This window comes from Leucoraja erinacea, unplaced genomic scaffold (genome assembly GCF_028641065.1).
Source record: "Leucoraja erinacea ecotype New England unplaced genomic scaffold, Leri_hhj_1 Leri_186S, whole genome shotgun sequence".
NCBI lineage: Eukaryota > Metazoa > Chordata > Chondrichthyes > Rajiformes > Rajidae > Leucoraja > Leucoraja erinaceus.
This window is the reverse complement of record NW_026576087.1, coordinates 94,072-222,080: the sequence shown is the minus strand read 5'-3', so window position 1 is coordinate 222,080 and position 128,009 is coordinate 94,072. Positions and strand designations below refer to the sequence as shown.

Sequence of the window (128,009 nt, the reverse complement as noted above, 5' to 3'; positions counted from 1 at the left end):
GGCTTGGGGCGGCTGGCGTTGCGCGTTTCGATTGTGCCGGGGTTTTATCGTCTGGCATAGGGGTTTAGCGGCTGGCGTTGGGAGTTAGCGGCTGGCGTTGGGGCTTGGCGGCTGGCGTTGGGGCTTGGCGGCTGGCGTTGGGGCTTTGCGGCTGGCGTGGGGGGTTGGCGGCTGGCGTTGGGGCTTGGCGGCTGGCGTTGGGGCTTGGCGGTTGGGGTTGAGCGGGCTGTCGTTGGGGTTTGTGCGGCTGGCGTTGGGAGTTAGCGGCTGTCGTTGGGGTTGGGGTTGAGCGGCTGGCGTTGGGCTAGAGCGGCTGGCGTTGGGCTTGAGCGGCTGGCGTTGGGCTTGAGCGGCTGGAGTTGGGGTTTTGATTCTGGCGTTGGGGTTTTGATTCTGCCGTTGGGGGTTTATCGTCTGGCATTGGGAGCTAGCGGCTGGCGTTGGGGGTTCGCGGCTGGCGTTGGGGCTTCGCTGCTGGCGTTGGGGTTGAGCGGCTGGCGTTGGGGTTGAGCGGCTGGCGTTGGGCTTGGGCGGCTGGCGTTGGGCTTGGGCGGCTGGCGTTGCGGTTTCGATTGTGCCGGGGTTTTATCGTCTGGCATAGGGTTTAGCGGCTGGCGTTGGGAGTTAGCGGCTGGCGTTGGGGCTTGGCGGCTGGCGTTGTGGCTTGGCGGCTGGCGTTGGGGCTTGGCGGCTGGCGTTGGGGCTTTGCGGCTGCTGTTGGGGCTTCGCGTTTGGCGGTGCTTGGCGGCTAGCGTTGGGGCTTGAGCGGCTGGCGTTGGGGGTGCGGCTGGCGTTGTGGGTTGAGCGGCTGGCGTTGGGGTTGAGCGGCTGGCGTTGGGCCTTCGCGGGTTGGCGTGCTTGGCGGCTAGCGTTGGGGCTTGAGCGGCGCGTTGGGGTGCGGCTGGCGTTGGGGTTGAGCGGCTGGCGTTGGGCTTGAGCGGCTGGCGTTGGGGCTTGAGCGGCTGGCGTTGGGGTTGAGCGGCTGCCGTTGGGGTTGAGCGGCTGCCGTTGGGGTTGAGCGGCTGGCGTTGGGGTTGAGCGGCTGGCGTTGGGGGGTAGCGGCTGGCGTTGGGGCTTAGCGGCTGGCGTTGGGGTTGAGCGGCTGCCGTTGGGGGTTGAGCGGCTGCCGTTGGGGTTGAGCGGCTGCCGTTGGGGTTGAACGGCTGGCGTTGGGGCTTGAGCGGCTGGCGTGGGGAGTTAGTGGCTGGCGTTGGGGCTTGGCGGCTGGCGTTGGGGCTTGGCGGCTGGCGTTGGGGCTTTGGCGGCTGGCGTTGGGGCTTGGCGGCTGGCGTTGGGGCTTGGCGGCTGGCGTTGGGGCTTGGCGGCTGGCGTTGGGGATTGGCGGCTGGCGTTGGGGCTTGGCGGCTGGCGTTGGGGCTTGGCGGTTGGGGTTGAGCGGCTGTCGTTGGGGGCTTCGCGGCTGGCGTTTGGGGCCTTCGCGGTTGGCGGTGCTTGGCGGCTAGCGTTGGGGCTTGAGCGGCGCGTTGGGGTGCGGCTGGCGTTGGGGTTGAGCGGCTGGCGTTGGGCTTGAGCGGCTGGCGTTTGGGGTTGAGCGGCTGCCGTTGGGGTTTGAGCGGCTGCCGTTGGGGGTTGAGTGGCTGGCGTTGGGCTTGAGCGGCTGGCGTTGGGAGTTAGTGGCTGGCGTTGGGGCTTGGCGGCTGGCGTTGGGGCTTGGCGGCTGGCGTTGGGGCTTGGCGGCTGGCGTTGGGGTTTGGCGGCTGGCGTTGGGGCTTGGCGGCGGCTGGCGTTGGGGCTTGGCGGTTGGGGTTGAGCGGCTGTCGTTGGGGTTGTGCGGCTGGCGTTGCGTTGGCGGCTGCGTTGGGGTTGTCGGGCGTTGCGTTGGGGTTGAGCGGCTTGCGTTGGGGTTGAGCGGCTGGCGTTGGGCTTGAGCGGCAGGTGTTGGGAGTTAGCGGCTGGAGTTGGGGTTGTGCGGCTGGCGTTGGGCTTGAGCGGCTGGCGTTGGGCTTGAGCGGCTGGCGTTCGGCTTGAGCGGCTGGCGTTGGGGTTTTGATTCTGCCGTTGGGGGTTTGATGCTGCCGTTAGGGTTTTATCGTCTGGCGTTGGGAGCTAGCGGCTGGCGTTGGGGCTTCGCGGCTGGCGTTGGGCCTTCGCGGTTGGCGGTGCTTGGCGGCTAGCGTTGGGGCTTGAGCGGCGCGCGTTGGGGTGCGGCTGGCGTTGGGCTTGAGCGGCTGGCGTTGGGGTTGAGCGGCTGGCGTTTGGGTTGAGCGGCTGGCGTTGGGGTTGAGCGGCTGGCGTTGGGTTTGGGCGGCTGGCGTTGGGGTTTTGCTGCTGGCGTTGGGGTTTTGATTCTGCCGTTGGGGTTTTATCGTCTGGCATTGGGGGTTAGCGGCTGGCGTTGGGGGTTAGCGGCTGGCGTTGGGGGTTCGCGGCTGGCGTTGGGAGTTAGCGGCTGGCGTTGGGAGTTAGCGGCTGGCGTTGGGGGTTCGCAGCTGGCGTTGGGGCTGCGCGGCTGGCGTTGGGGCTTAGGAGCTGGCGTTGGGGCTTTGCGGCTGCGTCTGGGGTTGGGGCTTCGCGTCTGGCGTTGGGGCTTGGCGTCTGGCGTTGGGGTTTCGCGGCTGGCGTTGGGGTTGAGCGGCTGGCGTTGGGGTTGAGCGGCTGGCGTTGGGGTTGAGGGGCTGGCGTTGGGCTTGAGCGGCTGGCGTTGGGCTTGAGCGGCTGTCGTTGGGGTTTTGCTTCTGCCGTTGGGGTTGAGCGGCTGCCGTTGGGGTTGAGCGGCTGGCGTTGGGGTTTAGCGGCTGGCGTTGGGCTTGAGCGGCTGGCGTTGGGGTACAGCGGCTGGCGTTGGGCTTGAGTGGCTGGCGTTGGGGTTGAGCGGCTGGCGTTGGGCTAGTGCGGCTGGCGTTGGGCTTGAGCGGCTGGCGTTCGGCTTGAGCGGCTGGCGTTGGGCTTGACCGGCTGGCGTTGGGGGGTTGAGCGGCTGGCGTTGGGGGTTGTGCGGCGGGCGTTGGGCTTGAGCGGCTGGCGTTGGGCTTGAGGCGGCTGGCGTTGGGCTTGAGCGGCTGGCGTTGGGCTTGTGCGGCAGGCGTTGGGGCTTGGCGGCTGGCGTTGGGGCTTGGCGGCTGGCGTTGGCTGGCGTTGGGGCATCGCGGCTGGCGTTGGGCCTTCGCGGTTGGCGGTGCTTGGCGGATAGCGTTGGGGCTTGAGCGGCGCGTTGGGGTGCGGCTGGCGTTGGGGTTGAGCGGCTGGCGTTGGGCTTGAGCGGCTGGCGTTGGGCTTGAGCGGCTGTCGTTGGGGTTTTGATTCTGCCGTTGGGGTTGAGCGGCTGCCGTTGGGGTTGAGTGGCTGGCGTTGGGCTTGAGCGGCTGGCGTTGGGAGTTAGTGGCTGGCGTTGGGGCTTGGCGGCTGGCGTTGCGGCTTGGCGGCTGGCGTTGGGGCTTGGCGGCTGGCGTTGGGGCTTGGCGGCTGGCGTTGGGGCTTGGCGGCTGGCGTTGGGGATTGGCGGCTGGCGTTGGGGCTTGGCGGCTGGCGTTGGGGCTTGGCGGTTGGGGTTGTGCGGCTGGCGTTGGGCTTGAGCGGCTGGCGTTGGGAGTTAGCGGCTGTCGTTGGGGTTGTGCGGCTTGCGTTGGGGTTGAGCGGCTGGCGTTGGGCTTGAGCGGCAGGTGTTGGGAGTTAGCGGCTGGAGTTGGGGTTGTGCGGCTGGCGTTGGGCTTGAGCGGCTGGCGTTGGGCTTGAGCGGCTGGCGATGGGCTTGAGCGGCTGGCGTTGGGCTTGAGCGGCTGGCGTTGGCCTTGAGCGGCTGGCGTTGGGCTTGAGCGGCTGGCGTTGGGGTTGAGCGGCTGGCGTTGGGGTTGAGCGGCTGGCGTTGGGCTGGAGCGGTTGGCGTTGGGGTTGGCCGGCAGGCGTTGGGATTGAGCGGCTGGCGTTGGGGTTTCGATTCTGCCGTTGGGGTTTTATCGTCTGGCATAGGGGTTTAGCGGCTGGCGTTGGGAGTTAGCGGCTGGCGTTGGGGCTTGGCGGCTGGCGTTGTGGCTTGGCGGCTGGCGTTGGGGCTTGGCGGCTGGCGTTGGGGCTTTGCGGCTGCTGTTGGGGCTTCGCGGTTGGCGGTGCTTGGCGGCTAGCGTTGGGGCTTGAGCGGCTGGCGTTGGGGTGTGCGGCTGGCGTTGGGGTTGAGCGGCTGGCGTTTGGGGTTGAGCGGCTGGCGTTGGGTTTGAGCGGCTGGCGTTGGGGTTGAGCGGCTGCCGTTGGGGTTGAGCGGCTGCCGTTGGGGTTGAGCGGCTGCCGTTGGGGTTGAGCGGCTGGCGTTGGGCTTGAGCGGCTGGCGTTGGGAGTTAGTGGCTGGCGTTCGGGCTTGGCGGCTGGCGTTGGGGCTTGGCGGCTGGCGTTGGGGCTTGGCGGCTGGCGTTGGGGCTTGGCGGCTGGCGTTGGGGCTTGGCGGCTGGCGTTGGGGCTTGGCGGCTGGCGTTGGGGCTTGGCGGCTGGCGTTGGGGCTTGGCGGCTGGCGTTGGGGCTTGGCGGGCTGGCGTTGGGGCTTGGCGGCTGGCGTTGGGGCTTGGCGGCTGGCGTTGGGATTGGCGGCTGGCGTTGGGGCTTGGCGGCTGGCGTTGGGGCTTGGCGGCTGGCGTTGGGGCTTGGCGGTTGGTGTTGAGCGGCTGTCGTTGGGGTTGTGCGGCTGGCGTTGGGGTTGTGCGGCTGGCGTTGGGCTTGGCGGCTGGCGTTTGGGGCTTGGCGGCTGGCGTTGGGGCTTGGCGGCTGGCGTTGGGGCTTGGCGGCTGGCGTTGGGGCTTGGCGGCTGGCGTTGGGGCTTGGCGGCTGGCGTTGGGGTTCAGCGGCTGGCGTTGAGGTTTAACGGCTGGCGTTGGAGTTTAGCGGCTGGCGTTGGGGTTTAGCGGATGGCGTTGGGGTTGAGCGGCTGGCGTTGGGCTTGAGAGGCTGGCGTTGGGCTTGAGAGGCTGGCGTTGGGCTTGAGCGGCTGGCGTTGGGCTTGAGCGGCTGGCGTTGGGCTTGAGCGGCTGGCGTTGGGGTTGAGCGGCTGGCGTTGGGGTTGAGCGGCTGGCGTTGGGGTTGTGCGGCTGGCGTTGGGGTTGTGCGGCTGGCGTTGGGGTTGTGCGGCTGGCGTTGGGCTTGAGCGGCTGGCGTTGGGCTTGAGCGGCTGGCGTTGGGCTTGTGCGGCAGGCGTTGGGCTTCGCGGCTGGCGTTGGGGCTTGGCGGCTGGCGTTGGGGCTTGGCGGCTGGCGTTGGGCTTGAGCGGCTGGCGTTGGGGCTTGGCGGCTGGCGTTGGGGCTTCGCGGCTGGCGGCTGGCGTTGGGGCTGCTTGAGCGGCTGGCGTTGGGGTTGAGCGGCTGGCGTTGGGGTTGAGCGGCTGGCGTTGGGGTTGAGCGGCTGGCGTTGGGGTTGAGCGGCTGGCGTTGGGGTTGTGGTTCTGGCGTTGAGCGGCTGGCGGGGCTTGAGCGGCTGGCGTTGGGGTTTAGCGGCTGGCGTTGGGGCTTGGCGGCTGGCGTTGGGGCTTAGCTGCTGGCGTTGGGTTTGAGCGGCTGGCGTTGAGGTTGAGCGGCTGGCGTTGGGCTTGAGCGGCTGGCGTTGGGGTTGAGCGGCTGGCGTTGGGGTTGAGCAGCTGGCGTTGGGGTTGAGCGGCTGCCGTTGGGGTTGAGCGGCTGGCGTTGGGCTTGAGCGGCTGGCGTTGGGGCTTCGCGGCTGGCGTTGGGACTTGGCGGCTGGCGTTGGGACTTGGCGGCTGGCGTTGGGACGGCGGCTGGCATTGGGACTTGGCGGCTGGCGTTGGGGTTGAGTGGCTGGCGTTGGGGTTGAGCGGCTGGCGTTGGGGTTGAGCGGCTGGCGTTGGGCTTGAGCGGCTGGCGTTGGGCTTGAGCGGCTGGCGTTGGGCTTGAGCGGCTGGCGTTGGGCTTGAGCGGCTGGCGTTGGGCTTGTGCGGCAGGCGTTGGGCTTGAGCGGCTGGTGTTGGGGCTTGGCGGGTGGCGTTGGGGCTTCGCGGCTGGCGTTGGGCCTTCGCGGCTGGCGGTGCTTGGCGGCTAGCGTTGGGGCTTGAGCGGCTGGCGTTGGGGTGCGGCTGGCGTTGGGGTTGAGCGGCTGACGTTGGGCTTGAGCGGCAGGCGTTGGGAGTTAGCGGTTGGGGTTGTGCGGCTGGCGTTGGAGTTGTGCGGCTGGCGTTGGGCTTGAGCATCCAGAGAACCTGCCTCCACCGCCCTCTGGCAGAGAATTCCACAGACTCACCACTCTCTGTGAGAAAAAGTGTTTCGTCGTCTCCGTTCTAAATGCCTTACTCCTTATTCTTAAACTGTGGCCCCTGGTTCTGGACTCCCCCAACATCGGGAACACGTTTCCTGCCTCTAGCGTATCCAAGCCCTTAACTATCTTATATGTTTCATTGAGATGCCCTCTCATCTTTCTTAACTCCAGAGTGTACAAGCCCAGCTGCTCCATTCTCTCAGCATATGACAGTCCCTTCATCCCGGAAATTAACCTTGTTAACTTACGATGCACTCCCTCAATAGCAAGAATGTCCTTCCTCAAATTAGGGGACCAAAACTGCACACAATATTCCAGGTGTGGTTTCACTAGGGCTCTGTACAACTGCAGATGGACCTCTTTGTTCCTATATTTGATTCCTCTTGCTATAAAGGCCAACATGCCATTCACTTTCTTCGCTGCCTGCTGTACCTGCTTACTTTCATAGACTGATGTACAAGGACCCCCAGATCCCATTGCACTTCCTTTTCTCAATTTCCCTTTCCCCATTTCGATAGTAATCTGCCTTCCTGTTTTTGCTACCAAAGTGGATAACCTCAAATTTTTCCGCATTAAACTTCATCTGCCATGCATCTGCCCACTCCCCCAACCTGTCCAAGTCGCCCTGCATTCTCATAGCATCCTCCTCACAGTTCACACTGCCACCCAGTGTGTGTTCACACTGCCATACCACTTTGTGTCATCTGCAAATTTGTTAATGTTACTTTGAATCCCTCCATCCAAATCATTGATGTATATTGTAAATAGCTGCGGTCCCAGCACCGAGCCTTGCGGTACCCCACTAGTCACTGCCTGTCATTCTGAAAGGGACCCGTTAATCCCTGCTCTTTGTTTCCTGTCTGCCAAGCACTTCTCTATCCATGTCAGCACTCTACCCCCAATACCATGTGCCCTACTTTTGCCCACTAATCTCCTATGTGTGACCTTATCAAATGCTTTCTGAAAGTCTGGGTACACTACATCCACTGGCTCTCCCTTGTCCATTTTCCTAGTTACATCCTCAAAAAATTCCAGAAGATTAGTCAAGCATGATTTCCCCTTCGTAAATCCATGCTGACTCCGACCCATCCTGTTACTGCCAATCAAGTGTTCGTCTATCTCATCTTTTATAATTGACTCCAGCATCTTCCCCACCACCGATGTCAGGCTAACTGGTCGGGTCGAGAAGGAAAGAAGTAGGCGAAGACAGTAGGACTTGTGGGAGAACTGGGAAGGAGGGAGAAAGCAAGGGCTATCTAAAATTAGAGAAGTCAATGTTCATGCCGTTGGGGTGCAAACTACCCTAGCGAAATATGAGGTGCTCCTCCAATTTGCGCACATACTTTCAGGTACCATCATTGCTTGGTTTGGAAACAAATCTGTCCAAGATCACAACACATTGCAGAGTTGTAAATGCAGCCAGTCCATCACACTGACGAGATTTCCCACCATTAACTCAACCTATCCTTCACTCTCCATCGGGAAGGCAGACAATGTTATCAAAGACCTTTTCCATCCTAGTTATTCCTTCATCTCCCTGTTCTCGTCAGGCAGGAGATACAGAAGAAAGTGTGCACCGCCAGACTCGGGAATAGCTTCTTTTCCTCTGCTATCAGGCTGTGCTACTGTCCAATTCACCTCTACCCCATTGCGGGCATTGGTCTTTGTCTCTGGAACTGATGCACTACAATGCTGAGAACTATATTCTGCACTCTGTATCTTCCCCTTTGCTATATCTGTTGTATTTAAGTTTGACTTGATTGTATTTATGTCTAGTATTATCTAATCTGATTGGATAACATGCAGAGCTGAGCTTTTCACTGCACCTTGCTGCACGTGACAATAATAAGCCTAAACAAATTTTGTTTCTGAACAGTAATCTCCCTCAAGGGAATACCCTGGTCACTTGGGCACAGAGCTCTCCAGATCAGTCTACTGATACCATTGCCAAACAAGAAGAGGAAGAATGGACGTGTCAGCTTTGTACGCTAATCAATGCACCAGCAGCCAAGTCATGTGATGCCTGTTTAACACAGAGGCCTGCCAGTAAGTGCGTTTATAATGGGCCCTATTTTAGTCATACCTACTTATTACTTGTATATAGTTGTCTAAAACTGGTCTATAACTGTTTTTGTCTATAACTGGAGGGCGCCGGGGAGATGGCCAGCCCCGCCAGCAGTCTGTTCGTTTTTTCATCTTTTTATTATTTTTAGAGCCTGTTAAAATTTGTTTTTATGTTCTTCGGTTTGTTTTTAGGGGGGGGGGATCGGGGAAACTTTTTTTCAAGTTCTTACCTTCCCGGAGATGTGATCAATTCTCGGATCACATTCTCCGGGCTCTGCGGCCGACCTGGGACTGTCGTGAGCCCTGGGAGCCGCCTCGGACTGTCGTGAGCCCCTCCGCGTTGAGCAGTCTTAACATTGGAGCAGATCCCTTGCCTGGGATCGCTCCCACTGTGACCACCGTGGACTACCATCAAGGGCTCGCAGTCTCGGGAGAGACTAGTTGGGAGCCGCAGAAGGTTCGACCAGCGCAGGAGAGCTGACAACCCCCCGATGCGGGAGCGTATCGCCTCAACGGAGGGCCCGAACGCCGCCGGATATGGGAGTCAAGACCATCCCGTCAATAGAGGGCTCGAGGCCCACGACCGAGGAAGAACACAAGGGAAGGACTTTAAATTTATTTTGCCTTCCATCGTAGTGAGGAATGTGTAGGAGTCACTGTGATGGATGTTCATGTTAATGTGTGTTTTTGAGTCTGTTGCTTTTAATTGTATGACTGACCTGGCCAGTGAAATGCCTGGAATGTTGCAAAATTCTGATTCTGACATTTCATTTAATGTCTTCACGTCCCATGGCTTTTTCAAGAGGTGTATTACTGTTACAAATGCAACGTTCAACATTGTGAGAAATTTCATGCAAACTTTCAATTATAGCTTTCATATGGGCTTTTATGTTGCACTATTTATATAGGGAGTGAATTGTCAGTGACAATTTCATTCTTGCACTCGTTACATGGTTGTTTATAGATATGACAGTTTTTAACTTTTGTCTCTGCAAATTGTTCAGAAAATACATATTTTTTCACTTGCAAATGATTTCTACCATAAATGTTTTATTGTACAGTTTGGGCCTCACAGTGTCACTGCCTCACAGCACCAGAGATCCGGGCTCAATCCTGACCTCGGGTGCTGTCTATGTGCATGGTCTCCCTGTGACCGCATGGGTTTTCTCCGGGCTCTGTGGTTTCCTGCGACAGCCCAAAGACGTGCAGGTTTGCAAGTTAATCTCCCCTCTTTAAATTGACCCTAGTGTGTAGGGAGTGGATGAGAAAGTGGGATAACAGAACTAGTGTGAACGGGTGATCGATGGTCGGCTTGAGGCTGAAGAGCCTGTTTCCATGCTGTATCACTAAGCTGAGCAAAGCAGAAAGTTTAGTGAGCTTAGGTATACAATGAATTTTGTTCAATGGCTTAGTAGGTAAATCAGTTAAAACCATTTCACTTCCACAAGTTCTACTTCCACTTCCATAAGAAAATTTAAGTTTCAGATCAAGTAGGACTCTCTTAATATTCCTACGGTTAAACTTGAATATCTCGTCTAACATCAATATCTCTCTTTTTAGTGATTCTGCAAATGATTTATGATGAGTCATATTAACTGTTTTTATTTTTAGAGACAGCATCACCTCAGAAGTTTGGTTTTGATACGAATTTCATAAAGTACCAATGTAACAACTTTGGTAAACCCCTCGTGGAATTGAGGCTCAATCGCAGAGCAGCGTTTGGTGTGACGACACTGGTCCTGACGTCACTAAGGAGCTCCCAGAAGAGTCCTGCGTCCTGTTCCTCTGCAGGAAATGAAGTGAAAGGGAACACGTTATCACCAGATGGGAATCCTTCATTTCTCGCCGTGGTTGAGAATTGCTCTGCAAATACGTTGAATTCAAACCATCAGATAAAAAGTAGTTGTAATAAATTTGCCAATCAGGCGACTGGCAATTCAACGTCATCTAGTTATACCGACCGTTCATTTTGTCAGCCTCCCAAAAGATTGAAGAAGGACCATCATTTCAACACAAATTCTGCAGTTTCTGACTTCAGTTATGCCGATAAATCTAACTGTTTAAAGTTAAACCTCAGGTACGTGAAAACCTCTTGGCAGTATCTGTATTTAAGTTAACTGCTTCGAAAACATGTAACAACACTGAATATATTATGAATTTTCTCTAGGGAAATTCTGCCCATCCTTTCATAACTGCTCCTTGCTCGTTCCAGGTAATATCGTGCCTGGTGCATCATTGCATTCTCCATTTCACACTGGTAGTTTTGTGGAATTTTAATTAATTGACTATGCTTAATCAGCGAACTGCTTAGTTGATCTTTGTGTACCTCTCCATAACTTAAATCAATAGCACGCACATTTTTTTTCTATAATGATAAAATTTGCACAATTTAGATGAGTGAGGGGGGACCTCGTTGAAATTGACCGAATAGTGACAGGCTTGGATAGAGTGGATGTGGAGAGGATGTTTCCATTAGTGGGAGAGTCTAGGACTAGAGGTCATAGAGTGATACAAGGTGGAGTCCAGAACCAGGAGTCACAGTGTAAGAATATGGGGTAAGCCATCTAGGACTGAGATGATGAAAAACATTTTCACCCAGAGAGTTGTCAATCTGTGGAATTCTCTGCCACAGAAGGCAGTGGAGGCCAATTCACTGGATGTTTTCAAGAGAGATTTGGACTTATCTCTTAGGGCTAACGGAATCAAGGGATATGGGGAGAAAGCAAGAACGGGGTACTGATTGTGACTGGTCCGTTGCAATGCAGAGAACTATATTCTGAACTCTTTCTCCTTTGCTCTACCTATTATACATGAAAGGCTAGATTGTATATATGTACAGTGTTAGCTGATTAGATGGATTTTCAGAAGCTTTTCAGTACCTCAGTACATGTGCTGATAATAATCCTAAACTCGAGGTTGCGCACGATAGATTGGATAACTTTACTAAATGGATACCATTGGATAATATTTAAAGAATGTAATTGGCACAAAAATAAGTAGCGAGAAAGGACTCAATCATGGAGTGAAATGGAAATTAAATCTACTAATAGATGCATTGAGGAAACGTAGAATTGACAGAAAGAAAGCAGGTCCGTGGATTGGGAACTGTTTATAATTAGGCCACAGGTTGGTGATATTTCTTACCTTCAGTTCTGAAGTCAGCGGGCATTGTGAATGTACAAGGCCAGAGATTCTTAATTCTGTGGTTTTGATTAACAAGTGAATTGATGTACAAAATATGATTGTGTTTCCAGGGGCTCTGATAATGTGAATGAGGGTAAAGGCCCGGCTGCAAGCCCTGAAACTCCACACTGCAAAAAACACAGTCGTCCCTGTGAACTGAGAGTAGTCAGAAAAGAGGGTGACAATAAAGGGAGGCAATTCTACACTTGCTCCCTGCCACGGGATTATCAGTGCGACTATTTTCAGGTGAGTGTATTAGTCTACTCTCAAGGAATCCAAATGACCTGACACCATGGAAGTGATGCAGCAGTTCAGTAACTTGAGTGCCGTAAAAATACTGCTTATGCAACAGTTGGTGTTAAATGTGCTGTCACTATTCACATCAGCATCCTTGTGCTTTTGTAATGTGTGCCGAGTCAAAACCCCTCGCATATCTTGTTGTTTCCAACTGCTAGTCTTGCCTTTGTCTAGAACACAAAGTGCTGTAGTTACTCAGCGGTCCAGGCAGCATCTATGAAGAACATGGATAGGTGATGTTCTAGCTAAGGTTCTTTTCAAAATGTCATCTATCCATGTCTTCCAGAGATACTGCCTTATGTTCAATGCAGGATTCTGGCATCTGCAGTTCCTGAGTGTACATTTTATTTCACAGTGATTAATTAGATGGAGGCCAAAATGCTTTCCACAGTGACAATCAGAAAAATGGATATGTTCTTTGCATAGCAGAATCTTGTTTATTTTTAAACATATTCATTTTCAGGATCTGTATGTTGGCTATAAACCCATGATTTAGTGCCTGTACCTGAAATTCCTTGACAAGGTGCTGATGTGGATAGTCTTCTTGCAATGTTGCAGTTGTTATGGTGAAAGTACTCCCGTAGTGTTGGGAATGATGTTCCAGGATGTAGACTCAACAACAATATATTTGGTCCAGCAATATATTTCCAACTTCAGGATGGTTCATAAGTGATAAGAGCAGAATTAGGCCATTCGGCCCATCAATGAGGGGGGGACCTCGTTGAAACTTACCTGATACTGAAAGGTTTGAATAGAGTGGATATGGAGATGATGTTTCCATTAGTGGGAGAGTCTAGGACCAGAGGTCATAGAGTGACACAGTGTGGTCCAGAACCAGGGGTCACAGTTTAGGAATAAGGGGTTAGCCATTTAAGACTGAGATGAGGAAAAACCTTTTCACCCAGAGTTGTGAATCTCTGCCACAGAAGGCATTGAAGGCCAATTCATTAGATGTTTTCAAGAGTGAGATATAGCTCTTTGGGCTAACTAAATCAAGGAATATGGGGAGAAAGCAAGAACGGGGTACTGATTTTGGATGATCAGCCATGATCATATTGAATGGCGGTGCTGGCTTGAAGGGCCGAATGGACGACAATGTGACTTGGAGATAATCTGCTGGTGGTGTTCCTATTAAATCTTTTCCCCTTCACCTTGAACCTATGTCCTCTTGTCCTCGATTCCCCTACTCTGGGCAATAGGCAACTGTATAGTGTCATCGGCAAACAACATGTCTCTGATGAGAGCTTCACGTACTTTTGGCTTTATCTGTGGCGGGTGAGGTTGAAGAGCCTGCCATCTGATCTAGTACGCAGGTAGATCCCCTCTGTTGCAGTGCCGAAGGCATGTTTCAGGGGCAGAGCAAAGAAAATCCCAAAGAGAGTGGGAGCGAGGACGCAGCCTTGTTTGACACCACCGCGGATGTCGAAGGGCTCGGAGAAACTGCCACTGAGCTGCACTGTCCACTTCGTGTTGATGTGTGTAAATAAGCAGACTGTACAATTTGGAGTTCAAGATCATCTTTAATCATAGTATAGCGGAACAGCAGGTTGTTAGTTGTTAGTTCATCTTTACTGCTTCCAAGACTGACCAGTATAGGAAATGGGTATTAGTATGAATCTGCAGTAAGGTGGGGTTAGTGATGCTATTTCTACTATGATTGGTTCACATGCAATAACCAATCTACAATGTGGAAGGATTCTATCACTCTCTGTAGTTTTGGTGGGCAGCCGATCTTTGGCAGAGCCTTAAGTAGGCCATCTCTGCTGACGAGGTCGAACGCCTTGGTGAGGTCAATGAAAGCACCATACAGGGGCATCCGCTGTTCTCTGCACTTCTCCTGGAGCTGGCGAAGGGAGAAGACCATGTCTACTGTTGACCTTCCAGCTCGGAAACCACACTGTGACTCTGGGTAGACTCGTTCTGCCAGCTTCTGCAGGCGGATCAAGATGACCCGAGCAAAGACCTTGCCGACGATGTTGAGGAGGGAGATGCCTCTGTAGTTGTAGTCGCTTCTCTCGCCTGTGTTACATAGAAACATAGAAAGTAGGTGCAGGAGGAGGCCATTCGGCCCTTCGAGCCAGCACCGCCATTCATTGTGATCATGGCTGATCGTCCCCGATCAATAACCCGTGCCTGCCTTCTCCCCACATCCCTTGACTCCACAAGCCCCTAGAGTATCTAACTCTCTCTTAAATCCATCCAGTGATTTGGCCTCCACTGCCTTCTGTGGCAGGGAATTCCATAAATTCACAACTCGCTGGGTGAAAACTTTTTTTCTCACCTCGGTCTCCCCTTTATTCTAAGACTGTGGCCCCTGGTTCTGGACTTGCCCAACATTGGGAACATTTTTCCTGCATCTAGTTTGTCCAGTCCTTTTATAATTGTATATGTTTCTATAAGATGCCCCCTCATCCTTCTAAACTCCAGTGAATACAATCCTAGTTTTTTCAATCTTTCCTCATATGACAGTCCCGCCATCCCAGGGATCAATCTCGTGAACCTACGCTGCACTGCCTCAATCACAAGGATGTCCTTCCTCAAATTAGGAGACCAAAACAGTACACAATACTCCAGATGTGGTCTCACCAGAGCCCTATACAACTGCAGAAGAACCTCTTTACTCCTATTCTGAAATCCTCTTGTTATGAAGGCCAACATTCCATTAGCTTTCTTCACTGCCTGCTGTACCTGCATGCCAACTTTCAGTGACCGGTGTACAAGGACACCCAGGTCTCCCTGTACCTCCCCCTTACCTAACCTAACCCCATTGAGATAATAATCTGCCCCCTTGTTTTTGCCGCCAAAGTGGATAACCTCACATTTATCTATATTATACTGCATCTGCCACGCATCTGCCCACTCACTCAACCTGTCCAGATCACCCTGCAACCTCCTAACATCCTCTTCACAGTTCACACTGCCACCCAGCTTTGTGTCATCCGCAAACTTGCTAGTGTTGCTCCTAATTCCCTTCTTGTAAAGGCTAATGATTATGGCACAACTCCTTCTTGCCAGCATAGGACTTCATACAAAGGAAGCAGTAAGGTAGTCTTGCAATGCTTGATCAGGTCAGGTGAAATCCCGTCGCTGCCTGAGACCAGGCTGTCAATGGCCTTGCTGAGCTCTTCTACAGTCGGCTCTGCGTCTAACTCATCCAAGGTCGGCAAGCATTCAATGGCATCAAGGGCTGAGGGGGACACAGTGTTCTCTCTCGAGTAGGGGTCGGAGTAGTGTTCCACCCATCTCTCGAATCTGCTTGCATTCGTCTGTGATTACTTCCCCAGTGGAGGATTTGAGGGTGGCTGTCTTGCTCTGGACTGGTCCTAATGCCTTCTTAATGCCTTCGTACATTCCCCTGATGTACCTTGGTATGGCGGCCATGTGGATGTCCTCACTAAGCTGTGTCCAGTAGTCATTGGCACAACGCCTGGCAGTCTGCTGGCCCTTGCTCCTGGCAGCCCTGAGAATCTGCAGGTTCTCCTCGTTAGCTGACCGCTTGTACTCGGCTACATCGGCGCGCTTGGCTTCGATGATAGGAGTCATCTCGGTCGACTAGTCCTCAAACTGGACGTGCGTCTTCGAGTTCTTCCCAAAGCTAGCCACGGCTGTGCGTGCATGGTGTCCCGCAGAATTTCCCACTTCTCTGGTGCAGAGTCTCCAGGACACGAGGTGCCAAGTTCTCTCTCAAAAGCCTCTGCAGACTGTTACACGAGATCTGGACGGGGCATCTTGCTGACATCGATGCAAGGGTTCCCCTGCTTCTTGGTACGGTAAAACCTATTTGGCTGCAGCCTGATCTTGTAACACACCAAGGAGTGGCATGCGTCGCAGTCCGCACTGTGGTAGGAACGTGTGTGGAGAACATTCTGGTGCAGGCTCGAAGGGCCGAATGGCCTACTCCTGCACCTATTTTCTATGTTTCTATTCTTGATGGCAGCACGTCTGACTAGGATCAGATCCAGTTGATGTCAATGCAGGAAACCTTGTCCTGGGGCTTTTTCTGGAAGTACGAGTTGGCGATGCACGGGTAATGATAAGTGCACAGCCCAAGCAGTCGCTGTCCGTTATCATTCATTTTGCCCACACCAAATTGCCCAGGGCAGGAAGACCACGATCCGTGGTCTGCGCCCACTCTGGCATTAAAGTCGTCCAGGAGAACAAGTTCCTCCTTGCTGGGGATGCTGCTGATGATGGATGCGAGGTTCTCGTAGAACTCGTCCTTTGTGTCTAATATGGAGGACAGTGTCGGGGCATACACACTGGCAAGAGTGACTGGTCGAGATGTGATGGTATTTCAGTCTTGGTCTCAGAGGCCGACGTCAGGAAATCCTTCAGAGGGGTGAACCATCAAAAAGCACCTGGACCTGATGGTATACCTGGTCGTGTTCTAAAATAATGTGCCGACCAACTGGCTGGAGTTTTTACAGACATTTTCAACCTCTCACTTCTGAGGTCCGAGGTTCCCACCTGCTTCAAAAGGGCATCAATTATACCAGTGCCCAATATGAGTAAGGTGACGTGCCTCAATGACTATCGACCAGTGGCACTAACGGCTGTGGTGATGAAGTGCTTTGAGAGGTTGATCATGGCGCAAATTAACTCCTACCTCGACAAAACCCTGGACCCATTGCAGTTCGCTTACCGCCACAACAAATCAACGGTGGATGCGATCTCGCTGGCCCTCCACTCCGCTCTGGACCAGTTGGACAACAAAAACTTATATGTCAGGCTGTTATTCATTGATTACAGCTCGCCATTTAACACAATCATCCCCTCCAAGCTGGAAAACCAAACTCACAATTGCAATCCAATTGCGCATCCCTCGGCAATTGGATCCTCGACTTCCTCATTCACAGACCACAGTCTGTTCGTATTGGTGGAAATGTGTCAGATTCAATAACAATCAGCATGGGAGCATCTCAAGGCTGCGTGCTCAGCCCCCTGCTGTACTCACTCTATACTCATGACTGCATAGAGTTCGCTCTACGGTCACAGAGCGAACTCCATCATCAAGTTCGCTGACGACACCACTGTTGTGGGAAGTATCACTGATGGGGATGAGTCAGAGAATAGAAGAGAGATCGAGCGACTGTCCATATGGAGCCAGCGCAATAACCTGGCCCTCAGCACCAGCAAAACCAAGGAACTGATTGTGAACTTTGGAAGGAGTAGGGTGGGGACCCACAGTCCCATTTATATCAACGGGTCGATGGTTGAAAGGGTCAAGAGCTTCAAATTCCTGGTCGTGCACATCTCTGAAGATCTTTCCTGGTCCGAGAACACTGATGCAATCATTAAGAAAGCACATCAGCGCCTCTACTTCCTGAGAAGATTACGGAGAGTCAGTTTGTCAAGGAGGACTCTCTGTAACTTCTACAGGTGCACAGTAGAGAGCATGCTGACCGGTTACATCGTGGCTTGGTTCGGCTACTTGAGCGCCCTGCAGAGGAAAAGACTACAAAAAGTAGTAAACACTGCCCAGTCCATCATCGGCTCTGACCTCCCTACCATCGAGGGGATCTATCATAATCGCTGCCTCAAAAAGGCTGCCGGTATCATCAAGGACCCACACCATCCTGGCCATACACTCATCTCCCTGCTACCTTCAGGTAGAATGTACAGGAGCCTGAAGACTGCAACAACCAGGTTCAGGAATAGCTGCTTCCCCACAGCCATCAGGCTATTAAACTTGGCTCGGACAAAACTCTGAACATTACTAGCCCATTATCTGTTATTTGCACTTCATCAGTTTATTTATTCATGTGGGTATTTACGTATATAATGGTATATGAACACACTGATCTGATTTGTACTCAATGCCTACTATGTTTTGTTGTGCTGAAGCAAAGTAAGAATTTCATTGTCCTGTCAGGGACAAATGACAATAAACTCTCTTGACTTGACTCTTGACTCTTGAGGGAGCACCTCCTGCAGATCCCTTCAATGCTGGGGAAGTCAGTACCCGTGGCTGTGTCCACTACTTCCTTCTGGTTTGATTGGATTAGCATGCAAAGCAAAGCTTTTTGCTTGGATGTTGTCAGCTCCCATAGCTTTAGGCTTTGCAAGGGAGGGGAATTTGAAGACTAGGAACGTCATCTCTTTGTTCCCACCACAGATACTGCCTGTGTTTTGCTCCTGATTTCAGCATCTGCAGTTCCTTCTGTCTCCATTCTCAGTTTGGGATTAGATTGTGACAGTTAGATGGAGTGGTGGTGGCTTTGAGGTATGCTGGGCATCAATTTTCTCAAAATTCTCAAAGAAATCCAAAATATTGTTATGATTTTTTCATTATCAATTTAAGATCTAATCAGGCAAATATTAATGGACAAAACACACGTTAAAAAATAATTTTGTGCAGAACATAAGCTTTTGATAGTAAATAGCGTTATACCAAATTGCCTGAAGAGGGCAATACCGTCCAAAAATCTGAACGTGTATAACTGCAATATTTCAAACTTCCCGCAGCCCATTTCCCACCAGATTGTATGCACAATTTGCTTAAAACATCAGCTGCACTTTGACAGATTCAATAGTTTAAAATAGCTTTGAAATTACAGTCATTGCTATTTTTTTGTTTGGTAATGAATTTGATTAAATAATAGATTGCAGTATATTGTTTGGAGAACTATTTTAGCCATTTATAATTGGATTTGTTCAGCTCAGTTACACATGTATATAATAGGTTTGTAAATCAAAAGATTTCTAATAAGATGAGGGGCTTAATAATTTTAATTATGCAGGAGAAATAAATATTTTTGTCCACCTTTAGATTGCATGGCCATATCACATATTCATAACTTTTTTCTGAGATCTTAAATTAAAAGTTCAACAAAGAAGGTGACCAATTATTTTTAAAAGGTTTCCCTTTGACCCATTCCCAATAGACTGATGGATAAATAAATAAATAAATGGCTCATAACCATGTTCGGAGAACATTCATCATGTACTTTTGTGGATATGATGCTATTAGTGCCTTACATGCATATTTGTTCCCCTAGTGGGCTGATTTACATTTTCCGATCTGCAATCATGGAACGCGATGTATCATGAGGACCGTGCTGAAACTCGGTCCCAATAACGGACGCAACTTTTACGTTTGCTCGCGAGGAATGAACAAACAGTGTGATTTCTTTCTGTGGGCAGAGAATGGATTTAAGATCCCTGCCGGCTGCTGAAACAACTGCTGAGGTAAAGAGAATTAAAGAATTGATTCACTGACACGAGCACTGCTGGACCAGTGATACATCAGTGATAGCTTTGGATGTATATATATATATATATATTAAAACATCTCCTGTATTAAGATCATGTTTTCCCCCAAACCTGCAGATTGAATTACAACATTGGGACTCCTTGCTTGGTAACCACAACTAATCCATACTATTAGACGCAATGTGCTGGAGTAACTCAGCGGGTCAAGCAGCAGCTCTGAAGAACATGGATAGGTGACATTTCGGGGTCTGAAGAAGGGTACTGACCCAAAACGTCACCTGTCCATGTTTTCCGGGAATGCTGCCTGACCCGCTGAGTTACTCCAGCACTTTGTGTCTTCCCTGAGTTACTTCAGCACGTTGTCTTTTTTTTTTTGCATCTGCAATTCCTTTTTTCTTTAACCCACAGCAGACACTGACACAACAATTTAGTTTTAGTTAGTCTGCCTGATGGTTGGAAGGCAAAATGTGAAACTGAAGTGCGGATGAGTGAAATACCTGATAAAAAGTTTACTTGTCGTTTTTCTGTTAAGTTGCTGAATGCAAGATTCAACCTAAAAGATGGTGATGGTAAATTGAATCAGTAGAAATTGGCATCACAAAGCCCGTTGCAAGAGCCTTAAGCTGCATTCAAAGTTGACAGTTGCTATCGGTGACTCTGTTCAAAGCAGTTGGACCATATGTATTTGTGCCAAATGTTTTTTTTAAATCGCACTTGTATTGTTTTATGAAAAGTCTTTATTCAATATATTATGAATTCCTCAAAGCTATTATTATAAGCTTTTCTATCACTGTTACATTATGTATTTCGAAATCTATTGTTTATAGTTTTGTCACTTTTTTCTTTGTCTATTGCAAGTAACTATCAATAAATTGGGAAACTATTTGTTTTAATGCCCTACTGCAATGGTTATTAACTTTATGAGAAACATTTTTTTTAAATATCATGAGATGAGCACCTGCATATGTTTATGTAAATTTTCCCTGCACCTATATTATTACCAGTTTTGTCAATCTTGTGAACTCTCGATTGTCCATTTAATATCCCATTTTCAGGTCCATAATTCAGATTAATAATACTTCCAAGTACAGAACTAGTCCCAAAGAATTCTGTTGTCTAAAAAGTTTTTATAGACGATATGTGGGGATTTCCGACAAGCGTGGAAAATGGTATGGAGATAATACTACCGCCAGATTTCTCACCAAAATGTACTTGATCCTGACTTGGAAACATTTCACCAGTCACAGTGAGATTTGAGTTACCATACAGCCATACAAATAACAAGAACACAATACACGATAGAGTTTAACATGAACATCCCCACACAGCAGAATCAATGTTTCCCACTGTGAGGGAAGACAATACATTTCAGCCATCTTCCTCTTTGTTCACCCGCGGTCGCTGCCTTTGAGCCCTCCGCAGTCGCCGCTACGGCAGCCCGATGTTCAGGCCCTCTTGCCGAGATGCTCAAAACTCCAATGTCGGAACGGAAGAACACACTCAGCAGCTTGGAGTTTCCGAATCGGCCACTTCTTACTGTGGCTTCCGAAGTCCACAGGCCGAGCTGGGCGGAGATTCAACACTGACTGATCATCAGGACGCCACAATGTTAAAGTCAGCACCGCCCGCGGCAAGAAGCTCTGCAAACCACTGCTCCACGATGTTAAAGCAGCAGGCCCAACACTCCGGAGCTTCAACATGGCGATCCCCGGTAAGGCATCGCCCGCTCCGCGATGGTAATTCAGTGCTGCGCCGCTGCAGAAGCTCTGGCCGGTCTCCGCATGAAAGGCCGCGCCAATCCAGATAGTAGGCCGCGGGGGTGGGGTCGAAAATGAAAATGGGGTCGGTGACTCGGAGAAAAGACACATCTCCGACCAGGAAGTGACTGGGAAACGTTTCCTCCTTTCCCACCCCCACCACCGCCACATAAAAAATACTTCAAAACCTTCATCGTCCTGTTGAATTACTCCAGTTTTTTGTGTCTATCTTCCTGACTTGGTTATTTGGATTTAGAACTGGCTAACTCATAGAAGACAGCGTGGTGTGGTGGCTGGAGGTCTGTGACCAGCGGAATTCCACTGAGATCTGTGCTGGGACTTCTGTTTGTGAGGTATATATATATTTGGCTTAGTCATTAATGTAATAGGGTTGATTAGTAAGTTTACAGATGAGAAAGGTAGACAAAAGTGCTGTAGAAACTCAGTGGGTGCAGCAGCATCTATGGACGAAGGAAATAGGCAACGTTTCGGGCCGAAACCAACATTGATGGAGTTGCAGACCATGAGGAAGGCATGGAGTTTAAAGCGAACAAGACTGAGATGTTGCACTATGCGAGGGTAAATGTAAGGGGGAAGTATGCAGTTAATGGCAGGAGCATGAAAAGCATTTATGCACAGAAGGCATGTGGTCTATGTCCACAGACCCCTGAAAGGAGCAACACAACTGGAAGGTGGCATAGTTGGTACAGTAGCTGCCTCACAGCATCAGGGACCCGGTTTCAATCCTGACCTCTGGTGTTTTCTGTCTGGTGTTCGCATATTCTCTCTGTGATCACATTGATTTCCTCTGGTTGCTCTAGTTTCCTCTCACATTCCAAATACGTGCAGGTTTGTAGGTTAATTGGCCTTTGTAAGTTGCCCCTAATGTGTAGGGAGTGGATAAGAAAGTGGAATAACATAGGACTAGTGTGAATGGGATCAGTGGTCGGTGTGGACTCGTGGGACAAAGGGCCTATTTCCATGTTGAGTCTATAAATAAACACAACTAAGGTTAAGATATGTTTCCTTAATAGTAAGGGCATTGTATATTGGTCAGGAGAGGATTTACGGGTATATTGAAACCTGTATCCCCTGCAGTTCCCTTACCAAACAAAGATGGGGGTTGAGGGTGCCACCATCCACCTGTTCCGTTGTTCCTATTCTCACCTGGATAAGCTGGGAAGCACTGTGAGAGTCATGTTTTTTTAGAGAGCTCTTACCACCATCCGGCCTGCACTGCTAGGGAGCAAACTGTCGAAGATGCGGGTAGATGCTCCATTGGTGTCCTGGATCACCAACTACCTGACTTTTGATGACCACAGTATTTCAGACTACAGAACTTTGTATCAGACATGGTAGAAACAATGAAAATAGGTTCAGGAGTAGGCCTTTCGGCCCTTCGAGCCAGCACCACCATTCAATACGATCATGGCTGATCATCCAAAATCGGTACCTAGTTCCTGCTTTTTCCCCATATACCTTGATTCCGTTAGCCCAAAGAGCTGTTTCTAACTCTCTCTTGAAAACTTCCAGTGAATTAGCCTCCACTGCCTTCCATAACAGAGAATTCTACAGATTCACAACTCTCAGGGTGAAAATGTTTTACCTCATCTCAGACCTAAATGACCTACCCCTTATTCTTAAAATGTTATCTCTGGTTTTGGACTCTCCCCAACATCGGGAACATTTTTCCTGCATCGTGCCTGTCCAATCCCATACGAATTTTATATTTCTATAAGATTCCCTCTCATCCTTCTAAATTTCAGTCGATATAAGCACAGGCTTCTCTCATATGCCAGTCCTGCCATCCCATGAATTAACCTCGTGAACATACACTGCACTCCCTCAATAGACAATAGCTGCAGGAGTAGGCCATTCTGCCCTTTGAGCCAGCACCATCTTTCAATGTAATCATGGATGATCATCCACAATTAGTACTCTGTTCCTGCCTTCTCCCCATATCCCCTAACTCTGCTATCTTTAAGAGGTCTATCTAGCTCTCTCTTTAAAGTATGCAGAGAACCTGCCTCCGAGAACCTGAGGCAGAGAATTCCAAAGACTCACAATTCTCTGTGTGAAAAAATGTTTCCTCATCTCTGTTCTAAATGGCTTACCCCTTATCTTAAACTGTGGCCCCTGGTTCTGGACTCCCCCAACATTGGGAACATGTTTCCTGCCTCTAGCGTGTCCAAACCCGTAATAATATGTTTCAATAAGATTCCCTCTCATGCTTCTAAATTCCAGAGTATACAAGCCCAGCCGCTCCCTCTTAATATTTTACAGTCCCGCCATCCCGGGAATGAACCTGGTGAACCTATGCTGCGCTCCCTCAATAGCAAGAATGTCCTTCCTCAAATTAGAGGACCAGAACTGCACACAATATTCCAGGTGCGGTCTCACCAGGGCCCTGTACACAGTAGTGAGCAACACAGGGGCCCCATAGGGTGATAGTCCTCTCCCTTCCTGTTCACCATCTACACCTTGGACTTCAGGTACAACTCGGATTCCTACCATCAGCAGAAGTTTTTGGATGACTGCAATTATGGGCTGCATCAGTGAGGGAAGCTAAATACAGAGGTGTAGTCAACGACTGAATGAATGAATACTTTATTGTCACATGTGACAAGTCACAGTGGAATTCTTTGCTTGCATACCCATAATATGCAAAAGTCTTCACATAAGGACGCTGACAAAGTTACAAAATATACACATTATCTGCACCAGACCCCCCTTTGTTCTCCCCCTCGCCCGACTTTGTTGAGTGGTGTGTTCTGAATCACCTGCAGCTCAACACCGACAACTCTAAGGAGTTAGGGGTGGACTTTAGGAAGAGAGGAATATCCCAGTCCAGTCTCTATCAAGGGTGTGAATGTGCAGTTTACCAAGGAGTACAAGTACCTTGGAGTTTACTTGGATTGTAAACTGGACTGGTCCAGGGATGATGAGGCGCTGTATAAGAAGGGACAGAGTTATCTGTACTTTCTGAGGAGGCTCCGCTCTATCAACGTCTGCGGTAAGATGCTGCAGATGTTCTATCGGTCGGTGGTGGCCAGTGCCATCTTCTTCACTATCGTGTGCTGGATACCCCAACAGGATCACCAAGTTCATCAGGAAGGCTGGCTCCGTCCTGGGCTGGAGTTGGAATCGCTGGAGATGGTCTTGGAGGGGAGGATGCTCCTCAAACTGCGGAGCATCTTGGACAATACCTCTCACCCCCTCCATGACACACTGGCCAACCTGAGGAGCACCTTCAGCCACAGACTGGTTCCACCAAGATGCAGCACAGAACACCATAGGAGATCCTTCTTCCCTGTGGCTATCAACTCCTCCTTCTTCTGTTGTGGGGTAGACTGAGACTTACTCCCCCCCCCAATCTACACATCCCCAATCCTGGACTTTCCACTTGATTCATGTGTCCTGTGCCTTATGACTGTTGTCAGATCAATTTCCCTCCTGGGATGAATTTCTGTTGTATGGTATTTTTATTCACCACATTACAGAAAGGATGTGGAGGCTTTGGGAGGGGGTGCTGAGACGTTTAACCAGAATAATGCCTGTCTTCGAGGCTACTAGCTGTATGTAAATATTGGACAAAGTTGGATTATTTACTCTGGAACTTTGGAGGTTGAGGAGAGACCTGATAGATGTATTTAAACATTTGAAAGTCATAGATCAGGTGGACAATAGCACAATTTTTCCCAGTTTGGAAATATCAAAGACTAGAAGGCACAAGTATTCAGATTCAGATTCAATTTTAATTGTCATTGTCAGTGTACAGTACAGAGACAACGAAATGCATTTAGCATCTCCCTGGAAGAGCGACATATCAAATGATTTGAATAAATAATAATAAGTGTCCGGGGGGGGGTGGTGATTGGCAGTCACCGAGGTACGTTGTTGAGTAGAGTGACAGCCGCCGGGAAGAAGTTGTTCCTCGACCTGCTGGTTCAGCAACGGAGAGACCTGTATCGCCTCCCGGATGGTAGGAGGGTAAACAGTCCATGGTTGGGGTGAGAGCAGTCCTTGGCGATGCTGAGTGCCCTCCGCAGACAACGCTTGCTTTGGACAGACTCAATGGAGGGGAGCGAGGAACCGGTGATGCGTTGGGCATTTTTCACCACCCTCTGCAATGCTTTCAGGTCGGAGACAGAGCAGTTGCCATACCATACTGTGATGCAGTTGGTAAGGATGCTCTCGATGGTGCAGCGGTAGAAGTTCACCAGGATCTGAGGAGACAGATGGACCTTCTTCAGTCTCCTCAGGAAGAAGAGACGCTGGTGAGCCTTCTTGATCAGAGTTGAGGTATTGTGGGTCCAAGAGAGGTCATTGGAGATGTTGACTCCCAGGAACCTGAAGCTAGAAACACGTTCCACCTCCGTCCCGTTAATGTGGATGGGGGTGTGCGTGCCGCCTCTGGACTTCCTGAAGTCTACAATGAGCTCCTTGGTCTTCTTGGAGTTAAGGGCCAGATTGTTGTCAGCGCACCATGCTGCTAAGTGCTGGACCTCCTCCCTGTAGGCCAACTCATCGTTGTTGCTGATGAGGCCAATCACCGTTGTATCATCTGCATACTTGATGATGGTGTTAGTACAATGTACAGGTGTGCAGTCATAGGTGAAGAGGGAGTAGAGGAGGGGGCTCAGCACTGGCAGGTAATATGTGAAGAGGGTTTTTTTGATGGTTGGACAACAGTCAGAGATGGGAGATCAAGTTCAAAAAGTTGTACAAGACATTGGTGAGGCCACATTTAGAGTATTGTGTTCAGTTTTGGTCACCCCATTATAGGAAGCATTGTGTTAAGCTGGAAAGGGTGCAGAGAAGATTTACAATGGAAGTCTTCTACCCAGAGTAGAGTAATCAAGAACCAGAGGACATAGGTTTAAGATTAAATGGAAAGATTTAATAGGAACCTGAGACGTAGCTTTTTCAAAGGTTCTTTATTTGTCACATACACCAATTGGTGTAGTGAAATGCGCATTGCCATTGCAACACATTAAAAAGAAGACAACATAACAATAATAAAGAAATTTAAACATAAAAGCATCCCCCCACAATGGTTCCCATTATGAAGGAAGGCACAAAGTCCAGTCCCCATCCCCATGTCCACCCATAGTCGGGCCTACTGAGGCCTCCGTAGTTGCCTTTACGGAGGCCCGATGTTCCAGGCCCTTCTCGCCGGATGATGGTGCTCCGGCGTCGGGAGAATCCTCTCAGCTGCTTGGGAAACCTGGAATGGCTGCTTCCTTACCCGAGACCGTGGCTTCCGAAGCTAACAGGCCGCGCTGGATGGAGCTCCACCACTGGCGATCTCGATGAGAGGATGAAGGTATATGGAACGAGCTGCCAGAGGAGGCAGTTGAGGCAGGGACAATAACAATAGTTAAAAGATCTTTGAACAGGTACATGGATAGGAAAGGAATAGAAAGATATGGGCCATATGTGGTCAAATGAGACTAACTTAGTTGAGACATCTTGTTCAGCTTTGATGAGCAGGACTGAATGGCCTATCTCTGTTGTATGACTCTATAAACATGAGACCACTTTGTTTCATGTATATAGTGTATAAGCTGCTGTACTGGCAACTAGCCCAGTAAATGTTTCTGAAATCTTAATAGTTTAACCTGCGTGTACATAAAGCGCAACTCTGAAAATTAACAGAATAACTCTTTTAATTGTCACTTCGGTTCATAAAACAGTTTGAATTTCACAAGCTGATGAGGTCTTTAGAAAATGACGGCTGGATGGCAACAAGTTTAAATGCAATCGACTATCTTTTCTGAAGCTGTTGAAGGATTGAAAATCATAAAATGAAACTCAGTCAAATTTGGAGATTTACTGCATGCAACCCCTGAAAGAGAGAAGAAGAATTACAGGAAGTGAGAGTAACATAGTGCATCAGCTTAATTATTGTGAAAATTATTCAGCGTTTTGATTGTTACATATTTCTTGATGAATTATTCTCTGTTTTATGCCAGAAAGAGTTTCAGGTGGTTGACCTTTTAATAAAGTCGACTAACTGTCAGGTATGCATACACATGCATTTTCAGATGTGTTCATTTTCCTTTTTATTATGTTAAAAAAAACAACAAAGATTCGAAGGGCCGAATGGCCTCCTCCTGCACCTATTTTCTGTTTCTATATTTATCCCACTCTGTTCATTCCTCTTCTCCCTCTCTTTTCCCGGCTCCTGTCCGTGGTATAGAAGCTTGAAAGTGCGCACTACCAGACTCAAGCTTGTGAACGGTCCTTCCATAAGCTGGGGGTATTGTTCAATTCAGATTGAACTATCGATGGAACTGATGCGCTACAATGCTGAGAACTATATTCTGCACTCTGTACCTCTCTGCTTCATCTATTGTATGTTGTCATAGAGCCATACAGCACGAAAAAGATAATTTTATATACTTCTATCAGGTCTCACCTCAATCTCCAATGTTCCGGAGAAAACAGTCCTGGTCTGCCCAAACTCCCCCTGTAGCTAGTACTTCCGAATCCAGGCATCATTCTGGTAAACGTCCTCTGCACCCTTTTTAAAGACTACATCATTCCTGACCAGAACTGCACACAATACTCCCCAACCAAAGTCCTATAGAACTGCATCATGACTTCATGACCCTCATACTCAATGCCCTGACCTATGAAGGTAAGAATACCATATGCCCTCTTTATCTATCATCTCTCTAAATCTTAATACTTGGAAATATTTCAAATTTATTTGTCGTAGAATTAATTTTACGAGACCAGTTTTATTTTTCAGAACAGGAACTGCTCAATGCAAAAGCTTCAAAACTGAGCATTTAATGTTGCTCCCATAAAATGTACATGAAATAAAATACCAATCGAAAGATGAAAGTTTTTCTGTCAGTCACAGTTTTTAACATAATGTTTTCCTTACCTGGATAGTTTCAGATTTACCCTATGTGTAGGGTTTGTTTGAAAGACTTACCATAATGCCCTGTCTTGTTCGCACAGATTAGAGCCCCAAAAAAGTTTGGGTGATACTTTTGGATCCTTCCAATAGCTTTCTGGCACGCCAAAGTTGGGTCTATTCCCATTCTCATATATTCAACTGCCTGGTAGCTAATTTGTGGAGCAAAGTTGAACATGCAATTAAAATTAAAACAATATGATGCAATAAAAACATATACAGTATGCCACAGATTGTTTTTGTTTTCCCAAAATCAATTGCACAGTCTTTCAAACTCTACTTCCCGGTGAAGTCAACACCTTCTTATTCTATTGTGACATTAAAATAAAATTGTTTGATTTCCCAGTTATTACCACATACCCATCCTCTCCCTAACAACATCACCAACCAATGACCCAACTTGATGAACTAGTCACAATCATACAGCACAGAAACAGGCCCTTCGGCCCAACTAGTCCATGCCAACCAAGTTACCACATTGTCTGCTTTGATCTGTCCTCTTTGCACCTTCCACAGCTCTGGACTCACTCTCCCCTGACTCTCAAGTCAGATCCGCTGAGTTACTCCAGCATTTTTTGTCTATCTTCATACCACATCTGAGCTAGTTCCATTTGCCCGTAATGGCCCATATCCTTCCAAACCTTGTGTAGGAAAGAACTGCAGATGCTGGTTTAAATCAAAGGTAGACACAAAATGCTGGAGGAACTCAACGGGTCAGGCAGCATCTCTGTAGGGAAGGAATGCTTGACGTTTCGGGTCTAGATTATTCAAACTGAAGAAGGGTCTCGATTCAAAACGTCACCCATTCCTATTGTTATATTCCGGACGGCAGAATGAATAACAACTTACACGCAGGCTGCCAGGATCACAAGAGATTTGTTACCCAACATTCCCTACTTATATACAAGACCAACTCATTACCAAAGATCCTATAGCAGAGCAAGATGGGTTACTCTCACGCAAAAGTGAAGTACGTTCATGGGCGGATTCATGGACGATTTTATGACTCATTTTAGCAACCAGCCCCTGCCATCTTGCTCCCGCCTTCTTGCTTTCGGCCAAAGATTGGATCCGCAGCGAGGAGAAGGAGTGCGGGGCCCGGGGCAGCGGGGAGAAGGAATGCGGGGCCCGGGGCAGCGGGGAGAAGGAGTGTGGGGCCCGGGGCAGCGGGGAGAAGGAGTGTGGGGTCCGGGGCAGCGAGGAGAGGGGAAGTGCGGGGCCGGGGCCGGGGCGGCGATGGAGGAGGGCATAGGAGGGGGGACTCATTACACAATTGTAGTAAGGGGGCAGGAGAGATAGTGCCGGGGGGGGATAAGGCCTAGTGTGTGTGAAGTTGCAGGGAGGTTTACAATGTTTCTTATTTACAATATTTCTTATTTAATGTCCCTTGTCTAGTCTGAAAAGTTAATTATTGGTTAAAGGATCTATTGCGTGTGTTATATACATTTACTAATTTTTCATGTATGTTGAATAAAAAATATGAATTATAAAAATTCGACCGGGTCCTCCTAGATGCACAGAATAACAAAAAATAATACCCCCGGGGGGCAAGAAATATAAAGAATTCTATGTTCGGGCCCTCGGCACCCAGCTTGGTCCCCGGCACAGGGGATTGGATAAGAGTCATGTGAGCAGGGCTATCAGAGACGAAGGAGGGCGGTTCAATTGCTTAGCGGGCTACAGTTGGGGGTCTGGTCCCCCCCGCTTCAAACGATGGTGGAATTGAGGGTCACGGGGGGGGGGTGGACATTAATTTATTTTAAAGAAATTTTATTTTTAAACAGGCCAGAGTGAATCTAACCGGAAAAACATTGCTTACAGTGCGAAGTTCAGCAAAAAGATAAGATTTTACAATCAAGGTTAGGGTTAAAATCGGGCGTTGGAAAATGTGCCTTGTATAAAGGAGTGATGTTGCCCATTGACATTAATATTGTTATTGGATTAAAAGAATATAATTACAATGTGTCTATTTATTAATGTCCCTTGCTAGTCTGAAAAAGTTCATTGTATAATTGTGTTGTTATATACATTTATATAATTTTCATGTATGTGTGTTTATAAACATTTTATTCTTTAACAAGAATCAACAGAATTATGAACTAACAGAATTATGAATCTAACCCTATAATCACGCACAAAAAGTCCCCCCCGTCAATCACCCTGCGAGTCGGGTCGGTTCCGGTTGCTACAAAATGAACTCAAACACTGCTTGTGAGCCATTTAAAAAGAAATGATTTAAAAAACATTAAAAAAAGACAATTACCAGAATCAAATTTTATTCTTGACAAGAAGTTTGAACTGACAGATTTAGGAATCTAACCCACACAAACTGTTGCCCCGCAACATTGATTACAGTGCGAGTCGGGTCGGGTTAGGTAGGCTCAGGTTGCTAAAATGGGCGTGGAAAAATGCCCATGATCCCCTCCATAGCGTACTACACGTCGGTCCATTGCATTTAGCAGGAGTAGCCTATCTTGCTCCGCTATAGGATCTTTGCTCATTACCACATACGTTGTTAATATGCATGAATACATTACATTGCTCTCCTTTTTTTTAAATATTAAATCTAAGTACACAGTTACAATTTTGTTTTTGTGGCACTTGATTTAAACCAGTATTTATGAAATCTTAAATGATAAACAAAATATTTATTTTACATATTTACACATTTTCATTTTACCTAAACAGTGAGTTACTCAATTTACAAACCTAATCTGACTACTGGTTTACGGATCCTGCCTGATCTTCTAACAGTAACAGGTGTAACAGTTTTAGGTGATGACTCAACTGTTGGCTTGTTTGGCTCTGTTTTAGTACCTGACTTTGACCAGAGGAATCTGTTTCTTTTTCTGTACTAACTGAACTTTGTGTTTCAATCACAGTGGTCTTTTCCAACTCGCTTTCAGATAAAGACTCGGGGATTAGGACTTCATGCTTAGTTGTTGATTCATCTTTGGTTGGAATCATTTGATCAACATGAACACTTTTGATCCTATCTCCAACTTCAAATAAGTATCTTTTTGTTCCACACACTTCGATTATTTTCAAAACATCCCATTTGTCTCGACCGGACTTGTTGGGAGGACTGATAACACAAACCTGCTCATCTGGCTTGAAGTACCTCTCCTTCTTGTGGGAGTCAAAATGGTGTTTTTGACAACTGTTTTTGTTCAACTCTCAAAACCAAATTGGGTTAAACTAGACAGGCGTATTCTTAGCCTTCTCTTCATCAATAGTTCTGCAGGTGAGTAACCTGTTGTGTGTTGTGTGGTTCTGTACTTCAGCAAGAAACTAGCCAAACGATGTTTCATGCTGAGCTTTGAACTGCCCTGCAAAACCTGTTTCTTGAGTATCTTTGACAACTCTAACAGACCTTTCCGTTGCCCCGTTGGAGGCTGGATGGTATGGGGAACAAGTGTGTGTTTTACACCATTCCGCTGCATGAACTCTTTGAACCGCTCTGAACGAAACTGAGGCTGTTATCAGAAACAAGTTCTTCCGGTAAACCATGGCATGCAAAAATGGATCTCAACTCATCTATGGTACGCTCAGTAGTAGTGCTTAACCCCATATGCATATCCACAATCCATTTGGAATGACCATCTACCCGCACCAGAAAATGATCATTACCCTTTTCACCAAAATCTACATAGACTCTCTGAAAAGGTCTATTTGGCCATGACCAGGGTTGCAGTGATGTTTTTGGTGGTTTACTCCGGCAATTTTGGCAGACGCTACATTTGCTCACCAGTAACTCGATGTCACTGTCAATACCAGGTCAATACACAAAACCTCTGGCAATTGACTTCATGCTTACTATGCCAGGATGTTCGGCATGAAGCTTGTTCATAATTCTGTCTCTCAAAGACTCTGGTACAACCACTCTGTAACCCCATTTAATGCATCCCTGCTCACATGATAATTCATGGCGTCATTGATGGAAAGGCTTCAGCTCTGAGTTCAGAACTGAGTTCAATCCACTATTGATTTCAGTCCAACCGTTCAATGTCTGTTCATAGACCCACTTCAGCACATTGTCTTTCTTTGTTTCTGCTGCGATTTCTGTTGCAGTCACTGGAAAGTCGTCATCTACAACCTGCAGTGTGTATATTGAGTTCTCACTTCCCACGTCAGAGTTCTCATGGGGCAACCGGGACAACGCATCTGCAACTGCGTTGCACTTGGAGCTTCTGTACTCCACCTTGTAGTCATACTGGGACAGCAAAATTGCCCAGCGCTGCATCCTTGATGCTGCCATGGAAGGTATAGCTGACTTGGGACCAAGTATCACCACCTACACCATAACTTGAAGCATCACAAGCAAGTTTCATCTCGCATGTCGTATCTTAGTGAACAAGAAATTTGTCACTTTTCAAGTTTTCCTTGCAGATGTCATATGTACGTTGCTGTTCCTTTCCCCACGTCCATTTCACATATTTTTGTAGCAGATGATGTAGTGGCTTTAGCACTGTTGCTACATCTGGAAGGAATTGTGCATAGAACTGCACCATCCCAAGGAATGATCGTAGCTCCGACACATTGTTGGGTTTTGGAGCATTCACTATTGCTTCCACTTGCGCCTTCACAGGGCGACGTCCGTTGACATCCAAGTTGAGTCCAAGGTAGACCACCTCTGACTGCGCAAATGCACATTTACTTTGTCGCAGTTTGACATTGTGGCAGTTCAATCGTGTGAGAACTTGCTCGAGGATTTCCAGATGTTCTACCATGCCCTCTGTAAATATATGTACGTCATCCTGGTTGCACACACAGTGCCTTGAAACATTTGGTCCATGACAGACTGGAACATTTTCGGGGAGGATTTCACACCATAGGGCAGCTTTGTATATGAATACAAGCCCTTATGTGTGTTGATAGTCAAGTACTGCTGACTTTCCTTATCGACATTGAGTTGGGTGTAAGCGTGAGATAAATCCAGTTTAGTGAAGACTTTGTTCCGCTAAGTTCTGCGTACAGATCTTGAGAGGTTGGTAACGGATATTGTTCATCATCAACGGCTTGGTTGATTGTGACTTTGTAGTCACCACATTGTTGAACAGTTTTATCAGCCTTGGTTACGGACACAATTGGCGTTGCCCAGTTACTCTGGTCTGTCTTCACGTGTACTCCGTTCCGCTCTAACTTGTCGAGTTCTTCCTCCACTTGGTGCTTTAGTGCATATGGTACAGGTCTTGGTTAACAATACACAGGTTTCACATTTTGCTTAAGTCGAATATGTGCAGAGTACCCTGTTATTCCCGTGTAACTGTCAGCAAAAATGTTTGCATGTTTGCTTATGACTAAGACTATAGTTTGCTTAGGACTATGCAATAAAGAGATTCATTCATTCATGACGTTTTCAAGACATAATTTGGTCAAATCAACACTGAAAATGTTCTTCCAGTCTAATTCTATTCTACTCAGCCAATCCTTTCCAAGGAGGGTTGGTTTATTTCTGTAGCTGGCCACTGCAATGGGCAGTGTTACTGACTGACCATTATGCTGAATTTTACAGTTCATTTGTCCACGAGTCTCCAAAACTTCACCCGAGTAGGTTCTCAGCTTGACCTTACTCTCAAACAATGGTATCTGTGGGAACTTTGTTACGTACAGGTCTCTGCTCATGACCGAACAATCTGCTGCCGTGTCAATACACATATCGAATAACTGTTCATTAATCAATAGTTTAGTTTGAAAGTCCTTGCCTTGGCTGGTTGTAGGCTTATCGATGTTGGTTGCATAAATGGTGTACAACCCAAGTTCATTTCCATCTGGGTTCATCTCCAAGTTGTGAACTCCTCTCTAGTGTTGTCGCTTGATTCCCGCAGATTGTTAGTTTCCTGTTTTAAGCTTGGCCCAACATGCTGAGGCTATATGGCCTTTCTTCTGGCAGTTATAGACGTTGCAACGATAACAACTGGCTGAACTCAGCTCCCCACAACACTTGTTTTGGTTTTGGTTTAGCACCTCTTGGTTTGGCCTTTGGCACTGCCTTGTGACTGTAAACGACCACTGCAGTTCGTGGTGGGCGAAACTCGCAAGCATTCTTTGATGCCATCTCACTTGTGGTAGCAATCTTGCATGCTTTCTCAAATGTGAGATCTGGAGTGTTCATGAGTTTGGACTGAATTTGTTCATCCACTGGACCACAAACAAATCTGTCGCGTAGTGCTCGTCCAAGAAAGGTTCCAAAGTTACAGTGTTTAGTTACATTTTTGAAGGCAACAATGTACTCATCGATTGTCTCATTCGGCTTCTGGTTTCTAGTGCTGAATTTATAGCTTTCTGCAATTTCCAGAGGCTTTGGGTTGAAATGCTCCTCCAACTTTTTCATAATGTCATTGAATGACATTCTTTTGCCTTTATGGGCGCAAGGTGATTCACGAGTGTGCCGTACATTTCAGGACCGATCTCCGTGAGCAGAATCGCTTTCATGCGTTCGCAAACGGCCTTATTTGTTTCAGTCACTATCTCTCCTTCACCACTAATCTCCATTATGTTGTTTGCCGTGAAAAACATGTTTGCTCACTCCATATAGGAGCTGAACGACTGTCTACTCTTGTCAAAAGTGCCAAGGTTTCCGATGTAGCCCGTGGACGCTGCCATCGTGTCGTTCTCTTTTTTTTTTAAGCGTTCAAAAACCCCGAATTCCTGTCTGTTCTGGTGTAACAATTCATCTAAAACTTAGCTGTACAAACGCGATTCAGCTTGAGGAATTCGACAAAAATAACCTCAGTCTAAAATGTTAAACAATCCCAAGGACGTCATCTTACCACGTAGACACAACATTGAGTTTACCTGACAAACTCTTGCTGATTTGTACAGATGCTGTTTTAACTACAGTCCTCTGCATAGAAGGATCTGCAGCCTTTCGAGTCCAGCTCGCAAACAACTGCGACACAACTCTGTATTTACGGTTTATAATGTTAATCAATTGTGCATGTTGCAAAACAGTCCTGCACTGTATTTAAAGGATGAGTTCACAAACTCCATCCTCGTCGCCAATTTAGTTATATTCCGGACGGCAGAATGAATAACAACTTACACGCAGGCTGCCTGGATCACAAGAGAGATTTATTACCCAACATTCCTTACTTATATACAACACCAACTCATTAACATAGCCATGAATATACATGAATACATTACACCTATCTATTACTTATAGGTGGCTAGTTATCTCTGCTTCTTTTACGACTTGCAAGTAAGCATGCAGGTACAGCAGGCAGTGAAGAAAGCGAATGGCATGTGGGCTTTTATAACCATATAACAATTACAGCACGGAAACAGGTCATCTCGGCCCTACAAGTCCGTACCGAACAAATTTTTTTTCCCCTTAGTCCCACCTGCCTGCACTCATACCATAACCCTCCATTCCCTTCTCATCCATATGCCTATCCAATTTATTTTTAAATGATACCAATGAACCTGCCTCCACCACTTCCACTGGAAGCTCATTCCACACCGCTACCACTCTCTGAGTAAAGAAGTTCCCCCTCATATTACCCCTAAACTTCTGTCCCTTAATTCTGAAGTCATGTCCTCTTGTTTGAATCTTCCCTATTCTCAAAGGGAAAAGCTTGTCCACATCAACTCTGTCTATCCCTCTCATCATTTTAAAGACCTCTATCAGGTCCCCCCCTTAACCTTCTGCGCTCCAGAGAATAAAGACCTAACTTATTCAACCTATCTCTGTAACTTAGTTGTTGAAACCCAGGCAACATTCTAGTAAATCTCCTCTGTACTCTCTCTATTTTGTTGACATCCTTCCTATAATTGGGCGACCAAAATTGTACACCATACTCCAGATTTGGTCTCACCAATGCCTTGTACAATTTTAACATTACATCCCAGCTTCTATACTCAATGCTCTGATTTATAAAGGCTAGCATACCAAAAGCTTTCTTTACCACCCTATCTATATGAGATTCCACCTTCAAGGAACTATGCACGGTTATACCCAGATCCCTCTGTTCAACTGTATTCTTCAATTCCCTACCATTTACCATGTACGTCCTATTTTGATTTGTCCTGCCAAGGTGTAGCACCTCACATTTTATAACAAGAGGAATCAAATATAGGAGCAAATCGGTCCTTCTGAAGTTGTACAGAGCCCTAGTGAGACCACACCTGGAGTATTGTGTGCAGTTTTGGTCCTCTAATTTGAGGAAGGACATTCTTGCTATTTAGCGAGTGCAGCGTAGGTTTACAAGGTTAATTCCCGGGATGGCGGGACTGTCATATGCTGAGAGAATGGAGCAGTTGGGCTTGTACACTCTGGAGTTTAGAAGGGTGAGAGGGAATCTCATTGAAACATACAAGATTGTTAAGGGCTTGGACACGCAAGAGGCAGGAAACATGTTCCCAATGTTGGGGGAGTCCAGAACCAGGGGCCACAGTTTAAGAATAAGGAGTAAGTCATTTCGAACGGAGACGAGGAAACACTTTTTCTCACAGCGAGTGGTGAGTCTGTGGAATTCTCTGCCTCAGAGGGCGGTGGAGTCAGGTTCGCTGGATGTTTTCAAGAGAGAGCTAGATAGGGCTCTTAAAAATAGCGGAGTCACGGGATATGGGGAAAAGGCAGGAACGGGGTACTGATTGGGGATGATCAGCCATGATCACATTGAATGGCAGTGCTGGCTCGAAGGGCCAAATGGCCTACACCTGCACCTATTGTCTATTGACTTCCTGCTCTTGACTACAGTTCATTAACTAATCTGCTTCCCCATATAGGGGTAGATATCAAATAAGAGGCTTGGTTGTGACGCACTCAGCATCTGCACTCAGTCAAAAAGAGGCGGTGAACAATCACTGCCAAATGGAAGTGAACCCCAACACCAGAGATTATGAGAATTGAGTCGGCGCGGACATGATGGGCCGATGGGCCTGTTTCCACGCTGCCTCGATAAACTAAACTAAACTGAACTAAGACTGCTGCTGTGATGATAACAGGGCATATTTCAAGAGAAATTTCACTTGGCTCAAAGTTTTAAGTATTTCAGCTCAATTAACGGCTCACAACTTATAAACCAAATGTATTTCACCTGCAAATGTGGTGGGAGTTGCCGTACCTTGGGAGGAATCGCATCATGATGTCTCCATTCCCGGTCGCAGCTGCTGCTCCAGCTGTGCTGTCGGCGTAGGCACCCGCTCCAGCGATCGGGGAATCCCCTACACGGCTGTAAGACATACCCACACATCACTGCCCACATACACAGGTCATTGTTCTCGGAGATTACACAGCATTGCCAACAGTAGAGATAAACACAAAATATTGGAGTAACTCAGCGTGACAGAGAAATGTGAGGTGTTGCATTTTGGGAAGTCTAACATGGGCAGGACCTACACAGTGAATGGTAGGGCTCTGGGGAGTGTTGTAGAGCAGAGGGATCTAGGAGTACAGGTACATGGTTCCTTGAAGGTGGTCACAGGTAGATAAGGTGGTCAAAAAGGCTTTTGGCACATTGGCCTTCATTAAGCAGAGTATTGAGTATAGACGTTGGGTGGTCATGTTGCAGTTGAATAAGATGTTGAGACTGCATTGTGTTCCGTTTTGGGCACCATGATATGGGAAAGAATGTTGTCAAGCTGGAAAGGGTACAGCAAAGATATACAAGGATGTTGCCCGGGCTAGAGGGTGTGAGCTATAGGGAGAGGCTGAGTAGGCTGGGACTCTATTCCTTGGAGTGCTGGAGGATGAATGATGATCTATGTAGGTGTATAAAATCATGAGATTGGATAGATGCACAGAGGCTCTTGCCCAGAGTAGGACCATACGTTTAAGGTGAAGGGGAAAAGATTTAATAGGAATTTGAGGCATAACTTTTTCACCCAAAGTGTGGTGGGTGTATGGAACCAGCTGCCAGAGGAGGTAGTTGAGGCAGGAACTATACCAACATTTAAGAAACAGACAGGTACATGGATAGGGCAGGTTTGGAGGGACATGGTTGAAACCAAGGCAAGTAGGACTATTGTAGCTGGGACATTTCCACCGGGTGGCGCTGTCAGCGATGGCAGCCTCACCAACGCTCAGTCTGTTTTTTTCATCCTTTTTGTGATTTTTAGTGTGTTTTTAAAATATGTGTTAATGTTCACTGGATTATTTTTTATGTGGGGTATGGGAGGGGGTTGGAGGAAACATTTTTTCAATCTCTTACCTAGCCAGAGATGCGATTGTTTTCCGGATCTTATCTCCGGGTGCAATGATGGAGCTGGCGGTCTTGCTCGAGACTGACTTTGAGCCCCACCGCGGGGCCGTGGACTTACCATCGGAGCCTGTGATCCCTTCCTGGGAGCTCGAGGTGCTCGCAGTCTCAGGTATAGGCTCGGGAAGCTCCAGTCACAGGTTTCGGCCAGCCTCGACCAGGGGGTAGATCGCCCGGCACGGAGGAGCCAAGATGTATTTTGTTACATTTGTTAAAATGTATTTTGTGTGTTTTATTGGTATGACTATATGGCAAATCAAATTCCTCGCGTGTTGCAAATCATACTTGGCTAATAAAGTAATTATGTTTATGTTGGCCGTTGTGGCAAAGTTGGGCTGAAGGGCTTGTTTCCACACTGTATTACTCTATGACTATGACAGGCATCTCTGGATTGGTGATGTTTTGGGTCAAGAACCTTCAGACTGAGAGCCAGGTGAGAGGGTCTGGAGATATGGAAGGAGAAGGTGTGAAAGCACAGATCAAATCAGACAATAATGAGAAATTTGGAATGATACATTGTTCACTGAGGGGAAGGTGACAAGGAGGCAGACAATCAGTCAAATTAATCAGGATAGTGAAACTAGTCGGAGAACTAGGGTAGGGGACTGACGGAGAGGGAAAGTATGGGTTACTTAAAGTTAGAGAAATTAATATTTATACCGCTGGGTTATAAGCTGCCCAAGTGAAATATGAGCTGCTGTTCCTCCAATTTGAATTGGGCCTCACTCTTAACAGTAGAGGAGGCCCAGGACAGAAAGGACAATGGGAGAGTGAGTTGAAGAGTTTGGAAACTGGGAGATCGCGGAGACCTAGGCGAACTGCGCGGAAGTGTTCGTGGCACAGCTATTAACCACAGTCAATAATGCTTTCAATATTAAATAAGATTTTCTCTCCACCACTTCCCCTCAACAGGCAGGTAATGTCTCCCATATTCATACATCTTATAGGGAAGCACATATTGGACATCTCTGGAGTACATGGACAGGTGACAGGTGGCATGCAGCGTCACACACTAACTAGAGGGAGGGGAGAGAGGAGAGGGGGGAGAGAGAGAGAAAGAGAGAGGGATAGGGAGAGAGAGAGAGAGAGAGAGAGGTGGGGGGAGAGAGGAGGGGAGAGAAAGAGAGAGAGTGCCTTTTTACTTCACCCCAAACCACCATTTGCAGGCAGTGCTTTTTTACCTCTAACCATATTTTCATTTTCAAACCAAATTAAGGGTACTCAACAGTTCTGTAGACATTTGTTCATTGTCATTCAGAGCTCAGAGTGACAGAGACTAATTGACAGAGCTCCATCTTGCAGAGATTAATTGAGGCACACCACTTCCTAGTTTTATAGTCCCCCCCCCCTCCGCCCTGCCGCCAGCGGGGGGGCAGTAGAGAGAATGGGGAATTTTGTAAAAACATTAATATCTCTGTCATTTTTCATCGACGGGAAAAATCCTCAGCACACATGCGGCGGAGGGGGTTCTCTGAGCGAGGTGGCCAAAAATGACGGCCGTAGGTGGCTGCGTTCTCTTGGAAATTGCAGCACAGAAGGTCAAAAGCGGTCAAGAACAGAGATTTAGTAATATAGATGTAAAAAGCCATTAGTATTTCTAGCTTGCAGTAAGCAAATTACATTTTCATAAGTTCATGTCCTAGGAGCAGAATTTGCCTTCTTTGCCTTCTATTCAAATTGCAAATTAACCCTTTGGCAATCCTGCACCAGTATTCCCAAGTCCCTTTGCAACTCTGATTTCTGAATTCTCTCCCATTTAGAAAATAGTCTACGCCTTTATCCCTACTACCAAAATGCATGCGTACAGCAACTCTGTATTCCATCTGCCGCCACTTTACCTACTCTCCCATGTCCCTCTGCGGAGTCCCTGCTTCCTCTACACTACCTGCCCCTCCCCCACATATATTCATACCATACACAAACTTGGCCACAAAGCCATCAATTCCATCATCCAAATCATTGATATACAACGTGAAGAGTAGCGATGAAGTCAGGGTAACCGCCTTTTGTTTCCCCTCGTTTGTTTCACACCCTACTTCAACAGCGGAGTAACAGTTAGAAACATAGAAAAAATGTGCATGAGTAGGCCATTCGGCCTTCGAGCCTGCACCGCCATTCAATATAATCATGGCTGATCATCCAACTCAGTATCCCGTACCTGCCTTCTCGCCATACCCCCTGATCCCTTTAGCCACAAGGGCCACATCTAACTCCCTCTTAAATATAGCCAATGAACTTGCCTCAACTACCTTATGTGGCAGATAGTTCCAGAGATTCACCACTCTCTGTGTGAAAAAGGTTTTTCTCATCTCAGTCCTAAAGGATTTCCTCTCTATCCTTAAGCTGTGACACCTTGTCCTGGACTTCCCCAACATCGGGAACAATCTTCCTGCATCTAGCTTGTCCGACCCCTTAAGAATTTTGTAAGTTTCTATAAGATCCCACCTCAATCTTCTAAATTCTAGCGAGTACAAGCCGAGTCTATCCAGTCTTTCTTTATATGAAAGTCCTGACATCCCAGGAATCAGTCTGGTGAACCTTCTCTGCACTCCCTCTATGGCAATAATGTCCTTCCTCAGATTTGGAGACCAAAACTGTACGCAATACTCCAGGTGTGGTCTCACCAAGACCCTGTACAACTGCAGTAGAACCTCCTTGCTCCTATACTCAAATCCTTTTGCTGTGAATGCTAACATACCATTCGCTTTCTTCACTGCCTGCTGCACCTGCATGCCTACTTTCAATGACTGGTGTACCATGACACCCTGGTGTCTTTGCATCTCCCCTTTTCCTAATCGGCCACCATTTAGATAATAGTCTGCTTTCCTGTTTTTGCCACCAAGTGGATAATCTCACATTTATCCACATTATCCTGCATCTGCCATGCATTTGCCCACTCACCCAGCCTATCCAAGTCACCTTGCAGCCTCCTAGCATCCTCCTCACAGCTAACACTGCCCCCCAGCTTTGTGTCATCCACAAACTTGGAGATGTTGCATTCAATTCCCTCGTCCAAATCATTAATATATATTGTAAATAGCTGGGGTCTCAGCACTGAGCCTTGCAGTACCCCACTAGTCACTGCCTGCCGTTTACTTCTACTCTTTGCTTCCTGTTTGCCAGCCAGTTTTCTATCCACATCAATACTGAACCCCCAATACCGTGTGCAATTTTCCAGTTCTTTGTGACCACTCCTGACTAGTGATTCTTGAAAGATCACCACCAATGCCTCACAGTCTCTAAAGACACCTCTTTCAGAACCCTGGTGTGTAATACGTGACTTATCCACCTTTAGACCTCTCAGCTTCCCCAGCACCAACTTCCCACTGCACTAACTTCTGCCCCCTGGCTTTTGCATTCCTGGCACATTGCTGGCGTCTTCCACTGTGAAGACAGATGCAGAAAACTTAGTTTTAGCTGTTAAATGTAACTTTGTATTTGAAAACTTGTTGTTTCACTTAGTGATCACTAGTTGGTTGAAGCAAATCCCTTACTCGGTTACAGCAGATTGGCAATAGCAGACCCCATTTCCCAACCCCCCATAATCTATTACAACAGGGTTAACTGTATATCAAATTATGAGAGGCGTAGACAGGGTGACCGGTCAGAACCTTTCCCAAAGGTGGAAATGCCAAAGGCTAGCTTTCAGGTGAGAGGGGCAAAGCATAAAGAATATGTGCAGGGCAAGTTTTTTTTTACACAAAGGGCGTTGAGCGTCTGAAACTCTGCACCTCTGACATTTTCACCTAGGGAGCAAGATTGAATATTGAATCAATCTATGCCAGGGGTGGTCAAAGATAGAACAAGAAAGACTAAAATTAGCATTTGGATCATCAGCTAAATCTATTTCTCATATGTTGTTTATGCCTCCTGTGAGTGTGGGGACCCAACACAGACAGTGGAGCACATCATCATCAGTTGCCCCAAACACCGGCCACCGAATGGTGAACGAGTGTTTAAGAAGGAACTGCAGATGCTGGAAAATCAAAGTTGCAGTCTGAAGAAGGGTTTTGGCCCGAAACGTTGCCTATTTCCTTCACTCCATAGATGCTGCTACACCCACTGAGTTTCTCCAGCATTTTTGTGTACCTCCGAATGGTGAACGAGGTCTGATTGACCTGGACGATGACACATTGGCCTGGCTCGCCTCAACGAAGCTGCAGGTCTAAAAGACATATACGACAGAAGTTTATGGAGAGACAGGAAGTTCATTTGAAGCACAGACGTACCCTGGGATTTTGTGGAGTAGTCCATTAGTAGAGGTCCCTGCAGCAATCAATCCATTGCGATGAATCGTAATCATACCTAGATTCAAAATCTGGATTGATGTAAAATCATATATACCTCCCCCATTCAGTTTTAGAATTATACAAAGTACCTCCTCGCTAAAAATGTCTGTGCCGAACATGAGGCACGTATACAGGTGGTGCTTTTGCAGTGGTCGTGGGCGGTCGTGGAAGGTCCTACAGCAGCCTGCGAGCGATCGAGCGCAGCCTCAGCGACAGCGGGGCCAGGCCCACCCCAACCTCAGTCTGCAATAGACCCGACCCCAACCTGAAACGTCACCTATCCATGTTCTCCCCAGAGGCTGCCTGACCCGCTGAGTTACTCCAGCACTGTGAAACGTCACCTATCCATGTTCTCCCCAGATGCTGCCTGACCCCGCTGAGTTACTCCAGCACTCTGTGAAACGTCACCTATCCATGTTCTCCACAGAGGCTGCCTGACCCGCTGAGTTACTCCAGCACTCTGTGAAACGTCACCTATCCATGTTCTCCCCAGATGCTGCCTGACCCGCTGAGTTACTCCAGCACTCTATGAAACGTCATCTATCCTTGTTCACCAGAGATGCTATCTGCTCTGCTCAGCTACTCTACCACTGTGATTTTATTTTGAATTGAAAGATATTGAGTCAAGAATGCTTCAGACGTCACATCTTCCACATATAAAAATGCCTGCAGTAATTGGAGGCCAAGATAGAGTGGTAAAGAAAGCATATGGTGTGCTTGCTTTCATAGGTCAGGGCATCGAGTGGAAGAGTTGGTTAATCATGATGCAGCTTTATAGAACTTTGGTTAGGCCGCATTTGGAGTATTGCATGCAATTCTGATCGTTCTATTACAGGGAGGCTTATGAAGAGTATGGAGTCGCTGAATGATGCCTAGATTATGGGGTATTAGGATTGGATTGTTTTTACTGCAATGCCCGAGGAAGTGAAGAGACATGATAGACGTACATAAAATCATGAGCGGCATAGATAGGGTGCAGTCTGAATATTTTTTCCAGGATTGATGTATCAAATAATAGAGATCATAGCTTTCAAGTGAGAGGGACCAAGTTTAAACTTGAAATGCAGGGCACATTTTTTTCCCCACAGAAGGTGGTGGGTGCCTGGTATGTGATGGTGGAGGCAGATATGAGAGTGACATTTAAGAGAATTCTGGATAGGCACATGTATAACAGGAGATGGTGGGGACATGGATTATGTGTAGTACAGGGTCTTTTGCAGTTGTACAGGGTCTTGGTGAGACCACACCTGGAGTATTGCGTACAGTTTTGGTCTACTAATCTGAGGAAAGACATTCTTGCCATAGAGGGAGTGCAGAGAAGGTTCACCAGACTGATTCCTGGAATGTCAGGACTTTCATGTGAAGAAAGACTGGATAGACTCGGCTTGTACTCGCTAGAATTTAGAAGATTGAGGGGGGATCTTATAGAAACGTACAAAATTCTTAAGGGGTTGGACAGGCTAGATGCAGGAAGATTGGTCCCGATGTTGGGGAAGTCCAGAACAAGGGGCCACAGTTTAAGGATAAGGGGGAAGTCTTTTAGGACCGAGAAGAGAAAAACATTTTTCACACAGAGAGTGGTGAATCTGTTGTAATTATCTGTCACAGAATGTAGTTGAGGCCAGTTCATTGGCTATATTTAAGATGGGAGTTAGATGTGGCCCTTGTGGATAAAGGGATCGGGGTATGGAGAGAAGGCAGGAACAGGATACTGGATGATCAGCCATGATCATATTGAATAGCGGTGCAGGCTCGAAGGGCCGAATGGCCTACTCCTGCACTTATTTTCTATGTTTCTATGTATTGTTCTATCTTCTGTCATGGAAGATATTATCTGATTTGACTGGTCAGCATGCAAACACGTTTTTCATACTGTATGTTACTGTTACTCATACGAATAATAAACCTATTGTCTGCCTATTGTTGGATTTTTGATGATGGTGAGTCATGAATGTAGCCTAGTCCATCACACAGATCTGGCCCATCAATATCAACTCTGTCTACACCACACTGCTGCAGAAAAGCAGTGAACATAATCATAGACTCGTCCCACCAGGTCATTCCTTCTTCTCCCTGCTCCCATCTGGCAGAAGGTACAGAAGCTTGAAAGTGAGCACCATGATGACTCAGGAACAGCTTCTTCCACTCTGTAGTCAGACATCTGAACAGTCCTTCTATAATAGACAATAGGTGCAGGAGTAGGCCATTCGGTCCTTCGAGCCAGCACCGCCATTCAATGTGATCATGGTTGATCATCCCCAATCAGTACCCCGTTCCTGCCTTTTCCCCCATATCTCCTGACTCCGCTATCTTTCAGAGCCCAATCTAGCTCTCTCTTGAAAGCATCCGGAGAACCTGCCTCCACCGCCCTCTGAGGCAGAGAATTCCACAGACTCACAACACTCTGTGAGAAAAAGTGTTTCCTCGTCTCCGTTCTAAATGGCTTGCCCCTTATTCTTAAACTGTGGCCCCTGGTTCTGGACTCCCCCAACATTGGGAACATGTTTCCTGCCTCCAGCGTGTCCAAACCCTTAACAATCTTATATGCTTCAATAAGAGCTCCTCTCATCCTTCTAAACTCCAGCGCGTACAAGCCCAGCTGCTTCATTCTCTCAGCATAAGACAGTCCCGCCATCCCGGGAATTAACCTTGTAAACCTACGCTCCCTCAATAGCAAGAATGTCCTTCCTCAAATTAGGGAACCAAAACTGCACACAATACTCCAGGTACTAAGCTAGGGTACTGTTCGATTCACATCTACCCCATTGCGGACATGGCCTATGTTCATAAAACTATGTTCTGCACTTTGTATCTATCCCTTTGTTCTTCCTATTGAGTATGGCTTGATTGTATATGTTTATATTATCTGATCTATTTCGATTGCTTGCAAAACAAAGCTTTTCACTGTACTTCAGTATATGTGACAATAATAAGCTTAAACTATACCAATGCATACAGAAATAAGGGTTTTGGAACATTGAAGAGTACAGCACAAGAACAGGCCCTTCAGCCCACAATGTCCATGACGGCTATGATGCCAAAACCATTACTTATCTGCCTGCGCATAACCCACATCCCTCCATTCCCTGCGTATCTATGTGCCTTTCCACAGTCTTTTAAATGACACTAACTTATCTGTCTCCAACCTGGGCTGCACATTCCAAACCCCAACCACTCTCAGTATAAAAAACTTGCTCCACACAACTCCTTTAAACTTTCCCCCCTCTCATCTTAGAGCTATGCACTCTAGTATTTGATATTTGCATCCCGGGAAAAAGATTCTGACCGTCACCCCGCTCGTAATTCTATTTACATTTTAAGTAGTATATAAATTTATTTCAAGCGTAATAATTTATGTTGAAACATTTACCGATGGTGTCATGGCTGAGAAATTGGCTGCGCGCTGAAATGTTTCTTGGTTTTTGTGTTCCGAGCTCATTCACTGGTTTGTAGGGTCCACATGAGGTTTCAGCAGGCGGGGAGACATGCTGTGAAAGGTCAGGGATTTCACACCACCGGTTAGTTCCCTTCACACCGGATTTCATGCTTTGAAAGTGTCTAAAACATTCAGCAGAACATCTCTTTCAAGGGGAAAGGACACTCACCTTCCTACTTCCCTATTGACTTCTCTAACGTCAAGTAACCCTTGCTTTCCCTCTATCTCCATCTCTCCCCTATCCTAGTTCTCCAACTAGTTTACTGTCCTCCTGATGAAATGTTGCTGATTGTATGCCTCGTTATCACCTTCCCCTCAGCCAACAATGATCCATTTTACATTTTCCTTGAACTTTGTCCCCCTTGATGTCTCGTTTTCACACCTTACCCTTCCATATCACTATGTCTCCCTTCCTCCTGACTCTCAGTCTGAAGAAGGGTCTCGACCCGAAATTCCACCCATTCCATATCTCCAGAGATGCTGCCTGTCTCGCCAAGTTACTCCAGCATTTTGTGTCTTATCTCACCTTCCTGAAGTTGGGCTGGCACTTCTGGTTCAGCCACTCTAAGTGCTCGGACAAAGACACATTTGTTGTCAAACCTTCGCTGGGGAACCCCATATTTTGAGCAAAAATTGAAGCTGTTGAAAAAAAATGTTTTTATTTTAGAATGAGCCTTATGTTTAGTCTTAGGTTAATTAATGCATTTAGGCAGAATGCAGGATATGCAGGATAATTAATGCAGGATAATGCATTTCGTTGTCTCTGTACTGTACACTGACAATGACAATTAAAATTGAATCTGAATCTAAGGTCACGTGTAGTGAACAGTTCTATTTTGCATGCTAGCCTTTAGTGGCCTTCATCAGTGGAGGTATTGAGTACAGAAGTTGGGATGTCAAGTTACAATTGTGCAATTCGTTGGTGAGGCCGCATTTGGAATATTGTATTCAGTTTTGATCGCTCTGCTACGGGAAAGATTTACATAGAAACATAGAAAATAGGTGCAGTAGGAGGCCATTCGGCCCTTCTGTGGCAGAGATATACTGAAATCCTCTTGTAATGGAGGCCAACATTCCATTAACTTTCTTCACTGCCTGCTGTACCTGCACGCCAACTTTCAGTGACCGATGTACAAGGACACCCAGGTCTCGCTGTATCTCCCCCTTACCTAACCTAACCCCATTGAGATAATAATCTGCCCCCTTGTTTTTGCCACCAAAGTGGATAACCTCACATTTATCTATATTATATTGCATCTGCCACGCATCTGCCCACTCACTCAACCTGTTCAGGTCACCCTGCAACCTCCTAACATCCTCTTCACAGTTCACACTGCCACCAGCTTTGTGTCATCCGCAAACTTGCTAGTGTTGCTCCTAATTCCCTCTTCCAAATCATTAATATATATGGTAAACAGTTGCGGCCCCAACTCCGAGCCTTGCGGCACTCCACTCGCCACTGCCTGCCATCATGAAAAGGACCCGTTCACTCCTACTCTTTCCTGTTTCCTGTCTGCCAACCAATTTTCTATCCACGTCAACACCCTACCCCCAATACCATGTGCTCTAATTTTAGCCACCCGTCTCTCATGCAGGACCTTATCAAAGGCTTTCTGAAAGTCTAGATACACTACATCCACTTTACTTGTCACATCCTCAAAAAATTCCAGAAGATTAGTCAAGCATGATTTTTCTTTCATAAATCCATGCTGACATGGACTAATCCTTTCACTGCTATCCAAATGCCCCATTATTACCTCTTTAATCATTGACTCCAGCAACTTTCCCACCACTGAAGTCAGGCTAACTGGTCAGTAATTCCCCGTTTTCTCTCTCGCTCCTTTCTTGAAAAGTGGGATAACATTAGCTATCCTCCAATCCACAGGAACAAAATCATGAGAGGAAGAGATAGAGTGAATGACAGTATTTTACCCCCATGGTAGGGGAATGAAGAACCAGAGTGTATAGGTTTATGGTGAGAGGGAAAAGATTTATTAGGAACCTGAGGGGAACGTTTTCACAGAGTGTGGTAGGTTTATGGAACAAGCTGCCAGAGGAGTAGTTGAGGAAGGTACTATGGGAACATTTAAAAGACATTTGGACATGTAAATGGATAGGAAAGGTGTAGGGAGATATGGGCTAGGTGCAGGCAGGTGGGCCGAGCTTAGGTGGGGTTCCTGGATCGACATGGAGGAGTTGGGCCGAAGGAACTGTTTGACTGAAACAATTTAAAAGACATTTGGACAGATACATGGACAGAAAAGGTATAGAGGGATATGGGGCAAACGCGGGCAAATGGGACTAGTTTAGATGGGGCATCTTGGTCAATGTGGGCAAGTTGGGTTGTGTTGGGGAAGTGATCCAACATTGGAGGGGCTTTTAGAATCAAGGCTGCATCTGCTGTCAGGATGAGATAGACGATCCCAAGGTATTGTTTCAATGAATCAAACCTGGGTGGCAGTGTGAGCTGTGAGGATGATGCTATGAGGCTGCAGGATGACTTGGATAGGTTTGGTGAGTGGGCAGATTCAGTATAATGTGGAGAAATGTGAAGTTATCCTCTTTGGTAGCAAGAACAAGAAGGCACATTATTATCTGAATGGTAGACCAGCATTTTTAAACCAGCATCTGTAGTTCTTTCCTACACATTATCTGAATGGTGTCAGATTAGGAACGGGAGATGCAATGAGACTTGGGTGTCCTTGTGCATCAGTCACTAAGCATGCAGGTACAGCAGGCAGTGTAAAAAGCAATTAGCATGTTGGCCTTCATAGCGAGAGGATTTAAGCATAGGAGCAAGGAGGTCCTACTGCAGTTGTACAAGGCCCAGTGAGACCACACCTGGATTATTGTGTGCAGTTTTGTTCTCCTAATTTGAGGAAGGACATTATTGCAATTGAGGGAGTGCAGCGCAGGTACACCAGGTTAATTCCCGGGATGGCAGAACTGACATATGATGAAAGAATGGTTAGACTGGGCTTGTATTCACTGGAATTTAGATGGATGAGGGGATTTTATAGAATCAGATAAAATTGTTAAAGGACTGGACAGGCTAAATGCAAGAAACTTGATCCTGATGTTGGGGGAGTCCAGAACCAGGGGTCACAGTTTAAGAATAAGGGGGAGGCCATTTTGGACAGAGATGAGGAAATACTTTTTCAACCAGAGAGTTGTGAATCTGTGGAATTCTCTGCCACAGAAGGCAGTTGAGGCCAATTCAATGGATGTTTTCAAGAGAGAGTTAGATGTAGCTCTTTGAGCTAATGGAATCAAGGCATATGGGGAGCAAGCGGGAATGGGGTACTGATTTTAGATAATCAGCCATGATCATATTGAATGATGTTGCTGGCCTACTCCTGCACCTATTTTCTGTTTCTATGAAAGGCTGCTGGGGCTCCGAGCCCTCTCCAATTACTAAACCCTCAAGCAATGTTACAGTAGATAAGAAGTGATGCATTTCCGACTTTAGCCAAAGGCAAGAGAAACCTCTGAGATTAGTTACCTGACTGTCCCACCAGCAGCGTGTGAGTGCTGTGCACCATTACCGCTCGAGCCACACTGATCGCACTTTTAATCCTCCGCAGGTCCCCGACTCCCCCAACCTCCATCGTGTCACTGCAGATACAACATATATTAAGTTTGCAGATGGCACTAAGATGGGTCTTATTGTAGATAGCGAAGATGGTTGTCAAAAATTGCAGCAGGATCTTGATCAGTTAGTTTGTGTAGGATTTGTGTTTGAGTTGAGTCACGGGTACCGAGGTACAGTGAAAAGCTTTTGTCGCGTGCTAACCAGTCAGTGGTAAGACAATATATGATTACAATCGACAAATCCACAGTTACAGATACAGGATAAAGGGAATAAAGTGAACAACATTTAGTGTAAGATACAGCTGAAAGATTCTGATCAAAGATAGTTCGAGGGTCACCAATGAGGTCGATAGAAGTTTACGATTGCTCTCTACTTGTGGTAGGATGGTTTTCTGATAACAGCTGGGAAGAAACTGTCTCTGAGTTTGCTTTGGTGAGAAAGCACGGAAACTGGCCCTTCGGCCCACTGATTCCGTGCCGACCAGTGATCATCCTGTACACCAGAACTATCCGACACACTAGGTACAATTTACAGTTTTAGCCAGGCCAATTAACTTACAAACCTGTACATCTTTGGAATGTGTTTAAGAAGGAACTGCAGATGCTGGAAAATCGAAGGTACACAAAAATGCTGGAGAAACTCAGCGGGCGCAGCAGCATCTATGGAGCGAAGGAAATAGGCAACGTTTCGGGCCGAAACCCTTCTTCGGACTGATGGGAGGGGGGGGAGAAGAAACAAAAAAGGAGGAGGAGGAGCCCGAGGCCTGAGGGAGAGATAGGATCGGGAGGAGACAGCAAGGGCTAACAAAATAGGGAGAATTCAATGTTCATGCCCCCAGGATGCAGACTCCCCAAGCGGAATATGAGGTGCTGTTCCTCCAATTTCCAGTGTTGTTCGCTCTGGCCATGGAGGAGACCCAGGACAGTGAGGTAGGATACGGAATGGGAAGGGGAGTTGAAGTGCTGAGCCACCGGGAGGTCGGATTGGTTAATGCGGACCGAAATGTTCGGCGAAATTAAATTCGCCAAGCCTCCGCAGGGTCTCACCCATGTAGATCAGCTGACATCTAGAGCAGCGGATGCAATAGATGAGGTTGGAGGAGATACAGGTGAACCTCAGTCCCACCTGGAACGACTGCTTGGGTCCTTGAATGGAGTCGAGGGGGGAGGTAAAGGGACAGGTGTAGCATCTCTTGCGGTTGCAAGGGAAAGTGCCCGGGGAGGGGGTGGAGTGTGGCAGGAAACCGGAGCAGCCGGATAAAACCCTCAGTCACTGGAAGAAAATAGAAATTCTGTATAGACAGCACCCTGTCATTATTGAACCTGTAAGGCAGGAACTCTACCACCGTACTGACCCAGGTGGGGTGAGGGTGTTTCCCTGCTGTATGACTTTGAATCTAAAAACACATTTGAAGTAAATATAGACAAAAGGAACTGCAAAAGCTGCAATCGGAGATTGACAGATTCTAGATTAGTGCGGGTGCCAGCAGTTATGGGGAAAAGACAGAATGGGGTTGAGAGGGAGATAGATCAGCCATGATTGAATGGCGGATTAGATTTGATGGGCCGAATAGCCTAATTCTGCTGCTAGAACATGATCAGTCTTGCTGGAGGTACGTTGTCTTTCCATTCTCTCCACAGACGCTGCCTGACCCACTGAGTTTCTCCAGCTCTTTGCACCAACAGTCTGTCTGTCTTTTTGTCTTTTTTTAATTTTTAGTGTGTGTTAAAAGTTTCTGTAAATGTTCTCCGGTTTGTTTTATGTGGGTGTCTCCTCGGACTGACTTGAGCCCCACTGCTGGATGTGGACTTAACATCGGAGCTGATCCCTTGCCTGGGACTTACCATCAAGAGTTCGCAGTCTCAGGAGAGGCCGAGTCGGGAAGCTCCAACGACCCAGAGGCTTGACCAGCCCTGACCCGGGATCCGATTGCTGGCGCGGGAGAGTTGACATCCCCCCGATGCAGGAGCTGGATCGCCCCGATGCAAAGGGCCCAAACGCCGCCGGCTACAGGAGTCAAGATCGTCCCGTCAACGGAAGGCTCGAGGCCCTTGACCACGGGAGGGCATAGAAGGGAAGGGAATTGAACCTTTCTTCGCCTTCCATCACAGTGAGGAATGGGGAGGAGTCACTGTGGTGGATGTTTATGTTAAAATGTATTTTGTGTGTATCTTTGCTTTTTATTTGTATGACTGATATGGCAAATGAAATTCCTCGTATGTTGCAAAACATACTTGGCTAATAAAGTATTATTCTGATAGTGAATGTGTCTCCCCACACTGCGCAGGAGTAATGCAAGCTTTTTACCCATTCATTATCATGGCATCCAACGTGGTCTCCCCACTCTCATCCGGGCTTCCTCCAAAGCCGACTGTGCCACGACACTGTTCCCTCTCACACAGACTGCACCCGTTCTCCACCGCATCCAGTGCCGACCCATCAGAATTAACCGTCTTCCAGGCTAGAGACACCAAACAGACAGGTTACTTCCACCCCCCCCTTCCAACAGGCAGTAATCGCATCAACACCAGCCTTTATAACAACACATCAGCCCTCGACAAGGGCCCGTTGAACTGGCTACAGCGCCTGGAGGGCATTACATAACCTCTGCTGCCTCAAACGCAAGAAGAAGCCTTTACACCAGGAAGGCGGGCTTTATAATGTCATAGAGCCATACAGCATTGCTGCGTCCCAACTTGCCCACATTTCCCACCCACACTAGTCCCACCTGCCTGCATTTGGCCCATGTCCCTCCAAACCTATCCTATCCATGCATCGTTGCAATAATACCTGCCTCATCTATCCCCTCTGGCAGCTTGTTCCATGTACCTACTATGCTTTGTGTAAAAATGTTATTCCTCAGATTCCCATTCAATCTTTCCCAACCCCCCCCCCCCTCATCTTAAACCCATGTCCTCTGATGCTCGATTCCCCTACTCTGGGTAAGATACTGCGCGTCTACCCCATCTATTCCTCTCATGTTTTTGTACACCTCTATAAGATGCCCCCTCATCCTCCTGCGCTCCAAGGAAGAGTTCCAGCATGCTCAACCGCTCCTTATAGCTCAGGACCTCAAGTCCTGGCAACATCCTTGTAAATCTTCTCTGCACCCGTTCCAGCTTGACAACATCTATCCTATAACGTAGTGCCCAAAACAATTAGTTTATTATCGTCACTTGTGTGAGGTACAGTGAATAAAAAATTGTGTGCTATCCAGAGAAGACTATACATGATTATAATCAAGCTGTCCACAGTGTACAGATAAACCATAAAGGGTACAATGAAAGATAGTTTGATGGTCTCTAATGACGGGGGTAGAGGGGATTTATTACAAGGAAAGGTTGGACAGACTTGGAGAAACAAGTAACTGTAGATGCTGGTTTATTAAAAAAAAAACAGTCCATACGTTGCAGGAGCGGAATTAGGCCATTCGGCCCATCGTCTATTCCACCATTGAATCATGGCTGATCTATCTTTCCCTCTAAACCCCATTCTCCTGCCTCCCCTTAAACCAACACCCTTACTAATCAAGAATCTGTCAATCTCTGCCTTACAAATATCCATTGACGGCCTCCACAGATTTCTGCGGCAATGAATTCCACAGATTCACCACCCCCTGACTAAAGAAATTCCTCCTCATCTACTTTCTAAAGGTACGTCCTTTAATTCTGAGGCTATGACCTCTGGTCCTACTCTCCCACCAGTAGAAACAGCCTCTCCACGTCCACTGAGTTACTCCAGCACTTTTTTAATCTTTTTTTAGTAGACCAGCATCTGCAGTTCCTTGTGCTGGAGTAACTCAGTGGGTCAGGCAGCATCTGTGGAGAACATGGATAGGTGACGTTTCACAGAGTGCTGGAGTAACTCAGCGGATCAGGCAGCATCTGTGGAGAACATGGATAGGTGACGTTTCACAGAGTGCTGGAGTAATTCAGCGGGTCAGGCAGCATCTCTGGAGAACATGGATAGGTGACATGGATAGGTGACGTTTCACAGAGTGCTGGAGTAACTCAGCGGGTCAGGCAGCATCTGGCAGCAGCGGGTGGAGCATCTCTGGAGGACATGGATAGGTGACGTTTCACAGAGTGCTGGAGTAACCCAGCGGGTCATGCAGCATCTCTGGAGGACATGGATAAGTGACGTTTCAGGTTGAGACCCTTCTTTAGTCATTTTTGTTGTGAACCAGCATCTGCAGTTCCTAGTGTCCACTTCTGGCAAGTGATCAATGGATATATACATGGGAGGGGGTGAATGACAAATGGGTGACAAAGGCTGGAGACGAAAAAGAGGCAAAAAGGTGTCAGACAAGGAGAGAAGATGAGTGAAATGCAAAGTCGGATGGAAGGATATTGTTGGGAGAAGAGGTGTGGAGGTTTGAGTATGGTGGAAGTGGACAGGATGGCTCCTTTCTGAACACCTCCCCGTCAGCTGCCAGAGTGTATAGGATAGGTGTAGATGGACAGAGTGGTCAGCTCGGTTCACGCTCTGAACGTACAGTGTACAGAGGCAGGAGAACCAAGGAGTGAGCTGGTGGAACTGCTGCCTCACATCGCCAGAGACCAGGGTTCGATCTTGACCTTGGGCGCTGAATGTGTGGAGTTTGCACGTTCACCCTGTGATTGTGTGGGTTTTCTCCGGGTGCTCTTAATTGGCCCTCTGTAAATTGCCCCTGGTGTGATAACATAGAACTAGTGTGAACGATGGTCAGCTCTGGACTCGGTGGGACGAAGTGCCCGTTTCAATGCTGTGTCTCTGAACTAGACTAAAATATCAAGCATGGCACGGGGCGTGGATAGGGAGGGAGAAGAGGGTGAGGACAGGGAGGGAGAAGAGGAGAGGGAGGGCAGCGACCACAAGCAGGGAGAGGGAGAAGTAGGTGGCTAGAGCAATGCGCGGTGCTGGGAGTGAACGCTGTACTCACCTTGCTCGGCAGCCGCCCGGTACTGCCAGGTACACAACACCAGCGGGAGGAGCTGCTCTCCCCGCGGCCCCGCCAACGCGCACCAGCCGCCCAGCGTCAGAGCCGACACGGCCAGAACCAACACCACCGCTGCAACACGCCGCAGCCCCATGGCAGCCAGCGTCCGGCAGCAACACACACACACACACAGACAGACCGAGTCTCGTGGAACCACCCGATCCCCGTGTAACGCCCCGTAGACAATAGACTACGCGTTCCGTCCCCGCCCTCTGCAATGATCTCCACCCTGGGGAAGTCCACAGAGTTCACTTGTCATGTGCACCGGCAACTCAACACTCATTCCTACTTGCTTCCCTTTGCAGGCTCGTTAGTGTAACAACACACGGATGGATGAATGCACAATAATCGGGATAGATAGGGTTCACAATGACAATAGGGGGATTGTACACAAAATGCTGGAGAAACTAAGCGGGTGCAGCAGCATCTATGGAGCGAAGGAAATAGGCAACGTTTCGGACCGAAACCCTTCTTCAGATAATAGGGGGATTGCGTGTTATGGTCATCTGTTCTCCAGACTGGTGTGTGGAAAATAAAGTTTTCTATCATTATGCAGTACGAGGAAAGATTGACAAGACTAGGCTTGTATTCACTGGAGATTAGAAGGATGAGGGGATTCTTATAGAAACAGGTAAAATTATAAAAGGACTGGACAAGCTAGATGCAGGAAAAATGTTCCTGATGTTGGGCGAGTCCAGAACCAGGGGCTACAGTTTTAGACTAAAGGTGAGGTCATTTAAGACTGAGGTGAGAAAAAACTTTTTCACCCAGAGAGTTGTGAATTTATGCAATTCCCTGCCACAGAGGGCAGTTTCGGCCAAATCACTGGATAGATTTAAGAGAGAGTTAGATAGAGCTCTCGGGGCTAGTGGAGTCAAGGGATATGAGGAGAAGCAGGCACGGGTTATTGATAGTGGACGATCAGCCATGATCACAATGAATGGCGGTGTTGGCTCGAAGTGCCGAATGGTCTCCTCCTGCATCTATTTTCTATGTTTCTATTTTGCTATTGAGATGTATATTTTGGCAAATAATAAAATGTCCTGATAACTTAAACACCCACTCCCTTTCAAAGATATTGTCAATTTGCTGAGGTTGATTATGTCCAATTAACCGCTAACAATTATGCCATTCCTTGGCTTGCATCTGAGTAAAATTCAATTCAAAACCCACATATGGTTTGTGATTTTTTTTATTATAAATTTCGCTTCAGAAGTGTTTTCTTTTTGCATGCACTTGAGAACCATGGGTGATTTTTAAATTTTATAGCCAGATTTATCACTTCTGAAACTTTTAAATACCAAAGGAATCAAGAAAAAACACAAATAATGCTTTTTGATGAAATGCAGTGAGCAAACGCGATAATTCCTAATATTCTCAATCTTGATATCAGCACGGCCAATGTTCGCTAACCACTGTAGCTGTTGTTGTCCCTTCAGCTCTTGCTTCTAACATTATTTCTCCTCACTTTTAGATTCCTGAAGTAGGATAAATGTCTCTCACGGTTACCCCGATTTCCATAATTATTAACAGCACAAAAATTGACCATTTCGGCGTTTTTTAACAGGTAAGAACACGTACTTTCTTACCTGTTAAAAACCGCCGAAATGATCAATTTTTGTGCTGTGAATAATTGTGGAAGGTGACTGAGTGCTCTGAACCAAATGCTCTAGTATCTTTGCTCTGAACCCGAGCAAGGTGTAAGCAGCCGAAGGAGCGCATCCCCCGGGACAGCCCGCACTCTCCACCCCGGGGTCAGCGCTGTCCGGTCACGGCCACCCTCCGTGCCCCCCCCCCCCTGATTGCGGGAACAGACGGCCTGGGGTCCGCGAGCGTGGAACCAGAGTGCGGAGTCTGGATGCTGGGACAGAAGAAGGGCGGGCTGTGCTGGCAGCCATAGTAAATGCTTACCTGACATTCTCCGCTTGTACTCCAGTTGCCGATGCGTGGCAACAGTACGGGTCACGGCGTTGATGTCGTGCAACCAACACTAGACTCTTGAATGCCCAGTCTTTTACCCAGGGAAGTGAAATCAAGAATCAGAGGGCATAGGATTTTAGTAAGAGTTTTGTTTAGTTTAGAGATACAGTGCCGAAACAGGCCCTTCAGTCCACTGAGTCTGCGCTGATACGTAGACTAGCACTATCCTACACACTCGAGGGACAATTAACAATCTTTACTGAAGCCTACAAACCTGTATGTCTTTGGAGTTTGGGAGGAAACAGGAGAAAACCCGCGCGGTCACAAGGGGGAACATACAAACTCCGTACCATCAGCACCGTAGTCAGGATTGAACCCGGGTTACTGGCGCTACACGGCAGCTACTCTACCCGCTGCGCCACCGTACCGTCCCTAAGAGGGGAAAGATTTAACAGGAAAAAAGACACAGAGCACTAGAGCAATTCAGTGGGTCAGGCAGTAACTCAGTGGGTCAGGCAGTAACTCAGTGGGTCAGGCAGTAACTCGGTGGGTCAGGCAGTAACTCGGTGGGTCAGGCAGTAACTCGGTGGGTCAGGCAGTAACTCGGTGGGTCAGGCAGTAACTCGGTGGGTCAGGCAGTAACTCGGTGGGTCAGGCAGTAACTCGGTGGGTCAGGCAGTAACTCGGTGGGTCAGGCAGTAACTCGGTGGGGCAGTAACTCGGTGGGTCAGGCAGTAACTCGGTGGGTCAGGCAGTAACTCAGTGGGTCAGGCAGTAACTCAGTGGGTCAGGCAGTAACTCAGTGGGTCAGGCAGTAACTCAGTGGGTCAGTAACTCAGTGGGTCAGGCAGTAACTCAGTGGGTCAGGCAGTAACTCAGTGGGTCAGGCAGTAACTCAGTGGGTCAGGCAGTAACTCAGTGGGTCAGGCAGTAACTCAGTGGGTCAGGCAGTAACTCAGTGGGTCAGGCAGTAACTCAGTGGGTCAGGCAGTAACTCAGTGGGTCAGGCAGTAACTCAGTGGGTCAGGCAGTAACTCAGTGGGTCAGGCAGTAACTCAGTGGGTCAGTCAAGCAGTAACTCAGTGGGTCAGGCAGTAACTCAGTGGGTCAGGCAGTAACTCAGTGGGTCAGCAGTAACTCAGTGGGTCAGGCAGTAACTCAGTGGGTCAGGCAGTAACTCAGTGGGTCAGGCAGTAACTCAGTGGGTCAGGCAGTAACTCAGTGGGTCAGGCAGTAATATGGACAGAATATGGACAGTTTTTGTACACCAGCATGTGCAGTTTCTTGTTTCCATAAGATTTTAAAGGAACCCGAGAGGCAATGTTTTCACACAAAGGGTGGTTGGTTTTCTATGGAATGAGCTGCCAGAGGAGGTAGTTGAGGCAGGTACTATAACAGCTTATAAAATACATTTGGACAGATACATGGATAAGAAAGGTTTGGAGGGACATGTGTCAAAACACAAGTAAATAGGACTAGCTGAAATGGGGCATCTTCGTCACATGGATAGATTTAGGCCCAAGGGCATGTTTTCGCTCGGTATGATTCCATTGACTCTAACCAATAATAGTCAATAATCATTAGCACAAGGTAACCATAATAGTGCAAAACCAAAGCCCTTATACACCATAGATCCAGTCCATAGAAGATCATAGTTACTGAGGTTAGTGTTACTGAGGTTAGTGTTTTGTAGTGTTCAAGAGTACGAAGGTTGCTGGGAAGAAACTGATCTTGAACCTGGAGGTCACGGTTTTCAGAATCGCGATTCCCTTAAGAAAAATCTACAATTTGGTTTGAGAGGCAGCTATTTTTTTTATTGTAAATTAATTGTCTACTTACTTAAAAATAATTTTCCTGGGGCTTTGCAAGTAAACATTCACACATGGTAAACAAATATGTACCCCCATGCATCTTTGAAATCATTCACTCATCTTTACTCATTTAATGGGCAAATCAGACATGTCTGCAGTTTAATAACAACATCTCAGCAGATTGCAACAAAACTTCAGCATTTACTTAAAAATTACTTTGACACAGCAAGTTGTTGGAAGCTTATCAAAGGACGATTATGAAACAGTAAAACTACAATCAGTGCAAACAACTTGAATCATAAAATAATTTGCAATTGAAATGCAGTCTGAAAAAGGGTCCCGACCCGACATGGCATGTCCATTCCCTCCACAGACGTTGCCTGACCCACTGCGTTCCTCCAGCACTTTGTGTTTTGGGCAAGATTCCAGCATCTTCAGTTCCTTGCATCTTCATTAAATGCAGTCCACAGTTTGATCCGAGCCCTTTTCAGGATTGTAAACCATAAAATGAAACTGATCTAGTCCTGGGGATTTGCTACAAGCAGCACCTGTAGAACAAGAAGTTCAGGAAATCAGGATTAATGTAACACAGCTCAAGTATCTTTGTATTTTGAACAGTATCCGCTCCAATGTTTCTGATGGTCTGGAGAAAGACGTGTCCAGAACATAGAACAGAAAGATGTTTCCACTAGTGGGACAGTCTAGGACCAGAGGCCACATCCTCTAATGTACCTTTAGAAAGGAGATGAGGAGAAATTTCTTTAGCCAGAGGGTGGTGACTGTGGAATTCATAGCCACGTACGACTGTGGAGGCAGTCATTGGGTATTTTTAAGGTGGAGATTGACAGATTCTTGATTAGTACGGGTGTCAAGAGTTATGGGGAGAAGGCGGGCAAATGGGGTTGAGGGGGAAACATAAATCAGCCTATTTAGTTTTAGTTTTGTAGTTTTAGAGTTGCAGAGTCCGCGCCGACCAGCGATTCCTGCACAGTAACACTATCCTACATACACGAGGGACAATTTACATTTATACCAAGCCAATTAACCTACAAACCTGTACGTCTTTGGCTGTGGGAGAAAACTGAAGATCTCGTAAAAAACCCAAGCGGTCACGGGGAGGATGTATAAACTCCATACAAGCAGCACCTGTGCTCAGGATCAAACCTGGGTTACTGGTGCTGTGAGGCGGCAACTCTAACGCTGCACCACCGTGCCACTCACTGGAAAACTCTAGAATCCTCCACCTTAAGAAAAAGACTGTGCGTCCACTTTATCCGTGCCCCTCATGATCACGTACACCACAATAAGGTCACCCCGCAGCCTCCTCCGCTTCAAAGAAAAAAGTCCCAAGCCTATCCAACCTCTCCCTGTAACTCAAGTCCCCAAGCCCAGGTAACATACTGGTGAATCTCTTCTGCACCTATTCCCGGTCAATAGCACTGGTTATAATTCAGCTGCTGTAAAACAAAAATCAAGGAAGCTTCCAGGTTCAGTCCACTGAAGTGCACATGGATAGCACGCAACAAAAGCTTTTCACTGTACCTCGGTACACGTGACAATAAACTAAACTGAGTGTTTAAGAAGGAACTGCAGATGCTGGAAAATCGAAGGTAAACAAAAATGCTGGAGAAACTCAACGGGTACGGCAGCATCTATGGAGCAAAGGAAATAGGCACCGTTTCGGGTCAAAACCCTTCTTCAGACTGATGTGGGGTGGGGGGGGGGGGGCAGATAGAAGAAAGGAAGAGGAGGAGCCATGGGCTGAGGAATAGCTGAGAAGAGGAGGCTGAGGACACCTCCGCTCAGTCCGCAATAACCAACCTGATCTCGCGGTGGTTCAGCACTTCAACTCCCCCTCCCATTCCGAATCCGACCTTTCTGTCCTGGGCCTCCTCCATGGCCAGAGTGAGCACCACTGGAAATTGGAGGAACAGCACCTCATATTTTGCTTGGGCAGTCTGCACCCCAGCGTCATGAACATTGACCTCCAATTTCCGGTAGCCCTTACTGTCTCCTCCCCTTCTCAGCTCTCCCTCAGCCCTCTGGCTCCTCCTCTTCCTTTCTTCTTCCTTCCCCCCCCCCCCGCATCAGTCTGAAGAAGGGTTTCGGCCCGAAACGTTGCCTATTTCCTTCGCTCCATAGATGCTGCGGCACCCACTGAGTGTCTAAACTGAGTGCTTTATGGTGAATTGCTTTGACAATATATTTTTAGCTTTCATCTTAGTTCAGTTGTTGTTTACACCAGGTGATCATTGGCCAATGTTACTGAGAAGCCTTTATTTCTTTCAACCCGGGTCAACCACGTTAAGAAATCTTGTTGTGATAAAGATCTAAACTAGCCACCTCAGACCTTGTTTTATAGTGGTCATAAAACAATTCTGTGGACTTTGATAGAACCATTAAAAACAGGAGCAAGAGTAGACCTTTCAACCATGTAGCCTGGTGACCCATCCTGTATTCTCATCGGCCTCTCCATACGTACATTGATGCCTTCAGCCCATTCAACAATAGCCACCTTGCCTGACCTGCCCAGTTCTTCTTGTCTCTTCCCTTTCTGCATCTGCACTACAACTGTGTTTTTATCCCAAACCAAGTTATAATTTCCCTGTGGGGCCCACATTCCTCTAAACCTTTCCCCTCCCCATGTACCTGACCAAGAGGCCCATTCTAAACAAGCACAAACAGGCCCTTCGGCCCAACTTGCCCATGCTAAACAACATGCCCCATCTATACTAATCCCACCTGCCTGTGTTTGGCCATGAAGGAGGGTCTCGACCTGAAATGTCACCTATTCCTTTTCGCCACAGGATCATTGCCTGACCCACTGAGTTACTCCAGCATTTTGTGTCCAAATCCCATTCAACCTTTCCTATCCACGCACTTGTTCAAAAGTCTTTGAAATAATATAATACCAGCCTCAACTACCTCTGCCAGCTCGCTCCATATACCCACCTGAAAAAGTTATCCCTCAGGTTCCAATTAAATCTTTCCCCTCTCATCTATGGTCCTTGATTCCCCTAATCTGAGAAAAAATATTATGTGCCTTCATAGAACATGGAAAAATAGGTGCAGGTGTAGGCCATTCGGCCCTTCGAACCAGCACCGCCATTCAATATGATCATGGCTGATCATCTAAAATCAATACCCCGTTCCTGCTTTTTCCCCACATCCCTTGATTCCTTTAGGTCTAAGAGCTAAATCTAACTCTCTTGAAAACATCCAGTGAATTAGTCGGCATTGCCTTCTGTGGCAGAGAATTCCACAAATTCGTAACTCTGGGTGAAGTTTTTCCTCATCTCAGTCCTAAATAGCCCACCCCTTATTCTTAAACTGTGACCCCTGGTTCTGGACCCCCCCCCCCAAAATCGGGAACATTTTTCCTGCATTTAGCCTGTCCAATCCTTTAAGAATTTTATATGTTTCTATAAGATCCCCTCTCAGTGAATACAAGCCCATCGACCCATTCTTTCATCATATGTCAGTCCCGCCATCCCAGGAATTGACCTGGTGAACCTACGCTGCACTCCCTCAATAGCAATAATGTCCTTCCTCAAATTAGGAGGCCAAAATTGCACACAATACTCCAGGTGTGGTCTCACCAGGACCCTGTACAACTGCAGTAGGACCTCCTTGCTCCTACTCAAATCCTCTCGCAATGAAGGCCAACATGCCATTAGCTTTGTTCACTGTCTGCTGTACCAGCATGCTTACTTACAGTGACTGATGTACAAGCACACCCAAGTCTTGTTGCATCTCCCCTTTTCCTAATCTGTTTAAGAAAGAACTGCATATGCTGGATAATAATCTGCCTTCCTGTTCTTGCCACCAAAGTGGACAACCTCACATTTATCCACATTAGACTGCATCTGCCATGCGTCTGCCCACTCACCCAACCTGTCCAAGTCACCCTGCAACCTCATGGCATCCTCCTTGCAGCTCACACTGCCACCCAGCTTTGTGTCATCCGCAAACTTGGAGATTCCCTCTTCTAAATCGTTTAATTTCCTCTTCTAAATCGTTAATATATATTGAAAAATAACAAGAAGCACAAGACAGACACCACTGTGCAGATGCCGAGAAGTGTGTTCAGCTTCGGCAGAACAACTTCTAATCTTGTGTGTGGACTTGATAAGAAAACTAGAGTCCCAGCACCGAGCATTGCGGCACCCCACTAGTCACTGCCTGCCATTCTGAAAAGGACCCGTTAATTCCTACTTGTTACTTCTTGTCTGCTAACCAGTTGTCTATCCATGTCAATACCCTACCCCCAATACCACGTGCTCTAATTGTGCACAATAATCTCTTGTGTGGGACCATGTCAAAGGCTTTTTGAAAGTCCAGCTACACCACATCCACTGGCTCTCCTTTATCCATTCTACTTGTTACATCCTCAAAAAATGACAGAAGATTAATCAAGCATGATTTCCCCTTCATAAATCCATGCTGACTTTGACCGATCCTGTCACTGCTCTCCACCCTATCTATTGAGGGGGTGCGGGAGGAAACCAGAGTTTGCAGGTCCCGGGAAGAACATACAAACTCTGTCAGACAGTACCCATAGTCAGGATCGAACCTGGGTCTCTGGCGCTCATGTCCCTATGAAATCACCTTAAATCTATGTCGTCTGGTTCTCGATTCCCGTACTCTGGGCAAGAGACTCTGTGCATCTACCTGATCTATTCCTCTCATGATTTTATACACCTCTATAAGTTCCCCCCCTTATCCTCCTGCGTTCCAAGGAATAGATTCTTAGCCAGCCCAACCTTTATTTTCATTACAAAATGTCACCTTGAAAGCGAGCTATCAAACTATATTTGATTTCGCATATGAATCCTACAAACACTACCCCACAGAGGTGCCACAGTTCATTAATCAGCAGATGTGAGGGGTTGTTAACAGATTCCCAACTTTCCTATCCAATTCCCAGCAGGAGGGCCATAATACAAAATAAAACTAATCTAGTCCACCCATTACAAATTCACATTGCTTCCTTTCCAGCAGCTTTTCCTCCCGTGCATTGTGTTTCAATGTGAATGTATCTTGTACAATATAAAAATCACAGTGGGTCTCCAGTGGTTCATTTTCATGGGTTTCAGGCGCAGAATTAGGCCATTCGGCCCATCAAGTCTGCTCTGCCATTCAATCATGGCTGATCTATCTTTCCCTCAACCTCATTCTCCTGCCTTCTCCCCATAACCCCTGACAACCGTACTAATCAAGATTCAGTCAATCTCCGCCTTAAAAAAAAACATTGACTTGGCCTCCACTCCTTCGGTGGGGCAATGAGTTCCACAGATTCACTGGCTAAGTAAATTCCTCCTCATCTTTCTAAAGGTACATCATTTTATTCTGAGGCTATGACCTCTGGTCCTAGACTCTTCCACGAATGGAAACATCCTTTCCACATTCACTCTATCCAGGCCTTTCACTACTCGGTAAGTTTCAATGAGGTCTCCCTTCATCTTTTTAAATTCCAGTGAATACAGGTCGAGTGCAGTCAAACGCTCATCATATGTTAACCCAATCATTCCTGCAAATCATTTGGAAAGCAGTGACGGGATCGGTCAAAGTCAGCATGGATTTATGAAGGGGAAATCATGCTTGACTAATCTTCTGGAATTTTTCGAGGATGTAACAAGTAGAATGGATAAGGGGGAGCCAGTGGATGTGGTATTTCTGGCCTTTCAAAAAGCTTTTGACAAGGTCCCACACAAGAGATTAGTGTGCAAAATTAGAGCACATGATATCGGGGGTAGGGTATTGACATGGATAGAGAACAGGTTGGCAGACAGGAAGCAAAGTGTGGGAATTAACTGGTCCTTTTCAGGCACCTTCTGTTTGGAAGGGCCGAATGGCCTACTCCTGCACCTATTTTTCTAAGTTTCTATCATTCTCGGTCTATTGAAGACATACTATAGTCTTCTGGAGGTTGAGGTACACATAATGAATCAGCAATCATACTTCCAACTACTCACTGGGTCTATCCACCGAGGAAGCAGGGTATTGTCACAACATATAAGAGACATTTAGACAGGTATTTGGATAGGACAGGTTTAGAGGGATATGGGCCAAACGCGGGCAGGTGGGACTAGTGTAGACGGGACATGTTGGTTGGTGTGGGCAAGTTGGGCCAAAGGGCCTGTTTCCATGCTGTATCACTCTATGACTATTGTATTCATCATATTTTATCAAGGGGGTCATACAGCACGGAAAGAGGCCCTTCAGTCCAACCCGTCTATGCCAACCAACATGCCCCAACCAAACTAGTCTTGGGAGAAGACACAAAGTGCTGGAGTAACTCAACAGGTCAGGCAGCATCTCTGGAGAACATGGATAGATGAGGCTTCACGGTGTGGCAAGCCCCACCTGCCTGTGTTTGACCCGTATCCCTCTCAACCTTTCCTATCCATGTACCTGTCCAAATGTCTTTTAAATGTTGTTGATAAAAGATCGGACCCTTCTTCAGACTGGTCTCATTTGCCACCATTTGGCCCATATCTCTGTCCCAATGCCTTTGTCCTCACCTCCACCCTGGGACCCCAGCGTTCCTTCCAGGCGAGTCAGAGGCTCACGTGCAGCTCCTCTAACCTCACCTGCTGCATCCGGTGCTGCTGATGTGGCCTCCTGTACATCGGCAAGACCATGCAACTATGCGGGACTGTCATATGCTGTGGGAATGGAGCGGCTGGGCTTGTACACTCTGGAGTTCAGAGGGATGAGAGGATATCTTATTGAAACATATAAGATTATTAAGGGCTAAAGGCAGGAAACATATTACTGATGTTGCAGGAGTCCAGAACCAGGAGCCACATTTTAAGAATAAGGGGTAAGCCATTTAGAATGGAGATGAGGAAACACTTTTTCACACAGAGAGTGGTGAGTCTGTGGAATTCCCTGCCTTAGAAGGCGGGTTCTCTGGATGCTTTCAGGAGAGTGCTAGATAGGGCTCATAGGGGATATGGGGAAAAGGCAGGAACGGGGTACTGATTGTGGATGATCAGCGGTGCTGGCTCGAAGGGCCGAATGGCCTACTCCTGCACCTATTGTCTATTCATTGTGTATGGTTTATTCCTGACCACATCCTCATCATTCGCCTCTGCCCTCTTTCCACCTTCGTGAATTATTCAGCCTGATAATCTTTTATCATAACTGCTGCAGTACACAGTGTGTGTCAGCCTTCAATCATCATCTCCAAAACACAAACGGAAAACAAAGCACACTGGTTTTGTCATTACATTTTACAACCGCAAAATATGTCCTGAAACGCTTTGTAGTCAGAGATGAATTGTAATCGTGCAAAGAATATGGTTATTTAGCGGACTATTGCTTCACAAAAGCTCTGTCTGCTTTGAAGCACTCCTGCAGGTGTAAAGGTCAGTAAAGGTGCTCGAGAAACCTTTACTCCTCGTTAATTATGAATATGATTAATACCAAGTTGTTTAGAGTCGTCTTGTTTAGCAATTTCTAACAGCAGGTAGTGAATTAGTATACACTGTTTCCACTATTAGAATCAAGTTTAGAGGCAAAAACACTGGAAAAGTATTACACAAATGTTTTTCTGGAGTAACTCAGCGGGTCAGTCTGACCCGAAACATCGCTATCCATGTCCTCCAAAGATGCTGCCCAGCCCGCTGAGTTACTCCAGCACTCTGAAACGTCACCTATCCATGTTCTCCACAGATGCTGCCTGACCCGCTGAGTTACTCCAGCACTCTGAAACGTCACCTATCCATGTTCTCCACAGATGCTGCCTGACCCACTGAGTTACTCCAGCACTCTGTGAAACGTCACCTATCCATGTTCTCCACAGATGCTGCCTGACCCGCTGAGTTACTCCAGCACTCTGTGAAACATCTTTCTTTTCTTCCCAGTTAATATTTGTTTCCAACTGGAGCGAGAGTTCTCATTCATTCCTATCCTAATATTCTCCATACTTCTCCACATTAACTGGTGGGAAGCAGAACAATGGGAAGGATAGTTCACCACATTAACTGGTTCTACATTTCTATTCTATGCCAGGGTCACATCGAGAAGACTTCATTAATTTGATTTGCAAATAATCTTGAATGGAATATATATGGGTGAGGTGCCGGTAGACTGGAGGGTGGCTAATTCGAATGGCCCACTCCTGCACCTATTGGTTATAATTCGTATGTCTCTTTTTAAGGGAGAACTTCAAGGAAACACCTGGAAACTTTTAGTTTAATATCTGTGGGAGGCAAATTACTGGAGTGGATTCTGAGGGATATGATTTATATGCATTTGGCTAGACAGGTTTGTATCCAACCTGATCTTGATATCACACTCGCTATGATTTTAGAGATACAATTTCTCTGTGGCAACAGTTCCTTCCGTCCACCATGTCCGCGATGACCAGCAGTCACCCCGTACTTTAGCACTATTCTACAAGATCCCGGCGTTTGCAGTTTCTTGTGTCTCCTGCTCCGATCTAAATTATTTGTTTGTGGCCAACTATTTTGCATAGAATGATTTAGAGACATACAGCACGGAAAGAGGCCCTTCAGCCCATCTCATCCATGCCTACCAACATGTCGCATCTACACTAGTCCCACCTGCTGGCATTTGGCCCAATTATGCCCCTCTCTTACAAAAGATTTCGGCAATCTTGTTTTATTTCCCTTTAGTCTTTGAATTTTTTCTCTGAGGATGTTCATAAGTTAGAAAGACAGAATTCGGGACATCAACTCTACTACGCCATTCAATCATGGCTGTTCTATCCTTCCCTCTCAACCCTATTCTCCTGCCTTCTTCCCGTAACCCCTGACAAGATGAGATTTATCCCAAGACTTACCGTAACTCCCAGTCTTGTTGGCACAGATGACGGCACCAAAAAGGTTTGGATGGTACTTTTGGATTCTTCTAATAACTTTCTGGCAGGCGGTGATTGGATCAATTCCCATTCTCATGTATTCCACTGCCTGGTAGCTGGGTTGGCAAACAAAACAGATGAATACCCACATTGTAAATGTACTGCATGTGCACTTTACCAAGGCTAGAAAATAAACTTTCTGCAAACTACTCAGCATTTATCTGTATGACTATACACATTGATAAATCTGAACCAATTTAAATTATAAGAAAATGAACATTAAAAAAAACTGCAGATGCTGGAAATCTGAAAAAGAAAAACCCTAGGACCACTCACCACTATAGGCAGCATTCAGTGAAAAGTCAGATTAGATCAGGTTAGACAAAAGTGCTGGAGAAACTCAGCGGGTGCAGCAGCATCTATGGTGCAAAGGAAATAGGCAACGTTTCGGGCCGAAACCCTTCTTCAGACTGATATCAGGTTAGTTTGTTTAAACCGGGATGTGGAGAGAATGCAGAGAATTATAGGCCGGTGAGCCTCACGTCAATGGTAGGGGAATTATTGGAGAAGATTCTTTGGGATAATGTGTAAGAAAGACCTGATTTTTTTAATTTCAGGGTTTCTGAAGAAGGGTCTTGACCCAAAAGGTCACCCATTCCTACTCTCCAGAGATGCTGCCTGTCCCGCTGAGTTACTCCAGCATTTTGTGTCTACCATTCTTTGGGATAGAGCAGTTCCAGAGTGGAATGTCCACATTGGGGTTGAGGTGAATCGGCCAGTACATTGGCTTATTGATGGTCATCGCCGACTCAGTGGGCCAGTTTCAGGCTGAATGTGGTGGGAGTTCCCGTACCTTGGGAGGAATCGCATCATGATGTCTCCATTCCCGGTCGCAGCTGCTGCTCCAGCTGTGCTGTCGGCATAGGCACCCGCTCCAACGATCGGGGAATCCCCTACACGGCTGTAAAACAGACACACCCACATATCACACACCCATCACTGCCCACGGCATCACCTATGATGGTCATTACCAGAAACATGCCAAATAGTAAATAGGGATTAAGAACATAGAACACCGTTGGGCGGCACGGTGGCGCAGCGGTAGAGTTGCTGCCTCACAGCGCCAGAGACCCTGTTCCATCCTCACTACGGGTGCTGTCCAGGCACTCCGGTTTCCTCCCACACTACAAAGACGTACAGGTTTGGAGATTAATTGGCTTGGTAAAAATGTAAATTGTGAGATGGTACAAACTCTGTACAGACCAGCACCCTGTAGTCAGGATGGATCCCGGGCCTCTAGCGCTGTGAGGCAGCAACTCTACCGCTGCTCCACCATGCTGTTCCATAACCAGTGAAGGCAACGTGGGGATTCAACCAGCTTGGCTGTCGATGTACAGAGTTTTAATTCCAATAGGAGCGATTATTGCAGAAGGTTTGATAGTCGCACAGTGAGCAATTTGTAATTTTCAGGCTAATTTTAGGATTTTAGTATCATTTCGTTCACTCTCCGACACATTTAAAAGCATTGGTTGGCATTAATAGCCATAACCTTATAGCACAGAATGTTAAACAGCGTATGATTTACAACTTGGCAGTAATTTTCACCTCTGCTGTCTGGGTGGTATTGCAGAGAGTAAATTGATCTGATGACTTTCATTCCATAATACATTTGTCTCACCAATTTAACGCCAATTTTCTACTAAGCAGTGGTATTAAGCCTGTGGCTATTCATGGAAGCAAGTGTGTTACATAAGTATGGTAATGTAGGACGGCATAGTGGTGCAGCTGGTAGAGCTGATGCCTCACAGCGCCAGAGACACAGATTGGATCCAAACCTCAGGTGCTGTCTGTGTGGAGCCTGCCTGTGACTGCGTGAGTTTCCTCCAGGTGTTTAAGTTAGAGTTAAGTTAGTACAGTTTAAGTTAGAGTTACAACGCGGAAACAGGCCCTTCGGCCCACTGAGTCAGCTTTGACCAACGATCCCCGCACATTTACACCATCCTACACACATGAGGGACAATTTACAATTATACCAAGCCAATTAACCTATAAACCAATAGACAATAGGTGCAGGAGTAGACCATTCAGCCCTTCAAGCCAGCACCGCCATTTACTGTGATCATGGCTGATCATCCACAATCAGTACCCCGTTCCTGCCTTCTCCCCATATCCCTTGACTTCGCTATCTTTAAAAGCTCTGTCTAGCTCTCTCTAGAAAGCATCCAGAGAGCATCTTTACGTATTTGGTGTGGGAGGAAACCGAAAACCGATGATCTCGGAGAAAACCCACGCTGGTCACGGGGAGACGATACCATCTGCGTACAGACAGCACCCGTAGTCAGGATCGAACCCGGGTCCCTGGCGCTGTGAGGCAGCATCTCTACCACTGCGCCACCGTCCCGCTCCGGTTTCTTCCCATATCCCAAAGGTGTGCGGGTTTGAAGGTTAGTTGGCCTCTGTGAATTGCCCATAGGGAGCGAATAAGAAAGTGAGATAACATAGAACTACTATGAATGAGCGATCAATAGTCAGCATGGACTCAGTGGGCCCAATAGCCTGTTTCAATGCTGCTTCTCTAAACTAAATGTAAACTTGCAAGTCATTTTACTCTCATCATATAAAGCGTGCTATTTAACAGCCTGAAGAAGGGTCTCCAACTGAAATGTTGCCTGTCCATTCCCTCCACAGATGCTGCCTGACCCACTGAGTTCCTCCAGCACTTTGTGTTTTGCTCAAGATTCCAGCATCTCAGCGCGTATGTGTGTGTGTGCGCGTGTGTGCGCTTGTCTCTCTGTGTGTGCACGCGTGCGCGCGTCTGTGTGTGTGTGTGTCTGTGTGTCTCCATCTCTCTGATATTCAGCATGTTGCTACAATAGCAGTCAATCACAAATAATGCTTGAGGTTAACTTTATCGTCAATACTGGGAGTAACCAGATCATCTTAGCTCAAATGTTAAATTCTCGTTTAGTTTAGTTGAGTTCAGAGATACAACGTGGAAACAGACCCATCGGTCCACCAAGTCCGCACCGACCATCGATCACCCATTCACACTAGTTCTATGTCATCCCACTTTCTCATCCACTCCCTGCACACCAGGGTCAATTTATAGCGGGCAGATTAACCCACAAACCCGCACGTCTCCTAATGTTGATGTGATAAGGTGAACGTCTTTGGGATGTGGGAGAAAACTGGAGCACCTGGAGGAAACCCACGCAGTCACAGAGAGAATGTACAAACTCCACACAGGTAGCATCCGGAGTCAGGATTGAACCCGGGTCTCTGGCACTGCGAGGCAGCAGCTCTACCAGTGCGCCACTGCGCCGCCCTGTAAATCCTTATGTTATGGAGAGGAACAGGGGTGAAGTAAGGAGAGGTAGTGAAAAGACTGAAAGAGACAGAGGCAGATGAACATGTAGACACACAGATAAACAGTTTTATGAAGCTTTAGATCACACTCTTTCTTAGGCCCCCTTCGGTCGTGGCTGACCATGGGTGTCTCCAGGGTGCTATTCCCTATATGGAGGATGCCTGTGCGTGACTTTGTTTAACGTGGGGAGACTGGTGCACAGACAGCCACCCCACGGTCCTTGACAGATCTGGGTCAGGATCCAGTGGCGTGGAGTCCAAGACGACCAGAGACCCTTTTCTGCTGCAGCCTTCATCCGCCTTCCCAGCCGTTGTGACGCTCCACTAAGGTCAGCCATCGTCCTCCGCCTGTTCCACCGTTGAGGTCTTGGTTGGATTTCTCTTTGTCAGACACCTCCCCCTCGACCTTACCGCCATGGGTGGCCCTACCAGCAGCATCGCTCCAGACGGCATCGCTCTCAGGATCTCAGGACCACACAAGCTTCTCCACCACAACAAGGTGACAATCCACGGAGATCATACATACCCATGGATTTTATGGATCTGCCCATTGGTCGATGTTCCTGCTGCGATATTCCCAAACTTATCAATTGCAATTAAACCTGATTCAAAATCAGAAAATATATTAAATTATACAAGAGATGCTGGGCTAGCGCTTCTCAATATGTACAAAACACAGCGATATAGAGTCATGGAGCTGCAGCACAGAAACAGCTCCTCCAGCCCACCTTGCCAATGTCAACCAAGTTGGCAAACTGAGCTAGTTAGATGGCATGTTTAAGAAGGATCTGCAGATGCTGGAAAAATCGAAGGTAGACAAAAATGCTGGAGAAACTCCGCGGGCGAGGCAGCATCTATGGAGCGAAGGAATAGGTGACGTTTCGGGTCTCGACCCTTCTTCACTGAAGAAGGGTCTGAGGAAGGGTCTCGACCCGAAACATCGCCTATTCCTTCGCTCCACAGATGCTGCCTCGCCCGCTGAGTTTCTCCAGCATTTTTGTCTACCTTTCTTTTAGTTAGTTGGCATAATGTGTCCCCAGATGGCACCCAACCCAGGCGACTATTTGTGCGCCAGCCACAGAAGCAGATCTACAATCACATATTACAATCTCACCACATGCATAACTCTCTACTACACTTTAGCTCAGCGGGGACCCTTGGACTACCTTTCATCGGACTTTACTGGCTTTACCTTGCACAAGTCGACATTCCCTTATAGATAATAGTCAATAGGTGCAGGAGTAGGCCATTCGAGCCAGCATCGCCATTCAATTCATGAATGATAGGAGCAGAATTAGACAATAGACTATAGGTGCAGGAGTAGGCCATTCGAGCCAGCAATTCAATGTGATCATGGCTGATCATCCCCAATCAGGCCCTGCCTTCTCCCAATATCCCCTGACTCTGCTATCTTTAAGAGCCCCATCTAGCTCTCTCTTGAAAGTATCCAGAGAACCGGCCTCCATCGCCCTCTGAGGCAGAGAATTCCACAGACTCACAACTCTGTGTGAATCATGTATCTATACACTGTGAACGGCACGATTGTAATCATGTATTGTCTTTCCGCTGGCTGGTTAGCACTCAACAAAAGCTTTTCACTGTACCTCGGGACACGTGACAATAAATTAAACGGAACTGAACTAGTCCCATGTCCGTGCATTTGGCACATGTCCTCCATAACTCTTCCTATCAATATATCTGTCCAAATGTCTTCTAAAAGTCATAATTGAACCTGCTGCTATCGCTTCCTCTGGCAGCTTATTTCAGACACGAAAAGCTGCAGTAAATCAGCGGGTCGGGCAGCATCTCTGGAGAAAAGGTTTGAGATGTTTGTCAGGAGACTGTGAGACCCCTGAACTAATATCTGAAGTTTCTCCCTATACAGCCTATTGCCCTCTGAATTAAAATGTTGCCCCTGGGGTCCCTCTTAAATCTCTCTCCTGTCACCTTTAAACTGTGCCCTCTAGCATTATTTCAGTTTATCTCAGTTTCAGTTCAATTTAATGTCACGTGTACTGAGGAACAGTAAAAAGCTTTTGTTGCGTGCTAACTGGTCAGCGGAAAGACAATCTATATAATTAAAAGTCTCATCTTGACCACTTCCTGTTTGCGCTGTGCTTTGATTTTAGAAAAAACGCTACCATATATGGCTGTGATTTTTTGGCCATCGTACTCAGAGTCCCCCTCCGCTGCGCAAGCCTTGAGGAGTTTTCCCATCGATGAAAAATAAAAGACTTGTTAGCGTTTAAAAAATCTTGAGATTCTCTCTCCTGTCAGTCACCGACATGAAAGCCACACCCCTTCCGGTGGGAGGGAGGACATTAAAACCCAGAAGTGTGGGCGTGGCTCAGTCTGCAAGATGGCGAAGGAGAGGTCACAACTGTCTGAGCTGGGAATCTACAGAACACTGTGTATGCAATGTACTTGAATAAATTATTTGTTAGCCCTTAATGAATATGAAATTAGTTATGCGGCCTGCCTTGTGCTTGAAATTGCAATGGCAATGGAAATGTAGTGAAAATACAATGAGCTGTTGGCTTGAGCCTGCCCTGTGCTTGAAAGTGCAATGGGAATGGAAATTAAGTGAAAATGCAATCAGCTGTTTGGCTTGGGCCTGCCCTGTGCTTGAAACTGCAATGCCAATGGAAATGAAGTGAAATGCAATCAGCTATTCGGCTTGAGCCTGCCCTGTGCTTGAAAGTTCAATGGCAATTAAATGAAAATACAATCAGCTGTTTGGCTTGGTCTGCCCTGTGCTTGAAACTGCAATGGCAATGGAAGTGAAATGAAAATGCAATGAGCTATTTGCCTGCCCTGTTTGAAACTGCAATGCAATTGGAAATTGTAATGTATTCATGTAAATGCTAATAGAATAGAACAGAATGCCTTTTATTGTCATTCAAACAGCTTGGTTTGAACAAAATTGCATTTTCTATAGTCTTACATTACAAAAAAACCCAAGACACACACTTAACACAGTTTACATAAACATCCATCACAGTGGATCTCCAACACCTCCTCACTGTGATTGAAGGCAAAGTCTTATCTCGTCCCTTTGTTCTTCTCCCGCGGTCCAGCAGTCCAACTGCAGCGTCGAGGCGACTGGGGCTCGCGATGTTAAAGCCCCCGGCGTACGATGGTAAGTTCAACAGCCGTTTAAGCCGCGCCGGACGATGTTAGGCCCCGCTCCTAGTCCTTTAAATCCCGCGATACCAGCGGGAGAAGTTGCCGTTGCGGGAGCTCCGAAAAGCACTCCCACCAGGGACCTGGAGCTCCCGATCCTTCTATGCAGAGGACTGTAGTTAAAACAGCATCTGTACAAATCAGCAAGAGTTTGTCAGGTAAACTCAATGTTGTGTCTACGTGGCAAGATGTCGTCCTTGGGATTGTATAACATTTTAGACTGAGGTTATTTTTGTCGAATTCCTCAAGCTGAATAGCGTTTGTACAGCTAAGTTTTAGATGAATTGTTACACCAGAACAGACAGGAATTCGGGGTTTTTGAATGGTCTTTAAAAAATAAACAAAGAGAACAGCGTCCACGGACTACATCGGAAACCTTAGCACTTTTGACAAGAGTAGAGAGCCGTTCAGCTCCTATATGGAGTGAGCAAACATGTTTTTCACGGCTAACAACATAATGGAGATTAGTGGTGAAGGAGAGATAGTGACTGAAACAAATAAGGCCGTTTGCGAACGCATGAAAGCGATTCTGCTCACGGAGATCGGTCCTGAAATGTACGGCACACTCGTGAATCTCCTTGCGCCCATAAAGGCAAAAGAATGTCATTTAATGACATTATGAAGAAGTTGGAGGAGCATTTCAACCCAAAGCCTCTGGAAATTGCAGAAAGCTCTAAATTCAGCACTAGAAACCAGAAGCAGAATAAGACAATCGATGAGTACATTGTTGCCTTCAAAAACTTAACTTTACACTGTAACTTTGGAACCTTTCTTGGACGAGCATTATGCAACAGATTTGTTTGTGGTCCAGTGGATGAACAAATTCAGTCCAAACTCATGAACACTCCAGATCTCACATTTGAGAAAGCATGCAAGATTGCTACCACAATGGAGATGGCATCAAAGAATGCTTGCGAGTTTCGCCCACCACAAACTGCAGTGGGCGTTTACAGTCACAAGGCAGTGCCAAAGGCCAAACCAAGAGGTGCTAAACCAAAAACAAAGTGTTGTGGGGAGCCAAGTTCAGCCAGTTGTTATCGTTGCAACGGTAATCACTCCTCCCAATTTTGTCCGTTCAAAAGGGCCAAGTGCTATAACTGCCAGAAGAAAGGCCATATAGCCTCAGCATGTTGGGCCAAGCTTAAAACAGGAAACTAACAATCTGCGGGGAATCAAGCAACAACACTAGAGAGGAGTTCACAACTTGGAGATGAACCCAGATGGAAATGAACTTGGGTTGTACACCATTTATGCAACCAACATCGATAAGCCTACAACCAGCCAAGGCAAGGACTTTCAAACTAAACTATTGATTAATGAACAGTTAATCGATATGTGTTATGACACGGCAGCAGATTGTTCGGTCATGAGCAGAGACCTGTACGAAACAAAGTTCCCACAGATACCATTGTTTGAGAGTAAGGTCAAGCTGAGAACCTACTCGGGTGAAGTTTTGGAGTCTTGTGGACAAATGAACTGTAAAATTCAGCATAATGGTCAGTCAGTAACACTGCCCATCATAGTGGCCAGCTACAGAAATAAACCAACCCTCCTTGGAAAGGATTGGCTGAGTAGAATAGAATTAGACTGGAAGAACATTTTCTGTGTCGATTTGACCAAATCACGTCTTGAAAACGTCATAAGCAAACATGCAAACATTTTTGCTGACAGTTACACGGGAATAACATGGTACTCTGCACACATTTGACTTAAGCAAGATGTGAAACCTGTGTATTGTCGACCAAGACCTGAACCATATGCACTAAATCACCAAGTGGAGGAAGAACTCGACAAGTTAGAGCGGAACGGAGTACACGTGAAGACAGACCAGAGTAACTGGGCAACGCCAATTGTGGCCGTAACCAAGGCTGATAAAACTGTTCAACAATGTGGTGACTACAAAGTCACAATCAACCAAGCTGTTGATGATGAACAATATCCGTTACCAACCTCACAAGATCTGTACGCAGAACTTAGTGGAGCAAGAGTCTTCACTAAACTGGATTTATCTCACGCTTACGCCCAACTCAATGTCGATAAGGAAAGTCAGCGGTACTTGACTATCAACACACATAAGGGCTTGTATTCATATACAAAGCTGCCCTATGGTGTGAAATCCTCCCCGAAAATGTTCCAGTCTGTCATGGACCAAATGTTACAAGGCACTGTGTGTGCAACCAGGATGACGTACATATATTTACAGAGGGCATGATAGAACATCTGGAAATCCTCGAGCAAGTTCTCACACGACTGAATTGCCACAATGTCAAACTGCGACAAAGTAAATGTGCATTTGCGCAGTCAGAGATGGTCTACCTTGGACTCAACGTGGATGCCAACGGACTTCGCCCTGTGAAGGCGCAAGTGGAAGCAATAGTGAATGCTCCAAAACCCAACACTGTGTCAGAGCTGTGATCATTCTCAGTTGTTGATTCATCTTTGGCTGGAATCATTTGATCAACATGTACACTTTTGATCCGATCTCCAACTTCAACTAAGTATCTTTTTGTTCCACACACTTCCACTATCTTCCCAACATCCCATTTGTCTCGACTGGACGTCGGGAGGACTGAGAACACAAACCTGCTCATATGGCTTGAAGTACCTCTCCTTTTTGTGAGAGGCAAAATGGCGTTTTTGACCTGTTTTTGTTCAACTCTCAAAGCCAATTTGGGTTGAACTAGACTTGGGCTTTTTCTTAGCCTTCTCTTCATCAGCAGTTCTGCAGGTGAGTAACCTGTTGTTGTGTGGTTCTGTACTTCAGCAAGAAACTAGCCAAACGATGTTTCATGCTGAGCTTTGAACTACCCTGCAAAACCTGTTTCTTGAGCATCTTTGACAACTCTAACTGACCTTTCCGCTGCCCCGTTAGAGGCTGGATGGTATGGGGAAACAACGTAATATAACAGAAATGAAATTGAGTTGTTTGGCCGGCCTGAAACCACTAATTTCGTCCCACAAGGCCCCAATTAGCCGAGAAACCAGTCCCTTTTGCCCAAAATGCCCGTATTAGCCCAGGAGGATCATTTTGGCCCAAAAGGCCAGACCAGGAAAGGTCCAGAAAAAGTGCCTTTCACTGAGATTTCACTCAGATTTTTTTTTAAAGAGCCCCTTCGGCCCATCAGGCCTGAACTAGCCCATGAGTCCCTTCGGCCCATCAGTAAGTATTCCCCTGCTAGTATTAAACCTCACCCCAGTATTTTTCTCCCTCCCTTCATTTGCTCCCTGTGAGATCCAGGCCAGGATAGACTTTCCTCCTTCATTGGTGTGATCTGCAGAAAAATATGAAAAATGTCTAAAATTTGATTCTCCACCCTCTCCCCCTTCTCTCTCACACAGAGTCTCTCACCTGTTTTGGATAGAATTTCTGGCAGTTTCTGAGCTGCCAGCCCACCAGACCTGAGTGTGAGCTGCCAGCCCACCAGGCCTGAGTGTGAGCTGCCAGCCCACCAGGCCTGAGTGACTGAGCTGCCAGCCCACCAGGCCTGAGTGACTGAGCTGCCAGCCCACCAGGCCCGAGAGACTGAGCTGCCAGCCCACCAGGCCTGAGTGACTGAGCTGCCAGCCCACCAGGCCCGAGAGACTGAGCTGCCAGCCCACCAGGCCCGAGAGACTGAGCTGCCAGCCCACCAGGCCCGGGAGACTGAGCTGCCAGCCCACCAGGCCTGGGAGACTGAGCTGCCAGCCCACCAGGCCTGAGAGACTGAGCTGCCAGCCCACCAGGCCTGGGAGACTGAGCTGCCAGCCCACCAGGCCTGGGAGACTGAGCTGCCAGCCCACCAGGCCTGGGAGACTGAGCTGCCAGCCCACCAGGCCTGAGAGACTGAGCTGCCAGCCCACCAGGCCCGAGAGACTGAGCTGCCAGCCCACCAGGCCTGAGTGACTGAGCTGCCAGCCCAAGAATCCCTTCGGCCCACAACACTCATACTAGCGTTCCAGAAAGCGCCCCCCCACTGGCAAGCAGTATTAGAATTGGTGGAGAGGTGGAATATTACGTTGGGGGCCAGCCCTCCCATGTGAACATGGGACCCAACGAGTCCCACTTAGTCTAGTACACAATTATAATTGAGTAATTTGCTGTGTACAGATACATGATAAGGGAATAACGTTTAGTGCAAGATAAAGCCAGTATGGAATCCACTACCCTGGGGAAAGACTGAACATTCAATGTATCCATAACCTCCCTAGATCTTGTACACCTCAATAAGGTCACCCCTCAGACTCGTACGCTCCAAATAATAAAGTTGCTTTCAAACTGAGAGAAGCACTCACCGATTGTGTCGTGGTTGTGGATGTTAGCTCGGTATGCCGACACTCTGTGCTGTTGTGACCCAAGCTCTTTGATTGGTTTATATGGTCCACAAGTTGTCTCAGGATTTGGGAAAACATTCTGTGAAAAATCAGTCAATTTCTCAATCAGTCGTTAAACAACATGGAACAGCTGTTATTCAAGATTCAAGAGATTCATGTGTCCCAGGTAGTACAATGAAATTCTTGCTTTGCTTCAGCACAACAGAATATAGGAGGCATAAATAAATACAGAACAGATCAGTGTGACCATATACCATAGAATATATATATACACACATAAATAATCAGATAAAGTGCAATGGGCTATTAATGTTCAGGGTTTTGTTTGAGTTGAGTTTAATAGCCTGATGGCGGTGGGGAAGCCGCTATTCCTGAACCTGGTTGTTGCAGTCTTCAGGCTCCTGTACCTTCTACCTGAAGGTAGTGGAGAGATGAGTGTGTGGCCAGGATGGTGTGGGTCCTTGATGATACTGCCAGCCTTTTTGAGGCAGCGACTGCGATAGATCCCCTCGATGGACGGGAGGTCAGAGCCGATGATGGACTGGGCAGTGTTTACTACTTTTTGTAGTCTTTCCCTCTCCAGGGCGCTCAAGTTGCCGAACCAAGCCACAATGCAACCGGTCAGCATGCTCTCCACTGTGCACCTGTAGAAGTTAGAGAGAGTCCTCCTTGACAAACCGACTCTCCGTAATCTTCTCAGGAAGTAGAGGCGCTGATGTGCTTTCTTTATAATAGCATCAGTGTTCTCGGACCAGGAAAGAGCTTCAGAGATGTGCACGGCCAGGTATTTGAAGCTCTTGACCCTTTCAACCATTGACCCGTTGATATAAACGGGTCTGTGGGTCCCCATCCTACCCCTTCCAAAGTCCACAATCAGTTCCTTGGTTTTGCTGGTGTTGAGAGCCAGGTTATTGTGCTGGCACCATTTGGTCAAACGGTCGATCTCACTTCTTGTCTGACACATTTCCACCAATACGGACAGACTGTGGTCTGTGAATGAGGAAGTCGAGGATCCAATTGCAGAGGGATGCACAGACACCCTGTTCTGCGAGTTTGGTAACCAGCTTGGAGGGGATGATAGTATTAAATGCCGAGCGGTAGTCAATGAATAACAGCCTGACATATGCGTTTTTGTTGTCCAAGTGGTCCAGAGCATAGTGGAGAGGCAGCGAGATCGCATCCACCGTTGATCTGTTGTGCGGTAAGCGAACTGCAGTGGGTCCAGGGTTTTGTCGAGGTAGGAGTTGATTTGCTCCATGATCAACCTCTCAAAGCACTTCATCACCACCAGCGTTAGTGCCACTGGTCGATAGTCATTGAGGCACGTTGCCTTGCTCTTCTTGGGCACCGGTATAATTGATGCCCTTTTAAAGCAGGTGGGAACCTCAGACCTCAGAAGTGAGAGGTTGAAAATGTCCGTAAAAACTCCAGCCAGTTGGTCCGCACAGGTTTTTAGAACACGACTGGGTATACCATCATCAGGTCCAGGCGCTTTTCGGGGGTTCACCCCTCTGACGGATTTTTTGACCTCGACCTCAGTGACCGAAATACCATCACGACGAATGGGGGCTCAAGAAGGCACATCAGTGTTCTCCTTATCAAAGTGTGGGTAAAACGCATTGAGCTCGTCAGGGAGTGATGTTTCGCCGACATTCGAGCTGCCTCCTGGTTTCGCCTTGTAGGAGGTGATTGCATTCAGGCCCCGCCACAGCTGCCGAACATCTGTCTCATCTTCCAGCTTGGAGCAGAAGTCCCTTATTGACGGTCTTAGCAAGGTCGTATCTGGACTTCTTGTAGACCACTGTATCATCAGACATGAATGCCCGGTGTCTGGAATTCAGAAGAGTGCGGATCTCATAGTTCATCCAAGGCTTCTGGTTAGCATAAATTCAAATTCACACATGCACTGACTACACCGCCCAACACAGACTTCCATCTGTATATATGTATATGATATATGTATATATGTCCCCCCCCCCCATCTCCCTTCTGTTTTTTGTTTTTTTTCTGTTTCTTGTTTTTTTGTGCTAAATTGTATGTATGCACTGAGTACGAGCAGCTTTCAGTTTCACTGTACATGTATAGTGACAATAAATGGCATATCTCTATCTCGGCTTCTGGTTAGGAAACACTCGGAAGGTTTTTGTTGGGATGTAGCCCTCCACACATTTCTTTATGAAGTCTGTAATGACTGTGGCGTATTCATTAAGGTCTCCTCCTGCACCTATTTTCTATGTTTCTACACTGTAAATGGCTCGATTGTAATCATGTATAGTCTTTCCGCTGCTGGTTAGCACGCAACACAAGCTTTTTACTGTACTTCGGTACACGTGACAATAAACTAAACTAAACTGAACTGAACTGGGTGGCACAGTGGCGCAAAGGTAGAGTTGCACCCTCACAGCGCCAGAGACCCAGATTGGATCCTGACTACGGGTGCTGCCTGTACGGATTTTGTACGTTCTCCCTGTGACCTGCGTAGGTTTTCTCCAGTTTACTCCCACATTCCCAAGACGTACAGGTTTACAGGTTAATTGGCTTTGGTAAATTGTAAAAATTGTCCCCAGTGTGGGTAGGTTAGTGCACAGGGTGATCGCTAGTTCATAACTGGTAGGAGCAGAATTACTGACGGGCAGATCCTCCCACAGGTGAGGTTGGCGCTAGCTGTTGGATTAGGGCGTGTGTTGCTGTTGTCCATTATGTGGTGTTGGCGCCTAGTCCCCAGGGTCTTGAACCACTTGCAGTCCTGGTGCTTCAGGCCCACCTGGGGGACATTTCTCCACCTCCCCAGCTCCGACAAAAACAGAGCCCCTTTATTTAGACCCATCTTCACATGGAGGTACTGGGAGCTGTGTGACTCACCTTCCAGCTATTAGGCTGACACTTGTTCTGCAGCCATTCCCAATGCAAGGACAGCGATCTGGTGGTCGTCAAATCTTCACTGAGGAATCCCATGTTCTGAGCAAATATTGAAGCTGTGGGGGAAAACTGTGTTTAAAAAAAATAGCTGGGTGCAAGAATATCGTCAAACGCACTGTTATGGGCCTGTCCCTCATGCCAAATTTTTAGGCAACTGCCGGCAGCTGTCATAGTCGTAGCAGGTCACCGAAAAACCAGCGGCAACCTACGTCATCCTGGCGAGAACCTACGACACCACCTACGTCGGGACAAGTCAAGCTGCGCTCATTGGCGTCAAACCCACTGTCAGCGAAAATTTTTCAACATGTTGAAAATTTAGCGCCGACCAGAAAGATGCTACGACTTTTTGCGCGACTGAGGAGACATGACTCCTGGCGAACATGTGGCGACAAACTAGTCACTTGTAGTTGCCTAAATATTTACCTAAGTGGGACAGGCCCATTAAAGTGGACATGGGGTTGAGTGAGTGATAAGGAGACAAGACATGGGTGCAATGTGCAGAATAATAAGGTTATTTATTAAACAGAAATATTAAATGGAATATTTTTAAATGATGCGACCCCAGAATGATATGGGTGGCACGGTGGCGCAACGGCAGAGTTGCTGCCTCACATCGCCAGAGACCCGGGTCGATCTTGACTATCGGTGCTGTCTGCTTGGAGTTTGTACGTTCTCCCTGTGACCGTGTGGGTTTTCCCCGGGTGCTCCGGTTTCCTCCCACACTCCAAAGACGTGCAGGTTTGTAGATTAATTGGCTTTGGTAAATATTGTAAATTATCCCTCGTGTGTGTAGGATAGTGCTGGTGTACGGGGATTGCTGGTCAGCGTGAGGACTCGAAACTAAACTAAGGGACCTGGATACATATGAAATATTACACTATATGAAATATTACACCAATAAATTTAAAAGAAAATGGTGATTTGACCCTTTTTATTTTAGAGGGCGAGATGAAAGAGTGCTCACGAATAGTCATCTTAGTGGAACTATGTGGATCTCAGCTGGAATAAATTATAATTATTCTAACAAATACAATTTTATATATATAAATCGTGGTTTTGTGTGTGTGTACTACCACAGACTTGTTTTATTTTCTAACTGCGTTTAGCACTAATGACTAGTGGATACAGGAAACTGTAGATGCTGCATTAATTCCAGAGACATTTCAGAACCCTGGGGGTTGCAAGATGGCGAGTCCTGTTCCAGAAGTGGATCTAATGTACCTCAGATCAAGTATGGTTTTTAAGGGAGAGTTGCTGCCTTACAGCTCTCAATCCTGACCTTGGGTGCTGTCTGTACGGAGTTTGTACATTCTCCTGTGACTGCGGGGGCTCTGGTCCTTCGGTCCAACTTGCCCACGCCAGCCAACATGTCCCAGCTCCACTAGTCCCACATACCCTTGTTTAGTCAATATCCCTCCCAACCTATCTTATCCATGTTCCATGATTTGACCAGGTAGCATGCAGAACAAGCTTTACACTGTACCTCTGTACACATGGTGTCAGGGGTTATGGGGCGATGGCAGGAGAATGAGGTTGAGAGGGATAGATCACCCATGATTGAATGGCGGAGTAGACTTGATGGGCCGAATGGCCTAATTCTGCTCCCATCACATGACAATAATAGGGACCATTGAGAAGATCCAAAGTTTTGATGAAATGCAGAAGCTGGGAGAGTTGTACGGTCTGTCGATGAGGATGTGAGCTTGATTACCTGACTCTCCCACCAGCAGCGTGTGAGTGCTGTGCTCCATTACTGCTCGAGCCACACTGATCGCACTTTTAACCCTCCGCAGGTCCCCGACTGCCCCAACCTCCATCGTGTCACTGCAGATACAACACAAATCACATCAGAGTGATATAGGCAGATTCACTGGCCTCAAGATCATAGATTTAGTTTAGTTTATTGTTTCGTGTATCGAGGAACTGTGAAAAGCTTTTGTTACATGCTAACCAGTCAGTGGTAAGACAATACATGATTACAATCGCCATCCACTGTGTACAGATACATGATAAAGGGAATAACGTTTAGAGCAAAGTAAAGTCCAGTAAAGTCTGATTAAAGATTGTCCGAGGGTCTCCAACGAGGTAGATGGTAGCTCAGGACCGCTCTCTCGGGTTGATAGAACTAGATTCAGATTAGTTGTCGATAGATTCAGGGACAGTTTCTTCCAGGCTGATATCAGGCAACTGATATCACTTGTTGGTGTTAAGACGGTTCAGTTGCCTGCTACTGACTGACTAGATTACTGACCTAAGTGTGAGGTGTAGCATTTTGGGAAGTCAAACCAGGTCAGGGCCTTCAAAGTGAATGGCAGGGCTCAGGGGAGTGTTGTAGAACAGAGGGATCTGGGAGTGCAGGTACATGGTTCACTGATAGTGGTGTCACAGGCAAGTAGGGTGGTGAAGCAGACTTTTGGCACACTGGTCTTCATCAGTCAGGGAATTGAGTACAGAAGATGTTACAATTGTACAAGACTTTTGTGATGCTGAATTTGGAGTACTTTGTTCAGTTTGTATCTCCGTGTTGTATGAAGTATGTCTTTAAGGGAAAGAGTGCATAGAAGTTTTAACGAGGGTGTTGCCTGGGCTCATAAAAACATAGAAACACAGAAAATAGGTGCAGGAGGAGGCCATTTGGCCCTTTGAGCCAGCATGGCCATTCATTGTGATCATGGCTGATCGTCCCCAATCAATAACCCGTGCCTGCCTTCTCCCCATATCCCTTGATTCCACTAGCCCCTAGAACTCTATCAAACTCTCCCTTAAATCCATCCAGTGATTTGGCCTCCACTGCCCTCTGCGGCAGGGAATTGCACAAATTCTCAACTCTCTGGGAGAAAAAGTTTTTTCGCACCTCAGTCTTAAATGGCCTCCCTTTTATTCTAAGACTGTGGCCCCTGGTTCTGGACTCGCCCAATATTGGGAACATTTTTCCTGCATCTAGCTTGTCCAGTCCTTTTATAATTTTATATGTTTCCATAAGATCCCCCTCATCCTTCTAAACTCCAGTGAATACAAGCCTAGTCTTTTCAATCTTTCCTCATATGACAGTCCCGCCATCCCAGGGATCAATCTCGTGAACCTATGTTGCACTGCCTCAATCACAAGGATGTCCTTCCTCAAATTTGGAGAACAGCACCGTACGCAATACTCCAGCTGTGGTCTTACCAGAGCCCTATACAACTACAGAAGAACCTCTCTACTCCTATACTTAAATCCTCTTGTTATGAAGGCCAACATTCCATTAGCTTTCTTCGAGGGCTTGAGCTATAGGGAGAGGTTGTACAGACTAGGACTATATTCTCTGGAGTGCTGGGGGCTAATGCCTGGTTAAACTGATCTTATTTGCCTGTACATGATCCATATCCCTCCATTCCCTGCACTTACATGTGACTATCCAAAAGCTTCTTCAAAGCCATTATCATATCATTCAAGATCCTCCCACCCCCGTCTGTGTACAAAATCTTGCCCCGCACATAGACAATGACAATAGACAATAGATGCAGGAGTAGGCCATTCGGTCCTTCGAGCCAGCACCGCCATTCAATGTGATCATGGCTGATCATCCCCAATCAGTATCCCGTTCCTGCCTTCTCCCTGATTCCACTATTTTTAAGAGTCCTATCTAGCTCTCTCTTGAAAGCATCCAGAGAACCGGCCTCCTCCGCCCTCAGAGGTAGGGAATTCAACAGACTCACCACTCTGTGAGAAAACGCGTTTCCTCGTCTCCATTTTAAATGGCTTACTCGTGATTCTTAAACAGTGGCCCCTGGTTCTGGACTCCCCCAACATCGGGAACATGTTTCCTGCCTCTAGCGTGTAAAACATCTCCATTAAACATTCCCCCTCTCACCTGATATAACTCTGCTCTCTAGTGTTGGACATTCCACCCTGGGAGAAAAGGTTCCACCCTGGGAGGGGAACGTGCAAACTCCACACAGACTGTAATGGAGGTCAAGAACGAACCCGGGTCTCTGGCATGGTGAGGCAGCGGCTCTAGAAATTGCAACACTGTGCCTGCTTGTGACCAGTTTACAAGATAATTTGAATGTAACCCCGTCAATACATGGAAACAAAACCTTAGGAAGTGTGACAGAGTTTATGTAATAATTAGGCAATATGTAACGGTAGCCAGGCTCGATTCTTACCCGTTCATAATCATGGCATCCAATGTTGTCTCCCCGCGTTCGTCCGGGCTCCCTCCATACCCCACGGTGCCGTCACACTGCGCATCCTCACACCAGCTGCATCCCTGTTCCACCGCATCTAACACTGAGCCCCCCGATGCAATGGTGCTCCACGCTAGACCACACACACACACACACAGACACACACAGACACACACACACAGACACACAGTGAGGAAGCAGGTTTAGGTTCATTATTGTCACGTGCACCGAGCTACAATGAAAGGATTGTTTTGCATTCTATCCAATTAGTTCGGATGATACGACACATAAATACAATCAGCTCAAACTCAAGTACAATAGGTAGACAATAGGTGCAGGAGTAGGCCATGCATGGCTATCCCCAAGTACATACCACTTGGCCACACAGCCATTCAATGTCACAATCACATCCCCAGGTTCATAAAAGCCGTACAGCCATAACTTCTCTCCAATGTATCACTTGATGATCATGAGTGCATCCCCTCCGCTATCTGTAAGAGCCTACAGCCTCTCTCAACGTATCCGCTGATCATCGCCCACATCCTCACACAGAGCCCAGGCCTTCTCTCAATCTCTCACTTGAGGAATCAACCTCTGATTGTAAAGTGCCTCTCAGGGATCTGGGAGAAGTGACACACTCCTTTTAAATGGAATGTCCAGACAGATTCGTGTGCCCCATCTAGTTGCCTCTAGAACAGACACATAAAACGTGATCTGAAACACATCAATTTCCCTAACAACCTCCTTGTCTCATTTAAGAGACAATCCAATCTACCCAATATGGCTCCCCTTTCATCATTCTAAACAAGAGTGTACTCCAGCTGAAACTCGAGCCATTCTCTCAGCATAGATGTCTATACAATACAATTTCTTGTAAGCCTTTATCAATAGAACCTTATAATCCTAGCCAATGTACTCATGCAAACATAGATCCCATTCATCATTCCTCAAATCTGGTCCAAACTATTCAATGCCAATCCTCCTCTGATCATCAGCATACTAAGTTCCTGTTCCAATTGCAGATTAACCTCTGGTACTCTCCCTCTCCTCAACAAAATTAAACTCCTCATTCATAAAGAGCAATAGGGGAAAATTCCCTGAATCAATTCTCAATTGTTAAAAACCTAATACATGAGTTCCAAATCGACGGTTCCATAATCAAAAGTAGGGGTTCCAAAATTTACCTCCGGTTTTCCATTATACTCAATATGGGCCCAGATACAGAGGTGAATCTGGACTGCGTGTTTCTCCTTCAGCCATCGTGGATCATTTCCTTCCTCTCTTGTGTGCTGATCCAAACCCACAATACTGTAAGTCATGTAATCTTGCCTAGGAGAACATCGTTACTGCAATCCTCATACTGAATTGAAAGTCAAGAGGTACAAGCCCAGCTGCTTGAATGGAACGGAAGTCAGAATTTGATACGATTAAGCCATCCCAGGAATTAACCTTGTAAATAGATAAACGCTGTACTGACTCAGATTGCAGCATAATAGTCCTTCCTCAATTAGTAGACTCAAATTTCTTAAAACCACAGTCAAGTTCACATCACAAAGGACGTCACATATCTCCCAGTTACAATTCAGTCAATTAAGTAAACCTACCTCTGTGGAGACCAAAACTCCTCCAGGTGTTCTCACAGGGGTACAATTGCAGAAACCTCTTTGCTCCTATACTCAACTCCTCAATTACCATAAAGTGCAATTAAACGATAGTATAAAAAGTACAATAAAAGCCATTTTATCATTAGAGCAATGGGGAAGATACAGAGTGCAGAATATAATTCACATCATTGTAGCAGATCAGTTCCAGAGACAAAGTCCAATGTCCACAATGGGGTAGATAGCTTCATTTATTTTTGCCACGTGTACTGAGGTGCAGTGAAACTCTTTTGCTTGCCACGTGCTATCAGTCAAGAAGACTATATATGATTACAATTAAGCCGTCCATAGTGCATAGATAAAGGATACAACATTTACTGCAAAAGTATAACACTGAAGTCCGATAGAGTCCAATTAAAGATCAGTACCCTGGATTATGGAAGGACTTCAGAAGTCTGATCATTCACTTCATGCCTTCAGTATTCTTTGTTCACATTCATAACCTTTGTTTATGATTCCACCATCTCACTACCTTTTATGCTGGCTTGTTCCAAATTTATCTCAAAAAGGAGCAATCATTATTTCAATATGCTGAACGTTAATTCAACAAAAGCCAGAGTTAAAAACCATGTCAACAGACAGATGTGGAGGCCAAGTCAATGGATATTGACAGATTCTTGATCAGTACCAGTGTTAGGGGTTATGGAGAAAAGGCAAGAGAATTGGGTTAGGAAGGAAAGATAGGGTTTCCATTGAGGTAGATGGGAGTTGAGGTTGGTTGGTGATGGGATGGTTCAGTTGCCTGATAACAGCTGGGAAGAAACTGTCCCTGAATCTGGAGGTGTGCGTTTTCACACTTCTGTACCTCTTGCCCGATGGGAGAGGGGAGAAGAGGGAGTGGCCGGGGTGCGACTGGTCCTTGATTGTGCTGCTGGCCTTCCTGAGGCAGCGTGAGGTGTTGATGGAGTCAATGGATGGGAGTCAATGACAGACTGGGCAACATCTACAACTGCAAATACTACTCTCTGCAATTTCTGCGTATCCCTGAATCTGGACAGTTTCTGAAGAAGGGTCTCAACCCGAAACGTCACCTATTCCTTCTCTCTAGAGATGTTGCCTGTCCCGCTAAGTTACTCCAGCATCTTGCGTCTATCCACAGTTTCTTCCCAGCAGTTATCAGGCTATCTTTAGTTGGACTTTGCCTTACACGAAACGTTATTCCCTTTATCCTGTATCTGTTCACTGTGGACGACTTGATTGTAATCATGTATTGTCTTTCCACTGACTGGACAGCACGCAACAAAAGCTTTTCACTGTACCTTGGTACACGTGACAATACACTAAACTCATTTCACTGTTCCATAGCAGGACACATAACATACTCTCAGTGAATGCAGAAACTTCTACAAAATAAGCAACGCCTTTATCTAGAACCCGCCCCTACAGTACACTCCAGGGTGGTGAATCTGTGGGATTCATTGCCACAGAAGGCTGTGGAGGCCAAGTCAGTGGATATTTTTAAGGCAGAGATAGACAGGTTCTTGAATAGCATGGACGGGTGTCAGGGGTTATGGGGAGAAGTCAGGAGAATGGGGTTAGGAGGGAGAGATAGATCAGCCATGATTGAATGGCGGTGTAGACTTGATGGGCCGAAGGGCTTAATTCTGCTCTTATCACATGATCTTATGAACTACCAGCTGCATGCACATTGTGGGGATGAATAGGAGTGGAACTCCCCGCATTGAACAGTGCAGCGCTGCTCCTCAAGAAGTTGCGTGGGTGGGGATTGCAAACAATGCAGGTCAGGAGTGTGCAATGGGTGTGTGCCAGCAAGTGGGGCACTGTGTAACACACTGTGCATGCACCATCATACAGGAACTGTGCAGTGCTGTGTGTGTGTGTGTGTGCGCACCGATACAGGAGCACTGTGTGCACATACATCAAGGCACTGTGCAACATTTCGTGCACCACTGACACACGAGCTGTGCATGCAGCAACACACGGGCAGTGTGCACACCCAGCACACGGGCTCCAGCAACTACGGGCACTGTGGTGTGTGCAGCACCAACACTCACCTCGTCGGGCAGCGCCTGCAAACGCCCAGGTGTTGAGCACCAGGGGCACCTGTGCAGCAGCCGCCGCCTCATGAGCCCAGACCACCCAGCAGCAGCAGCAGCAGCGCCACAACCACAGCGTAGCCCGGGGGGCCCATGGCAACGGCGGCACTCAGCTGTCACTCACACCGCTGCCCGCTGCACCGCTGCACCGCTTCCCCCGTCTACGGTGGCTGCACCAGCTGCAAATGTGCAGTGCACTTACGCCCAAAGTTGTTTTGCTGCAATATGTGCACCAGCCCCTCTGCCCTCCTCCCCGCCTACCCAAGCCCGGCCCCTTCCGATAAAACCACAATGTTTCCTTCAAAGTTTAATTCTCCCTCCCCAGAGCTAAATCAGTCCCCGTCTGTTTTGCAATGCAATCACTTCCCGTTTCCACATGCTCGGTATCCGGGGGGTGCGGTCACTGACAGCAGCTTCAAGCAAAGGCTTCAAATACTGTGCACGCAAAACTCTGCAAACTTTACTTTGCAAAATGCGTTCCTTTAGGCTAATTGGCTTGGTATTACATGCCAATTGTCCCTAGTGTGTGTAGAATAGTGCTAAAGTACGGGGTGACTGCTGGTCACCGCGGACATGGTGAACGGAAGGAACTGTTGCCACAGAGAAATTGTATCTCTAAAATCATAGCGAGTGTGATATCAAGATCAGGTTGGATACAAACCTGTCTAGCCAAATGCATATAAATCATATCCCTCAGAATCCACTCCAGTAATTTGCCTCCCACAGATATTAAACTAAAAGTTCCCAGGCGTTTCCTTGAAGTTCTCCCTTAAAAAGAGGCATACGAATTATAACCAATAGGTGCAGGAGTGGGCCATTCGAATTAGCCACCCTCCAGTCTACCGGCACCTCACCCATATATATTCCATTCAAGATTATTTGCAAATCAAATTAATGAAGTCTTCTCGCTGTGACCCTGGCATAGAATAGAAATGTAGAACCAGTTAATGTGGTGAACTATCCTTCCCATTGTTCTGCTTCCCACCAGTTAATGTGGAGAAGTATGGAGAATATTAGGTTAGGAATGAATGAGAACTCTCGCTCCAGTTGGAAACAAATGTTAACTGGGAAGAAAAGAAAGACGTTTCACAGAGTGCTGGAGTAACTCAGCGGGTCAGGCAGCATCTGTGGAGAACATGGATAGGTGACGTTTCACAGAGTGCTGGAGTAACTCAGCGGGTCAGGCAGCATCTGTGGAGAACATGGATAGGTGATGTTTCACAGAGTGCTGGAGTAACTCAGCGGGTCAGGCAGCATCTGTGGAGAACATGGATAGGTGATGTTTCACAGAGTGCTGGAGTAACTCAGCGGGTCAGGCAGCATCTGTGGCGAACATGGATAGGTGACGTTTCACAGAGTGCTGGAGTAACTCAGCGGGTCAGGCAGCATCTGTGGAGAACATGGATAGGTGACGTTTCACAGAGCTGGAGAAAGCCCAGGGAGTGATAGGTGGATACAGGTGAGGGGAGGCATGGTTTGATTGGCAGATGGGTGGATGAAGGCCAGAGATGAAAGGGTTACAAACACAGACTGAAGGAGACAAAAGGTTGGGTTTTAGACTTTCAACTTCAGATATACAGCATGGAAACGGGCCCTTCGGCCCATCGAGTTAGTGCAGACCAGGAATCACCCCCATACATTGGCCCTATCCTACACACTTGGGACAATCTGCAATTTATTTACCAAAGCCAATTAACCTACAAACCTGCACGTCTTTGGAATGTGGGAGGCAACCGGAGCACCCAGAGAAAACACACGCGGTCACGGTTAGAACGTATAAAGTCTGTACTAACAGCACCCGCAGTCAGGATGGAACCCGGGTCTCTGGCGCTGTGAGGCAGCAACTCTACCGCTGCGCCACCGTGCCTTGGTGGATGGTTTGAATGAGCGGTGAATTGTAAAACCAGAGGGAGGGATACAGGTGGAAGGGGGTGGAATGGATGGGTGGGGAGGGCAAAGGGAAATACCAAGGGCTTGCTGACACCTTACTGAATCCTCTAGCGACCAGTTCCAGAACGATAACTGACTGAAAGCTTTTGAGGCACAGTTTACACATAGCCAATTGCTTCATTACTCGAGGTAGACAAAAGTTCTGGAGAAACTCGGCGGGTGCAGCAGCATCTATGGAGCGAAGGAAATAGGCAACGTTTTGGCACCCGCTGAGATTCTCCAGCAATTTTGTCTACCTTCGATTTTCCAGCATCTGTAGTTCCTTCTTAAATGCTGCATTACTGGAGATGAATCATGGAAATCTATACACATTAGACCTTAAATATTCTCACCAATAAAAAATGGACATTTTGCAATTACATTAAATTTCCTATTTAACATTGAATGCGCAATTATTAAAATGTCAAAACGACATTATTTTGATGAAGTTACGGACATTTCGGGCACACTCAATAATTATTAACTCAGACGTATCATGGCAGCCAATTTTTAAATGTACTGAACCTTTTTTAAATTAGCTTCAAGTTAATCTAATGTATTTTAATCAGTCTGTTTTACAAAGGCAATGTGGGAAACATATGCACAGATTTACATCCCTCCTTCCCAGACAGATGCAACACCACAGCATAGAGGAGGTTGGAGAAGATCTATTTTCCATCACACCACTCTTGGTCATGTTTTGTGCAAGATGCAATATTTAAAAGACCCAGTGTTATTATGGGGTCATCAATGCATCAGTGCTGCACAGTGGTGCAGTGGGTAGAGCTGCTGCCTAACAGCGCCGGAGACACGGGTTCCATCCAGACTTCTTGTGCTGCCTGTGTGGAGTTTGTACGTTCTCCCTGTGACTGCGCAGGTTTCCTACGGGTGCTCCAAATATCTCCCACATCCCTCAAAGACGTACGTTTTTGTAGGTTAATTGACCCTCTGTAAATTGCCCCTAGTGTAGGGGGGAGTGGATGAGAAAGTGGGATAACATAGAACTAGTGTGAACGGACTTCTCCGTGGATTGTCACCTTGTCGTTGTGGAGAAGCTTGTGTGGACCTGAGATCCTGAGAGCGATGCCGTCTGGAGCTATGCTCCTGGTAGGGGCACCCATGGCGGTAAGGTCGAGGGGGAGGTCTCTTACAAAGAGCAATCCAACCAAGACCTCAACGGTGGAACAGGCGGAGGACGAAGGCTGACCTTAGTGGAGCATCACAATGGCTGGGAAGGTGGATGAAGGCTGCAGCAGAAAAGGGTCTCCGGTCGTCTTGGACTCCATGCCACTGGATCCTGACCCAGATCTGTCAAGGACTGTGGGGTGGCTGTCTGTGCACCAGTCTCCCCACGTTAAACAAAGTCACGCACAGGCGTCCTCCATATAGGGAATAGCACCTGGAGTCACCCATGGTCAGCCATCACCGAAGGGGGCCTAAGAAGAAGTGTGAACGGGTGATCAATGGTCAGCATGGGCTCGGTGGACCGAAGGGCCTGTTTCTGACCTATCTTTCAATCAATCAATCAGAGAAAAATAGCAATGTATATACATGTTTCAATTGATTAATGTCCATCCTGATAGATATACCATTACTGTTTGCTATGAGCTGATTACGGTGTGAGCTGATTGGTTTGAGGAGTCGTTTATAGAACATAGAACAGTATAGCACAGGAACAGGCCCTTCGGCCCACAATATCTGTGCTGAACATGGTGCCAAGTTAAGGTAATGTTTGCCTGCAGATTATCTGTATCCCTCCATTCCCTGCATATCCATGTGCTGTCTAAAAGTCTTTAAATGCTATTATTTGAGAGGGTTTAGTACAGTGTTTTTAGTTCAGAGATGTAGCATGGGAACAGGCCCTTTGGCCCACTGAGTCCGCACCAACCAGCGACCACCCGTTTACATTAGGTCCGTTATCCCACTTTCTCATCCACAATAGGGCAAATTAACCTACAAACCCGCATGTGTTTGGAGTGTGGGAGGAAACCAGAATGGCACGGTGGCGCAGTGGTAGAGTTGCTGCCTCACAGCGCCAGGGACCCGAGTTCCATCCTGACTATGGGTGCTGCCTGTACGGTGTTTGTACCTTCTCCCCGTGACCTGGGTGGGTTTTCTCAGAGATCTTGGCTTTTCGGTTTCCTCCTTCACTCCAAAGACGTAAAGGTTTGTATGTTAATTGGCTTGGTATAATTGTAAATGTTCCCTCGTGCGTGTAGGATGGTGTAAATGTGCGGGGATCACTGGTCAGTGCGGATTCGGTGGGCCGAACTCGCACGTCTTTGGAATGTGGGAGGAAACCGGAGCACCCGGAGAAAACCCACGCGGTCACAAGGAGAACGTACAAACTACGTACAGACAGCACCCGAGAGTAGGATTGAACCCGGATCTCTGGAGCTGTGAGGCAGCAACTCTACCGCTGCGCCACCGTGTACAACTACATTGATGTAGATTTGGACACATGCAAAGGTCAAACCAGGTAAACACAACTAATTTCTTCCCCTGAAGGGCTCGAGATAACCAGGCTGGTTTTCAATGCTGAGCTGGTACTTCCACCATTTCTGAACTAGGTTTTAATTGCAGATGTAGAGGAAAATACGGAACCAGATTCACAGGCACAGCACAGCACAGAAACATGCCCTTTGGCCCATCTAGTCAATGCCAATCAAGATTGCCCATTTAAGGTGGTCCCATTTGCCCAGGTTTGGCCCATATACCTCTAAACATTGAACAGTACAGCACAGGACTGGGCCCTTTGGCTACAGGGTGTCAGGGGTTATGGGGAGAAGGCAGTAGAATGTGTTAGAGAGGCAAAGATACTGATAGATCAGCCATGATTGAAGGGCAGCGTGGACTCGATGGGCCGAATGCCCTCAGAGGGTGGTGGAGGCGGGTTCTCTGGATACTTTCAAGAGAGAGCTAGATAGGGCTCTTAAAGATAGCGGAGTCAGGGGATATGGGGAGAAGGCAGGAACGGGGTACTGATTGTGGATGATCAGCCATGATCACATAGAATGGCGGTGCTGGCTCGAAGGGCCAAATAGCCTACTCCTGCACCTATTGTCTATTGTCTATTGTCTATTTCTGCTCCTATCAGTCATGAATTTATAAAGTTACTAGACTAAGTGGGACCCGTTGGGTCCCATGTTCACACGGGAGGGCTGGCCACCCAACGCAATATTCCACCTCTCCACCAATTCCAATATTGGTGGCCAGTGGGGGGGCTTTCTGGAGTGCTGGTATGGGTTCTTGGGGTGGCAGCTCGGTCCCTCAAGCCTGATCTGCTGGCAGTTCACTCACGGCTGGTGGGCTGGCAGTTGACTGATGACTATTCCTTGAAATTCCATTTCCAGCAGGGTGCAAGGCCACCAAATTCAAATCCATGTTCCTACCATTTCAATCAGGGTGCAAGGCCACCAAATTCAAGTGCCATTATTTACCACTATGAGCAGGGTGCAAGGCCACTGAATTCAAGTGCAGTTTCCAACCACTTCAAGCAGGGAGGAAGGCCACTGAATTCAAGTGCAGTTTCATACCACTTTCAGCAGGGTGCAAGGCCACCAAATTCAGTGCAGTTTCATACCACTTCAAGCAGGGTAAAACCACCATAAAACCATAAAACCACACAAAACACCAAACTCACAGTTCAGTAGACATTCAGTGTGTTCAGTTGATTCACAGCTCAGACAGAGTCATGACCTCTCCCTGCCCCATCATGCAGAGACTTAGCCACACCCACACTTCTGGGTTTTATAACCCCTCCCCCTCCCGCCGGAAAAGGTGTGGCTTTCAGGGCGTGATTGACAGGAAAGAGATTCTCAACATTTTTAAAACACTAATAACACTTTTATTTTTCATTGATAGGGACAAATTCTCTGCACCTGCTCAGCGGAGGGGGGACTGAGTAAGATGGCCAAAAATCACAGCCGTAAGTGGTAGCGTTTTATCTAAAATCAATATACAGTGCAAACAGGAAGTAAGTACATTTGCAGTAGTGCCTTTCAACTTCAAGCTAAAGCACCCAAGCCACCATTTGCAGTAAGTAGTGCCTTTCAACTTCAAGCAAAACACCCAAGCCACCATTTGCAGTAAGTAGTGCCTTTCAACTCATGCCACCATTTGCAGTAAGTAGTGCCTTTCAACTTCAAGCCAAAGCACCCAAGCCACCATTTGCAGTAAAAAGTGCCTTTCAACTTCAAGCCAAATCACCCGCCACCATTTGCAGTAAGTAGTGCCTTTCAACTTCCAGTCAAAGCACCCTAGCCACCATTAGCAGTAAGTAGTGCCTTTCAGCTTCAAGCCAAAGCACCCAAACAACGATTTGCAGGCAGTGCCTTTTTACTTCAAACAAACCATATTTTCATTTTCAAACCACATTAAGGGTACTCACAGTTGTGTAGACATTGTTCAGTGTTATTCAGAGCTCAGAGAGACGTGACCCTTGGCTTCATCCATCTTGCAGAGACTGAGTGAGGCACACCACTTCCTGGTTTTATAGTCCCTCCAGCAGGGGCAGCAGAGAGAATGGTGAATTTTTTAAACTTCAAGCCAAAGCTCCCATACCACCATTTGCAGTAAGTGGTGCCTTTCAACTTCAAGCCAAAGAACCCAAGCCACCATTTGCAATAAGTAGTGACTTTCAACTTCAAGCCAAAGCAGCCAACCCAACATTTGCAGTAAGTAGTGCCTTTCAACTTCAATCCAAAGCACCCAAGCCACCATTTGCAGTAAGTAGTGACTTTCAACCTCATGCCAAAGCAGCCAACCCAACATTTGCAGTAAGTAGTGCCTTTCAACCTCATGCCACCATTTGCAGTAGGTAGTGCCTTTCAACCTCAAGCCAAATCACCCGCCACCATTTGCAGTAAAAGTGCCTTTCAACTTCAAGCCAAAGCACCCAAGCCACCATTTGCAGTAAGTAGTGCCTTTCAATTTCAGGCAAAGCACCCAAGCCACCATTTGCAGTAAGTAGTGCCTTTCAACTTCAAGCCAAAACTCCCAAGCCACCATTTGCAGTAAGTAGTGCCTTTCAACTTTAAACCGAAGCTCCCGAGCCACCATTTGCAGTAAGTAGTGCCTTTCAACTTCCAGTCAATGCACCCAAGCCACCATTTGCAGTAAGTAATGCCTTTCAACTTCAAGCCAAAGCACCCAAACAACAATTTGCAGGCAGTGCCTTTTTGCTTCAAACAAATCATATTTTCATTTTCAAACTACATTAAGGGTACTCACAGTTGTGTAGACATTTGTTCAGTGTTATTCAGAGCTCAGAGAGACGTGACCCTTGGCTTCATCCATCTTGCAGAGATTGAGTGAGGCACACCACTTCCTGGTTTTATAGTCCCTCCCCTTCCCTCCAGCAGGGGAAGCAGAGAGAATGGTGATTTGTTTTTAAACAGTAATATCTCTCTGATTTGTCATCGATTAGAAAAATCCTCCACACCCGTAAGGCAGAGGGGAGCTCTGAGCGAGGTGGCCAAAAATGACTGCCGTAGGTGGCGGCGTTCTGTCGGAAATCGCAGCACAGTGGGCCAAAAGCGGTCAAGATCAGAGATTTAGTCATTTAGATAAATGTCTGTGCTGAACCTAGCTGAAATGATCTCATCAGCCTGTACATGATCCATATCCCTCCATTCCCGGTTTATCCATGTGCCTGTCTAAAAGGCTCATAAACACCACTATCGTATCTGCCTCCACCACCACCCCCGGCAGTGCGTTCCAGACCCCCACCATTCTCTGTGTAAAAAACTTGCCCCATGCATCTCCATTAAACTTTCCCCGTCCCGCCTTATAGCTATGCCCTCTCGTCTTGGACAACTCCACCCTGGCGAAAAAGTTGTGACTATCTAAAAGCGTTCCTTCCCATGCACCTGTCCAAGTGCCCTGTAAGTGTAGCGATACTCCCTGCCACAACGACCTCCTCTGGTAGCTCCTTCCATTCACCCACCACCCTTTGTGTGAAAAAGTGACCTCAATGTTACAAGGATGAGAGGGTATCTTATTGAAACATATAAGATTATTAAGGGTTTGGACACGCTAGTGGCAGGAAACATGTTCCCGGTGTTGGGGGAGTCCAGAACCAAGTTTCAGAATAAGGAGTAAGCCATTTAGAACGGAGATGAGGAACCACTTTTTCACACAGAGAGTGGTGAGTTTGTGGAATTCTCTGCCTCAGAGGGTAGTGGAGGCTGGTTCTCTGGATACTTTCAAGAGAGAGCTAGATAGGGCTCTTAAAGATAGCGGAGTCAGGGAATATGGGGAGAAGGCAGGAACGGGGTACTGATTGGGGATGATCAGCCATGATCACATAGAATGGCGGTTTTGGCTCGAAGGGCCGAATGGTCTACTCCTGCACCTATTGTCTATTGTCTATAAAGTTGCATTTAACTACATTAGTTATTCTTTAGCTTATTGTGTAAACCATGTTGGCATACTGGGCTCATCCCATTTGCCTGCATCTGGCCCATATCCCTCTAAACACTTCCTCTCCAGAGAACCTGTCTAAGTATGTTACTGCAAGCACAATAAAATTAAATTGAGTGCAATTTTGAAGGACTGTATGTGTTTCAATTTGCTGTCTTCATTTCACTGCCTGTAGTGAGCTATAGTTTCACTGGGGCTAATTCATGAAAGAAAAACACATTGCAGTTTGAAATGGTTATTTGAGCGAGATTGTTCTAACGGTAATGATTGTGTGCTGTGATTGCATAAAACAAAATAACAGCCTCTATGTATATTAATTCTATTCCTAAACTCCAGGGAATGTTGGTAAAAGCCCAGATAGTCATACAGTGATACAACGTGGAAACAGGCCCAACTTGCCAACACCGAACAACATGTCCCAGCTACATTAGTCCCACCTGCTCACATTTGGTCCATATCCCTCTAAACAATAGACAGTAGACAATAGACAATAGGTGCAGGAGTAGGCCATTCGAGCCAGAACCGCCATTCAATGTGATCATGGTTGATCATCCCCAATCAGTACCCCGTTCCTGCCTTCTCCTCATATCCCCTGACAGAGAGTTGTGAGTCTGTGGAATTCTCTGCCTCAGAGGGCGGTGGAGGCCGGCTCTCTGGATACATTCAAGAGAGAGCTAGATAGGGCTCTTAAAGATAGCGGAGTCAGGGGATATGGGGAGAAGGAGGAACGGGGTACTGATTGGGGATATTGAGCCATGATCACATTGAATGGGGGTGCTGGCTCAAATGCCGAATGGCCTACTCCTGCACCTATTGTCTATTGTCTATTGACTCCGCTATCTTTAAGAGATTCCACAGACTCACAACTCTGTGAGAAAAAGAGTTTCCTTGTCTCCATTCTAAATGTCTTACCCCTTGTTCTTAAACTGTGGCCCCTGGTCTGGACTCCCCCAAACCTGTCTAACTGTTTCTTAAACGTCGAGATAGTACCTGCCCCAACTACTTCCTCTGGCAGCTCATTCCAAACACCCACCACCCTTTCTGTGAAATGGGTGATGTTTCGGGTCGAGACCCTTCTTCAGACCAAGAGTCAGGGGTGAGGAAGACACAGAGATATGGAAGATATCTTCTGGAATTTTTTGAGGATGTAAAAGGTAGAATGGATAAGGGAGAGCCAGTAGATGTGGTGTATCTGGACTTGAAAAAGCCTTTGACAAGGTCCTACACAAGAGATTAGTGTGCAAAATTAGAGCACATGGCATTGGGGGTAGGGTATTGACATGGATAGAGAACGGGTTGGCAGACAGGAAGCAAAGAGTAGGAATTAACGGGTCCTTTTCAGAATGGCAGTCAGTGATTAGTGGGGTGCTGCAAGGCTCGGTGCTGGGACCCCAGTTATTTACAATATATATTAACGATTTAGATGAAGGAATTAAAGGTAACATCTCCACGTTTGCGTATGACACAAAGCTGGGTGGCAGTGTGAGCTGTGAGGAGGATGCTATGAGGTTGCAGGGTGACTTGGATAGGTTGGGTGAGTGGCCAGATGCATGGCAGATGCAGTATAATGTGGATAAATGTGAGGTTATCCGCTTTGGTGGCAAGAACAGGAAGGCAGATTATTATCTGAATGGTGTCAGATTAGGAAAAGGGGAGGTGCAACGAGACCTGGTTGTGCTTGTACATCAGTCACTGAAAGCAAGCATGCAGGTACAGCAGGCAGTGAAGAAAGCTAATGGCATGTTGACCTTCATTGCGGGAGGATTTGAGTTTAGGAGCAAGGAGGTCCTACTGCAATTGTACAGGGCCCTGGTGAAACTGCTCCTGGAGTATTGTGTGAAATTTTGGTCTCTAATTTGAGGAAGGACATTCTTGCTATTGAGTAAGTTTGCAGCGTAGGTTTACAAGGTTAATTCCCGGGATGGCAAGAATGGTATATGTCGACTGAGCTTGTATTCGTTTGAATTTAGAAGGATGAGAGGGTTTCTTATAGAAACTTCTAGGATGCTTATTTTGTCCAACTTGTTACAAATGTTGACATCGCTGTCATCGTCCGGCCTGAACAAGGATGCAAGCTTCCGGCGACAATCACTGTGAGCCATCACTTGTTGCAATAGATGATGGTGGTAGCAGAATTATCTCAGGGTACTTCCAGTTTCCAGCCCCGCCACGTGGACGCTTCTGCTATGGGGCCCTTAGAGGATTGGACAGGGTAGATGCAGGAAAAATGTTAGGGGAGTCCAGAACCAGGGGCCACAGTTTAAGAATAAGGGGTTGGCCATTTAGGGCTGAGATGAGGAAAAACGTTTTCACCCAGAGAGTTGTGAATCTGTGGAATTCTCTGCCACCGAAGGCAATGGAGGCCAATTCACTGGATGTTTTCATGACATAGCTAGATTTAATTAATGGGGCGAATGGAATCAAGGGATATGTAGAAAAAGCCGGAGTGGGGTACGGATTTTAAATGATCAGCCATGATCATATTGAATGGCGGTGCTGGCTCGAAGGGCCGAATGGTCTACTCCTGCACTATTTTCTATGTTTCTATGCGAGGTGTAAGTGTTCTCCATTGATCCTCACAGATGTCATGCTCTTTGTTTTCTCGTTCAATTTGTTCTCACGCACGGCTAGAAACAAAGAGCATCATGTATGTTAAGAGATATTTTCTCAAAGAATGCATTTTGAAGGCCTTTAGCTTTTGTTGTGGAAATCGATGGTCTTGCCTCACTCACTCTCCTGACCTCTTTATCTCCGTTTCTGTCAATCAAACAAGCAGTGCGGTTCACTGAAGGTTGGTGTCATTAGCGCTGACATCGATCCTTGCTGCTAAAGAAACTCAAAGAGGAACTGGCAAGGCCATTACTTTTTAATAATGCTCCAATATTTTTCTCAACCTGATTCAGAAAAATAATTTCTGCCGTGAAGATGGCTTACAATCTGGTATACATTCTGTATCTATACACTGTGGATGGCTTGATTGGAATCACGTATAGTCTGTCCAGTTCAGTTTAGTTTATTGTCACGTGTACCGAGGTACAGTGAAAAGCTTTTGTTGCGTGCTAACCAGCCAGCGGAAAGACAATACATGATTGCAATTGAGCCGTCCACAGTGTATAGATGCATGATAAGAGAATAACGTTTAGTGTAAGGTAAAGCCAGCAAAGTCCGATCAAAGATAGTCCGAGGGTCACCAATGATGTAGATAGTAGTTCAGGATTGCTATCTGGTTGGTGATAGGATGATTCAGTTGCCTGATAACAGCTGGGAAGAAACTGTCCCTGAATCTGGAGGTGTGCGTTTTCACACTTCTGTACCTCTTGCCTGATGGGAGAGGGGAAAAGAGTGAGTGGCCAGGGTGTGACTGGTCCTTGATGATGCTGCTGGCCTTGCCGAGGCAGCGTGAGGTGTAGATGGGGTCAATGGAAGGGAGGTTGGTTTGTGTGATGGTCTGGGCTGCGTCCACAATTTGCTGCAATTTCTTGCGGTTTTGGATATAGCTGTTCCCAAACCGTGATGCATGCCGATTAAATGCTTCCTGCTGAGTGGTTAGAATGCAACAAAAGCTTTTCAATGTACCTCGGTACATGTGGCAATAAACTAAACTCAAGTGTTGTTTTAGTTTAGTTTAGAGACACAGCGTGGAAACAGGGCCTTCGTCCCACTGAGTCCGCACCAACCATCAATCCCATTCACACTAGTTCTATATTATCCCACTTTCTCATCCACTCCCCATCCATTAGGTTCCAATTAACCTACAAACCCGCACACCTTAGGGATGTGGGAGGAAACCGGAGCACCCGGAGAAAACCCACTCAGTCACAGGGAAAACTGGGAAAACTCAACATACAGACAGAACCCGAGGTCAGGAACGAACCTGGGATTCCGGTGCTGTGAGGCAGCGACTCTACTCAATGTGCCAGTGTACCACCTGTTTACGACAACGAAGAGAAGTAGAGGAACAGTAACACTGGGCTAAAGTTACCGCACTGCTCAAAGTCAGCATCTGTGGAGAACATGGATAGGTGACGTTTCACAGAGTGCTGGAGTAACTCAGCGGGTCAGGCAGCATCTGTGGAGAACATGGATTGGTGATGTTTCACAGAGTGCTGGAGTAACCCAGCGGGTCAGGCAGCATCTGTGGAGAACATGGGTAGGTGATAGGTGACGTTTCACAGAGTGCTGGAAGTAACTCAGCGGGTCAGGCAGCATCTGTGGAGAACATGGATAGGTGACGTTTCACAGAGTGCTGGAGTAACTCAGCGGGTCAGGCAGCATCTGTGGAGAACATGGATAGGTGACGTTTCAGGTCGGGATCTTTCTTCGGAAGGGGGTGGGGAAGAAAGGTCGAAGAGAGGAGGAACTGGACAAAGATCGATGTGGTTGGTCCACGATAGACCTTTGGTAAAACAACCACCAAGAAACTCTCAACCATTTGTGTTCACAAAACACTAAACTTTGTCCGTGAAGTACACGATGGGAACAGCAACCCGCCAGGAGGCCCATCGGTCGGCATAACTGGGAGGAAACTGGAGACGTGCGAGGTGAGGAGCGAGGGCCGGGAGGAGGGTGAACTGGGGTAATGTCTCCAGCGCCTTCAATGTCGGCTGCAGGAGGAGCCCACGGGATACAGAGATGACTGGGCGAAGAGAGGAGAGGAGAGGAGAGGAGAGGAGAAGAGGACACGAGAGGAGAGGAGAGGAGTGAAGAAGAGGAGAGGAGAGAGGAGGAGAGAAGACAGAGGAGAGGAGAGGAGAGGAGTGAAGGAGAGGAGAGGAGTGGAGAATAGGAGAGGAGAGGAGAGGGGCGTCGGTTCACGGGTACTGTTAGTCAAAGTTCATTTTATTGGTCACATACACCCGAAGGTGCAGTGAAATGAATTTGCCAGCAGCGATACACTTAAAAAGAGCACACAATACACAATAACATTTAACACAAACATCCACCACAGCATTCTTCACTGTGGTGGAAGGGAACAAAGTTCAGCCAGTCCTCCTCCCTTGTTCACCCGTGGTCGGGGCCATGAACTGCTCCAGTACATCGAGCGAGCGGGCCAACTGGATTTTGACTTTGAATAATGGAAGCAAAACATGGCGGTGTCCACATGTGTAATAGACTGTATGCAAAAATAACTCCACTGTGCAGTTAGTTGCATGTGTGACAGATAAAGCAGCATTGAATTATCGAACTATTGTGAAGCTCTCCACCTTTTGTCAGGGGCTATATGTCTTGGGTCTTCTATTAAATGCTGCAGTGAAATATAGAGCCCAAATTTAAATGATAATCAACACAGTTTCAGTGACTTGGCACAAGCAGTGTTTAAATGACAAGGAATGATTCTCTCAGCCTCTATTGGAGATGGAGTGGCGAATTAAAGACATCATAATCAGTGCTACTGAAAATAAAACATATACCTAGGACTGTTATAAAGCGTACTTACTGTGACCGCTAGTGATTAAATATCAAACTTATTTAATACCATCCAGAGTTACAGACTGTAAAATTGATAGTTGGATCACATTAAGTAGAAAAGCTGTGTATAAATTAAGTCAGGCTGCACAGTCAATAAAATCTCTTGGCTCGCTTATTTCTCTCCAGTGAAGTTGCACGGCTGGTAAATAAAACAAGAGGCCAGGGTCTGTTTTAGCTGGTGTTCACTGCTGAGCAAGTGGGCCAAGAAGTGGCAAATGTAGTTTCATTCGAATGAGTGTAAAGGCCTTTTCTTCTATTCCCTTCATCTCTATAACACTAAAAGTCTTCCCATTGTTTGTGTTTGTGCCCACGATGTGTCTGTGTCAATCTTCTTTTCCTATCTTCTTCCAAACGCTAGGCCACAGCCTTCCCATTTTCACACATCCTACTCACATTTCCCCCCTGGTGGCGATAAACATCTTCCCGTCGCATTCCCAATTATATTTGCAAAGTTATTAATCCTTGAAATTTTAAAAACAGGCCCAAAAACTCACCCATTTTGGAAAAATAAATCCGAATGACGTCACAATGCACTCGCAAGGCAGGACAGGACACTCCGGGAGATAGGGGCACTCCAGCGCTCGGGGTGAACGAGGAGTGGTGGCGGCTGCGGTGCCTGGTGGGGAGGGTGGTGCCGCGAAGCCGAGCCTCCACGGGGACTGGGCCTGGTCCTGGGCTGGAACTAAGCCTGGTGCTGGAGCTAGAGTGAGGGCCAAACTAAGGGACAAAAGGTCAAAATACGGGACAAATTCCCGACAGCAATTCGTTGACCGACTCGGCTGTGGCTCGGGTTGGCCCGGGTGCTGAACGATGAGTTGCCCCGAGTGCTGGACTGCACACAAAGCCCAGCCGGCGGGCCAGCTGAGGAGTTTTGGCCCCGGGCCGCACGACATCGCAAAGTCCGGCACCCCGTCCAACTAATGAACCGATGATCGGCCATGAGAAGGAGGGGTGGTGGTGTTGGCGGTAAGCGAAGGTCCATAGGTCGGACAGCTAACTGCCGACCGATCGACGGGGCCACGGGCGAGGTACTGCTGCTGCACTCCATGGGCTGCACTACGTCGGGACGGGTGAGGCGGGGCCGGACGCGGTGCTCCTACCCGACAGTCCCCTCGACCCAAGTAGCAGCGGTCAAATACAGGACAAGGGCGGTCCCGTATGGGACAAACCAATTTAGCCCAATATACGGGATGTCCCGGCTAATACGGGACAGTTGGCAACCCTTAGTGGGAGCCTCCATTCTGTTTATCACCCTCACGCACAGATGCAGTAATGTACCATGCTGCCATCAGATGGCAGCAGAGGGCAGCTGTAATCTCTGCTGCTTGTGCAGCTAAGCAGAGAGGAGATTCCCATCACTGCCACTGTTTGCAGTTTGTGAACGGCAATGGACACTACTCCAAATGTCATTTTTAGTTCAGAGATTGCAAGATTTTGTTCCAGAGGAGGTTTACAAGAATGAACCCAAGAATGAGTGGTTTAACATATGATCAGCGTTTGCCGGCACTGGGCCTGTACTCGCTGGAGTTTAGAAGAATGAGGGGGGGTAAACTCATTGGAACTTACCGAATAGTGAAAGTCCTGGATAGAGTGGATGTGGAGAGGATGTTTCCAAGAGGACCAGGGGGCACAGCCTCAGAATTAAAGGACGTTCCTTTAGTAAGGAGATGAGAAGGAATTGCTTTAGTCAGAGGGTGGTGAATCTCTGGAATTCATTGCCACAGACAGCTGTGGAGGCCACGTCAGTGGGTATTTTTAAGGTGGAGATTGACAGAAATGATTAGTATGGGTGTCAAGGGTTATGGGGAGAAGGCAGGAGAATGGGGTTCAGAGGGAGAGATAGATCAGCCATGATTGAATAGCGGAGTAGATTTGATGGGCAGAATTCTGCTCCTATCACTTATGAGCTTCAGACCCTCAGTTAGATCTTTCCGTTAGTTCCCTGTTGAACTGTCTTTTGAGCAGCTTGCAAGACCATTTCAGCTGCAGTTAAAGTCAGCCCCAGTGGTTTGATCAGGTTTAGACAGATGATGGGATTCATTCCCTGAAGGACCTTGGCGAACCAGGGGAATATTTCAGGATATTGGCTTGTTTCATGATCACTGATAATATATTCTCATTTAAATCCAGATTTATTTTTAAATTGCAGAGGTGGGATGTGAACTAAGTCTCCAATCAATGAGCCAAGTCTCTGGACACGGGCTGAGTAAGTGAAGCAACATCCCAGTAATCTACTCGCTCTGACCCACTCAGTGTCTGAGGGACTGTCGGGTGAGTGAGGTTAACATTGATCGTGTTGTATCTGTCCTGTTGCCCAGCTGTCGATACTGGTGCATGCACACAGGGACAAGCTCAACCTGTCTTTATACTTAACACAGACACAAAAAGCTGGAGTAACTCCATCTGCCAGAGGAGGTAATTTAGGCAGGTACTATAAATTTTGGAAAGACTTTTGGACAGGTATATGGATGGACAATAGACAATAGGTGCAGGAGTAGGCCATTCGGCCCTTCGAGCCAGCACCGCCATTCAATGTGATCATGGCTGATCATCCCCAATCAGTACCCCGTTCCTACCTTCTCCCCATATCCCCTGATTCCGCTATCTTTAAGAGCCCTATCTTGCTCTCTCTTGAAAGTATCCAGAGAACCTGCCTCCACCGTCCTCTGAGGCAGAGAATTCCACAGACTCACAGACTCACCACTCTCTGTGAGAAAAAGTGTTTCCTCGTCTCCATTCTAAATGGCCTACCCCATATTCTTAAACTGTGGCCCCTGGTTCTGACTCCCCCATGGGACAGGTTTAGAGGGCTATGGGCCAAACGCAAGCAGGTGGGACTAGTGTAGATGGGACATGTTGGTCAATAGACAATAGACACTAGGTGCAGGAGGAGGCCATTCGGCCCTTCAAGCCAGCCTTCAATGGTCGGTGTGGGCAAGTTGGGCTGAAGGGCCTGTTTCCACACTGGATGGCTCCATGACTCTAGGGGGGGGAGTGTATTGGCTGCTTCAGTGGTGAAAGCTCCTCTGCACTTGTCTGAGTTGCTCCATTAAACTTAAAGTACCTGCTCGCCAGAGTGTTGATGTAACGATGAGTGAACACGAGCAGTGGCCCAGATTTAATTGCCAAGTGGCGGAGGTGGCTGAGCCGTGGAATCGGAGACAAGCGAGCTGCACTGGGACAGGCTCACATCTTATTCCAGCAAGGAGCGTCCGCTATGAGTGAACCAAGCGTAAAATCCCTGGACAAGCATAAAATCAGTCATGTTTTATTGTTATCGGAGTCAGGGGATATGTGGAGAAGGCAGGAACGGGGTACTGATTGGGGATGATCAGCCATGATCACTTTGAATGGCGGTGCTGGCTCGAAGGGCCGAATGGCCTACTCCTGCACCTATTGTCTATTGTTTATTGTCTATTAAGCAGTAGGTTGCAGGCACTGGGGGACAGTTTAGTTCAGTTTATTAATGTCAAGGGACAGTGATAAGCGACCAAGGCACACCCTGCTCCCCCTCTCCCCCAAAGGCCGGGAGGGAGGAGTGAGTGTAGACGGACATGAGGGGCGAGGAGTGAGGCTGGAGGAGAGGAGAGAGACCCGGGGTTTGTCCCACCGTGCCATTGTGGTCGGCTGTGGGAGGCTCCCATCCCCCCGTGAACAGGGGTGGAGGGGCGAGGAGAGGGACGGGGCTTCACTGGTTGACCCACATGACCAAGGAAGGTGCTGGCTGGAGGCCCTGCAGCAGCCTGGAGCTCGCCTGGATCGGGCACCGCCCATAACAACTAGAGCACCGACCGGACTCTGAAAATGGGGCCAAAACATGGCACATCTTGCATGCGGGATGAGTGGACTATTTCTGTACACTGCCTCATCGGGGACGTGCTTAGCGGGTGTTTCAGAGGCTTTTAGTTAGGCACAAGGATATGAGGGGTGATCTTACAGAGGTGTAGAAAATCACGAGAGGAATAGACGCACAGCGTCTCTTGCCCAGTGTAGGGGAATCGAGAACCAGAGGACACAGGTTTAAGGTGAGAGGGGAAACGTTCAACAAGAACCTGAGGGGCAACGTTTTCACACAGAGGGCGCATGGAATAAGCTGCAGATCATCCGTATCCCTCCATTCCCAGCATAATCACGTGCCTATCCAAAAGCGCCAACAGCACTATCATATCAGCCTCCACTACCACCCCCGGCAGCACGTTCCAGCCACCCACCACCGTCTGTGTGAAAAACCTGCCCCGCACATCTCCTTTACACTTTGCCCCTCTCACCGTATAGCTTCTTCTTCTTCTTGCGTATGGCGTGCACAGCCTAAAGTTGTAGGGCAACTTGTTCTATTTGATCTTATTTGATTGTGCACGCCGGGTTGATTGCATTCGTCGAAACAGGGCGGACCACATGAAGGTTGCAATCTCCCACCCCAACCTTATAGCTACACTCTAGTCTTTGATTTTTCCACCCTGAGAAAAAGATTCTGACTGACTGTGTACCCCAGGGTTTCCCAACCTTTTTCGTCCTGTTTACCCCCGGCAACTTTAACAGCACATGACAATGTTATTCCACTTATTTATGAACAACTAATGATGAACAGATACCGGTATACCAGAACCAAACCGTCAGTCAATGAGAAAAAATATGTATAAATCCACAATCTACAAATCTACCCCCTGGGGAGGAGACATTTACCCCCCCTGGGGGTAAATTTACAATAGACAATAGGTGCAGGAGTAGGCCATTCAGCCCTATAGGATGAAGAGATCTGGAGTATTGCGTGCAGTTCTGGCTGCTTATTACAGGAAAGATGTGGAGACTTTGCAGAGGGTGTAGATGAGGTTTATCAGAATGATGCCTGGATTAGAGGATATTAATTTGAGGAAGGACATTCTTGCTATTGAGGGAGTGAAGCGTAGGTTCACCAGGTTAATTGCCGGGAAGGCGGGACTGTCATATGCTGAGAGAATGAGATAGGGCTCTTAGAGATAGTGGAGTCAGGGGATATGGGGAGAAGGCAGGAACGGGGTACTGATTGGGGATGATCAGCCATGATCACATTGAATGGCAGTGCTGGCTCAAAGGGCCGAATGGCCTACTCCAGCACCTATTGTCTATTGTCTACATAAGGAGCCAGTATCAATCCAATTGCATGACATCATCGTGATTCTATGGGATAATTGGATAGCAGGAACCAAGAGCTAGCACAAGCACAAAGTGCTGAATGGCCTTCTGCTGTGCTGTTTCATTTTAAAATGCTGACATGTCCACGGCAAGGAAAATGTTCAGGTTTATTATTGTCACGTGTACTCAGGTACAGTGAAGAGCTTTGTTTCGCATGCTATCCATTCAGATCAGATCATACTACATATAAATCCAATCAAGTTAAACTCCAGTACAATAGGTGGAGCAAAGGGGAAGATACAGAGTGCAGAATATAGTTCTCAGCATTGTAGCGCATCAGTACCACAGACAAAGTTCAATGTCCACAGTACCCTAGCTTATGGAAGGGCTGTTCAGAAGCCTGATAACAGAGCGGAAGAAGTCAGTACCCTGTGTGATGAAGCATCCCCTTTAAGATCCGCTCCTCTCCCGGCCACAGGCCCATGAGCCACAGCCAAGTCCTATTAAGGTTCATTGGACCATTTAACCCGATCATACACACCCCCACCCCTTATAAACCCTGGAGCCCAGAGGGGAAGGAAGCTGTGGGAATGAGTGTAAATCCTCTTGTTTGTTGCTGGAAATAAGGCCCATTTGGTGAGTTGACACGTGTGTTTGTGTGTGTGTGTGTGTGTGTGTGTGTGTGTGTGTGTGTGTGTGTGTGTGTGTGTGTGTGTGTGTGTGTGTGTGTGTGTGTGTGTGTGTGTGTGTGTGTGTGTGTGTGTGTGTGTGTGTGTGTGTGTGGCTGTGTCTGTGTCTGTGCGCGTCTGTGAGTCTATTCATTACTGATCCAGTGTCATGACTGATGTCATTGCCTAGTTTATGGAAGGACCGTTCAGAAGCCTAATAACAGCATGTTATCCTTTACAAGCTTGTTGCCAGGACTCGAGGGCCTGAGTGACAGGGAGAGGCTGGGACTCTGTTCCTTGGAGTGCAGGAGGATGATGGGTGATCTTGTATAGGTGTATGAAATCACGAGGGGAATAGATTGGGTAGATGCACAGTGTCTCTTGCCCAGAGCAGGGGAATCGATAAACAGACGCCATGATTTTAAAGCGATTTTAATCAGGATCTGAGCGGTAACTTTTTCATGCTGGTGGTGGTGAGTGAATGGGGCAAGCTGCCAGAGGTGGCAGGTACTATCGCAATGTTTAAGAAACAGTGAAGGGCCTGTCCCACTTGGACATCATATGCACACCATTTACGCGGCATAATTTACGTGTCACGATGCACGCGTGGCACTTGGTGAGACGTGGTGGTGTAGGCAGTGACGCACGGTCGCGCAAATGGGACAAGCCCTTTAGACAGGTACATGGATAGGATATGTTTAGTGGGATGTGGGTGGGACTAGTGTAGATGGGACATGTTGGACAATGTAGGCTGAGGGGCCTGTTTCCACACTGTATCGCTCTGTAACAGGGGCACGAACTGTTCCTGAGCATAAAGCACGACATTGCAAACGGCTCGATTCTAAATATCCATTGTTGACTGGTTATCATGCAACGAAAGCTCTTCACTGCAACATGGCACAGTAAACTAAACTGTACCAATCCAACTAAAATCAGGTAAGTGTTAGGAAGTCATGAATACCTCCAGGGAGAGCAAAGTGATTGTGACATTGTCAGTGGCAAGTGAAAGAGAAAATGCATTCATTTTAAATAGTGAAAGGTTTTGAAAAAGAAAATTAGGAAATACTATATTCTATTTAAGATGATGTCTCTTTCTATTGTTGGGGAAATCAGTAAGAAGGCATGTTTTAATTTAAAATCATCAAATGAGAATGATAGCTCTTGCCTATTCATTACCATCTCTCTGTGTGGAACAAATCCATCACTATCTCATTATAAGCCTTCATAATTTTGAGGGCATTCATCAGATCATTGCTTAATCATTCAGTTTTCTTTGTTACTAAAGATTCTGACTCCTCGCATTTCTCTTCAGCAGCAACTTGCACAGCAGCTAACAACGTCATCAATCTACCGCACAAGTTCCACTGATTCCCAGCTTTAATGGATAGTCCAAAAACTCCCCTGCTGATTAATTAACTTCTGCAAGGTTAACATTTACTCCGTACTGATCTGTCATTCTGTACAAATGTCAAATTGGGATGCAAAGAGTTAATTCTGCAATTTGCAGCAAACTTGATTGATTTTCTGAATCGGTCCCAAGAAGGGCCCCAACTTGAAACGTCACCTATCCATGTTCGCCAGAGATGTTCGCCAGAGATGCTGCCTGACCCGCTGAGGTACTCCAGCACTCTGTGAAACGTCACCTATCCATGTTCACCACAGATGCTGCCTGGCACGCTAAGTTACTCCAGCACTGTGTCTTTTTTTTTTGGAAACATGTTCACAAGTTATAGTAGAATTAGGCCATTCGGCCCATCGAGTCCATTCCGCCATTCAATCATGGCTGATCTCTGCCTCATAATCCCATTTTCCTGCCTTCTCCCCATAACCCCTGACACTCGTTCTAATCAAGAATTTGTCTATCAATGCCCTAAAAATATCCACTGACTTGGCCTCCACCACCCTCTGACTAAAGAAGTTCCTCCTCACCTCCTTTCTAAAAGAGCACCCTTTAATATTGAGGCTATGACCTTTGGTCCTGGACTTTCCCACCAGTGGAAACATCCTCTCTATCCAAGCCTTTCATTCTGTAAGTTCACATTCACATTTATTGCCACATGCACCAGTTAAGCTACAGTGGAATTTGATTTAGCATGAAGCCCCACAAACAAAAGAGCACAATACACAATAGAATACAACATGAACATCCACCACAGTGGAATCAACATTCTTCACTGTGGTGGAAGACAATAACTTTGTCAGTCCTCCTCCTTTGTTCATCCGTGGTCGGGGCCATGAACCCTCCGCAGTTGCCGCTACAGATGGCCCGATGTACAAGTCAAGTCAAGTCAAGTTTATTTGTCACATACACATACGAGATGTGCAGTGAAATGAGAGTGGCAATGCTCGCGGACTTTTGTGCAAAAGACAAACAACAAAACAACCAAACAAATTATAAACACAATCATAACACACCTATTCATTTAAATAATAAATAATGGAAGGAAAAATAATGGAAGGAAAAACGTTCTGCAGAGTTAGTCACTGGTGAGATAGGCGTTTACAGTCCGAATTGCCTCTGGGAAGAAACTCCTTCTCAACCTCTCCGTTCTCACCGCATGGCAACGGAGGCGTTTGCCTGACCGTAGCAGCTGGAACAGTCCATTGCAGGGGTGGAAGGGGTCTCTCATGATTTTGTTTGCTTTGGAGTTGCACCTCCTGTTGTATAGTTCCTGCATGGGGGTGAGTGAAGTTCCCATAGTGCGTTCGGCCGAACGCACTACTCTCTGCAGAGCCTTCTTGTCCTTGGCAGAGCAATTCCCAAACCAGATGGTAATGTTCCCGGACAAGATGCTTTCCACCGCCGCTGCGTAGAAGCAGTGGAGGATCCTCGGAGACACTCTGAATTTCCTCAATTGCCTGAGGTGGTAAAGGCGCTGCCTTGCCTTACTCACCAGTGCTGAGGCGTGTGATGCCCATGTCATATCCTCAGAGATGTGGACTCCCAGATATTTAAAACAGTTCACCCTATCCACAGGATCCCCATTTATCCTCAATGGAGTGTACGTCCTCGGATGATGTGCCCTCCTAAAGTCCATGATCAGATCCTTCGTTTTTTTGATGTTCAAGAGGAGGCTGTTATCCTGGCACCAGAGTGCTAGACCAGCCACCTCCTCCCGGTAGGCCTTCTCATCATTGTCTGAGGCCCTCTCGTCGGGATGCTCCAAACTCTGATGTCGGGTCGGACAGACACTCTGCGGCTTGGAGGTCCCGAATCGGCCGCTTCCTACCGAAGACCGGGGCTACACAATGTTATAGGCCACAGGCCGGCAGTCAGAGCTCTTAAAGTCCACATCGCGCCCGCGCTAGAAGCTCCGCAGACAGCGACTTCAGAATGTCGTAGACCACGGGCCACTTCTTCTAGCGACCCCCCGCAAAAGATCACCAGACTCCGCGATGGAAAGTCCGCGCTGCGCTCGCTGCTGAAGCTCTGGACCCGACTCCGGTAGAGGCCGCACCAATCCAAGCTGTTAGGCTGCGAGGGAGGGTGAAATGCAACTAGGAGAAAAGTCGCATTCCACCCAGGTAAGTCACTAAAAAACTGTTTCCCCCAATTCCCGCCCCCACCCCTCCACACTATAACACACGTAAACACTCTAAAACACACTTTTAGACGTACTACAAACAAAAAAAAGTGGAAAGGACGAACAGCTGTCGGCTCGCGGCACCACCGGTCAGAAAGTTTCAATTAGGTCCCACCTCAACCTTGTAAACTCCAGCGAGTACAGGCCCAGTGCCAGCAAACACTCATCATAAGCTAACCCATTCATTCCTGGGAACATTCTTGTAAACCTCCTCTGGACCCTCTCCAGAGCCAGAACACCCTTCCTACTGCACCTATTGTCTATTGTCTATTGTCAGATATGGGGCTCAAATTTGCTCACAGTATTGTAAATGCGGCCTGACCAGCACCTTATCGAGTCCCAGCATTACATCTCTGTTTTTGTATTCCTGTCCTCTTGATATAAATGCAAAACAAAATTGTGACAGTCAAGCAGGCATACTTCCCCAGGAGACTGAGGAAATTCAGCATGCCTCCAGTGACTCTTACAGATGTCTACTGATGCTCCGTAGAAAGCAGACTGTCCGGTTGTATCACGGCTTGGTTTGAGAACAGCTCTGCCCAAGACCACAAGAAATTACAGAGAGTGGTGAATGTAGCCCAGTCCATCACACACACCACACTCCCCACCATTGTGGATGTAGCCCAGTCCATCACACAGACCACACTCCCCACCATTGTAGATGTAGCCCAGTCCATCACACAGACCACACTCCCCACCATTGTAGATGTAGCCCAGTCCATCACACACAGACCACACTCCCCACCATCGACTCCATCTACACTTCACGCTGCCTTGGGAAAGGAGCCAACAAAATCAAAGACTTGCCCCACCCTGGTCATCCCTTCTTCTCCCCGCTCCCGTCCGGCAGAAGGTACAGAAGCTTGAAAGCGCGCACCACCAGACTCAGGAACAGCTTCTTCCCCTCTGTTATCAGGCTTCTGAACGGTCCTTCCATAAGCTAGTATCTGCAGTTCCTGTTTCTACATCTTATGTTCATAAGTCATTGGAGCAGGTAGGCCATTTGGCCCATCGAGTCTACTCCGCCATTCAGTCACGGCTGACCTGTCTTTACCTCTCAACCCCATTCTCCTGCCTTCTCCCCATAACCCCTGACACCTGTACCAATCAAGTATCTATCTATGGTTACACAAAAAAGCTGGAGAAACTCAGCAGGTGCAGCAGCATCTATGGAGCGAAGGAAATAGGCAACGTTTCGGGCCGAAACCCTTCTTCAGACTTATTGTATCTATCTATCTCTGACTTAAAAATATCCATTGACTTGGCCTCCACAGTCTTCTGCGGCAAATAATTCCACAGATTTACCATCATCAGACCAAATAAATCCCTCCTCATCTCCTTCCTAAAGGTATGTCCTTTAATTTTGAGGCTGTGACCTCTGGTTCTAGACTCTCCCACTAGTGGAAACATCCTCTCCACATCCATTCTATCCAGGCCTTTCACTATTCAACTTAACCAATTGCAAAGAACTTTGTCTTCTTCTCAGCTGGGGAATGACATTGTACCAATGAAGGGGAGACCTGATAGACGTATATAAAATTATCAGAGGCACAGAAACGGTAGACAGTCAGAACCTTTTACGCAGTCTTCCTGAGGAGAGTGAGGGAATTTGGCATGTCTCAAGGTCTCAAGATTTCAAGTTTTCAAGGTCAGTATATTATCACATTAAGGTACGAAGAAGTTGGAGTTACTATACAGCCGTACTAAGTGAAAAGCAACAAGACACACAGCCACACTTTCACGATTCAGTAAGTTTCAATGAAGTCCCCCCTCCGTTGTTGAATGACTGATTCTATGAGTAGTAGCCAAAACATTGTGTGTTCCTCATGTCCATCAACGTTGATGAACCCATCTCTCCTCTCTTACGGTGTGTGCACGACCTCTTTGATGCAACTTTGAGGGCACGTTGGCAGGCGAGGATCTTCTGTAATAACTAGTGAAGATGGCATGGATGTTCACCGTGAGGTTGTGGTCCAAAGAGGCAATTCACGTGATGGATGCTGTTCTGTTTCCGTGCTGTTTAGTTTAGTGTAGAGATACAGCGCTCAAATGGCCCCTCCAGCCCACCGAGTCCTCGCCAACCGGCGATCCCCACACATCCACACTAACCTATACACACATTAGGGACAATGTCACATTTACACTAAGCCAATTAACCTGGAGACCTGTACGTCTTTGGGAGTGTGGGAGGAAACCGAAGATCTCAGAGAAAACCTACGCAGGTCACGGGGAGAACGGACAGACAGCACCTGTAGTCAGGATCGAACCCTGGTCCTTGGCGCTGTGAGGCAGCAACTCTATCACTGCTCCACACTAGATGACTCTATGACTATTCACTGACATGGCCATATTACTGTTTTACGGGGTTTAACACCAAGAGTACTGTTATTTTTTTAGTACACTCATCTACTGGCTCCATTAATGACTCAAATGGTTGAAAGCCAAGGTTGTTATCTTCCATTTGACACAGTTAAGACAAGTTTGCCTTTTAACTCGCTCAACGCATTATCTCACGTTTTCCTTCAGTGATCTGTGTTCCCTGCCAATGCGATGTCAGCGGCAAATTTTCAAATTATGCCTTCAATCATACACTATGTGTGACTTTATGCCCATTGTTAAAAAGAGGCACCTTTACTGATCTCTGCGGAGCACCATTCATCTCGTTTACACCCCGCGACACTACACCCCAGCGGTATGAACATGAACAAGATTGTTAAGGGTTTGGACACACTAGAGGCAGGAAACATGTTCCCGATGTTGGGGGAATCCAGAACCAGGGGCCACAGTTTAAGAATAAGGAGTAAGCCGTTTAGAACGGAGATGAGGAAACACTTTTTCTCACAGAGAGTTGTGAGTCTGTGGAATTCTCTGCCTCAGAAGGTTGTGGAGGCAGGTTCTCTGGATGCTTTCAAGAGAGAGCTAGATAGGGCTCTTAAAGATAGCGGAGTCAGGGGATATGGGGAGAAGACAGGAACGGGACACTGATTGGGGATGATCAGCCATGATCACAGTGAATGACGGTGCTGGCTCGAAGGGCCGAATGGCCTACTCCTGCACCTATTGTCTATTGACTTCTCTAATTTCAGGTAATTTCCTTGCTTTCTCCCTCCTTCCCCTCCCCCTTCCCAGCTCTCCCACATAGCCTACTGTCTCCGCCTCTTCCTTTCTTTTTGCCGACCCCCCCCCCACACATCAGTCTGAAGAAGTGTCACGACCCAAAACATCGCCTACTCCTTTTCTCCATAGATGCTGCCTCACCCGCTGAGTTTCTCCAGCAATTTTTGTCTACCTTCTATTCCTATTGATCATTCTCAGTTAATTCATTGGGCAAGGTATTTTTGGAAGAACTCCGTTATTACAAATATCATGCGTTTTTAATGTAAAAGGGTAAAGATTTAATAGGAACCTGAGGAGTGACTTTTTCACACAGAGGGTGGTGGGTGTATGGAACGAACTGCCAGAGGAGGTAGTTGAGCCTGGGACTATCACAACATTTAAGAAACAGTTAGACAGGTACGTGGATAGGTCAGGTTTGGAGGGATATGGGCCAAATGTTGGCAGGTGGGACTAATGTAGCTGGGACATGTTGGCCAGTGTGGGCAAGTTGGGCCGAAGGGCCTGTTTCCATACTATGACTCTATGACTCTATACGGGTCCACCACTGATTTACTGGCACCCTTGGTTCCAGAACTCTTCTGGATTATCCTGTTATTCTGGACCAACAGAGGTCACAGCCTCTGAGGAGTTGAATGTTACTGGACTGCTCTCTAGTTGTGAGAGGGTGGTTCAGTTGCCCAATAACAGCTGGGAACAAACTGTCCCTGGATCTGGAGGTGTGCGTTTTCACTCTTCTGTACCTCTTACCATATGGGAGAGGGGAGAAGCGGGGATGAGACTGGTCCTTAAATACGCTGCTGGCCTTGCTGAGGCAGCGTGAAGTACAGATGGAATCAATAGAGGGGAGATTGGTTTGTGTGATGGTCTGGGCTGCGTACACAATTCTCTGTAATTTCTACACAAGGTTTTGTGGGATATGGGCCAACTGGGGACAGATAGGTCGAGCTCATATGGGGCAGCAGGAATGTGTTGGGCTGAAGGGCCTGTTTCTGTGCTGTATCACCTATGACTACTTCACCTGCAATCACTTGTTTCATCTTCACTTTAATTTGGAAGACGTATAACTATTCATGTCATAAGTGATAGGAACAAATTAGGCCATTCGGCCCATCAAGTCTACTCCACCATTCTATGAGTCTAATGGCTGATCTATTTCTCCTAACCTATTCCCTGCATTTTCGCCAAAACCACTGACACCTGTACTAATCAAGAATCTATCTATCTCTACCTTAAAAATATCCACTGACTTGGCTTCCACAGCCTTCTGTGGCAAAGAATTCCACAGATTCACCACCCTCTGACTAAATAAATTCTCCTCATCTCCTTCCTAAAGGAAGATCCTTTACTTCTGAGGCTGTGACCTCTAGTCCTAGACTCTCCCACTAGTGGAAACACCCTCTCCACATCCACTCTATCCAGGCCGCCCACTATTCAGTAAGTTTCAATGAGGTCCCCCCTTCTAAACACCAGTGAGTACAGGCCCAGTGCTGTCAAACGCTCATCATAGGCGAACCCACTCATTCCTGGGATCATTCTTGTAAACCTTCTCTGAACCCTATCCGGAGCCGGCACATCCTTCCTAACTTATGGGGCCCAAAATTGGTCACAATACTCCAAATGCAGCCTGACCAGCGCCTGATAGAGCCTCAGCATTACATCACTGTTTTTGTATATAAGCCTTCTTCAAATAAATGCTGGCATTGAGTTTGTCTTCCTTACCACCGAAGGCCATACTTCTGTCTTTGCAAAACGGTGGAATCAAAATCTAATGACAGAGCATAATTTCTTTAATTTTTGTAATTCTTTCCACATTTTGGAACAATTTCTTCCTGCGAGGGAAATGAATTATTTGTAAGCGACAAGGATATGAACAGCTGCAAGCGGCGTTGTACTGTTGTCTTGAATTTGGCTGAACATTGTTTCATTATTTCTGTGTAGGATGACGGGGTGTCTGCAATCACTGAGCCTTGTGCCAGACAAATGATGATTGATGAAAGTGAAATCATTCATCTCCTTCAGCATAGACTACCCAGGTAAATTAATCGGCTAGATAAATTAATCATACACGAACGATGGGTGAAAAACCACAATGGTGACTCTTTACCATCACACAAGTTATTTATGCACTTGGATTCTTTCAGAGTATCGTTTCAAGATACCTAATAAACCCATTGTGGAAGAATTAGAGAGAGGATGAACTAAGCAAAGATTTGGGTGGAAGACAGACACAAGTGCTGGAGGAACTCAGTGGGTCTTGGTTCTTGGTTCTTGGGTCCTCCAAAATATTCCAACTGGAATTTAAACTGGAGGTGGTGAAGGGAGGGATTAAGCCAGAAAGGGTGTAAAGAACACGCACTATAGAATTTAACATAAAACATCCCCACACAGCAGAATCAAAGTTTCCCACTGTGTGGGAAGGCAGCATCTGTGGAGAACATGGATAGGTGACGTTTCACAGAGTGCTGGAGTAACTCAGCGGGTCAGGCAGCATCTGTGGAGAACATGGATAGGTGACGTTTCACAGAGTGCTGGAGTAACTCAGCGGGTCAGGCAGCATCTGTGGAGAACATGGATAGGTGACCTTTCACTGAGTGCTGGAGTAACTCAGCGGGTCAGGCAGCATCTGTGGAGAACATGGATAGGTGACGTTTCACAGAGTGCTGGAGTAACTCAGCGGGTCAGGCAGCATCTGTGGAGAACATGGATAGGTGACTTTTCACAGAGTGCTGGAGTAACTCAGCGGGTCAGGCAGCATCTGTGGAGAACATGGATAGGTGACGTTTCACAGAGTGCTGGAGTAACTCAGCGGGTCAGGCAGCATCTGTGGAGAACATGGATAGGTGACGTTTCACAGAGTGCTGGAGTAACTCAGCGGGTCAAGCAGCATGCAACTTGTGTCTATCTTTGCTATAAACCAGTTCCTTCCTGCACAAGGGTTTGTGTGGTGTAGACAATTCATAACTATATCTTTTCACCATTCTGAGCCAAATACTGTTAAATCATTTTCCAGATGAATTTCGAGTTTTTGTTGGTAAACTGCTACAACTTTCCTTTCCGTTACATAGACATAGACATGAAAGGCAAATATAGGGTAAATACACAGTCTTACCCAGAACAGAGGAATCAACAACCGTAGGTTTAAGGTGAGAAGGGAAATATTTAATTGGGTTCTGAGAGGTAACTTCATCAGACAGAGGTCGGTGGGCGTTTGGGATGAGCTGCCAGAGGAGGTAGTTGATGCAGGTACTACACAACATTTATGAAACATTTGGACAGGTACATGAATAGGACAGGTGTAGCTGGAAATGGGCCAAACGCAGGCAGGTGGGACTAGTGTAGAATGGGCAAGTTGGTCACCGTGGGCAAGTTGGGCTGAAGGGCCTATTTCCATGCTGTATGACACTAACTATGAGGGCGGGAAAGCTTAATGGAGACGTGCGGAGTGGGTTTTTTAAAAAACATATTGGTGAGTGCTTGGTATGCGCTGCTGGTGGAGGCAGGTACAATCGTGGCATTTAAGAGACTATTTGATCTGTGCAGGGAATGGAGGGATAAGATCATGTGAAGGCAAATAAGAGCAGTTTAATGACATTGTGTTCAGCAGGGACATTGTGGGCGGAATGGCCCGTTCCTGTGCTGTTTTATGTACGTTCTATGAAGGATGAAGTATAAAGACAGGTTGAGCTTGTCCCTGTGTGCATGCACCAGTATCGACAGCTGGGCAACAGGACAGATACAACAAGATCAATGTTAACCTCACTCACCCGACAGTCCCTCAGACACTGTGTGGGTCAGAGCGAGTAGATTACTGGGATGTTGCTTCACTTACTCAGCCCGTGTCCAGAGACTTGGCTCATTGATTGGAGACGTTAGTTCAAATCCCACCTCTGCAATTTAAAAATAAATCTGGATTTAATGAGAATATATTATCAGTGATCATGAAAGGGCCAATATCCTGAAATATTCCCCTGGTTTACCAAGGTCCTTCAGGGAATGAATTCCATCATCTGTCTCAACCTGATCAAACCACTGGGGCTGACTTTAACTGCAGCTGAAATGGTCTTGCAAGCTGCTCAAAAGACAATTCAACAGGGAACTAACGGAAAGATCTAACTGAGGGTCTGAAGAAGGGTCCTGACCCGAAACATCACATATCCTTTTATACGGCCCCGTTGAGTTCCTCTCAAACATTGTGTCTATCTTTGGTGTAATTTAGCATCAGCTGTTCTTTGTTTCTTTGCAGTCCACGGCTGTCCAATGGAGAAACAAGGAATTGCAGATGCTAAATTACAAACACTACCCAAAACGTCACCTATCCATGTTCTCCACAGATGCTGCCTGACCCGTTGATTTACTCCAGCACTCTGTGAAATGAATGCTGCTGAGTTGGGGACTTAGTGCAGTGTAGGGAGTGGATAGGAAGGTGGTATAACATAGAACTAGTGTGAACGGGTGATTGATGGTCGGCACTTGTTGAGCTGTTTCCATGCCGTATCTTTCAATCAATCAATTTGTGTAGGAAGAAACTGTACATGCTGGTTTACAGCGAAGATAGACACTAAATGCTGGAGTAACTCAACAGGTCAACCAGCATCTGTGGAGAACATGGATAGGTGACATTTCACAGAGTGCTGGAGTAACTCAGCGGGTCAGGCAGCATCTGTGGAGAACATGGATAGGTGACATTTCACAGAGTGCTGGAGTAACTCAGCGGGTCAGGCAGCATCTGTGGAGAACATGGACAGGTGATGTTTCACAGAGTGCTGGAGTAACTCAGCGGGTCAGGCAGCATCTGTGGAGAACATGGACAGGTGATGTTTCACAGAGTGCTGGACTAACTCAAGGGGTCAGGCAACATGTCTGAAGAGAAGGAATGGGTGATGTTTCAGGTCGACACCTCCTTCATACTCAATCTGCGTTTGTCACTATCTCAAATCTGTCCATTCCCCCCCCCGATGGCCTACTGAATTCCTCCAGCACTCGGTGCTTTACTCAGGATTCTAGCACCTGCTGTTCCTGGTGTCTGCCTTTGATTTAGCCTGACCTCTGTTCCAACAAATGCGAGCCAAAGCTGTTTGGATATTTATTAGACATGGATTGTACTTGACATTTGATCTGCAAGTGCCAACGTTTTACCCCATGACCAAGTTAACAGTAACATCAGCGCTGACATACCAGCTTAGATTACATGCAAAGGTCACAGGACTCTGTGTCAACCCAAGACTCTCACATTGAGAGAAGCTATTGCGGTCAGAGTTAAAGTACATATTTATAGCTGAGTGGATAAACGTTAACATGATACCCAGGTGTTTATATCGTTGCAGAGGTGATGGATCAACACAGCTTGTGATTGCTTTAACTTTGAGATATAGTCACGTAGTCATTAAACACGGAAAGGGGCCGTTCAGCCCAACTCCTCCATGCCGACCAAGATGCTCCATCTATGCCTGCATTTGGCCCATCTATCTATGTATATAATTAAAAGTCTCATCTTGACCAGAATGAGATGAGTGAGTGGCCAGGATGGTGTGGATCCTTGATGATGCTGCCAGTCTTTTTGAGGCAGCGACAGCGATAGATCCCTTCGATGGTGGGGAGGTTAGAGCCGATGATGGGCTGGGCAGTGGTCACAGCTTTCTGCATCCTTTTCCGCTCCTGGACGCTCAAGTTGCCAAACCAAGCCACGATGCAACCGGTCAGCATGCTCTCTACTGTGCACCTGTAGAAGTTCGAGAGAATCCTCCTTGACAAACCGACTCTCCGTAATCTTCTCAGGAAGTAGAGGCGCTGATGTGCTTTCTATATAATTGCATCAGTGTTTTTGGACCAGGAAAGATCTTCAGAGATGTGCACGACCAGGAATTTCAAGCTCTTGACCCTTTCAACCATTGATCCGTTGATATAAACGGGACTGTGGGTCCCCATCCTACTCCTTCCAAAGTCCACAATCAGTTCCTTTGGTTTGCTGTTGTTGAGGGCCAGGTTATTGTGCTGGCACCATATGGACAGTTGCTCAATCTCTCTTCTATACTCTGAATCATCCCCATCAGTGATACGTCCCACAACAGTGGTGTCGTCAGCAAACTTGATGATGGAGTTCGCACTATGACCGGCTACGCAGTCATGAGTATAGAGTGAGTACAGCAGGGGGCTGAGCATGCAGCCTTGAGGTGCTCCCGTGCTGATTGTTATCGAGGCTGACACATTTCCACCAATACGGACAGACTGCGGTCTGTGAAGGATCCAATTGCAGAGGGACGCGCAGAGACCCAGTTTTGCGAGTTTTGTAACCAGCTTGGAGGGGAAGATTGTGTTAAATGCCGAGCTGTAATTGATGAATAACAGCCTGACATATGAGTTTTTGTTGTCCAAGTGGTCCAGAGCATAGTGGAGGGCCAGCGAGATCGCATCCACCGTTGATCTGTTGTGGCGGTATGCTAACTGCAGTGGGTCCAGGTTCTTGTCGAGGTAGGAGTTAATTTGCTCCATGATCAACCTCTCAAAGCACTTCATCACCACCGGCGTTAGTGCCACTGGTCGATAGTCATTGAGGCACATCACCTTACTCTTCTTGGGCACTGGTATAATTGATGCCCTTTTAAGGCAGGTGGGGACCTCAGACCTCAGAAGTGAGAGGTTGAAAATGTCCGTAAAAACTCCAGCCAGTTGGTCCGCACAGGTTTTTAGAACACGACCGGGTATACCATCACGTACAGGCATTATCGAGGGTTCACCCCTCTGAAGGATTTCCTGACATCGGCCTCTGTAACTGAGACTGAAATACCATCACGACGAATGGGGGATTGGGAAGGCACATCAGTATTCTCCCTATCAAAGCGTGCGTAAAACGCATCGAGCTCGTCAGCGAGTAATGTTTCGCCGACATTCGAGCTGCCTCCTGGTTTCGCCTTGTAGGAGGTGATTGCATTCAGGCCCCGCCACAGCTGCCGAACATCTGTCTCATCCTCCAGTTTGGAGCAGAAGTCCCTTATTGACCTTTTTGGTGGCCTTACCAAAGTCGTATCTGGACTTCTGCTCCATCTGGAGCCATCTGGAGCAGGGGCAGAGCTACGTCCGGATGCTCTTTGTGGATTTTAGTTCAGCCTTTAATACAATCATTCCGGACATTCTCATTGGTAAACTGGTCACTCTCGGCCTTCCCACTGTCACATGTGCCTGGATAAAGGATTTCCTTACCAACCGGCCCCAGACTGTGAGACTCGGCCCCCACCTCTCCTCCACTCGCAGGTTGAGTACCGGTTCCCCACAGGGCTGTGTGCTAAGCCCCCTCTTATACTGTCTCTACACCTACGACTGTAGTCCGGCCCACAACAACAACCGCATCGTCAAATTTGCTGACGACACTACTGTGGTCGGACTTATTTCGAAGGGAGACGAGGCAGCCTACAGAGAGGAAGTCCTGAAGTTGACAACCTGGTGCTCAGAAAACAATCTGGCTCTGAACACCAGGAAAACAAAAGAGCTCATTGTCGACTTCAGGAGGCACAGCACCGACTTAGCCCCCCTACACATCAACGGCGAGTGTGTGGAGAGGGTCAACACCTTCCGGTTTCTCGGCGTCCATATCGCTGCTGACATCTCCTGGACGGACAACACGACAGCGGTCATCAAGAAGGCTCAGCAGCGGCTGCACTTCCTGAGGGTCCTCAGGAAGCACAACCTGGACTCTAACCTGCTGCTGACCTTCTACCGCTCGTCCATCGAGAGCCTGCTGACATACTGCATTACAGCATGGTATGGCAGCTGCACCATGGCAGACAGGGAGAGGCTTCAGAGGGTAACCAGGACAGCGCAGAGGATCATTGGCTGCCCTCTCCCCTCCCTGATGGACATCTACACCTCCCGCTGCCTTAGCAGGGCAAAGAAGATCATCAAAGACAGCTCCCATCCTGCGTTTGGACTGTTCGACCTGCTGCCCTCTGGAAGGCGCTATAGGTGCATCAAATCCAGGACAAACAGACTCAGGAATAGTCGCTTTCCGAGAATTATATCTACTATAAATTCAAATTCACACATGCACTGACTACACCGCCCAACACGGACTTCCATCTGTATATATGTATATATGTATGTAGCGCCGCAGAATTTTGTGCACCGCCAGATGATTCAGGTGTGGAAAGCAGGAGTTGGACAGGACTGCCACGTCTGAAAACCACGCAGAGTTGACCATGAGGCAGACGCCCCCTCCTCTCCCTTTCCCAGATGCCGGGGTACGGTCCATACAGTGGATGGAGAACTCTTCAGGTAGGACCGCTGAATCTGGGGAGCTGGGGGTGAGCCATGTCTCTGTGAAACAGAACACAGAGCATTCCCTCAGCTCCCTTTGGTAAACCAGCCTTGCCCTTGTCCTCCACTTTGTTATGAAGGGACTGTCCATTGGCCAGCAGGATGGTAGGGAGAGGGGGCTGAAATCCCCTCCGTTTCAGTCTGACCTGAAGTCCTGCCCGAAGACTATGTTTCCGGACACAATGGAGGCTTCCCCTTTGTTTCCAGGTACTGTGTTTACCTGCGGACCTGTGCTGGAATGGGGATTCCATCACAGACGGCAGCTCCAGCTCCGTTGCTGCTGGGAGATCCTGTCCGTCGGATCTGGAGGTCTTCCCGGTGATTCCAGGTACCGTACCTGTGATCATCCGTCGGGTTGTGTGCTCTCCAAGGATCGAGGGATCGTTTACAGTCGGGGGCTCCCGCAGCTGCGGGAGATGGCGATATCGTTAGTGCCTTCAAGTGCACTAGCAGCGTATCCGTTACGGCGCAGATTTCTGCCGTTTCCCTGATCCAGGCGAGTTGAGTGAAGTTATATATAATTCTCTTCTGTTGAGCTGCTGGCAAAGTGTCGCCACAGGCAACCACCATCTTTGTTCTATTGTTCTTTTTAATTGTGTTGTGTTCTTTTAATTGTATGTCTGCCCGGTAACTCAAATATCACTGCACCTTAATTGGTGCATGTGGCAACAAATCTGAATCTGAATCTGAAGAGAATAACGTATCGTGCAAGGTGAAGTTCGATTAAAGATAGTCCGAGGGTTTCCAGTGAGATAGATGGGAGGTCAGGACTGCTCTAGGGGCTAGTGGAGTCAATGGATATGGGGAGAAGGCAGGCACGGGTTATTGATAGGAGACGATCAGCCATGATCACAATGAATGGCGGTGCTGGCTCGAAGGGCCGAATTTGCTGCTCCTGCACCTATTTTCTATGTTTCTATGTTTCTAATCTAATAATCTTTCGTATTTGTAGAATAAGGACAGTATTAAAATTATAGCTTTTCAAGAGATGAGTTCTAGGGCTGGAGTGGAGGTACACATAGGGTTATTGTTGGATGTTGGTGCCCTACACAAGCTGCTGACTCTGGCAATGTCTTGTCAGGAGTTTGTTTATTTTGCTGTAATTAATAAGTGTTGAACTGATTGTGTGTTTTCTGCCCGTCACCACCAACACTGCCGACCACACATCTAATTACACGGCCTGCATTCTCACCACTACATCACAACGTCTACAACAAAGGCACAATTATCTGTGCTGCACTTTGTCCAACGCACCGAATCACGGAGAAGTGCTGAGGCTTGGCTTTTCTCCAGTTATCAGTAAACTTGTGACCTAATTAGAGAGGCGGGTGATATGATTATGGGATGAGAAGTAATAGGATTACCTTGCTTGGCATTTTTAGTGAGGATTTATCTTCTTGGTTCCAACCCCCATCAGGGTCATGTTATGCATCTGCATTTTAGAGAGAGTTTACCAGAACCTTGCCTGGATTAGAGGGTTTCAGCTAGAGGTTGATAGACTTGGATTGCAAAGAAGAGATAAGACTTTTTTTACCTTCCATTACATAGAAACATAGAAACATAGAAATTAGGTGCAGGAGTAGGCCATTCGGCCCTTCGAGCCTGCACCGCCATTCAATATGATCATGGCTGATCATCCTACTCAGTATCCCGTACCTGCCTTCTCTCCATACCCTCTGATCCCCTTAGCCACAAGGGCCACATCTAACCCTCTTACATATAGACAATGAACTGGCCTCGACTACCCTCTGTGGCAGAGAGTTCCAGAGATTCACCACTCTCTGTGTGAAAATAGTGAGGAGGTGCCTGGAGGAGAGTCACTGTGATGGATGTATGCGTTAAATTGTGTTTAAATGTGTGCTTTGTTGCTTTCTTATTGTTATGACTGCATGGCAACGATATTTCATTCAAACTTGGTTTTGAATGACAGATAAAGAAATTCAATTCAATAGACAATATGTGCAGGAGTAGGCCATTCGGCCCTTCGAGCCAGCACCGGCATTCAATGTGATCATGGCTGATCATCCCCAATCAGTACTCCGTTCCTGCCTTCTCCCCATATCCCCTGACTCCGCTATTTTTAAGAGCCCTATCTAGCTCTCTCTTGATAACATCCAGAGAACCTGCCTCCACTGCCGTCTGAGGCAGAGAATTCCACAGACTCACAACTCTCTGTGAGAAAAAGTCTCCTAGTCTCCGTTCTAAATGGCTTACTCCTTATTCTTAAACTGTGGCCCCTGGTTCTGGACACCCCCAACATCGGGAACATGTTTCCTACCTCTAGCGTGTCCAAGCCCTTAACAATCTTATATGTTTCAATGAGATACCCTCTCATCCTTCTAAACTCCAGAGTGTACAAGCCCAGCTGCTCCATTCTCTCAGCATATGACAGTCCCGCCAAACCGGGAATTAACCTTGTAAACCTACGCTGCACTCCCTCAATAGCAAGAATGTCCTTCCTCAAATTAGGGGACTAAAACTGCACACAAACACTCCAGGTCTCACTAGGGCTCTGTACAACTGCAGAAGGACCACTTTACTCCTATATTCGATTCCTCTTGTTATAAAGGCCAACATGCCATTCGCTTTCTTCACTGCCTACTGTACCTGCATGCTTACTTTCATAGACTGATGTACAAGGACCCCCAGATCCTGTTGTACTTCCCCTTTTCCCAACTTGGTCCTATCAGGAGCATAGCTCCAGACGGCATAACCCACGCGGTCACGGGGAGAACGCACAAACCCCATACAGACAGCACCCGTAGTCAGGATGGAACCCTGGTCTCTGGCGCTGTGAGGCAGCAACTTTACCACTGCACCACCGTGCCGTGCAAGGTATACTTTCCCCACTATTCATGTTTTTCCCCTAAATGCACTTTTTTCCTTGTCCCTTGAGTGCACAGTCAGTAAACAAATGGATTTAATGCCATCAATCTGGCTGAATAGATTGCAAGCAGCACAGTGGTGCAACAGTAGAGTTGCTCACTCACAGCGCCAGAGACCCGGGTTCCATCCTGACCTCAGGTGCTGTCTGTACGGAGTTTGCACATTCTACCCATGACTTGCGTGGGTTTTCTCCGAGATCTTCGGTTTCCTCCAACACTCCAAAGACGTACAGGGTTGTAGGTTAATTGGCTGGGTGAATGTAAACATTGTCCTTAGTGGGTGTAGGATAGTGTTAAAGTGCAGGAATCGCTGGTCAACGCGGACTCGATGGGCCGAAGGGCCTGTTTCCACACTGTATCTCTAAAATCAACTAAATTAAACTGCTATGAACAAGAAGCAAGAAGGAAATCCCAGGAATGCACTGAGAGCATCCATTAAACAGCTAAGTAGGCCATTACCAACCGCAACTGATGCATAACATGCCAAAGAGCTACGCGCTGCATAATCTATCACACGGCAGAGAATGAGGGGATGTCCAGTCGTCTTTGATAGTTATTTCAAAATGTCTACACAAGCAGAGAAATGTTCTACGCTGTGTGGGTAATAAATCTTAGTTGGAAATATAATCTGGCTTCTTCACTGCTAACTTGCTATTTACACTATCATGCCATTGACCTTCTAACGTGGGGGCTTGAATCTATAACTCAGGGCTGAGACGCATCAAAACGTACAGTGGAGAGGAAAAGGTGTCCAGGGAAATGGGCCAAATGTGGGCAGGTATAGATGGGGCATGTTGGGGGGCTTGGGCAAGTTGAAGGGCCTGTTTCCATGCTGTATGACTCTGGAGTTATAAGCATCAGTGGAGGGAATAGACTGGTGACGTTTTGGATCAGGACCCTTTCTCAGATTCTGAAGCAGAGCCCTAAACGAAATGTCGCCTGCCCATTCACTCCACAGATGCTGCCTGACCCACTGAGTTCCTCCAGCACTTTGTGTTTTGCTCCGGATCCCAGCATCTGGTTCCTTGTGCCTCTGGGCCACGTGTCATCCATTTGATTTAGAATGATATGCACCTTTTTTGAATGGATGGATTGAAAGATACAGTGCGGAAACAGGCCCTTCAGCCCACAAAGTCCACGCTGACCACATTGGATGGCGGTGCTGGCTCGAAGGGCCGAATGGTCTACTCCTGCACTTATTGTCTATTGACCATCGATCACCCGTTCACACTAGTTATATATTGTTGCTCTTTATCATCCACTCCCTACACACCAGAGACAATTTACAGAGGGCCAATTAACCGACAAACCTGTTCGTCTTTGGGAGTTAGATAGAACTCTTAGCTCTTAAAGATAGTGGAGTTAAGGGATATGGGGAGAAGGCAAGAAACGGGGTACTGATTGTGGATGATCAGCCATGATCACATTGAATGGCGGTGCTGGCTCGAAGGGCCGAATGGCCTACTCCTGCACTATTGTCTATTGTCTATTTTGTAGATGAAAACCCATGCGGTCACGGGGAGAACGGACAAACTCCGCATAGACAGCACCCGTAGTCAGGTAGGAACCCGGGTCTCTGGCGCTGTGAGGCAGCAACTCTACCACTGCGCCACCGTGACCCCACTCTGTAATACTGTGCAAGGCTGATAGTTGAATCACAGTGAAATTGCCCCCACCGCACAGTCCAGCATCTAAGTTAGACTTTGATTAGTCGATCACTATAGTCCCTTTGTTTACCCTTTGTGGGTTAAATGCACAGAGGACTTTTCAAATAAATGTCACAGAAATGTGACGATATATCAATGTAAAGCTAAATTATTAAAAATGGAATTCCTGGGGGATTTAACACTAAGTAACAAGAAGAAGCTAATTAGTACTCTTTAACAAAATTAATTAATGTTTTCCATTGAATTACTCTGTTTAAATGAAGGACACCAATGCTCAAGAGCAATTAACTGTCGCGTGTACTAATTACACCGTCTATTTTACATTTTAATTCTTTTTTGTCAGAGACCGTGCTTCTGGAGGCTAAAGAGTATTTATATCATCATTATTATTAATATAAGTACACATTTTGTTCTTGATTTTCATCACGTTCCTTCAATGACATTCTTGGCTACAAATCTACAGGGCTGACATCAAT

At 47.2% G+C, this 128,009-nt stretch overlaps 3 protein-coding genes across 5 annotated transcripts; 1 reads left to right on the top strand and 2 right to left on the bottom strand.

The window, feature by feature from the left end:
- Positions 1-8,080: 8,080 nt before the first annotated feature.
- On the top strand, positions 8,081-20,764 carry LOC129716208 (endonuclease 8-like 3; the record flags this gene model as incomplete). The annotated part of the gene is made up of 4 exons (XM_055666079.1): positions 8,081-8,250; positions 9,880-10,345; positions 11,523-11,697; positions 18,747-20,764. Coding segments are annotated over 4 exons (988 nt in total), but the record flags the coding sequence as incomplete, so codon positions are not given.
- Positions 20,765-25,637: 4,873 nt separating this feature from the next.
- On the bottom strand, positions 25,638-54,331 carry LOC129716206 (N(4)-(beta-N-acetylglucosaminyl)-L-asparaginase-like). 3 transcript variants are annotated; one of them, XM_055666074.1, is made up of 9 exons: positions 54,089-54,324; positions 51,475-51,628; positions 49,078-49,190; positions 46,102-46,214; positions 45,510-45,627; positions 42,080-42,155; positions 36,690-36,824; positions 27,664-27,797; positions 25,638-26,565 (listed from the first exon to the last, which is right to left on the bottom strand). In XM_055666074.1, exons 1-9 carry the CDS (start codon positions 54,237-54,239, stop codon positions 26,471-26,473), a joined length of 1,089 nt encoding a protein of 362 aa, XP_055522049.1. In that variant the 5' UTR covers positions 54,240-54,324; the 3' UTR covers positions 25,638-26,470. The 3 variants fall into 3 exon arrangements, with proteins under 3 accessions (XP_055522049.1, XP_055522050.1, XP_055522051.1); XM_055666075.1 differs by having other exon boundaries at positions 36,717-36,824; positions 54,089-54,317; XM_055666076.1 differs by lacking the exon at positions 45,510-45,627 and having other exon boundaries at positions 42,080-42,168; positions 54,089-54,331.
- A 3,674-nt stretch (positions 54,332-58,005) lies between these two features.
- Positions 58,006-88,563, bottom strand: LOC129716207 (N(4)-(beta-N-acetylglucosaminyl)-L-asparaginase-like). The gene is given in 10 exon segments (XM_055666077.1): positions 58,006-58,424; positions 66,689-66,822; positions 67,560-67,667; positions 70,599-70,674; positions 77,528-77,645; positions 80,429-80,541; positions 82,197-82,309; positions 84,634-84,787; positions 88,331-88,415; positions 88,417-88,563. Coding segments are annotated over 10 exon segments (1,047 nt in total). The 5' UTR covers positions 88,468-88,563; the 3' UTR covers positions 58,006-58,329.
- Positions 88,564-128,009: the final 39,446 nt, after the last annotated feature.

Excerpts from the sequence above, each read along its gene's own strand:
- LOC129716206 (XM_055666074.1), bottom strand. The coding sequence starts at position 54,239 with ATGGGGCTGCGGCGTGTTGCAGCGGTGGTGTTGGTTCTGGCCGTGTCG. Across the intron at positions 49,191-51,474 it reads GATGCCATGATAATGAATGG|TGACACGATGGAGGTTGGGG; the intron begins GTAAAAAGCTTG and ends TTGTATCTGCAG. Across the intron at positions 27,798-36,689 it reads AACTCCCACCACATTTGCAG|CTACCAGGCAGTTGAATATA; the intron begins GTGAAATACATT and ends TCCACAAATTAG.